This window comes from Crinia signifera, chromosome 4 (assembly GCF_055691185.1).
Source record: "Crinia signifera chromosome 4, ASM5569118v1, whole genome shotgun sequence".
NCBI classification, from domain to species: domain Eukaryota; kingdom Metazoa; phylum Chordata; class Amphibia; order Anura; family Myobatrachidae; genus Crinia; species Crinia signifera.
Genome location: NC_139220.1, coordinates 227,391,449 through 227,524,231, shown reverse-complemented (window position 1 = coordinate 227,524,231; position 132,783 = coordinate 227,391,449). Strand labels below are relative to the sequence as shown.

At 42.9% G+C, this 132,783-nt stretch overlaps 3 protein-coding genes across 5 annotated transcripts; all 3 read left to right on the top strand.

Moving 5' to 3' along the window:
* The first annotated feature begins 16,250 nt into the window (after window positions 1–16,250).
* LOC146075054 (tropomodulin-3-like) lies at window positions 16,251–59,758 on the top strand. 3 transcript variants are annotated; one of them, XM_083183901.1, is made up of 11 exons: window positions 16,251–16,407; window positions 32,660–32,850; window positions 36,565–36,721; window positions 47,655–47,777; window positions 48,029–48,097; window positions 49,225–49,355; window positions 52,410–52,517; window positions 54,882–55,025; window positions 55,203–55,347; window positions 56,522–56,595; window positions 58,179–59,758. In XM_083183901.1, the coding sequence occupies exons 2-10, from the start codon at window positions 32,725–32,727 to the stop codon at window positions 56,575–56,577; spliced, it is 1,059 nt and encodes a 352-aa protein (XP_083040027.1). In that variant the 5' UTR covers window positions 16,251–16,407; window positions 32,660–32,724; the 3' UTR covers window positions 56,578–56,595; window positions 58,179–59,758. The 3 variants fall into 3 exon arrangements, with proteins under 3 accessions (XP_083040027.1, XP_083040029.1, XP_083040028.1); XM_083183902.1 differs by having other exon boundaries at window positions 16,320–16,392; XM_083183903.1 differs by lacking the exon at window positions 56,522–56,595.
* Window positions 59,759–70,063: 10,305 nt separating this feature from the next.
* Window positions 70,064–87,589, top strand: LEO1 (LEO1 component of Paf1/RNA polymerase II complex). Its single transcript, XM_083183900.1, has 12 exons — window positions 70,064–70,261; window positions 71,510–72,385; window positions 72,607–72,711; window positions 73,090–73,184; window positions 75,397–75,542; window positions 75,624–75,708; window positions 79,669–79,763; window positions 79,856–79,990; window positions 83,631–83,766; window positions 84,434–84,617; window positions 86,190–86,290; window positions 87,373–87,589. The coding sequence occupies exons 1-12, from the start codon at window positions 70,195–70,197 to the stop codon at window positions 87,472–87,474; spliced, it is 2,127 nt and encodes a 708-aa protein (XP_083040026.1). The 5' UTR covers window positions 70,064–70,194; the 3' UTR covers window positions 87,475–87,589.
* Window positions 87,590–100,592: 13,003 nt separating this feature from the next.
* Window positions 100,593–110,403, top strand: LOC146072539 (uncharacterized). Its single transcript, XM_083179764.1, has 5 exons — window positions 100,593–101,255; window positions 103,007–103,214; window positions 104,603–104,697; window positions 106,297–106,588; window positions 110,276–110,403. Exons 4-5 carry the CDS (start codon window positions 106,324–106,326, stop codon window positions 110,392–110,394), a joined length of 384 nt encoding a protein of 127 aa, XP_083035890.1. The 5' UTR covers window positions 100,593–101,255; window positions 103,007–103,214; window positions 104,603–104,697; window positions 106,297–106,323; the 3' UTR covers window positions 110,395–110,403.
* Window positions 110,404–132,783: the final 22,380 nt, after the last annotated feature.

Here is a 132,783-nt window from a genome sequence, read left to right as displayed (position 1 = left end):
TCCAGCATCAAAGATGGCCGACAACTGTCAGTTTATATTACATAGTAGGGTAATGAATAGGGCGTCACTCACAAGGCCTGGCTCTTCCATACAGGTGCATCATGGTAAATGTAGTTTTGGAGCAAAGGATTTTGTGACAGCCATATGGGCGGATTTCTGGGGGAAAAAAATCCGATTTTTATTTATTTTTTAGCCTAGTCTTATCTGTTTAGCAATATTGTTGCAACAGCAGTTATTTCTATAGTTACAAATAATAACAAAAATAATATTTTAAAAATTGGTTCTTCCGCATCTTTGCTGCTACCGCTTACGCCAGCCGCTACTTATCTGGGTCAACGCCACCCTCCTGTGTCCACACCACCATCTATTACCGTTAGTAAATTTGTGGTGAGCTAAGCGTAGTGAGCCACCGAGCCCAAAGCGTGGCGAGCGAAGCGAGCCCATGAGGGGACAATGAGGCTACGTAAGTTACGTAGCGTAAGCGGTGGCCGCAAAGATGAGGAAGTACCAAAAAAACTTTGAGACATAGGGCCAGATGCACTAAGCTTCAAAAGTGATAAAATAGAGAGTGATAAACAACCAACCAATCAGCTCCTGCCTGATATTTTCAAACACAGCATATGACATGGCAGGTAGGAGCTGATTGGCTGGCTGTTTGTCACTCTCCATTGTATCCCTTTTTAAGCTTAGTGCATCTGGCCCATACACACAGTAGACACTGGAAGCTGTTTTAGTGTTTAACAGGGACACCGTCGCTAGGTCGACACTACAAAGGTTGACATACATTAGGTCAACAATGGAAAGGTCGTTAGTCAAAAGGTCGACGTGTATTTTTCCTTTTCTTTAGCTGACTTGTGCCGACAGGACTTTGTGCAATATTGTATCAATCCAGTGGTATTGGGGGGGGGGGACGACTTGTACTCACAATAGAGTCTGTGTATGTAGGTACTCTCACTCAATCTCAGCAATGCAGGAGTAGGTCATTAATGTACATGTAGTTCTCCGGCTTTCAATAAGCCCGGCCCCACACTGGGCACTTGGTTTCTGTATAGCTTTTTTAATAGAGATTTGAATAAATAAATCTGAGAAAGAATCTGGTACAGCGCACGCTCTTAATTTGTTCTAAATTTCAAAAGGTAATGGTAGTGGCTACAAAAGAGCATTTGATGGGAGTGTCGCACCTGTTTTGCAAGGATATCACTAAAAGCGGTTACCTACAGTGACAGTGTTGAGATACTAATGCTGTGTACACACGGGGGAGATATATTGCTCAGTTTCTCCTGTTCATCAGCGACCAGAGATGGTCGCTGATGAAAAAGAAACTGCCGGGGGGAGCCCGGCAGTGGTAATCAGCTGGTCGCAGGAGCATGTTCCTGCGACCAGCGATCACCACAGGGGCAAAAACGGGAGCGCACACCCGGCGATATATCGCCGGTGCACACTCCCATTGCGGGCAATATGGTCGCTCAGCGACCATATTGCCCACGATATTGTACAAAATCGCCCCCGTGTGTACGCACCTTAAGACAGATAAACTACACATGGGCCTGATACAAGTATCAGTGGTGCAACCGATTCTGTGTCCAAGAATGCACCACACGGTATTTCAGCGCCTGCGGATCCTGACAGTGGGCAAATCATTCTTTGCACATCCTGAGGCTTGTTGTTGTCATTTCATAAAGACGCATAGAGGAAAACACATCAGCTACTTATAAAGTGACACCTATAGTATGTACCTAATCCTACTACAAGTTGCTTTGCTATTATCAATTAATAAGTTATTACCGATTGGATGGCAGTTTGTTTAGGTCGACATGCATTGGGCAGACAACTGAAGGTCGGCAGCTTAGGTCAACACCTTAAATAGGTCGACGTGGCTAAGTTAAACAGGGTTGGAAGATCGACACAAGCATTAGGTCGACAATGGGAAGGTTGACAGTCAAAAGGTCGACATGAGTTTTTGACAGTTTTTTTTAGCCGACATGTGTTGGCATGTGGTATTTCACGCCCTACCATCCACTACAGCATGGTGGGAGAATAAAATAGTATGCCAAGCCCAGCAAGGTACCATGCCCGAAGCATGGTAAGTGCAGCGAGCCATGTGATGGGACGCGGTACACTTGAAAAACTCATGTCAACCTTTTGACTGTTGACCTTCCCATTGCCAACCTCATCCCTGTGTCGGCATTCCATCCATGTCGACCTTAGCCATTTCAACCTATTTCAGGTGTTGACCTAAGTCCTATCAACTTTCCCAATGCATGTTGACCTAAATAGTGTCGACCCAATCCTAGTGACCTATACCTGTGCTGGGCTGTGGAAAGAGGTATCTGCACTAGCCGCCAGTACTCTCTATCTCTTCTGCACTAAAGAGTGATCGCACCTGCCCGGCCAGTGGCGTAAGTTCGTCCCAGTTGCCATAGATTGCGGCAGATGCGGCAGATGACTCCATTGCCTCCCAGAGTTCTGCCTCCGTGCCCGGTCACCCATCTGATGAACACAACCCCCCCCCCCCTCCTTGTGCAGTGCACCATAGTTTGTTATATCTTTTGAATGATGGGTTTGGACAATCACCCAAGACTGCTCCAAGGTGTTTGGATACAGATCCTAGCCCCGTCCTGTGAGGTACCTGTGAAGTTCCGCCCCCAGGCTCTGATTGACTCGCAGCCCAATTAAAAGAAAATCAGACGTGACCATTGTTGGATGAACCCAATGACTGTACCGTTGCATATGGCTTCACACTATTGAGGTTAACCATAAACAGTACAAGTGATGATGATAATCAATGATTTATCAACCGATGGCTTTACTTAATTTCGTGTTTGGACACCCCTCTTTCAAATCTAAAGCCCTCAGCACATTTTTAATATATAACCCATCAGCGGTGCATCATGATGGAACAATTCTCATGTAAAGCATTTTGTTCTGTTTATTGCCACTGTCCATGACAAATGTGCAGTAAGAAGGAGTCTCCATTACCCGGCAGACTTTAATGAATAGGAGTATCCTTATACTTGTAATATAAAAAAAGTGTGTGTTTGTGGACATCTCCATAAAACCTTTTTTATTATGTAATATCTTTTCATTCGCCTGCTACAGACTGTGCTCCAACCTACTTAGTAAAAACACAGCTATGTTGTGCAGTGTTGAGGAAAGTGAATATCCATTCAGTCTGTGGGAAAAAGGTACAGAAATATCCCTCAAAGCCTACAGCTTTTATAGCTATTCATACAAAACAGATATATTCAGTATTCTCATTTAAACATGACACAAATAAAGGATTTATCCAGATCTGATCGCTGCTATGTGAATTCGCTTGGCGACTGATTATCGTACGAATGTGCATGTGTAAGGAAAGTAAAACAGCAAAGAAAATTGTCGATTACTCTATTCTCAAGCTGATCACAAATTGATTGACAGAAAGCCGCCGTTTGGGTTGGTAACTAGCCGTTATCTAGTGTGAGAAGGAATCACATACACTGGATAAGATTGTCTTAAAGGAAAGAACACATTCCAGCAAGCTATGGGGGTATCAACAATATGGCTTGACTGTTGGTGAAGAGTACATAATGTCAACACCGGAATGTTGAATGTTATTATTTCAACATAATTAAATATGCTGACATCTTCAAAATGCCGACATGAGGAAAATGTTGAATTTAGTGTTAATTGTAGCATTAAGCCCCTTTCGGGGGAGATATATGGCTCAGCCATATATTGCTAGCAATATATGGCTGAGCCATATATTGCTCAGTTTCTCCTTTTCATCAGCGACCAGAGATGGTCACTGATGAAAGGGAACCTCTGCCGGCGGTGCCGCAGAGGTAATCAGCTGGTCGCAGGAACAAGCTCCTGCGACCAGCGATTAGAATGGGGCTGAAAACGGGAGCGCGCACCGCCGGGGCAAACTCCCATGACTGGCAATATGGTCGCCTGCGATATCAGCCCCTATCGTCCCCATGTGTACACAGCTTTAGTCCAGAAACTGCTTGTCAGAACTGTGTTGTTGTCACCATGTCAACATCTCACCGGTGTTGAAATTCTGCATGTCTACTTTATGAAGGTGGACATAAAGAATGATGAAAAAATATACAGAACCCAGCACAGTAGATAAACCACAAAGTTCAATCTCATTCAATCCTGGAATCAGTATATTGCTTTAAACTGTAAGGGGAATGCTCCATGTTTTTTACTTGCTGTTAGCATGCATAGTTTAGCAAACATTAGCTGTAATACCAGGGCATAAAGTGGCAGGGCCGGCGCTACCCAATCAGCAGTTCCTGCAAAGCAGGGAGGCGCCATGCTGAAAAGGCGCTGTCTCCCTCCCTGCTCTGCTAGAGCTGCCTCAGCTCTCCCTGTCACTGCCTCCTGCGCGCCGCCTGCAGCCTGTCTGACAGCGGACGGCAGTATGGAGAGGCTGAGCAGCTCCCTGCACCGCGCACACACTGTCCTCCTCCTGTGATCTGCCCCCTCTTCCTCACAGACACTTGCGCTGAGGCATGTAGCGCTGTCTGTGAATGCCTGGATGACATGTCATGTCCGGATCCGCCCCCTACCCATTGCTTCCTGCGCCTGTCAGCTGTCAATCAAATGACGAACAGGCAGCAGCGCCGCCCTTCCTTCCCTCTTCTCAGTGTGCTGTGCCAGTGCCATTGCCAGTCCTCAACACTCCGCCCCCTCTATCTCCTCCCCTCTTCTTCCATCTCCTCCTTCTCTGCCCTCCTTTCCCCCTCAGTCACGAGTGGGATGTAATGGCTTCCTCCTCAGCGTCCTGCCTATGCAGATAGAAGCACAAGAGTTAAACAGCAAAGGAACATGGAGTCTTTTATTATACATGTTTATAACCAATTTTTTAACAATTGTAGTTGTTGTTTTATATTAATTTACACACTTTTAAAATAATGGGCTGGGTTATGTGCCTAAAGGTGGCCATACACGCTGCAATAGCAGTGTTCGATGCAATGTGCGCTACTGCGGGCATCGCACAGTACAAAAAGTATTGTACTGCTTTTGGATCGCATTGCACACACATTGCATGCATGCCGTGCGATGCAATCTATCCCATACCGTATGCGATTCTCGCAGCGTGTATGGGCACCTTTAGTGCCTGCAACATTTTGCGGACACAGCACTGAGATGGTGTATGCATACATGTACATGCACCCGAGATCCTCCATAGGATCGCATGTTGCATACGCTCCCACAATTGAGCTGCAGCTTGTTGCAATAGCAATGTGAAAGGGCGCAAAATTTATGGTTTGCAGGAGGGCGCTGGACACCCTAGCACCGGACCTGTAAAGTGGTAATGCAGAGATGGGGGAACTCATTTCTCTATACCACCTAATTACATCCCCTCTCTTCCCCCCATTAGGCAGAGACAGGGCCAGTGGTAGGGTATTTGGCATCCCCCTGCAAACTAGAATGGTTTGCTGAGAATTACTGTGCAGAGCCAATGTGGAGGTTAAAATGTTCCACCTCACCATTTGAGGTGGTGGAACTCAGTTCCACCCCATCCCCCCTCACTTTAAGCCCTGTGTAATACACCTGTAGAGCAGTGGTTCCCAAACTTTTTTGAATCACGGCGCCCTAGAGTATCAGTATTTTTTTTTCATGACACCCCTAGGCCAAAAGTTTCTAATACCCCGTTCTCACTGCAGCCAAATTCCCGGGTCTAGCATGTAGACCCGGGAATTTTCCTTTTAACACGGGATTTTTGGCAGTGTGGATGGGTCGCATACCCGGATCTCAGACACGGGTAAAACCCTTCTTTTTACCCGTGTCTGAGATCCGGGTATGCAGACACGGGTCGACCCGTTCACACTGCCGAAAAACCCGTGATAAAAGGCAAATTCCCGGGTAGAACTTCTTCACCCGGGAATTTGCCTTGCAATGAGAAAGGGGGTCCAGCGCGACAGCTGTGTATTTCTCACTCGCAGTGAGAACACGGTATTATTGAGATATTCGGCAAAAAAATATTAAATTGAGTAAATTGTGTTTACATGACATCCTTAGGGTCAGATATGTGGTGGTGAGGAACACAATTTGCTTTTGTTTGGTGCTGGACAACCAATCTATAAGGCTCTCTCAGCCAATCAGCAGCCACCTATTATTTTGAAAGTTTTGTTTTTAACTCTCCTGACACCCCCTCCCCCTGTATCTCCATGTGAGTATACAATATGTGATAAATCGCATGTGATTTATCTCATGTAAAAATGGTACATCAAGTGACAAATCATCACTGAGCCCTCCCGGGCTGCTTAAGGGGAGCTTAAGCGGAATCCTTAGGATAAATTGGACTAGTGCATGGGGCCTTCACTGCTTAGTACCTAAAAAGATCATTGTAGAAAAACAAGATAATGTAACCAGAAGATTCATATTACTAAAGCAGATAAATTGATCACCACAAAATTTGCGATTTTTACATTTGATTTGTTGTGCCTATTTTGAAATGTTGGCAGGGACATATAATGTATTCCAAATGTCTACGTTTCCTTTTCAGATTGCAGGGTTATTTTAGCCTTTGCCTGTAGTAGAAAAGTTTCCAAGCTGTGTCCAACATACACAAAATCTCTTGGACTCATCATTCACAGCTGTATTGTGGTTAGTTTGTCAATTACACCCCCATGAAAATTCCAGATACTACTTTCTTTCACATGGAAAAAAACACAGTGTGTTTTTGCCAACTAGGCATAAATCTTTAATAGCATTAACAAAATAAATATGCCCTCTTATCAGAGGCGTAAGATTATATGATGAGCCCGGGGGGAGCCCCCTCCCTGATATCCAACAGTGCATGTGCAACAGCGCAGGAGGGGGCGCAAGGCATGAAGTAATGTGATTGGAATGCAATCACACTACTTCTCAGTGATTGTGAGGATGGGTCCCCTGTCCAAGCAGCTTACTTATGGCACAACTGGGCAAATAAATATTCTATATTGCAGTGATTGCTATTCAGAAGGATTCTTTATTTTCTGGGGCTGGCCACAGATTATAATAGAGCAGGCATTCCCAACCACGGTCTTCAAGGTACACCAAACAGTGCAGGTTTTGAAGATATCCAGGCTTGAGCACAGGTGACTTAATTAGTATCTGAGGGATTCTGATTAAACCATCTGTGCAGAAGCCTGGATATCACTAAAACCTGCATTGTTGGTGTGCCTTGAGGACCGTGGTTGGGAATGCCTGACTAATAATTCCTGGTTCAATGGATATATGCTTAATAATGTCAGGGTCCTCCTGAATAACACTTTAGGACCACAGGCACTCTATAGAATTTAACTTTTTGGTACTCTTTACTTAGAAGGGCGCCCATCTCGGCCATCTCGGGCATTGAATGCACTAAAAAATCAGGTGCGATGCGACAGACGAGATGCCCGAGATTTCCCATAGGGAACAATGTTAAATGTCTCAATTGACCCGATTTTCCTGTTCAATGCCTCAATTGACCCAATTTTTCCATAGGAAACAATGTTAAATGGGCCACAGAGGCCAAATAGGCACCCTGAAGTGTATAATGGCCACCCGAATTGTTAACGCCACCCCACGATCAACGTCAACCCGATGCGTGGCGAGCGCAGCGAGCCCGCGAGGGGCGGCGGTACGCGTCCTACGACCTTTTCATACCCCCACTATCCACGTCGGCGTGGAGTTGAGAATAGAAAGTGTGGCGAGCGCAGCGAGCCACCGAGCCCGAAGCGTGGCGAGCGCAGCGAGCCCCGCGAGGGGACGCGGATACCTTCACAGGTATCCGCGTCCCCTCGCGGGCTTCACAGCTGTCCGCGTACCCTCGCCACGCTTCGGGCTCGGTGGCTCGCTGCGCTCGCCACACTTTCTATTCTCAACTCCACGCCGACGTGGATAGTGGGGGTATGAAAAGGTCATAGGACGCGTACCGCCGCCCCTCGCGGGCTCGCTGCGCTCGCCACGCATCGGGTTGACGTTGATCGTGGGGTGGCGTTAACAATTCGGGTGGCCATTATACACTTCAGGGTGCCTATTTGGCCTCTGTGGCCCATTTAACATTGTTTCCTATGGAAAAATCGGGTCAATTGAGGCATTGAACAGGAAAATTGGGTCAATTGAGACATTTAACATTGTTCCCTATGGGAAATCTCGGGCATCTCGTCGGTTGATCGCACCCGATTTTTTAGTGCATTCAATGCCCGAGATTTTTTACTAACGATGCCCACGATCAAAATCGTGGGCGCCCTTCTAAGTAAAGAGTACCAACTTTTTTACTGGACCCCACAGGCTGCTCCTACTGTATAATAACAGGACACAACAGCCTGCTCCCCCTGTGTTATAATAACTGGACCCTACAGGCTTATTCCCTGTATAATAACAGCACACAACAGGTTGCTCCCCCTGTATAATAATATATATAACAGGACCCCCATAGGCTTCCCCCCTGTATAATAATAACAGGTCCCCACAGGCTGCTCCCCTTGTATAACAGTACCCCACAGGCTGCTTCCCCTGTATAATAATAATTGGAACGACAGGCTGTGCCCCCTGTATACCAGGACCCCACAGGCTGCTCCCCCCTGTATAATTAATGGGACCCCACAGGCTGCTCCGCCTGTATAATCACAGGACCCCACAGGCTCCTCCGCCTGTACAGTTTCTCTTACCTGTTCTTGACGCTACACACCGAGGCGGGCTGCAGCACTAGCGGGAAGTGCTGGAACACACAGACTGGAAGTTAGGTGGAACCCACACCTACAACCGGCCCACAACCCCACTCTCTCTGTAGCGGCCTCCTGCACTAGAAATGTCCTCAGTGCAGGAGGCCATCGGCCATGTTTCTGCAGGCAGCTCACACAGCACAGATTAAATTCGGCCCACCTGGCCATTGGCCCTTCTGGCATTTTATTGCAGAAAAGAAAAAGAGTGGACAAGCGCTGTACTGAATATATCAATATAAATTTATTAAAAAATATATATAAAAGGTATTTCACATATAACAATTGGCCATTTTCAGACACACAAGACTTACATACATATAAGACAAACACACCCCTTGATGGTGAACTGGTTATATAATTTCACGCAGTCAAGTTTCTTCTATTACCCGATTAATCGGTTAGTTGGATTAGTTTTTGTATAGCGACACAGTCTTCACTATATGTGCACATTGGTTAGTGGTATATTAGTTTGTAATCCAAGGAGGGCTAAAGACAGCTTACTATCACTTGTAGATTTCTCCGACCAGGTAATTTTCAGGTCTTATCCAAGATGTTCAAGTGGATTGCAGCTTGCCAGTGTCCCCCTGGTGTCTCCTCAACGCGTTTCTCCGCCTGGACAATCTATCAGCGGCTTCCTCAGGAGGTAGAGGAAGCCGCTGATAGATTGTCCAGGCGGAGAAACGCGTTGAGAAAACACCAGGGGGACACTGGCAAGCTGCAATCCACTTGAACATCTTGGATAAGACCTGAAAATTACCTGGTCGGAGAAATCTACAAGTGATAGTAAGCTGTCTTTAGCCCTCCTTGGATTACAAACTAATATACCACTAACCAATGTGCACATATAGTGGGGACTGTGTGTGTTTGTCTTATATGTATGTAAGTCTTGTGTGTCTGAAAATGGCCAATTGTTATATGTGAAATACCTTTTATATATATTTTTTAATAAATTTATATTGATATATTCAGTACAGCGCTTGTCCACTCTTTTTCTTTTCTGCAATATTGTTCCACAAAGGGGTTTAGTAATCCCCCTTATGGCCCAGCAGCAGTACTGAATATTAAATCAGCGCCTAATATCAAATTGTATGGTTTGATCCTTCTGGCATTTGCCAGAAGGGCCAGATGGCCAGTCCAGCCCTGATTTAGGCCCCCCTCCTCCACTCCAAGTTCACAATATGCAACATGGCAGTGGGTGACAGGGAGAGGCAGCAGGTGACAGGGAGAGGCAGAGGAGGCAGAGTGTGACTGGGAAAAACAGTGAGTGACAGGAAGAGGGTGACTGGCACAGCAGAGGGCCCCTTAGTCTTCAGGGGCCCTGGGGCATTGCACCTGCTGGACCAATGGTATTTCCACCACTGTCCCCAAGTCAAGTTATGTCACATAGTAGCACAATCTTATTCACATTACACTGCATGTAGTGCACCTGGTTCATGCTACTCCACATAGTAGTGCCCTTTATTCACATTAGGCTTATTGAACATCACAATCACTGGTTTATTTTCTATTTTCGGTACCTTATATTGGTTAAATTTATGACCTCCGTCATTCTTTTCCCAGTTTTTAATAAATGTAACTGTCCCCACTGAAGCTTTCTCTTCTTTCTAATTTTATTTAATGTTTTTCTTTTTGTATTAAATTTCTGAATGTTAATTCAATGAATTTATTGTCATAGAGAAACCCTTGATGAAGTCTTTGATAGATGAAATGCATTGGTTTATTGTATTATACTCTAAGATTCCAATAAATCATCTGGATTTTTCGATTTGTGGTTCAAAGACTTTGGACATGCATAATGTACAGGTTATACTCCAAATAAGGAGTTATTGGCGCCTTTTCACTATTGTGTGTGTGTGTGTGTGTATATATATATATATACATACAGGGCCGTCTTAACGTATGGGCTTGAAGGGCAGTTGCCCAAGGGCCCCAAAATGCTAGAGGCCCAAAGCCTACCACCCCTGTAGACAAAGCCCGGGCCCCCCAATGGCACTGTGCCACTACCACCCACCCCCATCATAAAGAGCCTCCCAGCAAAGTGCACCCACCACCTTAATATCCATTGGTGCCGTCGCCAATGCCCACCGACAGTCGCACAGTCTGCAAGCTGTGGATGCCCGCAGAGCATTACTGGGAGTCGTTTGGAAGGGGAAGCGGTGGCTGCACATATGACCTGTGGCAGGAGGCGGGGGCTGCTGCCTCTCGTCGGAGCCAGGGTCCGTGGGAGCCAGGGGCTGCTGCCTCTCATGGGAGTGAAGGGTTGCTGCCTCGTGGGAGCTGGGGTCTGTGGAGCTGGGGGTCTGCTGCCTCATGCAGGAGCCGAGGGGTCTGATGCCTCTCAGGGTAGCCAGGAGCTAAGAGGCGGGAGCCCGGTGATGAGACCCAGAGTCGGGGTCTGCCTCTTGAGGAGCCTGAGCTTAGAGCCTGGAGCTGAGACACGAACCAATGAGCTAAGAGCCAGGGTCTGCCTTTCACAGGAGCACAGAGCTGAGACCTGGAGTTGAGCAGGGAGTTCTTATAGAGTATATGAGGGGACATTGGGCACACTGGCCCTTAACAAAACCTCCCTCCTCTCCCTCACCCTCACAAACTGGTCCATAGCACACTTGCATCAACTTTACCTCTTTACTCCCTCCTCTCCATCACTAATTCTGCATCTCTCCTCTCTATCTACCACTATGTTTGAGGTTGATATGTACAGAGTGGCTAAAAGCCATACAGCCTTGTTCTGCAGAAATGCGGAGTGAGCAGTGTGAGTGTGAAGAACTCACAGATAAAAAGGCCATGAAGCATAAGGGGTATATTACCCGTGTAAGTGACTGATAAAGGCTCAGAGTGTGTGGTATTCGCAAATGGTGGGACTGATCCTGACTCCCCGTCTCTCTCCTTAATAGTATTTTATTATTTCGTGCATTTTTAAATAGTGCTTTTGATTTGAAAGGAGTGTCAGTTCTGTGGGTCAGTGCACTCACTCAGGGGTAATGCTCATGGCCATATTTCATACAGGCAGTGTTATAAGAGCAGATTATATAAGTGTAATAATTGTCCATTTTGAGATTTGTCTTTCCCTCTTCCTCATCCCCCCATCCCTCTCCTTTTTCTCTGTCTCTCTCAACCCCTCTATCTCTCCCTCATTCCGCTCTATCCATCCTTATCTCCATCCCCTTCTTTCTTTCCCCTTTCTCTTTTATCCCTCCCTCTCAACTTCTCCTCCCTATCTCTCTTTCCCTTTCTGTCTCTCCTAATCTCAGTCTCTCTACCTCTCCGCCCTCTTCCTCCCACCATACGTCCTCTTTCTTCCCTACGCTCGCTCCATCTGTCTCCCTCTCCCCCTCTTTCTCTGTGACCCCTCTCTCTGCTCCTCACTCCTTTCCCCCTCCAACTCTCTCATCCTCTCTGTTAAGGTGTGTACACACGGCAGGATGCATGCGATATGGCTTCCGATGTTCCCTATAGCGGGAACATCGAAAGCCAAATCTTACCGTATGTACACACCATATCACTCTCCCTAAATTCTCCCATTAGCATTGCATTTCATCAGCTCTCATGTTAAACCTCTTTGTTTGTTATGCCTCCCCCCCCCCACTGAACCCTTTCAACCCAATTTACCCCCTTACGACCTTCAATCTCTTACAGACACTTCACATACCCACTGCCTCTCCAGCGGCGTAACTATAGCACCGCAGCCCCCGCCACCACGGGGGGGGGGGGGTCGCTGTGCATGTGAGGGCGCCGGGGGCTGCGGTGCTATAGTTACACACCCCCCCCCCCAATCCCCTGCAGACTCACCTATTTCGCTGGTCCCGGCGGCTCCGTTCTTCTGCTGAGGACCACCACAAAATGGCCGCCCCCATATAGCACACAGTTCTCTGATACTGTCTGCTGTATGGGGGCGGCCATTTTGTGGTGGTCCTCAGCAGAAGAAGAACGGAGCCGCCGGGACCAGCGCGATAGGTAAGGCTGCAGGGGATTGGGGGGGGGGGTTTTGCATGGGCGGCGGGGAATTGGGGGTGCGCCCCCCCTAACGGCGGGGGGGGGGGGGCGCCCAAAACTTAGTTACGCCACTGTGCCTGTCCCTTTAAAACACTGTCTGTCCCCCTCTGTCTCTCACTGTAGCTACTGCTTTTTCCCTTCACCTCTCTCCTTTCACCTAATGCCTCTCCCTGTCACCCATTACTTCCCCCTGGCATCACTCATTTCCTATGTCTGTCGTCTATTTCCTGACATGACTCATTGCTTCTCACAGTTATCCTTTGTCTGTCCCTGTCTACCACTGCCTATCTCCCCATCACCCACTACCTCTCCCCTGTGTCACCTTTTCATGGTCACCCACTGTCTTGCCTTGTTATTTCCCTTTGAGGCAATGCCCTTGTTGTGAGACTACGCCCACAGTTCTGAGAGCAGGCACAAATAACCCCTTCCCCTGTCATGGTGCACCCCCTCCCCCCCTTTCATTTTGTTCTGGATCCGCCCCTGCCTGGCTCTACTGACTGTCAGTTACAGTACTTCTGGCAGGCCGCCCCTAAATTATAAATTATATTATCTATACGTGTGTATATATATATGTATATATATATATATATATATATATATATATATATATATATATATATATATATACACAGACTACTCCCCTGGGGGAAAACAGCACTCACCAGACTTGTATTAAATGATGTCATCAGGTAAATGTCCAAGTTTAATGGTACACAGTAAGGCCTGACAACGTTTCAGTCCCCTAGGACCTTTCTCAACGCAGCAACAGGTGCATAAGGTATCAAGGTATGGGGTATAAATATATATAGATTGTGGTGGTACCAGCGCTGTTTTTTCCTATCTGAATATATAGATCTTTAAAACACTATTCTGTGCTGTTTTTTTAGAAACACTCCCCCTTTCTGTTTGGGGTGGCAGCTCCTTCTCCTATGGGTTCCTGTTCCTTGGAACCCTATACAATGAATCTGAAAAAGAAGGGTGAGATGGGCGCCTCCTAGTGTAGTATTTAAGAATATCAGTTGGTGTCCCTTCACCACATTGATACACAAACGGCACCCCGATGTCAAAAGATGTACCGTATATAGTGGTCTTAAACCACTTTTTATGAGCGTGTTTCAAATCACAATCCCAGGTATCCCCCGGTCTTCTTTCCGACCTCTCTTTCTCTTTATATTATCCTCTCGTGACTCCTGAGGATTCTACACAGAAGCTGGATAGGGGATGCAGTTACCATCCCGGCGGTCGGGATCCCGGCGTTCAGAATCCCGACCGCCGAAATGCCGACACTTTCTCCCTCCGTTGGTGTCCACGACACCCCTGGAGGGAGAATAAATTAGTGTGCCGAGTGGGCCCGCTGCGTGGCGAGCCTGCAAGGGGGGGCGATCCACTTCCCCCACTTGTCGGCATTTTGGCTGTCGGGATTCTGAACGCAGGGATCCCGACCGCCGGGATTCAATACTGAATCCCTGGATAGAATGGCTTTCCACCATCAGTCCCTGCCCTAGTGGAGCTTACAATCTATATTCCCTACCACATATACACACACACACAGACATTCTGGGTTAATTTTGTTTGGAGCCAATTAGCCTACCAGTATATTTTTGGATTGTGGGAGGAAACTGGAGTACCCGGAGGAAACACACGCAAGTATGGGGAGAATATACAAACTCCGCTCAGTTAGAGCTATGGTGGGAATTGAACCCATGACCTCAGCACTGTGAGGCAGCAATGCTAACCATTACACCATCCGTGTGCCTAATTCATTCTTTAATAGTTTCCTCCAACTGCGGCATGCTCTTAACACCCAGTTTAGAGATGCCCCCGCTCACAGACTCCGCAGTAAAGGGTCACCTGATGGGTACTACGCATACCTCCCAACTGTCCCTCTTTCCTCTGGAACATCCTGGTTTTTGGGGAGACCCTTTACTGGGGAGTATTTACTGTTTGTTATAGTGGCATACCTCCCAACAGTCCCGATTACAGCGGGACAGTCCAGATTATCAGGGCCTGTCCCGCTGTCCCTCCCGCGGCCGGAAGTGTCCCGCGGTGAGGGGGGGGCTGTTGGGAGTCCCACCTGTCGGCTGCTAATCAGCGGGGAATAAACGCTGTGCGCATGCGCACAGCGTCTATTCCCGTAGCCAGGGGACTGGGGGCATGGCTAGAGGCTCACAGAGCCTCTGGGTCATGCCCCCATAGCGGCAAAATGGGGGCGTGGCCTCGCAAGAGAGCCGCGAGTATAGGCCACGCCCCCAACTTAGGCCACGGCCCCCGAAATTTTCAACAGCAGCAGCTGCATCCCGCTTCCGTCTCCTCCAAAGTTGGGAGGTATGTAGTGGTTAACCCAGGGCAGGGGTAGCCAACTCCCGTCCTCGAGAGCTACCAACAGTTAACATTTTCCAGGTCTCCTCACAGAATCACAAGTTAAGTAATTATCGCTACCTGTGGATCTTTTGTATTTTGTCAGTGAGTAAAGAGTGCGCCTGTGCACCTGCTAGGTGGAATAGGAAAACATGCACTGTTGGTAGCTCTCGATGACTGGAGTTGGCTACCCCTAACCCAGTGGCCCTCGACACCCCCCCCCCCCCCCAATGCTCTTACCTGCCCGGCCGAATCTGCAGTCACGGTCCCGTCGCCGGCTCCAGCCCGGAGAGGAGACATTCAGCAGGAGTTCGTGGGGGCGGGGCTTGAACGTGACATCATTAAGCCCGCCCCATGCTGGAAAATAATCAGTTTTGCACATCTCCGTGGAGGGGGCGGGGCTAAAATGATGCGATTATGACACTTTAGCCCCCGCCCCCTCATCGGAGATAAGTATATCGGGTTATTTAAATAGTGCAGGGGAGTTTTAGCCGCGATCATGGGGGGGGGGGGGGGGGGAGCGGGGGTCCCCCAGAAACCGGGGGTCCCCCAGAAACCGGGAGGTTTGAACACCTTTCCGGGGGACCGGGAAGGGGACCCGATTTTCGGGACCCTCCCGGCCATTCCGGGAGGGTAGGCAACCCTGCATTATAGCAGCAGGAGCCGGTGCCGGGAGACGGAGAGACGGCGACGGGACCATGAAGGCAGGCAAGACAGCAGCGGGTAACTATAGCCCCGCAGACCCCCGGCGCCCACATGTTCTCTGCGCCTCCCCGCCACCGCGGGGGCTGCGGAGCTATAGCTACGCCACTGCCCTGACCCAGAGTATATGATTAGGTAAAGGTGTTTTAAAGGTTTCCAAGCAAATGCTATGAAAGCTAGCCTGCTACCTTGTGATTTCCTCTGTGTTTCTGCATGTGTGCGAGAGAAAGATATGTAGTTTCACTTGCTGCCACCAGATGGACACACAAACGGACACCAGACATATAGAGGGAGAGAGAGAGATAGATGTAGATGACATCGTATGAGAGAGTCAGCTGACAGAGCTCCCTGGGTAAGCAGTACATAGGCAAGCAGCCTAGCCTGCAGGAAGGAGAGAACACACGGTGCACCTGCTACAGCTACCTGTCCCAGTGACAGTGTTATGTGTACGTATTGTACATGACACACCTCGTCTCAGATAATTGCCGCACACACATTCCAGGAAGATGATTCCTCCGACTACAATTCCCGGCGTCCATTGCGCGCCGGCGTCAGGGAGTTCCTGCGCATGCGCGCAGTCGCTGCGGCTAGCTCCTGGTCCGTGAGTGTGTATAGTTGGAGGGTGCTGGCGGCTTCCTGGCAGCAGCGGTGCGGGGTGAGTTATACAAAGGTAAGGCTGCCGTGTCTTCTGTATGAGAGCTGCTGGCGGGGCAGGGGGCACAGGGCGGCATACACCTGGTTGTGAAGCAGAAAGTTTCTGTATTAGCGTACAGGAGAGTGTAAGCAACCGGTAGCAGGACTACATGTCTCAGCATGGCCTCCTCTCTCAGGCTGTGACAGCAGCAGTTTGCTAGTTTCTGCTATGGGCTGTTGAGCAGCGTTAGGTGGACACCCGGGCGGACAGTACACATAAGCAGCTGCAGGGAGGAGTGCTGCTCGGTGCTGTGCTCACTGGGGTGTGTGCTGCAATCTGTGTGTGATTCATTGCATGTTAGTATATTACTTTTACACTGCTAGAGGGGGCAATGGAGAAGTACAATATGCAGTAGGTAGTCTGTAATTTGTGATTCTCTGTGTCTTGTTACAGAACTACATGCACCAAATAACGTGTCCCATAGGCTGGTCATACTGTCTTATACACTGTAGTGTGCTTTCCAGCCTATTGTGTGAAGCAAACACATAAAGTAGATTCCTTTTTTTTTTTTACTTTATGGGACTTTTTGTATTGGTGAAAATGAATAATAATGTATTCCTAAAATATGCATTAGGGTACGTACATTTAACCTATTCCCCTAATGATGAACACCTAGATGTATCGATAAGGACAACTAGCTTTTAATAGACTTCAGTTCCCGCAGACAGATGCGCCACTATATCGGCCAACTGCTGTACTGCACATATACAACAACCAGCTTGTTATACATAGGCAGTTCACTTGTATGGCTGATATGTCACCCACATATGGCAGATTTGACATGCATATGACCTAACCAGCATATGACATGTGAGCTGTCCAGCTTGATACATATTCTTCACCGCTTACTTACTACTCTGCTGTAATACCTATGTCTGTCACCATAGCGTATGAACATCACCTCTTTCCATGTAAATATTATCTTCTGTTTATTTCCATGTGTATACAGAAATCTGGTGTGTTCTACAAATAAAGGAAACCGGTTAGGCTCAACGAAGGTGGGTAGCAGAGTTTGCAGGCATATATAAAAGGAAATAAACAATTGTAGCATAGTGTTATTACAATACACAAGGACATGACCATACTGGTGTAAAAGTACATTAATATAATGATTTCTGTATCACCACAGTACAACACAGTATGTTTCAGAGATTATTTATATCTTTTTCACCATAACATCGAAGCCTACAGTCAATTCTCTACTGAACGTGTAGGGTCTATTTTGTTAACAAACCTACCAGTATTGGATGTGTTGGAGAAAACCATTTATTTTATTTATTTACAGTTTCTTATATAGCGCAGCAGATTCCGTTGCTCTTTACAATAGTAGACAGTGATAAAACAAACTGGGTAATGACAGACAGACTTGGGGGTTAGAGGGCCCTGCTGCAAGCTTACAATCTATAGGGATATAGGGGGGAAACACAAGGACAGGCACCAGTGATAGCATAGCAGTCCCACCAAGTTACAAGTCCTGAAGGGAAGCTATATAATACATACTGTAAGTGCCTCAGAGGTTCATGCGTGTGGTACTTAAATATGATAGGCTTGCCTGTAGAGGTGAGTTTTCAGGGAACGCTTGAAAGTTCGGAGAGTCTTATTGTGTGTGGAAGAGCATTCCATAGGATGGGAGTAGCCAAATGAAAGTCCTGTAATAGTGAATGGGAGCTAGTGATCTGTGCAGAAGAGACGCAGAGCGGAGTGGTTGAGATGGAATATATATTTAGTGATAAGTAAAGAGATATATGCTGGTGCAGTATGGTTAATAGCTTTATATGCAAGTAGAAGTATTTTATATTAAATATGGTAAAATACAGGCAACTAATGGAGGGATTGGCAGAGCGGATCAGCGTCTTGCTAGGAAGATCAGCCTAGCAGCAGCATTTAAACTGGATAACCATCAAATTTATAGGAAACCCACTGAATTAGGGATGCTGGCCACTGTGCTGCCTTTGTGTACAAAAGTGCCCCTACTGGTACAGCATTTTAAATTGAGTACCCAATGTAACTTGTAGGTTTTTATATGTACATGGCAGAAACAATGAAATATTGTGAAGATTAACAAAGTACTAATAGTGTAAAGCACAGTAAATCAAATCTAAAGGAAAACCACATGTTTTATATGGAATTTGTGCATCCATTTACATTAATATAAATTGCGATATATTTTATAATGTTACCACTATCGGTACTATTTAGGAGCATTGGCCCTTGTGACTCTGGGTTTGTCCTACTCTGCTTAAAGTCACACTCTTCATTATGCTTTAAGCCTCAAACACACTACACGATACTGGCCACGGACAATATAATTAACCATATCGACATTAAAACAATATATTATAGTGTGTACCCAACTTTAGAGACATGGTAAGTGTCATATACAAGATTGCAGACATGAAATGATGCTTAAGGCTTGCTTACTGTTTTATTCATTCCAGTTATGCAAGATGTGGTGCAGACTAAAATTCCTAGCATGTCTTGATTTCTATACACCAGCACAAATGCAATTTATTTTGACTTCCTACCATAGTCCATGCAGGTGCTTAGTTTCAAAGTTGCTATGTATGCTCAACACATGAAGACTCTTAAATGTGTTTCTGGTTTTCTGTAAAAAAAAAAAAAAAAAAAAAAAGTTTTTTTAATATGCTCTTATTTCTCTTTGACATTTTGTGGAGACTCTCTCAAGTCCTGTACACACTGAGGGTTCTTCTGATTCACTCGGAAAGGCACAATCACTCTCTAATGGACAAAACCATATGCACTGCAGGTGGGGCAGATGTAACATGTGCAGAGAGAGTTAGATTTGGGTGTTTTATTGTTTCTGTGCAGGGTAAATACTGGCTGCTTTATTTTTACACTGCAATATAGATATCAGTTTGAGGTACACCCAAATCTGACTCTCTCTGCACATGTTACATCAGCCCCACCTGCAGTGTATATGGTTTTGTCCATTAGAGAGTGATTGTGCCTTTCCCGACTGAATCAGTATAACCCCCACTATACGATATGTGGCGCCACAGATATCTTTAACAATATCCACGGTGCCGTAAAATAAACCCAAGTCAAATGCTGAACGATATCAAATGCTGAAGCCCTGCCGTACATGCAGTCAATGAAGAATATATCATCAGATTGGACTGCGTGTTCAGACTATCAGGGTTATTGTTAATGTTATAGTGTGTACACGCTGACCGATATGCACAATGATAAAGTTAACAAAATTATTATTGTGCATATTGTTTATGAAAATGTAATAATGTGTACTCAGCTTTAGATAGCAGTCCATATAGCTCCTACTTGTATCTATTTCATTCCTTTTTAACTTCTTACTAAGAAACATCCCAAAACAAGTAAATTGTTGCTGCTGTATGTTAATTTGTCACATACTCCGACTTAATTATGCAGTGTATTATGTTGTGAGAGCTATACATAACAGCTTAATGAGATTAAGGTAATTTTTTAATATATTTTAATATATTTTTATATATTTTAAGCATGCTGCTCTAAATTATAGAAGATCACACAAGATTGGTGTGTTATGTTTTACAGCTGAAATCACTCAAAAACTTTGTAGTTTGAATAATCATATGGGTAGACATAGGTTTTATTTACGAAGTGTCATTATGTAAAAGAGTGATTTGTATTTATTTAAATTCAATATTTGTTATCAAAATTTTGCATTTATACAAGAAAACCGCAACACCCCATATACATATTCAGGTAGTTAGGGCAACAACGTAGTACTGCAAGGTAGTCAGGATCAGATACAGCAGAGTATATGGTTATATATAAGGGAGCAGGGTTTATATGACACAGGATATTTGCAGACATTTATGGCACTTCATTACCCGAAGGTGCCATTCAGGCATAGCCAAACAAAAGCAGTATATAATGTATGGTGGAATAGTAATTGTAGCCTAGGGTAGACCGTATCCTCCCGAAGAAATTGCTTATACTATACTTTTCAGTGACTTAATGAGCCTAAAGGAAAAAAAATATTTATACCTAACTGCCCAAAATTTAAATAAATTCCAAAATATACCCATCCCAAAACCCCCCACCCTGTATAACCTACCCCCAATTTAGGCATACCTGGAGCCCCTGAACCAACTAACCCCTACCCCACTAACTATAGAGTGATTTGTGTTTATGCCCGATATTTGAAAGGGCAATGCTTAGGCTAACCTTGTCTTGCTAGTGAAAGCATTGAACTTTTACAAATTGGGCATAAACATGATCAGAAGAGCCAGACGCTTTAAAAAAAACAAAAAAAAAAACATAGAGATTTTTCGTTAGTCTTACTGGATTTGCCTTAACTTAAGAGCAGGGGCATCAAACATTTGTAGAGATGGGTCAGATGTTGCTCTACAACAGTATGTGATTTGAACTAGATGTGATGCAAAAACTAGATATAGTGCAAAAAGTACTGCCTGCACATACTTTTTTGACTTGCGATATGAACTACGTGGGAGAGGGCATCGAAAGCCAAAATAAACACAATGCAATGCATTTTAAAATTTTATTGTGAACAAGTTTAGTTTGGATCTTGTCTGCCCATCTCCAGAGCTTAATTTGGCTAGAGAAGGTTGATAGGTCTATTATCAGAATCCTGGAAGTCAGTTTTGGAGGAAACTACTCTAGATGTGCCAGCTCCTGGGCAGTGCCTGTCACTCCAGGGGCAAGATGCACTGAAGCAGAAATGAGGTAAAACTCCCATTTTCGGTGGTTTTACCGGAATTCTGTATGCACTAAAACCTGCATGTCAGGGCTTTTTTATGCAGAGGCTATAGCTGTTGTTACCCTTTAGAAGCCTATGGGCTTCACTCCGCTGTGCTGGTTGAGGCGTGTTCCTGTGCACATCGGATTGGAGCCTTGGAGATCTAATGTAATGAAATGAACCATCAGTGGAATTGGAATCGGACTCCATTGGCTACTCCCCAGGACTCCTTTTACATGTGATTTATCATATGTAAAACAATAGCACAGCAAATGCCAAATCAGGGGGAGGTTTCCGGAGGTATTTCAAGGGTCTGACTTGTGCATCAAAGTTGTATTGCTACCTTTAAACCCAATAGTCCAGTGACAGGACCTGTCCTTAGCGTTATGAATCGCATATGTTTGTGCATATGCGATGTGTGGCGGAATGCACCACCAAAGTTTAGTGCAGTGGTTCCCAAACTGTGTGCCGTGGCTCCCTGGGGTGCCTCGGGACACATGCAGGGGTGCCCTGGGTTGGCAGTCCAGGACCAACTCAAATCATTAATGGTTAATAATTTATTATCAAAAGCAATGCTTGTGGCTGCCAATAATAAAATATGTACAAACAGAAGCAAATTCTGCCCTTTCCCACATAACTGACCCTAAGAATCACATATAAACCCAATTTTAATTATTTTTTTTTGGGCCTAGGGGTGCCGTGAAAAAATTCTGATACTCTAGGGTGCCGTGAATCAAAAAAGATTGGGAACCCCTGGTTTAGTGCATCCTGTCCCAGGTGTCTCACACTCCCTACTGTCCATTTAGGGACACTTCATTTGATAGAGTAGAAACCAAAGTATCTCATGTGGCATACTGCATTGGAGTAGGATAAAAAGGGCATGTTTTTGTTGTACATCTGTATGCTGCAATAACTGCAAGGGTACAAGTCTTTTTGGGGAATTTCTGAGAATCGTCCTGCTATAACAGAATTGTGCCAAACACTATTCTGTTTTGGATTGATTCCAGTGTCTCCAAGCTCTGCCTTTAGCCAACTGCTGTGAAAGACCATTCAGGATGTGTCACCAAACAAATTTGATCACCTGGCGCAGTGTGTTTCATCACACTCACCCATGCCCCTTCTTAAGTCTCAGTCCTCAGAGCCCACTCATGTATTTGACAGTCCACAGCCCCCCTCACATATCTTTATGTAACAACTTAAGGGCCCCGTACATCAGCAATTAATTGTGACAATTTTCAGATATGGAGATGATTGCCACAATTAATTTTAGATGTGTGGGCTCCCCCTTTTGGCAATCCCAATCAAAATCGCCAATCGATTGCTTAATCAGGTTTTTAAACATGTTTAATAATCTGTTATTATCTGCAGATCTTTTTTATATGTGTGGGCGTTCCCAATTCGTCGTCTTCATCTATTTACATTATGAACAGCAATTGATTGGGCAATTTCCAGATATGAAGATGCAATCTTTAGATGGAAAAATCTGCCGATCACTGAAATAAATCTGTAATGTGTGGGCAAAGTCAGATAGATTGTAAAATCCATTTATCTGGCCAAAAAATCCCTGTATCTGGAAATCCATAAATTGTGATTGCTGATGTATGGGGCCCATTAGAGTCCCTCAAGTCAATATATCCCAGCTCTGAGCCCCCGCCTCATGTTACTTACTTCACCAAAAAATCCCCTTTGACAGTTGTGTCTCTGTCTTGTTCTCCTAGTTTGTGTGTCTGCCCCACTCCTCAGCACTGGCTCCAGTCTTCTGCTCTGCAGGACGGGGCAGATTGTAGGCAGAGCTGTCCATGCAGTGATGTTGCTGGGCTACACCAAGCATTTACCACCTCCAGACTCTTGACAGCAGGGAACTTGATTTAGCAACGGGTAGTCTGTTTGGCCCACAGTATGTAGTTTGACCACTCCTGCTGTAGAAACTTGTGGTATATTTTGGTCCTAAAGAGAAAGAGAAAACATTAGGATGACTTGTGACTGGTTGGTATAGATGGATAGAGCATACTGTTTAAAAATACATTTTGGTACCTTAGTCGACTGGCTGCACAGGATCCACCAGTCCCCATCCAATGATTACTTGTGACATGAAACAATAATTTATTTGATGCTCTAAAGTATGCAATAAGACTCAAATGAATGCATACGAACAAATACCATTATTGATTGTATCTTCTTTTTATTTCTCTGATTGCTAAGAATGTGACAAATAATATACCAAGTATGTTATGTAATGTGCACGGAATGTCTCAATAAAAAAGTTTATTAAAAAAATAAAAAAAATACATTTTCTGTTTTCAGAATATGGAGACTAGAGGTCAATAGAAATCTGCTCAGTGGGCTAATTGTGAGTTAATTGGCTGCTGTCTAGTCTAGTACAGTGATGGCTAACCTTGATACTCCAGCTGTTGTTGAACTACACATCCCATCATGCCTTGCATTAGTTTGAGCATGGCCAACTAGCAAAACTGTAGCAGGGCATGCTGGGATGTGTAGTTCAACAACATTTGGAGTGTCAAGGTTAGCCATCACTGGTCTAGTATGTTAACATTTTCATTAACTGTAAATCTTAAGGGGGCATTAATTTTACCCATGAACATTGATCATGGGTAATTGCTTCCCTGGGGGCCATCCTATTATCCCATATAAGCCGGCATCAGACAAGGTTTCCGGGATTTTTTTCCCCTTTCACCTGCCTCAGGCAATCAAAGCAAAATCCTCAATAAGCGCCATTTTTCCGGGGCTGCAGTAGGCCACAGGTTTCACTGAATTTGTGTGTTTTTTTGCATGAAAAGGCTATTTCTTTATGGGACACCCGGTAGAAAAAAATATCCATGAAAAACTTGTGTTTTTGCTCACAAAGTTTCATTGCATGTACAATTGTACATCTCATCATTAGGTGCAGACAGATTGCATATTTATATGAATTCTATAGAACACCTGACACTGTTTAGTTCTATTATAACATGTATTTATTAGGCCTAAACTGGACCATCTTGTTAGTGTACTTACTAACTAGCTTCCTGCTCAAAGCAGCACTGTGATTGGCTTACTAATAAAATATTTAGCATCTCTAGGTATTATACAAGGAGATATATTGTAGTATTTACTTTTTTATATATATATATATATATATATATATATATATATATATATATATATATATATATATATATATATATATATATATATACGTTACCGGGCAGGCTTGGAGTATTTTGATTTTCTAGTGTCAAAATGATCCAACCACAGAGGAATTTACATGCTGAAAGTAATGTCTTTGTGTAAAATGCAAGTGTATATTTATCATCCCAGGAGGGTAAATAATTGGTCTACTGGTAATTCCATGAATATCGGTGCCCTGAAAAAGTATTTGGCCCATCAATCAATGCTTTTAAAAAAAAAAAAAAAAAAGTCGATCGGCCTAACCATGTGTTTCTCAACCTTGACGACTAGTTAAAAAATCAGCACTTTAATTGAATAAGTTGAGATTAAATTTGACCAAAAACATTGAAAAGTGAAGTAAAAAAAAAAAGGCACTTAAAAATCCCCCATAGTTGACATTAGGTGCCTAGAAAATGAATACTTGATACTTATAAGTGTTGAGTCCTCCACTTGTTTCAGGTATTTCTAGTTCTGTGAGTGCTTTTTTATAGCTGTCAGTGTGGAGTGTGTCCTGGCAGCTACAGTTCACTTTCAGTGATGTCGTTATATTTTTTTATTTTCTTAAGAGTGGATATGATCATAGCATTGTTTCATTGTGAGAAGAATGTATGTTCTGCCCAGTTGCTGTGTAGATATGGAGGACCATGAGTCAGAATAGGGAAGTTTTTGGCATTTTGTTTTACTTTTAGAGCTTAATTATCAAGTGGCCTCACCCGACTGTCTTGGAATGTTGTAGTCCTGTTTGTGGTGCCAAATAAAGACTTTAGTTAGACCATTCTTGTTGTTTTTTTTTTTTTTTTAGTTAGATTGTTTGCAGCATTTGATTTGCCAGTCAGTCCTGCAGCTGTATGTTCAGCCATAGAACCAGTTTCTGTTATCTTTACCCCAGTAGGTTTTTGTCACTGAGAAACTAAAGCCCCGTACACAGGGGTGAGATATATTGCTCAGTTTCTCTTTTTCATCAAGCTCCTGCGACCAGCGATTAGAGCGGGGCTGAAAACGGGAGCACGCACCTGGCTATTTATCGCCGGGGCACACTCCCATCACTGGCAATATGGTCGCCTGCGACCACATTTCCAGCGATTTCAGCCCCTATCGCCCCCGTGTGTACACAGCTTTAACCTGAATTTTGAAATTGTCAGTGTATAAAAGGATTTTCATAATTTAGCAAAAAGATGACTTTATCATGCGCAAGCTGCATATCCACCTTGAACTGCTTTCCTTGCCACCACCTTAGCATTTTTTGTACTAGCACAAGCATTGAGTGGCCATGGCAATTATCCAATAGGTGCTGCAAAGCTTTGTATCAATCTTACAAGTCTTATAGAACAAGTGTGAGTAATGACTGCTGTTCAAACCCGCTCTTTAGGTTTCGGTCATCCACAGCTGGTTTGCTTGCACATAGACCTGTAATTATCTGTAGGGCATTTTTTCCCCTCTGATCCTGAATCCAAGAACAGGTTAATTGATTTCGCTAAAATAAAACAAGGGTGTGCCAATAGTGCATGAAACCATAACATTTACAATCTACATTAAAAACAAAATGCCCCTATATTAATTTGTTTAATTATTTATTTTTTTGTTAATTTTTTAATTTTTACATTTTGTTCCTATCTGCTATAAAGTGTATTGCATTATTACTATTAATGCTTTTTTATGGGAGGAGTTTTAATTAGATTGGAGATCTGAGTAAAGTACTTCTATGTGGTTACATGTAACCCAAAGACTCCCATTTGGATAACCCTGTGAGAATTGGTCTGAACATACTAGTTTACAGTCTATTTGAAGAATTTCTATAGAACAGACGTGTTTTCTGAGTGCACTAAATAGTCATTTTTCTCTAAGTATGATAGTCAGCTGATATGTATTTGTCCCATATTTTTCATCCTGAGGTCATAGGATCTCAAATCCCCCTGTTCCTGGAATGAATTGAGACCACTTTCCATGGAACAGCTGGAGATCTTTCTGAGCAGACAGAGAAGGATGCTGGAATGTGGATTAATATCATCTTGTGAACTCCCCTCTTATTTCCAAATTATGTCCCACTGGTGATTTACTAGGCTGGAAGCCTAGTGCAAGGAATTATAGGCAATGGATGCACCAAACCCAAACAACAAAATATCTTAAACTCCTTTAACTCCTTCAGACACCTTTTGTATATGTTTTCAAATGTTCACCGTTTTAAAAATAAATCTCGATGCTGTGGTGTAAACCTATTCCAAAGCTGGGTACACACTGAGCAGTATGCCGTCCAATCCGGCTTAGTGTGCATGTGCGTTATGCTCCCTTTAGTCGCTTGCAGTGAGACTATAGTCAACATGGTGACATCGCTTGTGACACCATGCATGTTAATACACGATGGAACGGCGTTCGTTCTGGCCTTTAGTAATATCACTCCAGTGTGTAGGAACTATCTGGACTGACGGATATTTGTTCCAATGTCATAACGAATACTAGTCGCTCCAGTGTGTACCCAACTTACTGTAAGTCGCACCTGATGAGACTTTTGTCCAGACAGAGCAGTTGCAGAGCAAAGCTTGTCATGTAATTTTTTTTTTTTTTTATGCAACGGAAGAGGGAAATATGGTGACTAAATTCGAATTTAGAAGTTGGTATTCATGAAATAAATGTAAACCACCATTAATGAATTGACTAACCAAGCATCATTTCCACAGTCCTCTCTTAAATACTGTAATTATTATTTTTTCGTGTGATTGTGTGTGCTGTAGGTGAGTGCAATTGCTGTTAGTGCAGTTCTGCATAATGGGCGCCCGCACATAAAGATGGAGCAGCTCTCTGACATTCTCACTCGCTCGCACATCCCATTGCCAAGGATAGAGCATGCAAGCGCCCTATCGTTTGGCACGGGACGGCGGTAAGCACGACGAGAGCTGCTCCATCTGTAGTTTACAAAGGTCAACATGCATAAGATCAACATTGACAAAAGGTCAACATGGCAACGGGTGACAAGTGAAAATGTCAGCATTAGTTTTTTAATTATTTATTTTTTTAAATCTCTTTCCATTTTCTGGTACTTTTTCATTCTTTACCATCATCTTGAGCTCAGTGATGCACCTGATCTGAAGCATGGTGATCAGGTGCTGACATTTACATAGCAGCCTTGCTGAGGTTTGTTGTTATATGCAAACAAAGTGGGGCTGCAGTATGCAATCATTACTCCACACATAATATATATATATATATATATATTGCTTTTTGTTATATTTAATTCTCATCGTAGAGGTTATTAGCATAGGTTTACCCAAAATTTATGAATCATACCAACCAACGTTGAGGTCACTGCTGTCAAGCAGGTCCTTTAACACTGTGGTGTTTACGTCTGGGGTACAGAACGGATTCAGTATTGAATCCCGGCGTTCAGAATCCCGACGCCGGAATCCCGACAGCCGAAATGCCGACAAGGGGGGGACGTGGATCGCCCCCCCTTGCGGGCTCGCTGCGCTCGCCACGCAGCGGGCCCGGTGCCTCGCTACGCTCGGCACACTAATTTATTCTCCCTCCAGGGGTGTCGTGGACACCCCAGGAGGGAGAAAGTGTTGGCATTTCGGCGGTCGGGATTCTGAACGCCGGGCTCCCGACCGCCGGGATCTTAACTGCATCCCGTACAGAACACCCTCCAAAACCAGACCAGCCCAATAAAAATCCAAACATGAACTATAGCTGTGAAGTATTACAGAGAATCAGGTGTTGTATAGAGTGTACGGTGTATGAAAGCAACCGTAACCTGTTGATTGTGGACCTAGAGTGGTCTGTGACATGATCCACACCCAAATGTGTTCTATCAGGGTGGATGCATTTGTAAATGTACGTACAGTAAGTACTGTTCTTTTTAGGAACAACAAATTGTTGACTTAAATGTCTCTGTAGTTGCTGTAGCACCTGTGCTCCTTACTGTAGGAAAACTTTTGAAGGACCACAATCATAACACACCCTGGTACATATGTCCTGACATGCACAAACACCTAAGGAAGTGTAGATGGGCGTCTTACCAGAGACTGTTTGCCAGCCACCAACAGCGTCTCAATGGTTCTATTGTGTAGATCTGTGGTGCTTTTCTGATAACTGAGTTTGTACACCCCAGAGTATTACCAATAAACTTGCGCTTTCCTTCTTCCTTTATTTCTGAGGCACAGAGCAGAGTCAGGAAATTCAGAGGTATAACAAAAGTATAACAAAATATTGTTTTGGAATCATTAAACTTGTGTAAAATGAATTTAGTATATTAGTAGATTATTTTGAAAAGCATAATTTCTTGTTTTGTGTGTGTATTTCTGTATGTATGTCTTAACCCACATTTGTCCGTTTTATACAATTAATGTTAGCTAGGCTCGCTTCTGTAGTGAGCTTTACCGTTTATTCTACAGTGCAACATTCATTAAGTACAGTTTAAATGCTGATAACCTGAAAACGCAGCCTTTGAAAGGTGTATAGAAGGTGAATAATGGAATCATAACTCATGTTTTGGTGATTTTCACAAACACACAGAAGGCATACCTTTTTGCAGCAGCACTAAAGCTGGCCATACACTAGGCGACTTGCATGCGATTTGGGCTCTCTTCATGCAATTGCTGTGATCAATCCTATGAAAAGCATCAAAGTTGCATGTGTTTAACAGCACTCCAAATGCGATGCGCGATTTGTTGAATTGCATCCAAGCCGGGCATCGCATGTTATAGATCATACAAGAAAGGCCCGCATACGATATATAGCATGACTTTCTGCAGCCCAGGAAGGTCCCGGCGACTCCTCCGCTTGGAGAAATCAGCCTAGTGTATGGGGTCTTTATCAGTGTAGCTAACTGTGTAGGTTGTATGGAGCAAAACTTAGGGCCTATTTCAGAGTTGATTGCAAAAGCAATATTTTTCTCCAAACCATGTGGGCTTCAGGTGGCGCAAATGTAACATGTTTGCGGTAGTTATTTTGTTTCTGTGCAGGGTAAATACTGGCTGCTTTATTTTTACACTGCAACCCCCCCCCCCCCCCCCCCACCCAAATCCATATATCTCTCCACATGTTTCACCTGCCCCACCTGCAGTGCACATAGTTTTGGCCATCTAAGAAAGATTTTGCTTTTGCGATCAACTCTGTATCAGGCCCTTAAACGATACAACGTGAATGTCTGGAAAACAGTCTTTGAAAGCAAGATAAAGCTCCCAAACAAGGGAAAAATAATATGCTTATTGGCTCAAGTTATGTTAACATTTTTAACTTTCATGTTTTTTTGTGTTAATTATGTATGTGACACAGCAGTAATTATGGTTAACATCATTATCCCCCCCCCCCCCCACACACTATTAAACAGAGTACCATACTGATTTTTTTTGTGTGGTAGTTATGTATACCTTTGTTAATCGCCTTAAAAACAATGTGACAGATAATGTTGATTTAACACCGTTCTTAATTTTGTTTGAAAAACGGGTGTTTTGCCGTAATGTGAAACGTAAGTCAGATAAATTAGCTTGGTTTGGAAAAGTTAGCTTAGGGGTCCAAATTTCATGGTGATTCCTTAAATAAATACCTGTGAGACTTCTAATAAACTAAATAAAGAAGCCGTGATTAGCAAATAATTGAACCAATTGAGAAATCCATATTTAACTAGTTTTCAGAAAGTCATTATGTGGCAGAAATAGTTGCTGTGACCTCCTCATTTAACTAAAAATTTCTTGTAAAAATCTGAGACGGGTTTTGGACACACCTGGATGAACTGACATGTATGTGTGGTGTAATGGTTAGCATTACTGCCTCACTTCACTGAGGTCATGGGTTTGATTCCCACCATGGCCCTAACTGTGCGGAGTTTGTACATTCTCCCCGTGCTTGTGTGGGTTTTCTCCGGGTGCTCCGGTTTCCTCCCACAATCCAAAAATATACTGGTAGTTTAATTGGCTACCAACAAAATTAACCCTGGTATACCTGTGCTTGTGTGTACATGTGGTAGGAAATATAGACTGTAAGCTCCACTGGGGCAGGGACTGATGTGAATGTAAAGCACTGCGGAATATGTGTGTGTGTGTGTGTGTAGCACCACAGCTTAAAGTCCCAGTTCTTTGCTCTAGTGCACTGTTTATAGTTGCTGGAAGGAGTTTCCCAGCCTGATTTGTTCTGATGACTTGTTAATGTTTCCAGTGTTATGGTAGGCAGGAAATGCTCCCCTCGCCCCTCCTTGTTTCGGAAGCTTAAGGTTTGCATTTATCTCCAGTATGGTATCGGACTTCATAACTTTATTTTGCCACTGAATAGCCAGTTTTCTAGTCTTTACAATAGAGCAGGAAAAAACACAGGTTCTTTTTTAAACTTTGCTTCTTCCAGGAGTAGTTTTTATTTAACATTAAGAGAGCTCGTGTAATAGTCACATTTAATACTTCTATTGTTGAAGTTGCAGCAGACCATGGTTATCTCTATATTGCAATAATATTGTACAGGGTGGATTTTTCTATTTAAAGGTGCGCACACACGGGCAAAAATCGCTGGCAATATGGTTGCTGAGCGACCATATTGCCAGCGATTGGAGTGTGCACCGGGTGCGCTCTCCCATTTTCAGCCCCCTATGGTCGCTGGTCGGAGGAGCATGCTCCTCCAACCAGCGACTTCCCCTGCCTCTTCTCCCGGCAGTGTGACATTTTTCACAGCGACCATCTCTGGTCTCTGATGAAAACGGGACACTGAGCAGTGTATTGCTAGCAATATATTGCCAGCGATCATATTGCTCTGCGTGTGCGCACCTTAAGATAGGCTGATGTGTAATCTGAAAAATAAATAAATGAAAATAGAAGCAACACTTTCCTTGGTTTGACAAGGTACTGGTGATGTTTTTCCCTTGGATTTTGGCAAAATTGCGGATTGAAAAAAAAGAACAACAAATCGTGTGATTCTTTCGCAACACGTGATTGCAAATAAAGATAAACATTTTGATATAACCATTTTGTTATAGGCATCGGGGATATTTTCAATGGATTAAACAGGTCATGGTTTTTGTGGGTGCTGGATGACTCACTGACCATCGGCATTCTGACAGTCGTTTCTCCGACATTGGAATCCTAACTTTCAAAGGCTGTTTTCCCACGTGAGGGTCCATGAACCCCATAGAGGGAGAATAAAATAGGTGGCAATCCCAGCTCACTACCGATGCCCGCAAGGGGCTTTAATGTGCTCGTTCCCTTGTCTTGGGATCTTGACAGTCGGGAGAAATTACCATCAGAATTCCGACTGTCGGTAAGTTATACCATACCCGCCCAGGTACAGGAAGTCTTCTCATTCCCCTTGAGAAAGTGCTTCTATACACAGCTTGAAACGCATTACAAATTCAAATGGGACCTTGGCATTCCAGAGAAGTGGTTTGAGAAGACTTAACTGTACCCTACCTGTTTAATGAAAATATGTCTTTGAAAAGAAGGCTTCTGCTGTTTTTTTGTTCTTGCCAAACATATGCTCACTAGGGTGGTGCTAGGTCTTGTACTTTGATTTCCCTAGTGCATTTTCGCACTGCTGTCACTACTGTAGTAAACATAGCATTTTTGTCTGCACACAATTTGCACAAATATTTTTGTTAAGTAGAATATCATTAACCAAAAAATTAAATATTAAGGTTAAAAGTAGCAAACAGCATTTAGACTGATCAACATTGCTGTCTATACAGAAGGCTGACAATGTGGCTTAATGTGGAAAATGATCATGTACAGTAAGTCATAAATCATACTATGTTACATGGTTTTTCCATGTTGCGCTGCATTGTCTTCCTTATTGCCAAACTTGTTTAGTCTGAATGCACTTTGCAACCTTGTACTATTTTTCCCACTTAAGGTGCCCATACACTAGTAAGATTTATCGTCAGATCTGGCTGGTTGGAACAAAAACATGGTTATGGATGAGTGACAGTTTGTCAGTTTTCCAGCATTTCCAAACAAATGGTCAACTGTTATTTGCTCTCATCCATAACCATGTTTTTGTTCCATCCAGCCAGATCTGAAGATAAATTTGCGCGTGTATGGCCACCTTAATATTATGCTACTGCTAATTTTGTGCAATTAAAAGGTGCTGTTTTTAAGAACAGATATGCTGAGTGAATGCTCACATGATGAATGACCTATAACACGGCACTTCTGTATCCAATACTGTGGTGCGGGTATTTTGCGGGAGTTTAGCAAAGCCTAGTAAGGGCACGACTATTATATCAAAATGCATCAAAATTACTTTGATTTTCTACTACACTTTAACTTTCCATGTTATGTATATATGGAAGGGTTTACAATTTCTTCTCTGCACTTTTATATATTATTTTGAAGGACAAAAAAAACCTTTGTATTTTTATGTTTGTTTTTACAGAATAACATTGACATTAAAAGTTGATCTAAACGACGTCGGGTGTTGGGGACACCCAACAAGTCACTATGACCATGGCTTTTCGGAAAGACTTGGACAAATACAGGGATATGGATGATGATGAACTCCTTCAAAACCTCTCTGAAGCTGATCTAAAACATCTAGAAAATGTCCTGGAAGAGCTTGATCCAGAGGTGAGCGAGCGTGTTTATTGGTCAAATCTTATATATTGTGGAGGGTCAGGTTGCCTCCACATGCGGTGCGCTTCTATGACCCAGGCAACTGGCACATCTGTGCCGGGACCCACCGCAGTTGAAAGCAAATGTCATTACGGGTCCAGGGCCAGGTACGGATTCTAGTGTGCTGGTTGGTGTCTAGACCAGTTAGCATGCTGGTCCAGCATTTACAGAGGTGCAGGGCCCCCCATAGGTGCCTCTGTACACGGCACAAGTGGTAGGCAAGTAGTAAGTGGTGGAGCTAAGTCCCGATCTCAGTCTGGCATCCTTCAACCGCCATTGCCCACGCTGCAGGTCCAGGGTTCTGTGTTAGGCCGGGTACTTCTTGGCCCAGAACAGTAACGGCACTCCCTACCCTCTCATACATGCTGGTTGGGTGGTTTAAATAACTATTGTGGGCTTCAATTTGGGGTCAGTGTTGCTTCTCTCCCCCTATTCTCTATTCAGTTTTATGTGTATATGTAACTATATATTATTATATAATATGTATCTCTACATTTAATTCTTTGCACTCGTGAGGATTGAGTTGGCTTGTAAGCATTACCACATGCTGATTGCTGCACCTCACAGCCTCCTACAACTGACACTGCCAGATATTCCTGCCCACATGTATGACTGGCATAATCTTCCCATAGGCAAGAGTAGAAACTGTTACAGTATATGGCCTGTTGCTGTGATGGTTTAAATGATGCTATGTTCCAGAAATGTGGATCGCTTCACTTTGATCAGCATAAACAGACCCACATTATTAGTTACGTCTGGTTCCGGTTATTTTTAAGTAGCTAGTTAAGGGCCAGATGTAAAACCTTTCTATCTTGTATTGTGTAAATAGCATTTTCTGTATAATCACTTGGGTAAATGAACTCCTTTGCACCACAGTATTTACTGTATGGTAACAAGTAATCCAGTGTGGTGCAAAATGTCGACGTTGTAAATAGCCGTAACCACAATCTGAACCTAACACTAACATCGACTGTTGTCATTCCTTTAAGTCAGCATATCGTCCTCTATCATCATAAACCTCCTTCATCCATTTCTTCCTTTTTACGAATACCATATTTACACTTCTTTTCGTTCTAGAACGTTTTCAAAATTCCACATGATTCTGGAAGTAATTAGATGGACATACAGTATTATGATGTCTGTTTACAGGACTTCACAGTCATTTTGGCTCCTAAAACTGTTCTCACAGGGACTCTACATTTGTACCAGAATTTGGTAACCTGTCTAATTAATACTTTAATCCTCTTAGTGCCTTACAGGAGAGCAGACAAGAAGATATAACCCGCTTCTGTATGCTCCCATAAGATGTTTGTTTCTCTCTTTAAAGTGCCAGTATATGAAAGAGTTTGGCTTCTGTTTAGCGTTTCCTGTAGAACATTATAATCTTTCCCCAGGGTTTGTGCTCAGAGCGATGGAACAGGAAAGTGACACGAGGATCCTATTTTTAATGTTTTTTTTTTTTATCGCAGTTTAAAGCCACCAATTGTGTGGCATTAATGCTTGCACTTAAGTTGAACATTTAGCTTTAGCTTAATGATCTTTTCAGTATTACCAAAAGTTCCTTGGCTTCTGGTCAGGGGCAGATTAATAGCCCTTTTACACTAGCCCTGCAAACCCGGGTTATTGCACAAAATCTCGGGTTTGCAGGCCACTATCTGGTATTTCAATCCAGCAAAGGCTCAGGGTTGACAACAAGTTCAACACCGATCGCAGTGCAGTGTAAACTGGTGACCTGGGTCCATGGGACCTGTACACTGCAATGTCAAAGCTGGAGCTGGGAGCTGCTCTCAACACCCAGCGGCGGCTCGGGCCCCATCTCCAGTGAAGTCACCCATCTGGCATTATGCTGGGGCAGTGGGTGACAAATCCAATACCAGCAAGCCGGGTCGCAAATCCTATTGCCTGGCTTGCTGGCATAACAGAGGAGGAGGTGGCATGTGTGCGCTCCATGGAGGCCCCCATCTCTACAGTGCAGTAGACTCTGGGTTGTGCAGGTCTACAGATATGGAATGGGATTGTTTGGTTGACCATAAGATGGTCGACATACAGGAAGGTCGACATGGGTTTTTTGACCTGAATGTCGACATGGACACAATTTTAAGTGTACCGGATTGCTCACTGTGCCTCGGTGCGTTCAGCACACTATTTTATTCTCCCACCACGCCCTAGTAGATGGTAGGGTATGAAATACTGCGTGTCGGCTAAAAAACCAACTCATGTCGACATAACGCATGTGTCGACCCAGACCCATGTCGACCTTCCTGTATGTCGACCATATCCCACAGAAACCATGGTACCTGCCATGTTCTGGCAACTGATCTCTACTGCACATGTGCGACGGCCGTTTTTTCGGTAAGTTTTGCTGTGGCTGCAGAATCACAGCAGGACTCCAGAATTTAATCATGAGTATGGTGCGAACCCCATTCTAACCAGAGGACTGTGTGCACTGCGTTCTCTACACCCATTATAGATGTGCAACTGCTTCTGTTTATAATTTAAATGATCACATTGTATTTTCCAGATTCATCTTGACATATGTAATTGAATATACCCAGAGTAGTAACCTTTATATTTCCACTTTTAGAGATGACCACATTTAGGTTGAGAAATGTTACATAACATATTTCAAAGACTATACAGACACTATTTTCTGCCTACATGGCCTGCCCAGTAAGGGATACCTATGTGGAGACTTGGATTGTATAAAATAGATTAAAAAGAAAACCGTTTCCCCATATCTGTGACGTTCATTAGCATGTATATACACAATTCACAGCCTAGTATGGAGGTTTTTCAGCATGATTTTATGGTTTGACTTTGAAACTGTTTATTGTATCGGTGATCAGGTTTATCACTTGCATTTTACAGCTAAAGTGTACACATACCTTTTGACTGTGTGTATGCAGGATCACCATGGTTTTATATGGGCATATCCAGATCTGTAGAAAAAGGGCAGGGCAGATAGACCGGCATTTTTATTTTTTATTCAGATGTTATATGAGAGAATCATAACTAAAGTAATTATTTATTATATTCTGGGTGGATGTTATAATCTGTTCAATGTCAGCATATACTATAATCGTGTAGCACAGGCTAAAATGGCTACAGCACAGGTATTCAACATGCAGTCCTCCGGCTGCTGTGGAACTACGCATCCAAACAAGACCCAATCGTATTTGCTATTCTGGTATTCTAAAAATGTTAACGGGAATGCTGGGGTGTGTAGTTTAACAGCAACTGGAGGACCACAAGTTGAATTACCCTTGTTTACAGGTTTTTCCAAAATGGGGCATTGTGTAAAGAACAGTGTATAATGACATAGGACATCACAGACCTGTTTATGGCACTATAAGCAGTGCATAATTCCATTCAGGAAAGTTTGGACCTCTACAATCCTATTGGTTATGCCCTTGGGTGTACATTTGGTAAGGAGTCGAGCAGTGCGTGATCTGTAATAATTGATGAACAAAATGTGTAGAAATTTTGGAGCCAGATAAATATTTTTTTGTGATTTTACAGGATGTGCCAATTAAAATATTTTAAAACTTGCTAGTGTGCGATAAGTGCCAACAGTGCATGTTGTGTTTTTTAGTTCTGTGTAAAAACAATGTTTTTCTAGTTTTATTTAGTATTAATTGCTACATCTGTTTTGTTTTTTTCCTGTCACAGAATGCACTGCTGCCAGCAGGATTTCGACAGAAGGACCAGACAATTAATAAGGCCACTGGTGATTTTGACAGAGACCATCTGCTGGATTACTTGGAAAAGGAAGCACTAGCTCATAAAGACATTGAAGAGGTTGTGCCATATACTGGAGAGAAAAAAGGTATACCACCCACGCGTTGTTCTAATTGTTATTGTTTACATAGCACTAATATTAATACAGTGTATAATCATGCACGACTGTCCCTGCCTCCGCATCTTACATTCTAAATTCACTGCCACTCTGGCACCCATGCACACACAACCCATGGGCTCTTTTAGTAGAAGCCAATTGACCTGTAATTGTTTTTTGGGCTGTGAGAGGAAACACATGCAAATGTAGGTAGAACATACAAACTTCACAAAGATAGGGCTGTGGAAAGAGTTGGACCTATGACCCAAGCCCTGTGATTCAGCATGACTACCCACTCTGCCACCATAGATGCACACTTGTACAATTTACCTGGAACTTGTGTGTGTGTGGTTTTTCTTTGTTAAGCAGAATGTCAGAACTCCCTGGACATATGACATTTTCACATTGTCTGTGCTAATTCAGTTCTGAGCAATAGCTGTGAGTTACCTGTGTTCCACCAACATTGTAGATCCCCCCCCCCCTCCCATTCTGTAGATGTTGTAGGAGAATCTTCAGTTGGAGTACCATAATTCCAAGTGATGTGAGCAGCCTCTTACTGCAACCCAACACTGCTTGGAATTGAAACCGTTTTACCTTTGTTTGGATTGGACTCATTTTGCTTTAATCAGCAGTATATATGACCTAAAGAGACAAGAGAATGTTGTTGGTAGCCTATATGATATTGCAGTAGAATTAAATGTGGGTGAGTTTTGCCATTTAAAATTGAATAGCATTGGCACTTGCTTTGTAGATCTTAGTCCCTGTTGGTCAGAAGAAAATGATTTAGGTGACATGGGCAGTAGATTTATTTTATGTCTACTCAAGTCTTTATTGTGATGACTGCACGTGTCATCTATGGGCCAGAAAGAACTTGTCAGGTGAATAGAATGGTATGGATCATTAGATAAGACAGACATTAGGTCAACTTGCCTGAAGGTCGACTCAAGCATTAGGTCAACATGGGGAAGGTCAATAGTCAAAAGGTCGACATGGGGTTTTTACCTTTTTTTTTTTTTTTTGTCCCATATGCCGACAGTCAACATGGACACTAAAAAAAGTGCACCGATTCTGCCCACACTATTTTATTAAAATGATTTATGGTCATTGTGAGGCAAACCAGCGCTAGTGGCATCTGTCATTTTGGACATGTGTTATTAATGTTAGCATGAAATGGCACAGTTTAGCAGTTTGTGAAAATATTTTGCGTGGTACAGTACTCTTCCTCTTTTTAATTTAAGTATTGATCAGAAGACCGAATAAAATCTGGTTATTTCAACCTGCGGGTGTGATCTGGTCTCGTCTTGTCTTCTGCCCACACATGGAGACTTCTCTATTTCTCTTGACAGCTGTGGGACTTATAGTTTATTGTGCTTTCCATGCAAGTATTAGACACAGTACAAACAGGTCATACTGTACATATATATTAGTGGCTGATTAACGCCGCTTGGGTTCCTACTGATAGAGCTGTGAGTCATAGACATGAAACAGTCAGAGATACCATAAACATTTCATTGTACAATTCCTTAAATGGAGTTCGTTCTCAGGTAGTCTTACATGTACACCTGTAGTTCAGGTGTCCTTTCTTGGCTGACAAACTTTACTATACATTCACTGTAAAGTAAGAGATGCAAAGGTAAAAAGTGTGTGCATTAGATCGTTTGCTTGTTCCTTCACCCTACAAACACTAAAGCTACATTACTTTCCTTGTTGTAGTACGGTTATAAAGAACAAATTGTACTAAAAATACAAGTCATCTGCACTATCACATATAGGCATTGCCAAAGGCACTTTGTTAAATAACGCTTCCTTTTTTTTTTTCCCCTGAAAGGTGATGAAATAAAAGCTATCGTGTCATGTATCACTTCATGCCTTTGCTATGTTATAGAATAAAGCAAAAAAAAAAAAAAAACCTGTGAAAACAGATACATTATTACATTATTGCTTATTCTCCAAAGGTATTGTAAAATGGCCTGGGCAGGTTGGTGCTCATTAGAAACTATGAGAAACAATCGGTCTATAGTGATATTCCAACCTAATTGCTTTCTTGGGTGGCATCGCACCGTGTCTACAGTCTTCTAATCTGTCACTCAGCCTATTTATAAGGAGAAAAGAAGTCACGCTGCTGTTTGCTATCATCCTGTGCACTATAGTGAACATTGGGGCTGATTCATACTTGCTCGTACAGCAGCGAATTCGTCCCCTCTCTCAATAGTGGGGGGATCTGTGCATGAGCATAGGCGCAGCGAGTGCCTTCAGCGATATTTTTAACTGCTGGGGCGCTCGCTGCCTTATTTACAGGCACGGGGCATTCGGGGGTGGACAGCTGGTGTTTCATGGGCATGCCCACAAAAACAGTGGGCTCACCCATAGAAATGCTGGGCAGGCCCCAGGGAACGCTGGCATTCCCCTGCCTGCTTGGGGTGTCCTGCTGATGTCACCTGACATCAGCTCCCGCGCCCAATTCGCAGAAGACCGTGTAACCGAAAAAGTAAGTCCTGGGCTGCCCTCTAGACTGCGAGCAGAGGAAAAATCATTCGGTAGGAAGTGCTCATCGAAGGATTATTCCTCTGTGCCGGCGGTTGAGAGCGGATGTGTAAGAGTACACATCCGCACGCAGCGTAGCGCGGGGGGGGGGGGGGTTGTGTTCATTGCGGCGTTGCTTACCTGCTCGGTAGGCTCCGAATAAATAAACGCAGTCTAGCGAGCAGGTCTGAATTATCCCCATAGATAAGAAAAAACAAAGGAGAGCCTTGACTGAGGAGATCAGAAATACAATTATAGGCAAGCACACTAGAGGTAAAGGTAGAAGACCATGGCAGAGCGACTTCATGTTCTGTGACTACAGTAACAAATATTAAGATGTTGAAACTCCGTGGCCCTGTAGCCAACCCCTCTGGATGTAGCCACAAGAGAAAAATAGATCTAGATATCCGATTGAACAGAAGGATAGTGAGTGGTTCAGAAAATAAAGGAAGGGAAGAAAACTCCCAAAGAGAAATAGGTAATTCAGCCATATTGCACATCTTAGAATTCAGCTGCCCCCAGCCTCCTCTGTGCACTGAATGAACGCAGTGTTCATAGAGCCATCATTGATTCACCACCAGCACAGACAGCATGTCCCCCCCCCCCAACCGCCTGTGGGACACTGGTGGTATGTGCTTTCCCCATTAGTTCTCTGTGCCTCCTTTTACACTGCAGCTTACCAGAGTCCTTACCAGATAAATCTCTGCTAGCTATCTGGGTCACTGAACTCCTCCAGTCTTTTTAATATTTATGTAACATAAAACTACTGTACACTAGAGTAGATTGTATTCTGCCATGAAGACTTGTAGAATGCTCTGCTGAAATCATGTCTTCAGTTGTGACTCAGATCTTGTCTTTACTTGAGAATTGATCAATAAGCACATCTTGTTGTTACTTGAATATATGATCGTTGTTCTCGCTTGTTGAGACTTTGTCCTTACTTGTAATGAGACAGAAGTAATACACGGATTCTCTTTTGTGTCATTATATTTACTTCCATAAGGGATTCCAAAAAGGCTGATCTATCATCTACACCACAGTGATGTAAATCCGTGCCAATTTCGATCTACTTTTCTGATGCAGGTGGGGGGAGGGGGGGTATACTTCCTTCTCTGTACATGCACAGACAATGGAGGGGGTTGTTAACGTGTGGCAGCAGTCATCAGTGGAGCTATACACACTGGGCGATATAATGTGCCATATCACTTATATTGCACAGTGTGTACGAGACTTGAGTATTACTGTGATAAGAGGGCAGATACTGGTTTAGGGTACACCTACAATATGTAAAACTGCAAAGACACAGTGTGCCCCTGGTAAAGCTTTATATTGTACACCTCAATATATTTATTTGGGCTGTGCTAATACACTACTGTGCGTTACTCGCTGAGTGATAGTTTGGTGTGACCCGAGAACTGGTTGGTGTTTGGCACTATGCATTCCATAGGAGGACGGTGTTGTAAATTGTCCATCTACTTATCCATGTATTCCTAGAATTCTGTTTGCAGAAGTTACAGAGAGATTCCTGAAGTACTATGGAAGAATGTGATGCATGATTTCACTGTAAGCTTTTGTACTCACAGTTTTTAATGGCTTGTTTTACAATTGTTTTTTTATATGCTAGTATAACACATGTAAATCCTTCTTGTTATTGTTTACAATGTGACCATGCCCACTTGTGTTTAGTTTGCTTTGTATCTTCCAGTACGCTCCCTGCTATTTCCATACATGTTTACTTTTGGTAATTCAGTTGCGAAGTCTACCATGTTACACATACACTGGGAACAAATACAAGAAAATTCTGGTTTCACGTGTGATTCCGATTTTCCACTTTACTGCAAAATGAAGTAGAAAAAAAACCCATTATTTTATATGTAAATGTATCATAAAGTGACAAACTTTTTGAATGACAACACAAGGTCAGACAATACAGTATAACCTGTATTACAGATTTTATGTGTAGATACACTTTGGTTCTGTTTCACATGTGGATAGAGGAGGATCCATCTATTTAGAAAAAAGATCCTCAAAATACACCTCTACCAAGTAAGTCCTAATGAACTTAATGAAAGAACCAGAAACTTCTCAGTTGTCATTTATATAATCTTATAATCTTATCCAGAAAAAAACATTTTATGGAAAGTAATGACAATAGTTCTAAAGTATTTTACATTTAGAATAAGAGTGCTTTGGCCAATAAGCATCTATCTTATACCCCTTTCACACCGCACTTTTAAAACGGTATATTGCCATTTTTTTTCCAATTTTTAAAACGGATAAGGGTGCAGTGTGAAGGTGCCAGAGTTGATTTACCGGTTAAAGATAACCGGTATTTCAACACGGTTAAAAAGCAGAGTCCTACACGGTTCAAAGCCGTTTTTTTGTGCAATGCGAATGGCACTGAAACGGTATTTAGAAGAAAAACAACAGATTACAGACCTGTGATAGGCTGTCCTCTGCATTCTGCCCTGGGAGGTGTAATCTATGAGTGCCTGTACCCAAAGCTATGTATTGCGGGTCTACAGATGTGGTTACGGATCAATATTGTAAAATAACAGTGGTTTTATTCATATGAACAAGTGATAAAAAAGCGCTATATCATACAATGAAAAGGAGTCAAAGTCTTTAAACCGGTGATGTTAAAGTGGAAGAGAGTTGTAGGGAGCTGGCGTCCCTACTCCCTACAGTGCACAGTACTCCCTGATACCTTAAGTACAGTCCAAAGTCTTAGCGCTGGTCCCTCACCGAAATTTCCGTCCCTCGGTGCCGCTTCCTGGCTAATATCCCTGTCTTCCTCTGAAAAACCAGACCGGAGCTCCACAACTGAATACGCTCCGGGTGCCATCATCATCTGGCGTCGCAGGAACTAGCGGAGGCTGTTTAGAAGCTCCGGCCAGTAGTCAGGCGCCCGCCCCTCTGGGAGATCAGCGAAGCATCGCAACTTCGCAGAATCTCTGCTGAATGACTCCAAGGCACCCGGCATATTAGCACCTTAAGAACAGCCAGTCTGTTGGCTTTGATTAACTTAGTATAATGTCTCGCATGAAAATGTCTAGTTGCTGTGGGTTACAGCACACTTTAACGGTTTGTATGGTGTCAGCGCTGTAAAAAATGTTATACATCAGCAATACAGTAGTACTTAAACACCCATCCATGTTTCTTTTCCTGTTCTCTAGTTCTAACAAGTGTTTCAACATGCTTTGCTTGAGTAACAGAAAACCACAGAGGCATCTGTACTCTGCCAGAAGTACCCTCCATGCTCTGAAGCCTGGTTCTTTCCTGTACTTTGATGTGGGCAAAAATTAAATTATTCCCAACAGGTTTATTCTGCAGTCACAATGCTGCTGTGAAAACGTATGGAAAAACCAGTGCACATCGTGGAGGCCATTCTCATCCTGTTAAAGTAATGAACACTACCAGCTCATAGCTATGTACATCACTGGCACATGTCCAATAATTCTAATCTATATTGTATATTAAACTTGTTTTCACAGCAGCATTGTGTCTGCCAATAAATACATTTTGCACCAATATATCTGCATATCTATCATTACACCAAATACGAGGTATCTCAGGCTTTGGTATTTGTGCAGCTCTGACACCCATAGGTGCAATCTATCCTTTTCTCATTTAACCCACATGGAGGGGCCTCCTTGCCAGCTAGAAGCAGCCACTCATAGGTAACATTCACCTCCAGTGCGCAGGTTACAGATAAGCCACAATTCTAAGCAATCACCATCATATTATTCTGCAGTCAGGATTGCAGGTGGAAGTATCAATGGAATTATTATTTTCTTCTTTTGGCTGTAATTTGCTAGGTGTGAAATAGGCATGATCTCTTACATGCTCTGCACTCATCTGTTACATTTATAATATGGCAATGTTCTACATACAGTATTGCAATATATATTTGGAAGACTTATGGTGTGTACACACGGTGAGATGTGCCTTAAGATCCTATCCACGATCCGATCCGATCAGATCGGATCGTGGATAGGATCTTAAGGCACATCCGATTTGCATCCAATCTTGACTATATAGTGCAGATCTGCACTATATAGACAAGGCAGCCAAGACTTTCTGGCTTCCGATACGTGAACACGCATTGGGATTGGATCGGGATAGCAAGGGTTAAAACCCTTGCGATCTGCATCCGATTCCGATCAGATGCCGATCCGATGTTGACTATATCGTCAACATCGGAAAGGAAATCGGATCGTGTGTACACACTATATGACAGATGGCCAGTCAGTAACTAAGGAGACTATGTACTTCCTTTACACAGTACACATTTAGCACCAGGCTGCATGGGTAAATGGTACAGGGTGTGGTTGGCATACAAAATGTTGGGGAACATGACTGCAGGTCAGCGATTTTCCCACTGCAAACCCTGCCCCTTACCACACACCCTGCACAGTTCCAGCATGAGGCACAAGAATACCGCAGGACCGGATCCTGTCTGCAGGCAGAGCACCCCCCCCTCCCTTTCTCCCTCCATGCTATGGACTGGAGTGTAACAGACACAGCTGCACACTGTAAAGACTATTGGGAGCTGCTGGGAGGAGCTACATGCTGCAGCATCTCTGTTCCTACCAATGCATGTGGCTTCCCTCCTGCAGGCCCTTTTAAGATTTAAAAAAGTTTGACGTAGTGGAGCAAGAACTTACCGGAGCTGTCTTGAAATGCATATACTCCGCTTCATGCCAGTGCTCGAAGTGGCAGTAAAACATACTGTTGTATACTGAACTACTTTGAGCATTGTTTATATATTAGTCTTTTTTTTTTTTTTCTTGAGATAAGACTAAAAAATGTGTTAATACACTGTGGCATGGGTTCTCAACTTTAATACTCAAGTACTACCATCAGGTCATGTTTTGGGGTTTTTTAGGTGAGTTCATCTGTTTTGCTGGTTCAGTTAGTATGATTCCTGTTTCCAGAAAATAATTCACAATATATGACGTGCTACTGGTACGTAAGGATAGTGCTTGAGAACTTCTGCACTGTGGGATAGTGTCTTATCTTGACTGTGGGACCTTGGAGAGAAATCAACCAACCTTCAAAGGTATGGACTGTTCCCACAGGGGAATCCTCTAGTGGGCCACTGCTTCTGGTCCGCTGTTCCTCTTGTAGGTATCAGGTTCCAGACTGTGCAATTGAATGATACTTTATAGACGTGGTACATTATACTGCACTGGACTCTGGTGTTTTCTCTACAGTGCAGTGCTGTTATTAATTTGACAGGGTATGGATGTATATGTGTATGTGTGTGTATATATATATATATATATATATATATATATATATCTCAATAGCCGGTCACACCTTTCTCTGGAAACTAGCCACAACCCTATCATTATATTGCCCCCCGCTAGGCCCTTCGTGACCCAGTCCGACACTGAACCTGTTATTTGCAGTTTTAAATTAATCATTTATGCAAAAAAAAAAGGGAAAAAAAAGACTTTAATACTTTATTTCTTTTGGGATCGCCATCTTTTGACAATAATTTTTTATTTACTCCTCATACAGTAGCGTATATAGTAATAATAATGTAACTTACTTTAGAATTTATCCCCTAGAATACATATTCCTTGTAAGCCCTTGGATGTCTTCCAGTCAGTGATTCCTAACATAACTAGTAGTATGCAGGCATGGTATTTTAATGAAAACATTGCAGACATATGTCTGGGAGGCCTTACTGAGTGAGAGCTGGTATCTTGCTGTGATCACTGGTGCAGCCATAGTGCCTGACCATTCCATACATACCACAGTGACACTAGACTAGTGAGAGTCCTCATCCAAATAATAATAATAATGAAAAAAAAAAGAGTAAAACCTTTGGTGATTAATTATTGCTGCCTTTCTGCAGCCACAGGTTCACAATTTGCTGTGTCTACTACATTTTGGATAAAAAACTGTCCAATAGGGGAAAAAAATGTAAATACTGGCTAGGATATGTTCTGTTGGTAATGTTGCTGCAAGCATGTGTGCACCTTTGTAAGCTGTTGACATAATGAAACAATCTGTTTATACATGGTAGGAAACTAAGGAATGTGCCGTATATTTAAACAAGGTTCCAGGTACACAACGTGAGCTGTTTAATGTGTAAAATAGACATGTTATATGGGGTGTGGTATGGGGCTCCGACAGTGTGTATCCCGACAGTCAGTATCCCGACATTGGGATCCCAACTGCCGGTGCTCCGACAGGGGGGCGAGCACAAGAAAGCTTCTTGCGGGCTCGCTGCTCTCACCACGCTGGACCTCCACAAGAAAGAATAGCCCCTGTGAGTCAGGATCCCCACTGTTGGGGTGTCATCCGGCACCTGTTGTTTGTTGGTAATGGTGTAATCTGTACAAAGCACATAAATAGTAAATTCTGGCCTGAGTAACCAGTATTCTTTATGACAAGTGGGGCCTGTACAATTGCGTATTCACTGGCATATATAGATAACAACTGAAATATCTGTATAGATGAATCATAAATAATACCTTTCTGTGTGTAAAAGATGGTGCCACGAGATTTCAATCTGCATGAGTTGGAAATTAAATATATACTGAGGGTCCTCTGGACAGTTTAACCCCTTGAATGCCAAGTGAATTTGTCAAAATAGGTGTAAAAATTGCCAACATTTGTATTAATCATGACTAGTAATGTTGACCTTCTATAGAGAATATAATCCTTTTTTTTTCATTTGAATTTATATAACAAACTTGAGTAACGGTGGCATATTTTGAACATCTCTCACAGATGTTTAAAATATGTGAACATCTGCACTGCCATAGGATTGAGTCACCTAAACTGATGTTAAATCTTTATTGGGTTTCTTCAGAATGGTATGAGGATTTTGTATGTGAATTGTATTGAAGTTGTGTATTTCTATTATGTAGAGTTCTTTATATTTTGTTGTTTTCTTTGTATACTGCAGGACATTCTAAAGATTTAGTCATTCACACCAGTACCCCAGTCAAGGGGAGCTTAACATGTACATGTATACATAGTTAATTTGATCATAATCCAATTAGTTTACTAGTCAGGTGGGAGGAAACACATGCACATATTGTGCTTCGGTGCTGTGAGGTAGTAATGCTAACCTCTATGACCTCTCAGCTGCCCTCTCCATGCCTTTTCTCCCTTGCAATGCCTTCTGTGCCAACAAGAGCTACTTGTTTTCATGTGGCACCTTCCACAGTTACTTAAACAGTTTGCAAAATGTGTTTCCCCTTCCAGAGATGGGAAAACAATAGCACTAATGTGCTGTGCTGAGATACATCAGACACATCTGTCGTTGAGACCTCACCCAATGCAAACAAAGGAACTGATTTCACTACAGATCATATGTTCTTATGGCCTGTAAGGATAATGGTGAAGAAGTAGGACAAGTAAATCAATCTGATCACTAGATCATTTACAGAACCACCACTTACTGTAGTAGTAATGGCTTATTTTCTCGATGCTTCTGTATGTGATGGATTGTGCGTGCTTCCTGTGCACTCAGCCTGGTCTCTGGAGAGCTGCCGATGTCAGAGCATTGTTTAACTCCTGTTGTCGTTTTTATGTTGTTAGCCAAAATCATTGTGTGCATATGTAGTAAAGTGTGTATATTCTCATTTGTCAAGACTTGGAAAGTGCACTCTGCTTAATACTGTATCTTACAGAGCTCTAACATAAGTAATCCTATATACCGTACACATTCTGCTTTTTTATTTATTTTTTATTTTTTTTGGTGTCTAGATAAAAATGAAATCTGGTCTGCTGCAACACTACAATGAATTGTACATCCAACTTGGAAGCTTGCTTATGGAGGAAATCAGGAATTTATTTTTATGCAGTGATTTCTTCAAAAAATGAAAGATAAGTGGCCTATACACAGGGCGATTTTCAGGGCATTTTCTAAGCGATCTAGTTAGATCACTTAGAAAATGCCCTTACATCACTCTGTGTGTAGGGACCATAGCGATAGCGACACGCATCGCCATCGGACGGCGATTAATATCCATCATTCTGGATAAATCTATAAAATGGCTGCTCAGGGCCAGTGTTCTCACTGGAGAACACTGGCCCTGACAGAGTGCTTAGCACAGAACGCTATGAAGTGTTGTGTGCTGAGCAATCTAGCATCGCTTGGACCACGCAACAAAATCTCCCCATGTTTAGGCCCCATTAGCTTCAAGGTGTTAGTGAGTGACCATTCATACATTTTTTTTTTAAATCTGCTACTATATGCATTTTTTTGTCACAATATACCTGTAACCTTTACCTTGTATTACTAGAACATTCATTCAATTGAAAAATTTTGTATAATCCTTTTATAGTCATAACTTCAAAAATGCCACTTATAGGCCAAGAGAACTGGAGTTTCAGGAATGGTTGTATATTGACCTTTTAAATATTTTCTTTGCAGGGAAAGTATTTGTCCCCAAGCAGATGCCCAAAGACTTTCATACGGAGGATAAGTTATCTCTTGATCCAGAACTGGAAGAAGCATTGAGCAGCGCCACTGACATAGAACTGAGTGATCTTGCAGGTTAGCAGTTAAATAGCAAATAAGAAAATATTATGCCTGTAACTATTCAAACTTGCTGCATGGATCAATAAAAACCTAGACCTACAGACATACAGTACATAAGTTCTATGCACACTGTGACCATTAAATATAATAGTATTTAACAGTAACCTTGCTTTTTTATTGGTGTAGTTTACGGTCATATTATTGTGAGAACTGTATTGTTAAGGCATTAACTTTAATGATGACACGTATTGTTTTTCCTCAATAAGCTATCCTCGGGATGCCCAGCCTGTTACCAAATAGCACCAGTAATGGGATTGATAGCCAAGGATTTCCAAGTACGTACTTCTATATTAATCTAATGCTTCTTCTTAGAAATACTTGTGCGAAAATCAAACTTGTGCGAAAATCAATATGGGCATGTAGCCAATGTGGGCATGACTTTACTGATCAATATCTGTGAGAAAAATGGATCTTTATCATTGTTGAATTCTAATGAAGAGATCCAAGTCTTCTAGTGACTGTAAATCTTTTTTTATGAGGCTATTCAAAAATTGGAAGTAGGTAATCTTGGGATTATTATTACAAATATATTTTTTTTTTAATTCCACGATAACAGCTTATAAAACACTGGGGAACAGTCATTCTGTTGCCAGGGATTTAAGCGTCGATTTTGATCTAGTTTCGTGCTCCTGATAATGACTCTGCCATACTTTATTATTAAATGGCTCTAGTTTTTGAGATCTGCATAGGTCTCCGTCCAGCGTTAGTGAGATTATAAAAGCGTTGTGTCTCAAACATGACTACCAGCTATGTCATCACAAATAAAATAAATTATTTTTATTGTTGAAAGAAGGTAGTTGTTATAAAAGCAAAAGGAAGTTGATTCCTTTAACTAAAGGGGCCTAGACTAGTAAGGTAGTTCAAATGGAGAAAATAATTGTATTTTTAATAATTTTTCATGCAATTTCACTGGGGCGCAAAATACAATTTTTTTCTTACCAATGATTTAAGATTGGTTTGTGAGTACTCGCAGGGCCTGTTTTTGCATTAGATCTTCACTATACCTGAATTGTCTAAATGTATCTTAATTATATCAACTGGATCTTTCAAAGCAAATGATTGGTTTATTTCTCTCTAGCAACAAGATGCAGAGAAGTGTGACCACCCTCCTGGTATTTTTTTTATTTGTGATTTGAACCTTCACAAACTGGGGCTCTAACTGGAGCACAAGATGTGGGTACATTTGTGGTGTGTGTGTGTATGTATGTATGTATGTATGTGTGTAGATGGAAATATATGTAAGTGTGTGTATGTATGTGAATTGGCTGCTTTGAAATGTAATGTGACTGCAACATCTAGAAGTATGCAGGGCATCTTGTGTCCCTGATTTCACACAGGTTTATTTTGGCTATGTTGAGCTATGTCTTTCTTTGTCATGTTTCATTGGTTTTTTTTTCTTCAGATGTTGTCAAGGCAGAGCCAATGAGACCTGTCTTTGATGAACCCCCAAACCCCACCAATGTGGAAGAGAGCTTAAAGAGAATAAAAAACAATGACCCACGCTTGATTGAAGTTAATCTTAATAACATAAAGGTAGTACTGAAGCTCACGATCAAATACTCCATCTAGATGTACTGTATATTGGACATTTATTGTAAGAGCAATTGCTTCGTTCTCTAGAAACCTGGGTTCCTAGTGAACCAATAGATCAGTAGTTCCCAACCCTGGTCCTCAAGTACCCTCAACAGTGCACGTTTTCCAGGTCTCCACACAGAATCACAGGTGACCTAATTAGCTCCACCTGTGGATATTTTAAAATGTGTCTGAATAATCAGTGCAGCTGGTGGGTGACCTGGAAAACGTGTACTGTTGGGGGTACTTGAGGACCAGGGTTGAGAACCACTGCAATAGATGCTTGCACTTTTTATTGGTTCAGGACACAAATGGTTATAAGCACACCTTATTACAAGCTAGAACAGGTCAATTGGTTGGTTAATACATTGCTCATATTACCAAAGATGTACATGGACCACAGCATGACATAACTGTTTGTTTCAGTCAAATGCCCACTCTGATAAAAAAAACAACAACACACCTGTGCCACTGGGTAGCATGGTCCCTCGGAACTCGATGGGACAATTCAATAATACTGGAGGTTTGGTTCTGGTTTTGCCAGCCATCAATGGCCAGCACACTTCCTTGATGCACTATGTGCAGTAGCTTCTTTACCCTTAGCTTATGTATTAGCTGAGACATCGTCACCTCTGATTTCCCATTTTAAGTAGCTCTTCTCTTATATTCGGTTGAAATCCATAATTATGTCCTTCTGGTCAATTAATTCAGGGCCCATAGTGAAAATAGTGTCCTATGGGATGTCCACCCCTATATTTAACTATAAGAACCTAATAGCATGCACTGACATGATCTCTCGCTACTAAAGAGATGATATCTGCACTTTGGGAAATACTGAGAATGACAATGCCCTCTACTGGCAGAACGAGGGATTGACATCAGTTGTGATACTGCATGCTGATGATTTTTACCAGTTGCTAATTGATTACAAATAGCAAAGTTGCAAAAAGAAAAAAATGATTTAATATGAAACATTCTACAGATGTACCATCCCTGTAAATGTTAGAACATAAAGCACTAATAAACCAGATTTGTGCTTCATTTCTATGTATGCCCCAGTATACTGATTTTATTCATTACAAATGTTTTGCTTTGCAAATGTTAGTCGTACAAATAAAGCAATCTGGGTGATGGGTACACAGGTAAAAAATATGTTGTGATTCTCTGCTCTAGGGTTTCTTGCATTTTTAGTTAACTTTCACAACAAAACAATATAAATGTTAGTATCCTCTTTACAAATCTACATATTTCCATCTTCTTTGTAACCTTTTGCATTGGTCCGTGTTACTGAATACATCTCTGCTGTTTATTCTTGGATGTCATCTCACCACCTCACACTTAATATTTCTAAACGCATAATAAATTATATTTTCATCGACTAATCGTATTTACCAACCTGATATCTCTATCACTCTTGATAACTCGACCCTGACATGTCCATTGTTCCCCACATCTAATCTGCCAAAAATCATGTCCTCTACATACATAAAATACATATCCAAAATACGACCATATCTTATGGGGCCTACTCACGTGAAGATGGGCTAGGCATTCTGAGCGATGCTATATTGTAATGTGCCAGCGCTGTGTGCTGAGCGATCGGTCAGGGCTAGTGTACTCCAGTGAGAACACTGTTCCTGATCGATTAATATCCAGCATTCTAGTGTGCAACGCTATCGCTGAAGCCCCTACACACAGAGCGATGTAGTGGCATTTTCTAAGTGATATAGTTAGATCGCTTAAAAAATGTCCCTTAAATCGCTAAGGGCCTTATTCTAGTTCACTCTTTTTGACAAAATCCTTCTTAGATGGACAAAACCATGTGCACTGCAGGTGAGGCAGATGTTACTTGTGCAGAGAGAATATATTTGGGTGGGTTTTTACTTCAAAGTGGGATCTATATTGCAGTGTAAAAATAAAGCGGCCAGTATTTACCCTGCACAGAAACAAAATAACTTGCCTAAATCAGTGCACATGGTTTTGTCCATCGAAGAAGGATTTTGTCAGAGTGAACTAGAATAAGGCCCTATGTGTGTAGGACCCATTACACAAAACTGTGCATAAACTCTAATCCATGATCTCATTATCTCCCACATTGATTATTGCAAGTGTCTTCTTTCTGGTCTTACCAAAAAGACAATCCATTCTGAAGGCAGCTGCAAATATAATCTTCCTCACTAGATGCTCATTGTCTATGGACTCTTCTGTTTTCTACTGTATTCATTATAAAATACAAGGTCATTTACCAAACTACACCAACAGCTCTTCGCTTATCTTAAAATATCTCCCAAGACAACCTCTTCGCTCTTCACAAGCTATGCGCATCCACAATTATTTGCTCCCATTCACGATTGCAGGACTTTCTTTAGGTTGCACTTACACTGTGGAATGCGTTATCACATACAATAATACTCCACTATAGTCTCAAAACCTCCCAAGTGTTCCCTGAAAACGTACATTTCCAGGCAGGCGTATCCAATTCTGGAACCCCTTACATAAACATTCCTATCAAATTGCATCCCCATTCTACAATCAACACCTACAGTATCCTATATAATAAAAGGCCAACGCTGCCCCTCTCTTCTATGGGGTGAATAGAAGTGTTTTGCGTGCTGGCTGCCACTATATGGTGCCAAGCAGCGCAAGTCAAGTGGGCCCCATTTGACCTTGGCTTGTAACTAGTCTCCACCTATATATTATTTCTTCATTTTCTCATTCTCCTGACCCCAGGCCAACATTGCTGGGTGGCCATATCATGCAGTCCACTAAGAACCTTTGCAATGTTGTTGACAATTATGCACTAGATAACACCTAACATTGTGTATAAATTAAATTGTAAGCTTGTGGGAAGCGCCCTCCTACCTCTGCTGGTCTGTCATTACTCAACTTTTTTTATCACTGTTTCCAATTGTAAAGCGCAATGGAATTTGATCGATGTTTAGGAAACTGTTAATAAGTAAATAAAACCATTATGTACTTTCCTTAATTTATCTATAGTCCTTTTCTTTATTTCAGAATATCCCGATTCCTATCTTGAAAGAATTCGCATTGGCTTTGGGATCAAATACACATGTTAAAAAATTAAGCATTGCAGCAACAAGAAGCAATGATCCTGTTGCGGTAGTAAGTACATAAGATGTGCCCGTCTATTGCCTGATACCCAGGCATGTCATTTTTCTCCTCCATCATATGATCTGACTAGAGGCAGTTGATAGGTTGACTCCATATGGTCAAAGGGTACACTAGCGTGACAAGAAGTACATTTTTTTATGGTCAAGACAATGCATGTGTTTGTGCTGGTCTTGCTCACAGACCGTGAAAGAAAAACATTTTGTCCCCCCAAAAAATTTAAAACATGTCAACTATTTTTGTAGGCAATTTCCATTGTGAACCTTTTGACACTATCCACCATAGGCACAGTTGATTCTTTCATTGTCTTCTGATCCTGTCAACCTGTTGTATGTTGACTATATGGGGTGGACCTATTGACTATCTAAGTCATGTACTGTAGCTCTTTTAAACCACACCAGATTAAACCACCAAAGGGAATTATTGTGTATGAACTGGCTATGCATTTTGAATGTAATTGAATTAGTTTTCTTTGGCATAGGCAGACACACAGTATGCTTTTATTTAGACTGTATGATTTATATTACCCATGGTTTCACAGGTCATATACCAGCAAAAATAATCAATGTGAAGGAAAGTGTTTGTGTTGAGAAAAGATACAAAAGATTGTGCAGTCACAGTGAATAGATCCCAATCCCAAATGTTCATCGATATATTGTGAATATAATTGCCATAGTAACATAGAAAAAGGAATTATTGGCTAAAGTTCGACTGACCTCGTTATCAAGTAACCTGAATGTAATTACTATGTATAATACCTACACCTTATATATGTACTTTGTTCCTCGTTACATTATTTTCTACAAATTACTGCGATAACTGATCACATCTAGCATTTGGTCCACTGATTTATACTGCTCCCATCAGTCCCTACTTCTGTTCTCAAGTGATGAGTGATATGGAATACTAGTTTTCTTTATATTTATTAATGAATTGCTTCATCAGTCTGCATGCAGTACTGTGGGCTTTTTTTTTTATTCCTTGACATTTAGTAGTTCTGTTTTCTTTTCTATTTGTACTGTTTGCTCAGTGAGCTAAGAGAGTGATATCCTCCCAAAATACCAGCTGTATAAGCTCTTTGGAGGTGTGGTAGAAAATGTTGACCTTCAGCATTTTCAAAAGGATAGGAGGTTAACATCTCAAATGTTGCAGTGATGAGTAACCCTAAACCTAACCCTAAAGGCCCCCATACACTAGTCTGACTTGGACAACTCGGACCCAATTGCACTTGAGCTTCCCTGGCAGCTCCCCGGGAGAGCTCACTAATGATTTGGCACTTAATGTGCCATGTTTTACATGTAAACTCCTGGGGGCAGGAGATGAGTGGTGAGTGCCCGTGGTGACATTGCAGCCCTGGGATGGCAGTGGCGGGGAGTGCAGTGTCTGGGAAGCACTGAGTGGCAGGTGCTGTGCGGCCTACGACGGCAGAATTGAAATTTTTTTTTTCAAAAGTCAGGCCGGCCATTGATTGGCTGAGAGCACTCCCATACAATCAGCAGACTCGCCGTTGATTGACTGAGAGAGCACTCTCAGCCAGACAATGACTGGCTTGTATATTAAATTGAATTTAAAAACCTGCTGCCGCTGGCCGCACAACACCTGCCGCTCAGCGCTTCAGGGACACTTCCTCCCCCGCCCCCCCAGCTGCATGGTCACCGCCCCCCACCCCCCCGGGTGCTCACTGCAGCCCGGACCCCACTGCTGCCTGCAGCCCGGACCCCACTGCTGCCCATCCCTGCACAAAGGAGGGTGCCAGCAGTGCTTCACCACTGTCACACACCTACAGATCAGACCCAACACATCGTGGGTGCTAAAAAGCACCCGCGATATGCCGCTGATGGGTCCAATCCGCAGGATTGCACCTGCAGGAGGTTCAATCTGCAGGGTCTGACCCAATGCGCATGGGATCGCGTATCGGGTCGGATGGGATGTCAAATGCATTCGATTTGGGCCGATTTCTCTCTGCCGGGAGCAGCACCAGAAGCAGACCCTACTGCTCATGAGCGATGGCACAGCGGCCATTTTTCAAGTGATTTTCACAGTGCTGCTAGTGCCGGCAGCAGAAAAGTATTGTGAAGTCTGAGCACTAGCGTGCTCTCAGACTTCATTGGGCATACGCAGATCGCAAGACAATGGCCATGCCATTTTTCAACTACTTCTGCCACTGGACTCCAGCGGGTGTTACAAAAATGTGTGCAGTGTGCTGGGTGTGGGCCCATGTGCACTGTGCACACATTATAGAGATGCCACCAGTTGCAGCAGATATTTTTATTACAATTATTTGTAGAGCTATATAATTTTTTAGATGGAATAACTTGGCAATAACCTTGTTGTCATATATTTTCTTACCTCCCTTAGGCATTTGCTGATATGCTGAAAGTGAACAAAACTCTAAAGAGTCTAAATATTGAATCCAATTTTGTCACTGGAGCCGGTATCTTGGCTTTGGTAGAAGCACTGAAAGAGAATAAAACGCTCAGAGAAATAAAAATAGATAATCAGGTACAATTTTTTTATTTTTCTTTCAAAGCTCATCTGAAATACCTGAGGTTTGCTTTTGTAACACTTTGTAGGTGGGTAAGTCATTATTTTGCTGTTAGATAGCATAATTTGCTGTTCAATAGTGGTCCTTTATGGTCTGATCTTTATCGCTAATGACTTTTACAATTTTATTTTCAGAGACAACAACTGGGAACTGGTGTGGAGATGGAAATTGCTCGGTTGCTGGAGGAGAACACAGGAATTCTTAAATTTGGGTACCACTTTACACAGCAAGGTCCACGGACAAGGGCGGCTGCGGCTATAACGAAGAACAATGATCTTGGTAAGCTGGAAGTGCTGTACACTTTAGCACTATGGTAAAAGCTCCTATTTCCTACACAGTGGTAGGGATGGCCATCAATACTATCGCCATCGATGGCAAAGTACAAACGGTCATTGATGGTAGTATCCTATGTGATGTATGACCAGTGATGATGTTAATTATAAATGGCCATCCCTTTTATTTGACTGACTGGCCTGGGGGCCAATCAGAACATGGGGGTGGAGCTATGCTCTGTGTCCTGGCGCTGTGGGTAAGAAAAATAAAACTATTCGGTTATACTTTTGATATCAATGGAGGGAAACCATCTGGTTCTTCCCCATCTATACCCCAATACCAGTATAATTCCTTTATCTATATAGAAAATGTATTCTTGATATATACAGATGTGTCCATGTACATACAAGTAACATTTTACATAGTGACCCGGCAGCTCCTTTCCATTAAAATGTTATTTGGCATGTCTATATTCAGTATGTTATGTCAGCTGTATCTTCATAAGAAGTGGAATGGTACAGATTTTTCCATTTCGTATGCAGATACAGCCACAGTCGGGAATATAAGCAGACCACATATCCTTTTAATCAGCAGAAGCAGTTTGTGCACTGGTACTACAGAGCTGTGCATTGCCATGGTGCAACTGGTAGGGCGGTGTACAATGAAAGGAGGCTGTACATACTGTAGACACATCTGTAAATATTTTTTTTAAGCACATGACATAACAAGTAGAGCAATCAAGTTCCTGATCATTCCAGTATTTCCAAAAAGTTTTCATTGTGCACAGACTATAATGAGGAGCATAGACCCCTATTTTTATTGCTGCATTCCGATTCTGTACATCACGTGCCAATGCAACTGGGTGCATGAAAAGTTCTACAGTACTTGTAAATTCATAATGCCACTTTTGTTGTTCTCCATTAAATGTTCGCCTTTTGACCCTTCAGCGTTGCAAAGTACCGTTTCATTATTATCGTAAGCTTTCCTCTTGAACATAAATCTAATGGTAACTTTATATATTGTATTCTTTGGAATAAGAGAACCATTTTGTGGAACTCATACCCATAGAGAGTTGTTTTACAATGGTAATCTTAACACCGCTATCCCTTAATGTTATGATCAGAGCTCTACCAATCTTTTCTTCTGACCTCTTCTCTTACAACTCTGTTACATTTCTCAGTATGGAGTTTACGGGTACTTGTTACTTCACATCTCCTGGCATCTCTTCGAGGCTGACTCCGCAGTGACACACAGGTTATAGTGCTGGGAATAAATTGCCTGTTTCCATGCTCGTCTCATCAGTGTTGTCCATTGCATGGACTTACATGTCCGTGACACGTATTTGTTGGTTTCTCACTACATATGTATAGTGATACACCTAGCTTACTTCAGTGGTGTGTGTTTGTAAGTGCTAATGGTGTTATTATCGGTCTTCTAATTGCATGACACAAAAGTTGTCACAAGTATGTTACTAATGCGGCTTACAATAACATGATGTCTGTGGTATATTAAAATACTCCCAACAGTAACCAAATACCAAAGTAACCAAATACCCATGATGAAAGGAGAACTCCAGGCAAATAAAACATTCCTAATAAAGCTCCATTTTCCCAAATGGCAAAACAAGAAAGATGCAGAGGCTGGGACATTGCCTGATACTGGGTTGTTGATCAGTTTTATTTCCTGGCGTTTTCTTTATCTCAAAATGTAGTTTTGGGAATACTATTTCAAGCCCCATGCTCATGGAAGATAAAACTGGAACAAGAGGTAAAGCGTTGGGCATGGTGGGAGTTGGTTTCCTCCAAATGGTGAAGTTTGGCCAGCATTTAGGGAGCACTGGTGGCAAATCTCATGGCTTTTAAGTACATTGGGGAAGATGTATTAACCAGCGAAGTGTGTATGCTGCACTTAATGCTGGTGAACTGGGGGGAATTATGTTTTTTATTTTATTTTGACCAGCGTACCTAATGTTGGTTAGGGACTGCCCGCTGAGTATCGCTCGGCACGGCTGTCCCCTTCAATCCCACCAGCAATTAACGGCCGGGACGATATATTAACAGCCACGTAGGTGTTAGTTTTGGTAATACTATCCCCACTGCAGGGACAACGCTAGGGTCCGGGCTACACACGAGATCTCGCGCATGCCCATTGAGGCGGCTGGGGGTAGAGAGGGTTTTTTTTTTTTTTTCAAATGAAAATGCGCAGCACTGCGGGAGAGCCGTGGATGCTGGACATAACGGCTCTCCTTATCGGCAAGGGGAAGTTTGCTTCTCATCGTTATGCAGGAGAAGTGGGCCCATTATTTTCTAAAACTTAAAAGCAATATTAATATATCTGCCTCATTGTGCTGGCTGGCCTCTATTTCCGCTCCTTTGCACAAACCTAAAAAAATTAAGTTTCCTTGATTGTTTTAAATCTCCCATTGTAAGTTAACCCATTAATGGCCATCATTATTGAGAGTAGTTATTCGGTCTTTCACAGCTGATACTTCTAATAATATAATTTTATATTATCCCACAGTGTCAGGGGTTTAAAAGCCTAGAACTTGGTTGACAAATTGTAGTGGCAGCATTTTGCTTAGTTATATCTGTGTTTCCTGTTCCCATGTCCTGCTAGTGTATTTATAAATAAATTAGCCAATACTCATCGCAATCCTTGGTCGGAACTGGTATTGCAGTCCCGGGTCAGACCCAGTCCTGTGCTTTCAGAGTAAACCCGGGTCGCTGGAAACCCGAAAATTATGCCTGTTCCTTCGAAAACTTGACCACGTTTCATAGAACAGATTGCTAAAAGATTTGTTAATCCATTTTTTTTTTTTTTTTGTGTTCAAATTGCAGTTCGTAAGCGAAGAGTGGAAAGTGACCATGATGCAACTTTATTTTAATATGAGAACATTCTTTGGAGATTTGAAGATCATTGGTGCATAATGAGCTGTGTTCGGGCGTTCTAGTCTCGGACTTCATCTGGCTGGGAAGAAGGGAAGATACTGGAAAACTGCAAACCATTATCTGATCATTCTTTTCACTCTTTTAAAATATACCTTGCTTTTTTAAGTCTAATTTAATTATAAATCTAATCGTAAACTGAAGAGCCATATATATATCAGATAATTGCAATTTAAAGCCTGTAACCTATGTTTTTCTGGAATTATATAAATACTAGTCCTTGTCCAAAAGTCACTGTTCAGAAGGCCACAAGGGAGGTAGATTCTAGGTAGACCGTTTAGGCATGCTTGTATTTTAAAAGGGAATGTCTAAGTTGCAGTAGTATTTTTGTACTTTTAAAATGCCTTGTGACAAAAAGGAATATGGGATGCTGATTACATCAATACAAAAACGGCTACTGTAGTGGTATCACACACATTGCAGTTTGTGAAGGTTATTTGGTCATTTTGGACTTAATTGGATAGAGGTTAGAAGATAGAGGTGTGTTAGCCAATTTCCCCAGTCTGAATGGATTGGACATGACTGACTGGTCCAGATAGCCGTGAACACCACGTCCGTGTTCTGTGGTCACAGCAGGAAACCACCTGAGCTGTTTGGATGGCCAAATATCAGATTACTGTATCTGTATTATCCTTATTTGTGGCCATATTGGTAACATCTGCTACTCTGGCAGCGCGCAACAGCGGATTGCAATGTGTGTGTGTGTAGTCCTAATACCTACAAATGTTAGATGACAAGATACATAGACCTAGAAACAGAAGATATCTAGAAGTGCTTTAGTTGGTGTAGATGGAAACTTTTAACTATTACCAAGCACTCCATCGGGGAGATGTTTTTTTAAACCACTTCTTCTCCAGCTAAATATTTTCTTTACTATAGAAGAGGTGGGTTCTTTAGTATATACAATTATATTGTTTCTTTTCTTTTCTATTACAAGATGCTGTAAATATTCCGTCTGTTTTGAGGGCATATTGGAGTTCTGCGATGTCCTCATGTATTCAGTCTGTACAATGGAGCTATTTACCATTTAGCTCACTTATTTCAGGGAAACAAAATGAACCAAATATCCCAAGCCGGGTAATTCAAGATCTGGGCAACCCTTCGTGTGTTATGCCTGTAAATTTTAAACAATATTTTTTCAGTTAAAATCTACTCTTAAATTAAGGATAGCTATATAACTATATAAGCCATTTTGCTATACAGAGTACATTGTTAGAACTCCTTGTTTATATTAATAGCTATGTACTTAAAATAACATGTACCTCCTTTATCATTCCTGATTTTAGATGCTGAAATTATGTACATTGGCTGTATCTTATATTGTATTTTTGTAATAGTGTATACGTCATTAAAGGGTGCCAAACACTGTATTCTCGCGGTATAAATTCTTATGTAATATACATATTACTTTTGTTCCTCAGAGAGCCCTTAATGTTTTCAGCATTTATAAATAAAACTTTTTTTTTTTTCAATACATGTGTACTGTACTCTCTAGAGATGGGGTTTGCTAAGCAACATATGCTGGGATGTGTAGTTAAGCCAGATCTCATTGTGGATTTCATGCCGAAGGAAATAACACTGGGGCTAAGCAAACTCAAAACAAATAAATCACCAGGGCCAGATGGGATTCATCCGAGGGTATTAATGGAATTAAGGGATGAACTAGCTACCCCCCCCCTACAATATATCTTTAGCAAGTCACTATCGTCAGGTATAGTACCAAAAGATTGGAGAATAGCAGAGGTAGTGCCAATATTCAAAAAAGGAAAAAAGGAAGATCCCGCTAATTACAGACCCGTTAGTTTAACATCAATTGTGGGTAAACTATTTGAAGGATTTTTAAGAGATGGTATCCAGGAATATTTGGACCATCACCGTCTACTCAGTACTAACCAACATGGGTTCGTGAAAAATCGTTCATGCCAAACTAATCTACTAGGGTTCTATGAAGAGGTTAGCAAAAACCTTGATAATGGAAATGCTGTAGATGTGATTTTCCTAGATTTCGCTAAAGCATTTGATACTGTCCCACACAAGAGATTGATTAATAAAATGGAGAACCTAGGATTGGGTGAAAATATCTGAAGATGGGTAGAGAATTGGCTATGTAATAGAGAACAAAGAGTGGTTGTGAATGGTGCCGTATCAGATACGATACCGGTACTAAGTGGAGTGCCCCAGGGTTCGGTTTTGGGGCCCATTTTGTTTAACATTTTTATTAACGATATTGGGATAGGGTTACTCAGCAATGTATTCATCTTTGCAGACGATACAAAACTTAGCAAAGTCATCAAATCATCAGAAGACATCACCATGCTTCAAAATGATCTTGCAATTCTAGATGAGTGGGCAAAAAAATGGAAGGTGAGGTTCAATGTAGATAAATGTAAGGTTATGCACCTTGGGAGACACAACCAGTGTGCAAGTTACAACCTTAGCGGAGAGGAACTTGGTAATTTCATACTTGAAAAGGACCTAGGAGTCCAAATAGACAGCAAACTGGGATGTAGTGCCCATTGTAATGTAGCTACAAAAAAGGCCAACAAAATTCTAGCATGTATTAAGAGGGGAATGGAAACTAGGGACTCAAGGGTAATTATGCCACTGTATAAAGCATTGGTGAGACCTCACCTCGAGTATGGAGTGCAGTTCTGGGCCCCACACTATAAAAAGGACATCATAGAATTAGAAAAAGTCCAAAGGCGAGCAACAAAGCTTATTAGGGGAATGGAGAATTTAAGCTACGAGGAGAGATTAAGCAATTTGGGACTATTTACATTGGAAAAGAGACGTTTAAGGGGGGACATGCTCAACATGTACAAGTATATCAAGGGCCAATATAAGGAACTATCACACACCCTCTTTTCTACTAGAAAGGAATCTAGGACACGAGGGCATGAGTATAGATTAGATGAAAAAAGATTTAATTCAGCTAGTAGAAAGAATTTCTTTACGGTCAGAACAGTCAAACTCTGGAACTCTCTTCCCAGAGAGGTGGTAACGGCTGGCTCATTAAATGCGTTCAAGGCAAAGTTGGACAAACATTTACTGGAGAAAAACATCCATGGGTACAAATAAGAAATATAATCTGTCTGTAAAATATCAGAACCTACCAAATCAGCAATGGATATCTATACCAGGTTGAACTAGATGGACGCAAGTCTTTTTTCAGCCTTACCTACTATGTAACTATGGGGTTTATTCTAGTTCATTCTTTCTGACAAAATCCTTCTTAGATGGACAAAACCATGTGCACTGCAGGGGGGGGCAGATGTAACATGTGCAGAGAGAATTAGATTTGGGTGAGTAATTTTGTTTCTTTGCAGGGAAAATACTGACTGCTTTATTTTTACACTGCAATATAGATCTCACTTTGAAGTAAAACCCCACCCAAATCTAATTCTCTCTGCACATGTTACATCTGCCCCACCTGCAGTGCACATGGTTTTGCCCATCTAAGAAGGATTTTGTCAGAAAGAATGAATCAAAATAAGGCCCTATGTAACAACAGATGGAGGGCCGAATGTTCCCCATCCCTGGTATATTGGAAGGTCATGCAAACTAAATGTGTCGGTGAGTGCCGAAGACACAAATATCCCAAGCTTTACACTTTGTGGTCTTGTTGGCACCAGGAGAAAGACTTATGGCTAGCTTTTTCATGTACTAGAGAGTGGAGAACTAGACCAGTAGATATTTTGCACATAGTAACCAATCCACTTCAAGGTAGCATTTATCAATACATTTTATAAAATAATAGAAGCTGGTACACCTCCACTCTTGACCCTGCTTAATCCATTCCGTCCTTTGTCGTCTTTGCATGCATACATTTATTTATACTTTGTTCATAAGCTACAATCACAGAAAGAGACTACTGACTGCCAGTCAGGGATGCCTGCTCTCCCACTGATATTTAACTTAACTGGAATCTTTAGTGGATAGAAAATGTGGTAAACACAATACATTTGCCATTAAATCTGAGAAGACCTAGCATAAAATAGCCTTGATGCAGTGTTCTCTTGTCATTCGCAAAACAAATGTGACTTGCTGTCCGGATTTAAAGATGTGGACTTTCACATATCCCCCAGGGACATTCAAATGGAGCAGATATATTAAGCCTTAACAATAGATAAATGCAAGGGTGATCAAGAGAGATAAACATCCAGCCAATCACCTGCTAACTACCATGTTACAGGCTGTGTTTGAAAAAAGTCAGTAAGGTGGTGATTGGCTGGACGTTTATCTCTCCTTATCAGCCTTGCATTTATCTCTTCTTGCAATGTGCTGCACATAATATCTAACACATTGCGATCAAATGTTGTTTAAAATCACATGCGATCGCTTGCAATGTGATCTGCGGTGGTGTAGCGGAGCAGGCGGCAGGAGACAGCGTAACTGGTTGCGGGCGGCAGAATGAAAATTTTTTTTTTTTACAAGGAAGCTCACAAAGTATTATTGGCGGAGCTCTCTCAGCCAATCAGAGGGCCGCCCAGTCTTTTGAAGTGTGTTTTTTTTTTTTTTTTTAATTCTGCCGCTCACCAGCTTTACTGCCCTCTACTGCCAGGCCTCTTGCAGCAACCAAAGTGTCATCGCAGGTAGCATGCAACATCGGTTGCTGGAAAAAAGCACTTCAGATGCGATGGGAAATTCCATAACGATGACGCCATAAAAATCACCTGGCAGATATTTGCATAATCAAAACCGATAACTACATATTGCTCAACTCCTGAATTGATGAGATCAGCGATCGCTACAATCAGTGTGAACATTTTACCTTGGCTTTTCCTAGACATTAATAGTGTGCAACTAAAGCCCCCCTACTTTACATATAATGTATCTGGACAATGAGAGACTTACACAATGCATAAACACAAAGGGCCTAATTCAGAGTGCATGCTATGCTGATGTTCACACATGCAATTAATTGCAACTGTGCATACATTTCTGAAAACCTCCACTGTGCTGTGATACACAGTGTTTCTAGGCGGTGTCTACTAGTGCATGTAAAAATTGGCCATACAGTGGGTGTATTATGAGCTTGAAAATGCAAGCGGGTGCGTTCATATGCACCATCGTGCAATAATGGTCGTGGAAACTCACAGATAGCTGGATAGTTGCATAACATAAATCTAAACTTTGAGAATAGATTCATGTGTTGACCTGTTTAGCTGCCGGTAGCAACCAAATTCTCATTATTTTATAGACTATACTAGATAAATACAGATAGTGACTTGGCATATGTATACAAAAAAATATCAATACATTAATCAACCAAACTGCTCAATATGGCCCTCCTCTTTATAGTGCCAGCTCAATCCCAAATAAATTAGCTGGGGTAGACCGCAAATGAAATAGTACACAAGTACCCCTTTCCTTTTTTTAACTATCACGGCACCCATCGCATCGCAGACCATAAGGCATGCGATGGTATGCGATGCAACGAGATTTCCCCCGATGTCATACAATGTTAAAATTGTATGGCATTGTATATGGCATACAATGCGATTTTTAAATTGTATAAGCACCCCAATGGGGGCTTACAATGTTAAATGCACCCCCACTATGAACGTGAACCCGAAGCCTGGCGAGGGGCGGCGGTACGCGTCCTCCGACCTTTTCATACCACCACTATCCACGTCGGCGTGGAGTTGATTTTATATAGTGTGGCGAGCGCAGTGAGCCCGAAGCGTGGCGAGTGGACGCGGAATAAATGTAAAGTAATACGGGACGCGGTATACATGTAAAGTAATACGCGTCCCCTCGCAGGGCTCGCCACACTATATAAAATCAACTCCACGACGACGTGGATAGTGGGGGTATGAAAAGGTCGGAGGACGCGTACCGCTGCGCTTGCCGCGCTTCGGGTTGCCGTTCATACTGGGGGTGGCGTGGGAGTGCATTTAACATTGTAAGCACCCATTAGGGTGCTTATACAATTTAAAATCGTATAGGGGGCTTATACAATTTTTAATCGCATCGGTGTGCATCCGGTGTATGGCATGCGATGCGATTAGATTAAAAGTTGTGCGACTTAATATCGGGGGCGATAATACAAGTACCAGGAAAGGCAATAGAGCACCTTATCAAGGGTATATACAGTGCATTTGGAAAGTATTCACAGCGCTTCATTTTTTCCACATTTTGTAATGTCACAGACTTATTCCAAAACGGGATACATAAATTTTTTTTCTCTCAAAATTCTACACCCAATACCCCATAATGACGTGAAAAGTTTTGGGAAGATCTTTGCAAATTTTATAAAAATAAAAAAACTAAGAAATCTTATGTACATAAGTATTCACAGCCTTTGACAAGAAAGCTCAAAATTGAGCTCAGGTGCATCCTGTTTCCACTGATCATCCTTGAGATGTTCCTGCAGCTTAATTGGAGTCCACCTGTGCTGCATTAAGTTGATTGGACATGATTTGGAAAGGCACACACCTGTCTATATAAAGTCCCACACTTGGCAGAGCATGAACCAAGCATGAAGTTAAAGAAATTTTCTGTAGACCTCCAAGACAGGATTTTCTTGAGGCACAAATCTGGAGACGGGTACAGAAAAATATCTGCTGCTTTTGAGGTCTCCATGAGCACAGTGCCCACCATCATCTGAAATTCGAGGAAGTTCAGAACCACCAGAATTCTTCCTAGAACTGAGTGATAGGACAAGAAGGGCCCTAGGCAGGGAGGTGACCAAGAACCCGATGGTCACTCTGTCAGAGCTACAGCATTCCTCTGTGGAGAGCAAACCTTCCAGAAAGACAACTATCTCTGCAGCAATCCATCAAGCAGGCCTGTATGGTCGAGTGGCCAGATGGAAGCCAGTACTTAGTCAAAAGCACATAGCAACTTGCCTGGAGTTTGCCAAAATGCACCTGAAGACGCTCAGCCTGTGAGAAACAAAATTATCGGTACTTATGAGTTATCCGGGCGCCCGATTTCTAAATCGGGTCGGATCGGGCACATCGCATCGCATCGCATGCGACCATCGGATGCGATGCGATGACCCGATTTTTCCATAGGAATCAATGTTAAAATGGACAGAGTCCATTTTAACATGGAATTCAATGGGAAAAAGGGGTCCTTTTCATACCCCTACTATCCAAGTGGGCATGGAGTTGGATATAAACCTGTGGCGAGCGTAGCGAGCCCCGCGAGGGGACATAGAATACCGTCCCCTCGCGGGGCTCGCTTCGCTCGCCACGCTTCGGGCTCGGTGGCTCGCTACGCTCGCCACAGGTTTATATCCAACTCCATGCCCACTTGGATAGTAGGGGTATGAAGAGGACCCCTTTTTCCCATTGAATTCCATGTTAAAATGGACTCTGTCCATTTTAACATTGATTCCTATGGAAAAATCGGGTCATCGCATCCGATGGTCGCATGCGATGCGATGCGATATCGCATCGCATCTGATTGTATGCCTTAACTTAAGGCATACAATCAAAAAATCGGGCGCCCAGATAACTCATAAGTACCAAATTATCTTGTCTGATGAGACAAAGATTGAACTCATTGTTGTGAACGCCAGGTACCGCTCATCACCAGGCTAATACCATCTCTGCAGTGAAGCGTGGTGGTGGCAGCATTATGCTCTGGGGATGTTTTTCAGTGGCAGGAACTAGGATACTAGTCAGGAGAGAGGGAAAGATGAATGCAGCAATCTGCAGGACAACGACCCTAACTACTGTAAGCACACAGCCAAGAAATCAAAGGAGTGGTCCAATGTGTTTTATCTACAGTATCTGTAGACTGCATTAAGGGAATAAGGGGGTTATTTTGGTTCACTCTTCCTGACAAATTCCTTCTTAGATGGACACCATGTGCACTGCAGGGGGGCAGATGTAACATGTGCAGAGAGAATTAGATTTGGGTGAGTTATTTTGAGCAAATTCGCACAGGACTGAATTAAGCCCCTTGTCAGACAAGTAAATATTGCAAAATAAAAATGTTCACTAATCTGAGAAGACCTAAGGTTAAATGTAATAGGATGAGACATTCAGAAAGTGAGAGATTTGGTAAGAAATCTCCAGAATTTTTTAAAGCCGCAATCATTTACACTTAAAATCAAACGGCTATCGCAGTGTAAATAGTTGCCGCTTTAACAAAACTGAAGATTTCTTATCAAACCTTTTTTGGTTCACATCTATGTCTCCATACCTCCCAACTTTCGCGACATGTCACACAGAAGGCACCTTTGCGACAAAAAAAGAGGTGGAGCTGCATCTGAGGGGGTGGGGCCTCTGGCAGGGGGCATGACTGAGCATAGTGACTACCTGTTTTCATCATTTCAGGGGCATGCCAAGCGCTACCCGAGCAGCTGGGCAGCCCCCGGCTCCCTCGCTCCGAGCAGTGATCATCGGCTCCCCCAATGTTGTCCCTCCGTGGGACACTGTGACCTGAGGTAGGGACAGCGGGACAGTCTCCAATTAGTTGGCAGGTATGATATCTCCATGTCTCCCTCACCCTACCAGCAGTGTGTATGTTTCCATGTGCCACTGACGGTTCTATTGCCACGTGGATTGGGACTATGGAGACCCTTGGAAAAACACCCCCTAGGCATATTTTTATTCAATACTTAGAACCATTAAAATACTTCCTAAACTTGTCTGATATTTTATGTTTGTCATCTACTGCTAAAAAAAAGGGAAAAAATACTTTCTGAGCTTCATTTTAGAAAATAGCAATGTAGGGGAATTTTTTTTTGGATGGGGGGGGGGGGGGTGGAATACATACAAATGATTGGTGGATGGGATACTAACCACGGGAACCTGATAAGAGGGAATCCAGACAGGGTCGGGTAAGTATACTTACCTTCCAAATGCCCAACCCCCCCCCCCCCCCAGCACTCCTTCACCACTAGCACCTGATGGTGCCCACGCATGGGCCTTTATCCAGATTTGATCGCAGTACAAATTTGTCTGGAAAATGGGCAAAACCATGTGCACTGCAGGTGGGGCAGATGTAACATGCAGAGAGAGTTAGATTTGTGTGAGTTATTTTGTTTCTGTGCAGGGTAAATACTGACTTTTATTTTTACACTGCAATTTAGATTTCAGTTTCAACACACCCCACCCAAATGTAACTCTCTCTGCACATGTTACATCTGCCCCACCTGCAGTGCACATGGTTTTGCCCATTTTCCAAACAAATTTGTACTGCAATCAGATGCCATGGAATAAGGGCCATGGTGAGATGTGTGCTAGGTGCAATTTGAGCTTATACAATGTGTGCTATAGTATGTGATTTGGACTGTACACATGGTGCGATATGAACCACATGCAATTTGAACTACACCCAGTTTTTTACACTACAATAGTCAATAACAGGGTGCATGCGATCTAGTTAAAAATTACCAGAATTAGGGTGGCCAATCCCGGGATCAGCGGGATTAGACTGCGCATGAGCAGTCTAATGCTGGGCAGCGTCTGAGCACCCGCTCAGACACTGCCCGGCTGTTCCCGAATCCCGACCCCGGCGTGCAGCCTGCGTAGTGTGACAGTAGAGGTCACGCTGCGCAGGCCACACCGTCACCGCCCACTCTGTTGCAGCCTCTGCTCCTGTGCCCGCCTCTTCCACTCTCCTCCGCCCGCCCGACTCTTCTCTGCCCGCCTGCCTCTTCTCCTCCGCCTGCTGTCTGCTAAGGAGGTGCGGTGCACTTGCCGGGAGGCACTGTGCACCTCCAAACCCACTCCCGGCCGCCTGCCCGCTAATGTAAGTAAATGTGCGGGTCGGCCGATGTGGGGATGTGTATGGGACATGCCTATAGGGATGCCGATCCCGGGATTGAGCATTTTTCAATCCCGGGATTGAAAAAATGCCCCGGGATTGGCATCCCTAACCAGAATGCACCTACTTTATTGGGATGCAGTTACAATCCCGGCGTTCAGAATCCCGACCGCCGAAATGCCGACACATTTTCCCTCCGTGGGTGTCCACGACACCCCTGGAGGGAGAATAAATTAGTGTGCCGAGCGTAGCGAGGCACCGGGCCCGCTGCGTTGCCAGCGCAGCGAGCCCGCAAGGGGGGGCGATCCACGTCCCCCCCTTGTCGGCATTTCGGCTGTCGGGATTCTGAACGCCGGGATCCCGACCGCCGGGATTCAATACTGAATCCACTTTATTGACTACTGTGCGATTTGAACTAGATGCAATTTGAACTAATAAGATCAATATGCACGCAATAATCGCACCATGCGTGGGCACCATTACCATAACCTTCCTACCATGTAGCCTAAACCTCCTATCTGACTAATCCTAATCTCCGTCCCCACAGCCTAAACTTTAGTCCCCAGCTGGTGCCTGGCCTTGTGGCAGAAAGTTGGGATGGAAATCGTTGCCATTGCCATCGATGGCAATTCTGCAACTGGCCATCGATAGTGCTAAACTATGCAATAAATGACCATCGATAGTTTGAAATATCGATGATCATCCATTGTGTTTAATTGATTGGCCTGTGGGCCAAGCAAAACACGGGTGTTGGAGCTATGCTTTGTGTCCTGGCACTTTGAAAAAAACAACCCGCAAAACATAGTTTTGCTGTTCCATCGATGGAGGAAAACCATCTGGTTCTCCCTATCGATGGTGAAAGTATTCAACATCGGCCACCCCACGATCAACTTCAACCCGAAGCGTGGCGAGCGGCGGCGGTACGCGTCCTACGACCTTTTCATACCCCCACTATCCACGTCGGCGTGGAGTTGAGAATAGAATAGTGTGGCGAGCCAGCGAGCCCCGCGAGGGGACGCGGATACCTGTGAAGCCCGCGAAGGGACGCGTTTACCTGTGAAGGTATCCGCGTCCGCTCGCCACACTATTCTATTCTCAACTCCACATTGACGTGGATAGTGGGGGTATGAAAAGGTCGTAGGACGCGTACCGCCGCCGCTCGCCACGCTTCGGGTTGAAGTTGATCGTGGGGTGGCGTTAACAATTGTGGGGGCCATTTCACACTTCAGGGTGGCTATTTGGCCTCTGTGGGCCATTTAACATTGTTTCCTATGGAAAAATCGGGTCAATTGAGGCATTGAACATGAAAATCGGGTCAATTGAGACATTTAACATTGTTCCCTATAGGAAATCGCGGGCATCGCGTCGGTAGCGTCGCACACGATTTTTAGTGCATTCAATGCCCGCGATTTTTTTACCTGCGATGCCCACGATCAAAATCGTGGGCGCCGTGCTAGGTAAAGAGTACCTAAGCCTTTACTACATATAAACGTCTCACACGGCGCACGAGCCGTCACTGTCTAAAGGTGCGTACACACGTACAGATTTTTCTGTCTGATCTATCTGGTGAGAACAAAAACCTGGAAATGTATGGGAGCAAATGACAATCAAAAAATTGTTCCCAAATGCTTGAAAAAAGACAGCGATCAGTCAGACAAATTGTTTTAATCATATAGCAAATTTATCATAGCAGATATTTTTTTCTGTTTTCCTGCATTGGGTGGAAATTTTTGATTGTCATTTGCTCCCATACATTTCCAAATTTTTGTTCCCACCAGATAGATCACAGAAAAATCTGTACGTGTGTACCCACCTTAAGGGACACTATTAAATGACTCTTCATTATCTCCCAGGTATCACGTCTATAGAGCAGAACATGAAGAACCCACATCCTGGCTGGAGAACCATAACGGTGTTGTATGTTATACTAGGAAACCATGTGGCTCTCCAGATGTTGTCCCAGCACATCATCCCAGAACACTTTTTTCTGGCAAGGTCCATGGTAGTGACTAGAGAGCGGCGCGCAGATCTGATGACCATTCCCAGCATTGACAGCTCCACGATACGGTGGCCGGCAGTTTGATCGTCAGTGTCGTGGCAACTGGCAAGAGCAGTTTACTCTACTTCCGCTCTCACGACGTCAGCCTTCCTTGCTTTGCGGCAGTAGTAGCGCGGCCCGGTCATGGACATGTTGGAGGGGCTGTTCGGGAGCGATGGCGACTCTGATAACGAACAGAAGGCTGAAGCCGGTAGGTGCCCGGCAAGCGGGCAGTAGTAAGGGGGCACTGCAGCACCGGGTTCTGTTAATCACCTCATACGGGTACTTTCCCTGTGTTACCGGCTCTATGGGCGCTGCGTGATGCCCGTAGCACTGTGTATCTCCCACCGGCATATGCCGGCTTCTTTCTGCTCGGCATGGACACAGTGGGCGCATTGGGACGACCACTCTAGGTTATTCTATAGGCTGCAAGTGCTGTTTACATTGCCACCTAGCAGTGTGCTTCTACGGGAGTTTTTGTTGTTTTTGTCCACTTTAACAAACTAGTGTGTGTTGTATATAGCCCTTCTGTGCACACCAAATCCTGTGTCTGCTGGCTGCACAGGTACCTTTTTGCTCAAATGTGCAATTTTTTTTGCATAATTAGTGCAACTGGGAACAACAGAACTACATCAGATCCTAAATACCATGTTACAAGTTGTGCTTGTAAAATGTCAGTCAGGTTCTGACAAATGATATTTACCCAAGCCTTGATAAATATCCCCCTGAATCTTTGTAAAAAGGACAGCAGCTTTTCTGTAACCCAAGTTCAGTTGTGTTTCATCTTCAGCTTTGTACTTACAGTATGTGTGTGTAAAGCACATTTTTGTGCCGTTTAAAATCACAGCATTGCATCTCTGGTACACCTGTGACCAGCTTTTCACAGTGGCTGCAATGTGATGCAAAATGTAAAGTATTGTACACGTCTACTTTCGCAGCATCTGTCTTGCCGGAAGTCTTATGCTGTATGGCATAAAGCAGCGGTTCTCAAACTGTGGGTCCCGACCACCTCAGCATGGGGTCACGACTTTATGTTGCTGACCATCAGGCTAATGTGTCTGTGGAGGGGGAATAGGGTATAACTCATTAAATAAACACCCACAACTTCCCTTTTCCATCCTCCTATCACCCTTTTCCACCCCCACCCACCCATTATTACCCACTGCCTCCCTGTCACAAAAGTGGTCACTTCACTGACCACACATGTGGCGGATATTCAGTAGTAACTTGCTGGGGTCCTGTAATAATTTTCATTGTCTGATGGGTCCCAGAGCAAAATAGTTTGAGCACCCCTGGCATAAAGAATGGTCAGTGTATGAGGACACATCTCTAAATTGTCCTTTTATTATTTATATTGTTTCTGCTAATATACAGATGCTATAAGCATAATAGCTGTTATGAATAAAACAGTTTTTAATGTGTTATGCTTTCAAATAAAATGTATATATATATTTTGCAGACTCAGATTCTGGGTCTGGCTCCGACTCAGAACCAAGGAACGTTCGCTCAGTGAGCAACCAGTCTAGAAGTGAGAGTGAGCGGGATGAGGACGAAGATGGACATGCTGCATTGAAGCCTAGCAATAAAGAGCTATTTGGGGATGACAGTGAGGATGAAGCTGGATCTCCACATAGCGGTAGTTACAATCACTCCGAAAGGTCAGATAATCAGTCTGAAGTGAATGCTCATTCTGATGCAGAAGAAAATGACCAGTCAGATGCTGAGCAGCATAGCGGATCAGGAAACTTTAATGAAGAAGAAGACGAGGATGGAGGGCAAAGGTCTGACCACAGTAGTCATCATTCTGATGCAGAAGGGTCAGAAAAAGATGCTCATTCGGACAATGAAAAATGGGCCAGGGAGGATAAAAGTGACCAGTCAGATGAAGAGGAGAAAATACAGAACTCTGATGATGAGATCCAGCATTCAGATGATGAAGGTCATATGCAGTCAGATGACGAGAGGCCAAGGCAATCTGATGGTGAAGAACATGAAGGCCATCAGTCTGAAGAGGAGGAGGATCACAGACGCCACCATTCTGACGATGAGGAAAATGAGAGACATTCTGATGATGAGAGGCAGCACTCAGACATAGAAGAGCAGGACCATCAAAGATCAGATGATGAGGAACCAAGAATTCAAAATTCAGATGATGAGCAAGACCACCATAGATCCGATGACGAACTGCAGCGCTCTGATGACGAAGATGAGGAGCGAGTGCGTCGGCCGTCAGATGATGAACAGCGACAACATTCAGATGATGAAGAGATGGAACGCCAACGTTCAGATGATGAGCAACAACATTCAGATGGTGAAGAACAAGAGCGTAAATCAGGTGACTTTTATGTTTTTTTGTTTTTTTCTCTTAACCTCCTCTTCTTTATCCGGCTTTACCAGAATAATGTGTCTTGAATAGTTCCCATTGTTCCTAGAGATGGTTGGGCACATATTCCCATAGTTGTAACATTTGTAATTAATGCTGACATTGTAAATTTTTACATTCTTCATTTCATACTATGTTTATAAAGAGCTACATTTTCTATTTGCTTTTCACAGTATCTGCCAAAGGTAGTGACAGTGAAGAGGAAATTGTGCGACATCGGCATAAGAGAGCGATAGCATCAGACTCTGAGGTGGATAGTGATGGAGAGACACCCAAAGGTACCGTGCACTGTTGTAATTGTGATATTGGTAAAGCACACCCAGTCCCTGTCCTCACATACATCAAGATTGCATTTAAAGTTGATAACAATAATTAATTACTAATACATGGTTAAAACCTGTGTTTATTCATACATATATTTACATTTGTGGGAAGGCATGTAAGATCTATTGGTTTTAATAATAGTTATAATGGAATGTTCCTAAAAGCACATCTGTGTGTGTGTGTGTGTGTGTGTGTGTGCATGTATGTCATCACCATTTTTCAGAGATTAAACCTCCTCCCCTCCTGCTCCATTATTGAACACAAAAGTAATTCATTTTTGTTATTTTTTCTTTTGTTAATGATTGTTGCTATAAATGTTCTGTTTTGAATAGTGGCAAACAGAGACGCTGCTGATCTGTTTGGAGATGCAGATGATATTTCTTCAGGCAGTGATGGAGAAAAGCCTCCCACTCCAGGACAGCCCATGGTATGTACCTGTAAACAGCACACCCTAATTTGCAACCCTTAGTATATTTACATAGATGTTGCCCAGGCATACACTATAGCAAAAAAACTATTCAGCCACCTGACCAGTACACCAACAGGTACTGTAATGACATATGGAGTTGGTCATTCTATTCCTACTATAACAGCTTTCACTCTTCTTGGAAAGATTCCCATATGGGTTTGGAGTGATTCTGTGGGAATTTGTGCCCATTCATTGTGTAGAGCACGGGTGTCAAACACAAGGCCTGCGGGCCAAATCCGGCCCGACAGACCTCGTCATGTGGCCCGCGCAGCCGCCGCCAGCCTTCACCTTTTATTCTCTTTTTTGAGAGTTTTTTTTTGCACTGCCGGCGGCCATGTTCCTGTGGTCTTTTAAGATGTCTGCGGCCACAGGAACATGGCCGCCGGCCTCCACGGCTACTTGGAGGAGGGCCCGGCAGCCTGTTCCCTCTTATCGAGGCAGTGGCAGACGCTGGGTGGGGACGTCATGACGATGACGCCTCCCACCCACGCGTCTGCAGAGAGGAAGGAAGGCAGGCCGAGTCGGGGGGCCGCAGCAGGACAGGCCGCGGCGCAGAGAGTGGAATTGAAATTACTGGAGCCGCAGCAGCAGCAGCAGTAAAGGAGCCTGAGGGATAAAATACAGTAAGTTACATAAAAAAACAATATATCTGGTGGTGGTGCCATGGCATTACTTTTATATTATACAGGGGGAGCAGCCTGTGGTGTCATTATTATTGTACAGGGGGAGCAGCCTGTGGTGTCATGGCACTATATAGTCCAAATCGCATCGAAAAAGACACTGAATCGAACCGTGTGTACACAGCATAAGATTACCTTCACTGGAGATAAGGGACCTAGCCCAAACCTTTAAACCCCCCTCCCCCCCCCATCCCATTATCCCTTCTCTACCAAACCACATTTGGCATAATGCAGTCAGGCAGGTAACGTTTTCCCAGCATCCGCCAAACCCAGACACGCCCACCTGACTGCCATACAAAGAGGTGTGATTCATCACTCCACAGAACAGGTTTCCACTGCTCCACATGCCAGTGTCGCTGGGCTTTACACAACTCTATCCGACGATTGGTATAAGACTTGGTGATATGAGGCTTACATGCAGCTGATCAGCCATGGAAACACATTCCATTAAGCTCCTGCTTCATGGCTGTATTGTAAAGCACAATGGAATATGCTGGGCTATATAAGACTCTGTTCAAATATAAATAATAATTGCTGCTGTTTGTAAATGTTTTCCAAATTCTAATAGTATCACCTGAGTTGACCGTGGAATATCCAACAGGGATGGCATTTCACGAACAGAAAGGTGACATCCTATCCCATTACCATGCTTGAAGTCATTAAGCTCTTCAGAACGACCCATTTTATATCTTAAATATTTTTAAATGGAGACCGTCTGGCCAGATGCTTAATTTTGTACATCTGTGGCAATGGATCTGATTGAAAGACCTGTATTAAAGACCGATTCAGACCTGATACCTCAGGTTGGGGTTTGTGCATGTGCAAAACCCGCTGTGTGAACGCCTTTAGTGTCGCACTCGCCGAGGTGTCCTTTCTGTCAGAGGAGAGAAAGGGCTGGAGCAGGGGGGACACCTAGCGTTTTATACTCCATGCAATTCTGAACAGGGAAGGAAGCCTGTTTCTTACAGATCTAGCATGGGGTTGTGTAAATGCCTATACTATGTTGCAGCAATATAAATCAGCGTCTGGCACGGGTTTCTGCTTGATGATGCATATGCCCCCACATTAGATCTATGGATTATTGTATTGAATAAGGTCTTGCTTCTAGCTTTCACTGCTGACTGCAGCTACACGTTGTGTGCTATGAAGTACTAGATTGCAAATCTTTTCTTTGTAGGTGACTTTGGTTGTCACCCTCTGTATGCCAGAACTTCTGGGTGGTGTCTTCAGTACATACACACTTGTTGCCAATATATTTATCAAATGTATCCACAAATATCTGACCGTATTCTTGTGTATATAGTTACTACCATCCTCTTCATACCACACCCCATGGTGCATGTTTTTGTAATATTTGTGCTATGCAAGTGCATATAAGATGTTTCTAAGCAAGTATTTAGTAACCAAATGATCTTTGTATGAGCCAGTGATGCAGGAATATGCAGCGGTATGTTCTCCTCATAACATGTAATATTTATGTGCTGCGCCAGGATGAAGATGGGATGGATCACGATCAGCCAGAAGAGGAAGCTGTCCCTGAAACCAGAATAGAAGTAGAGATTCCCAAAGTGAACACGGACCTGGGGAATGACTTGTACTTTGTCAAACTTCCCAACTTTCTCAGTGTTGAACCTAGGTAACAATAAAACAAGACCATGCTACATCCATACCTCTGCTTTACTATAATCATCTGACTGGAGTTATTTTTTTCATTTAGACCCTTTGATCCTCAATATTATGAAGATGAGTTTGAAGATGAAGAAATGTTGGATGAAGAAGGTAGAACTAGGCTTAAACTGAAGGTAGGTTTCTGTCCTGTTTTCTTGAGGTGCATGGCCTTTAACAAAACGCATAATTGCTCTCTGTTCCTTCAATATACAAGACATGGGAATGGTCTGTAGCAGTGGTTATTGATTTGTGTGCAATGGTTATTAGTAAACTTTTCTTGTGTTTGGACATGGAAGCATTTTTCTATCTTGATATAACTTGCGCTACAGAAATCCTACACAACATTAACTGGTCAAGGGTCTGGTCACCAGTTCACTCTAATTTATTAGGTTGCTAATGAGTGCTGTAGAACAGAGACTGGTTAAGTTAACGCTGTACACATACATTAATAGGAAAATGTTTTATATGGGGGGGGGGGGGGGGGGGGATTTTTCCCCTGCAGTGTGAATTGACTTGACCGGGAACTTCAAAAATCTTAAATTCCCTTCTAAAAACCACTTTGGGTTTATAACCTTGGGCTCTTATTAAACTACACTCCTCGTTACATTTAACACATCAAAGATACACAAAATTAGACATGGCAGCCCGAAAGGGTCAATTTTGGTAATCAAACCATTTTCCAAATATAGTTGTGTTCATAAGTTTACATACCCTAGCAGAATTTTTAATTTTCTGGCCATTTGTCAGAGAATATGAATGATAACTCACAATTTTTTTTATTACTCATGTTTAGTGGTTGGGCGAAGCCATTTATTGTTAAACAACTGTATTTACTCTTTTTACATTATAATGGCAACAGAAACTACCCAAATGACCCTGATCAAAAGTTTACATACCCTGTAGATTTTTGCCTCCTAACATGCACACAAGTTGACACAAACTGGTTTGAATGGATGCTAAAGGTATCCATCCTCACCTGTGATCTGTTTGTTTGTAATCAGTTTGTGTGTGTATAAAAGGTCAGTGAGTTTCTGGTCTCCTGAAAGACCCTTGCATCTTTTGTCCAGTGCTGCACTGACATGTCTTGATCCTGAGTCATGGGGAAAGCAAAATAATTGTCAAATGATCTGCAGGAAAAGGTAATTTAACTGTATAAAACAGGAAAGGGATATAAAAAGATATCCAAGCAATTGAGAATGCCAGAATGCCAATCAGCAGTGTTCAACCTGAAGTTAAGAATGAGGGATTCTATGGAAACCAAATCACGGTCAGGTAGAGCAACAAAAAATTCAGCCACAATTGCCAGGAAAATTGTTCAGGATTTAAAGAAAAATCCACAAATAACTTCAGCTGAAATACAGGGCTCTCTGGAAAAAAAGTGGTGTGATTGTTTCAAGATGCACAATAAAGAGGCATTTGAAGAAAAATGTGCTGAATGGTCAAGTCGCCAGAAGAAAGCCATTACTACGCAAATGCCACAAAGCATCCCTCTTACAATACTCCAAACAGCACAGAGACCAGCCTCAAACTTTCTGGAACCAAGTCATTTGGAGTGATGAGACCAAAATTGAACTTTTTGGCCACAACCATAAATGTTTCATTTGGAGAGGAGTTAACAAGGCCTATGATGAAAGGTACACCGTTCCTAATGTGAAACACGGAGAAGGATCGTTGATGTTTTGGAGATGTGTGAGCTACAAAGGCACTGGAAACTTGGTTAAAATTGATGGCAAGATGAATGCAGCATGTAATCAGAAAATACTGGAAGAAATTTTGCACTCATCAGCCTGGAAGCTGCGCATGGGACATACTTGGACGTTCCAACATGACAATGATCCAAAACACAAGGCCAAGTCGACCTCTCATTGGCTACAGAAGAATAAAGTGAAGGTTCTGGAGTGGCCATCTCAGTCTCCTGACCTCAATATCATTGAGCCACTCTAGGGAGATTTCAAACGTGCAGTTCATGCAAGACAGCCCAAGAATTTACAGGAACTGGATGCATTTTGCCAAGAAGAATCGACAGCTTTACTATCTGAGAAAATAAAGAACCTCATCCACAACTACCACAATAGACTTCAAGCTGTCATTGATGTTAAAGGGGGCAATACACGATATTGAGAACTGGGGTATGTAAACTTTTGATCAGGGTCATTTGGGCAGTTTCTGTTGTCATTATGATTTAAAAAGAGTAAATGCAGTTGTTTGACAATAAATGGTTTTACCCAACCACTAACCATGATGGAAAGAAAAGTTTGAGTATCATTCATATTCTCTGACAAATGGCCAGAAAATCACAAATTCTGCTAGGGTATGTAAACTTAGGAGCACTGTATGTTGGGGGAAATTAACTTTTCAACTTTTTAAATTTGCTATGGGCAACCAATCAGAATGTACTTCTTATTTATTTAGAACCTTCTATAAGATAATAGTATCTGATAATATAATAGTATCTGGTTGTCCATAGCAACATCCCATCTGAGAAGGAGCTTGCATTTTAGTAGATTTCCCTAATTTGGTTTGCTAGATAGTTTATAGTGAAGGTGAGATATCTATCTATACTGGTTGCGGATACTTTGCAGACAACCAGACTCTGATATTGTATTGGCTTCAAACCAGCAGTCTTGGTTATGAAGACCTAATGTTAGAGAAGCAGGCTTTGCCTTTAACAAAAAAAACAAGAACGAAATATTCTGAAAAACCGCGGTTTTTCGAATATTGTGGTTTTTGGATATTCGGATACGGGGTTCTCAACCTGTAGTTCCAAATGGACTTGTACAAAATTACTGGAGTTGGATCACAGTATCCAGTACCACATTTATCTTTGGTGTATCCTGGAATTAATGAGACGTAGGAAAGCCCCAACATTTCGTTAAACATTTTGTTTTCTTAGAATCTGACATTCTGTACACATGCAGCATCCAACATTATCATTTGGAGTGAAAATTCATCCATACAAACCACCCTCCTAGATGCCTATATGCATATTAAGAATACTTTTTTTTTATGGGGCATATTTATGAATATGATTTGATCAGTATAATTGTTGCATGACTTCTAACAATCCAAAAATCAATTTTCTCTGTAGTTTATTAATAAATGATAGTTAATAATTACTAGTCCCGAGGTTAACGTAAATAAATTGCTGGGCCAGTCTTGGGAGGTAAGTGTTCCCCAACTAACTTATTTTTTTTTTTTTTCCTAATAGACTTCACCATGCAAAGCAGTAGGGAGCCATCTCGATTGGCTCTACTCACTAACCTTAACTAGGGATACTGCCTCATTTATTTAATGTTGGGATTTGGAATTAAAATAACCTAAATCCCATGATTGAGTTGCTAAATTAATATATTATTATGCACTTTTTGAACCTAAAAATGAATTACTAAAGCCCAGCCTCTCAGGAAAATATAACAACATTTATTCCCAGCTTTCAACAACAAAACAATAACTTTCATGCACACCCCAAGCCCACTCTAGGAAATATCAAGGCTGTGTGTGTGTCTGTGTGAGACATTGTTACACATTCACTTGACAAACCCTACTACAATCCAGATTGAAGAACAACACACAGGCACTTCAAATTGTGCAGAGTTAACCTAGGGACAAACAGGCAGTAAAAAGCACTGACTCCTGTACATCCAAAGTGCCAATTCCCGCTGTGGTCAGATCACTTCTAAAACGTGTTGCATAATCATCACATTACTCAGTATTTATTTTAGCTGCTGGGCCATTGCAGCTACATACAAAGATGGGGCTATTTTCTAAATTCTGAAATGCTGGCTGTTGCCAGCAACAAATGGACATTTATCATCCATGCAGTGTACAAGTATGTATACTTCTGCTCCAAGATAGTTGTAGCCATGTGGTGTGGCAGTGTTTGGTAGTAAATGCAGAAGCCACATTACCCTATGTGTCCATTCTATAATACAGGTGTCATAAATACAAAGTAACATATTGTCTTCCGTTAGTTAAGTTTTATGTTTTTGAAGAAAAAAAAAAAAATATTTAAAATAAATGTAGTTTTACTTTATTAAAATTAATTTGGAATTTTCTTTACATGTTTTGTTTTTCCTATCCTTTCCTTCATACAGGTGGAAAATACAATCCGATGGCGAACGAGACGGGATGAAGAAGGAAATGATGTTAGAGAGAGTAATGCACGTATTGTTAAATGGTCTGACGGCAGGCAAGTTTCATGATTTATTCTGGTCATTTTGCACCTGTTTTTATTTATTTGCATTTGCATCATCACCACCTTCATTATTCTTATTCCTATAGCATGTCCTTACACTTGGGGAATGAGGTTTTTGATATGTACAAAGCTCCGTTGCAAGGAGACCACAACCATCTTTTTATCAGACAAGGAACTGGTTTACAAGGTCAGGCTGTATTCAAGACGAAGCTTACATTCAGGTAAGTGCACTAGAAGGAGCATTGACAATAAGTGTTGCACAATATATTCTGTGTGAGAGATATCTATCTATCTAGATCAGGGGTGTCAAACTCAAATTCATCGGGGGCCGCATCAGCAGTTTGGTCACCCTGAAAGGGCCGCTGTATAATAATAATGCAATGACACCACAGGCTGCTCCCGCTGTATAATAATAATGCAATGACACCACAGGCTGCTCCCGCTGTATAATAATAATGCAATGACACCACAGGCTGCTCCCGCTGTATAATATAACAATAGTAATGCCATGACACAAATTATTATACAGGGGGAGCAGCCTGTGGTGTCATTGCATTATTATTATACAGAGGGAGCAGCCTGTGGTGTCATGGCATTACTTTTATATTATACAGGGGGAGCAGCCTGTGGTCTCATGGCATTATTATTATACAGCGGGAGCAGCCTGTGGTGTCCTGGCATAATGCCAGGACACCACAGGCTGCTCCCCCTGTACAATAATAATGACACCACAGGCTGCTCCCCCTGTATAATATAAAAGTAATGCCATGACACCACCACCAGATATATTGTTTTTTTTATGTAACTTACTGTATTTTCTCCCTCAGGCTCCTTTACTGCTGCTGCTGCGGCTCTAGTAATTTCAATTCCACTCTCTGCGCCGCCGCCTGCCTTCCTTCCTCTCTGCAGACGCGTGGGTGGGAGGTGTCATTGTCATGACGTCCCCACCCAGCGTCTGCCACTGCCTCGATAAGAGGGAACAGGCTGCCGGGCCCTCCTCCACGTAGCCGTGGAGGCCGGCAGCCATGTTCCTGTGGCCGCAGACATCTTAAAAGACCACAGGAACATGGCCGCCGGCAGTGCAAAAAAAACTCTCAAAAAAGAGAATAAAAGGTGAAGGCTGGCGGCGGCTGCGCGGGCCACATGACGAGGTTGGCCCGCGGGCCTTGTGTTTGACACCCGTGATCTAGATGAATAATGTTTCTGGTTTGTTTGTTGCAAGAACATACAGATCAGTCATCTGTTTCTCCTCAGGTCAGCCACTGGTCCTCTTTGGTCATTTAAGATTCTAATGGTGATTTTTATCCCAAAAATAGTAATATACTCCAGTGGAGTCTACAGAATGTGGTCTTAATCTTTTAGTCACCTCACTTACCAAATCAGAAACTCTCTTGAGTCACAACTAGCATGGTCCAATACCCAAATGTAGCAGATACTGGTTATTAACTGACCATATTGAATTACTACACTAAATCTATTCATCAGGATTGACAATCATTCGGTGCACTTCTTTAGGTATAAAATGGCTAAATTGGTCTTATGAATCACAGATTGTATGAGCAATTTCAAACTAAAAGCATCTCCTTGAAAGAGGCTTAGGGAGGATATGCATTTTTTGCTAGTAGAATGGCGCTTGATGGCGCTTGACTCCATATAATGGTTGATGGTGATTATTTTGATGTACATAAAAATTAAATAATTTAAATGTGTCTGATTATTGAAATTCAAACACTGTGAGAGGGGAGATGGTAAATGATGGCATACCGAACTCAGTTATATTTGTGAGAGAACCCGTGTATCCAGGTATCTTTAAGGGATCTCCTTCCATGATAGTTCTAATAGGGAAAGAGTAGGTGGCGTAACGTACTCACTAGAAAGACCACTCTATAATCTCATAGCGGTTTCTTTATCTTCAAATAATTATTCCCACGGCCTCCGTAGATAAGGATCCGTTTAATCAAATATTCATGACAAAAGAAAAGATGAACAGGTGTCATTTATATTGACAATGTCATCTTCTATAGCATGGGTCCTCAAACTGCGGCCCTCCAGATGTTGTGAAACTACAAATCCCAGCATGCCTTGCCACAGTTTTTACACTCCCTTATAGCAAAACTGTGGCAAGGCATGCTGGGATTTGTAGTTTCACAACATCTGGAGGGATGCAATTTGAGGACCCATGTTCTATAGCATACCAAACACAGAAAAACAAACTACTTTGTGCACCTAAAGGTTTCTTTATGAGATCATGCCACACGTGAGGGGTCCTCAGCATAGAAAGTGCGTACCGTACTTACAGCACGACTCTTAACTGTATACACATCAAGGTTTCTTTAATATTGCTCAGAATATCCCAACACAATTTCTCACGTATGGGGTGATCTTAGTAGTGGTCGGGAGTGTACAAGGCCACAACCCAGGTGCATGGATCAGTCACTCCTTTTCCAACGCGTTTCAACAGCAAACTGCTGTCTTTTTCAAGGCTACCTTGAAAAAGATACCTTGATACATGGGTTCTCACAAATTTATCTGTGACTTCGTTATGCCATCATTTACCATCTCCCCTCTCACAATGTTTGTTTGAATTTCAATAATCTGACACATTTTAATTATTTTATTTTTATGTACATCATCAAAAGAATCACCATCAACCATTATACAGAGTCAAGCGCCATCAGTGTTCTTCTAGCAAAAAGTATTCTCCAAAGGAGGAGTGCCAGTGACCCTCCATCAACATTGAGGCAGCACGGACTCTGAAATTGCGCCTTGGGACTTTCTTTTTCTTTTCATTTTTTCTTTTCGTTAAGGAGGATATCCAATTAGCCCCAAAGAAAAATCAAGCTATTTTTCCTGATGTTATGCCCAAAAAAGTTTGGGCTATACAAATAGATCTCCCAAAAAAAACAAATACTTTTTCTCCTGAAAATACACAGGTTCAATGAAACCTGTGTGTTTTTGTCTGCTGCAGTAAAAACGCCTACTTTCTGGGATTTTTCTTTGCATGCCTGAGGCAGGTGTAACAAAATCCCAGATAAATCACGGCACATACTGGCTTATCCAGGCTAATTGGATAGTCTCTGTCAAGACAATTACAAGCAATCGCAGGTAATTAGATACTGTCCTTGATATTTGATGAAGGTTCTCAGGAGAGCCATATTTAAGGTTCTTCTAGAATTTGCATTTGATTCACTTATTAAAGTGGTATTATGTGCAGAGATGTGTTGTAACTAATTACAGGTTGAGTATCCCTTATCCAAAATGCTCAGGACCAGAAGCATTTTGGATTACGGAGTATTCGTATTTGGGAATATTTTTATATTTGAATGAAGTATCTTTCATTTGTGTTGTATAAGCACAACAAACACATGAAATACACAAACACACTCACACACACATATTTTATTTGTGGATGAAACAAGGTTTTAAAACCTAAAACAAAGTTGTTTACAGTATCAGATACTGAATTTCAATGCCAATCAATCATTTTTTTGCACACATGTCACCAGTAGTGCTAGTTACATATCATTTGCCCTGTAGTGCCAGTTACAGATGTACCCAGTATATTTTTAGCAAAATATAAAAGTACATTTTGGAGACTATGGTTTTCGAAAAATTTGGATTAGAGATACTCAACCTGTAATTTTGAATTCTTTCCTATATTAAACCATTGAAAAAATATGACCTCCGAATTGGATTGGTTACTATGGGATACAGCACAATTGTCATCACCGCACCATGTTATTAATTAGTCGATAATAGCTAATAGTGCTCTAATTGTATCCTTGGTTTTCGCATTCCGTATACTTACGATTGTGACAACTCCCTGATACCTATGTTCTCATTTCCCTTCCTTCTGCGTAGGCCCCATTCTACAGACAGCGCTACTCACAGGAAGATGACGCTGTCTCTTGCAGACAGATGCTCCAAGACTCAGAAGATCAGGATCCTTCCAATGGCAGGGCGTGACCCAGAGTCTCAGAGAACAGAGATGATTAAGGTACATTACTAGTAGACGTATTCATTTTTAATTGCTTCTTTACATTTTTAAATTTACAAACAGAATTGCACCTTAAACATGAAACACGTGGTATAGTGGCTAGTCCTTACCCTTGCTATCTATACATGTGAAGCTGATATATATATATATATATATATATATATATATATATATATATATATATATATATATATAAATAAATTTTTTACCTGCTATTTCACAGTGACCTATTTGCATTAAAGACTCTCTTCACTATTAAATCAGAACTCATTGACACTTGTTAAGTGTAACAGAATTAAACATTTTACATGACATATACTGTAAGCCCTGTGTATTCTGTAATCTTACTCATCTTTCTTAATCAATACTCCGCTTAGACCAGCAATATGACCTGCATTAGTAAACGTAATATGATTGCACAAGGCAGGTTCCGTCTCCTGCAAAATTCCATTGGTATCGTGCATGATTTTAGAACAGGGGAACCTTGCTTATTGGTGTTATACTCTAGATATTAGGACAAGACATTAGCACCAGGAAACCGGTGCAGCCACATGTGAGGTTTCAATGGAAACTTTTTCTAATTGAATCTGTCACTCTTTGTATATCTAAATGGTTCCCGCTGCGTTCTCACTGACAATGTGTTTATGAACTTTTTTGTTCCGGCCAGAAAGAAGAGGAAAAACTGAGAGCCTCAATCCGCAGAGAGTCACAACAACGCAGAATCAAAGAAAAGCAGCACCAGCGCGGTTTAAGTGCCAACTACCTGGAGCCTGATCGATACGATGATGATGATGAAGGAGAAGAGTCAATAAGCTTGGCAGCCATTAAAAATAAATATAAAGGCGGACGTGGTAAATCTTTCCTTAAGTCGCATACTTTTATTTTTCCTCCTCTTTCCAGTGATCGCGCTCAGTGAAAAAAATGTGTTGACCCCCCCCCCCTTGCTAGTCATTCTAGTACCCTCCTCCTTGAGAAATCCTTACAGTTCCACCTTCCTGTCTGGGGTGTCACTGTCTGCTGTGGTGTTTCTACAACAGTCCAGTTTCAATCTCAACATTGAGATACAAATGAGACTGTTCTTGAAGTACCACAGCAGACCGCGACACCCCAGACAGGAAGGAGGAACTACAAGGATTTTACAAAAGGAACAGGGCGTTAGAATGAACACTACTTACTTTGTAAAGTTGGGGGCCTACTTCGCGGTTTCTGGGTCCTATCGCATATTATACTTCTGAGCTCCCGCCCCCCCCTTATTGTCACTACAATGCACCTTACTTTGGGGGGGGGGGGGGGGGAGCAGAAGAAAGGGTGAGTGGAGTGAGAGACAACAAGGACTTTTGAGAGAGGGAGAGCAAAAAACAGAGAGAGAGGGCTTCATGGAAAAAGAGGAATGAGAGAAGCGAGAGATGGTGTCAGAGGGGGAGGGGCAATAGAGAGGGAAGGGTGCAACAGGAGTAAAATAGAATGTTAGGGAGGATTAGTGAGAAAGATGGGAGCAAAAAAAATTGTCTGGGAGAGAGGGGGTGTTGAAGAAGAGAGAGAAGGCGAAAGTATGTGTCAGGGAGAGAAAGGGGTTACAGACGGAGTGAAAGAAATAGAGGGTATCAGAAAGAGAGAGAGACCATGCCCAGGTAAAGAGAGAGGAGGGGGGAAAATAGGCCAAGCGTGGGCAAAGAGATGGGGAGAAATGAGAGGAGAAAGAGACTATGGACAGAGATACAAAGAGAGGTGAGACAGAGGGGGATTAAGAGGGTTGAGAAAAAGAGGCAGGGGAGATAGTGGGGCAAGGTGAGAAAAAAAATTAAAGACAGCAAGGGAGAGAGAGGGTGACAGTGACAAGGTGGGGTAAAGAGTGTACAAGAGAGAAAAGAGAAGGGAAAGTAAAAGGGCTAGGGAGAGTGTGAAAAAATGGAAAAGAGACAGGGGAGAGGGGCAAGACAGAGGTGGGAGGTGACAGAGGAAAGGTAAAGATGAGGCATGTCTCATTCTCACCAGCATCGGCAGACTCCCCTGCTCCACGGCTGCCGGTTCCTGCTGCTCACCAGCCGGGCTGCCCTGCTCCCTGACCCTTGGGCACCCCTCCCCAGCTGCTGGGCTCTCCTGTTCTCCGGCCATGCTGTATCAGAGTCTGTCACCTGGGACCCACTCATTTCCGAGTCCCCAGCCCGCAATTTAGGGGCTCTAAAGAGTATTTGCTATTCCTGCGTTCTATAAATAATAAACGTTTAGTAGACTACAACAGTCTTCAATGTCAGCAATACACAGATGACTGATTAGGGAAGGAACTCCATTTTATAATGGCTGTTTTACACTTTCATATCAGTGGGTTTATCAGTTAATTTACAGACACTGCAGTTATTTCTAAGATGATTACCATTTGTTATATTAAACTTTATGTAACAATACTTCTATCTGTGATACAGAGGAACGAGCACGGATCTATTCATCTGACAGTGATGAAGGCTCAGATGATGACAAAGCTCAGCGACTAATAAAAGTAAAGAAACTGAACAGTGATGAAGAGGTGAGTCTCTCTCTCTTTTTTTCTTTCTCTTTTTTTCTTTCTCTTTTTTTCTTTCTCTTTTTTTCTTTCTCTTTTTTTCTTTCTCTTTTTTTCTTTCTCTTTTTTTCTTTCTCTTTTTTTTCTTTCTCTTTTTTTTCTTTCTCTCTTTTTCTTTCTCTCTCTCTATTTTTCTTTCTCTCTTTTTCTTTCTCTCTCTCTCTTATTCAATGACGTTGGTGAGCCCCTGGAGGCAAGCAGCACCGATAGCTCATCGTCCCATTCACTCGCTGTTTCCACCTCGCCTGTTCCCTGAGGTGAGGTGGAAACAGCGAGTGTGGCTATCATCAAAATGGAGGGGCTTCCTGCATATGCGGCAAACCTTGCTGTTTAAGGGATTCAGAGGATGGTGAGGATTTTTGATAATCCATAAATACGGCGAGGATGGCTTTTCTTCGCTAAAAAAAGCCAGCCTCGCCTTAAAAACACCCATTGCCAACGGAATTGAATATACCCTTTTCTCTTTTTCTCTCCCCCCTTAAGTAGGCTTTTGTGATACTTGTTATTAAAATAAAATGTCCACATTCCTATAAGTGGAGTCTAATAAAACCGGTAGCTCTCCCCAAAAAGACCCATATACTGCTGCAAGACATTACCCTCTGTTAATCTCTGCTGCTTATTTGCTAAGATGAATTGTCTGTGGTGGTTGCCACCGTAACTCTGGCCTCTATTGTAGGCTTCTGGGTATACACTGCTTCAGCTACGGTCTTATGGGCCAAATAGTATCAAACCTTAACAAGTGATAAAGAGCAGAGTGATAAAGAGAGATAACATACCAGCCAATTAGCTCCTACCTGCCATGTTACAGGCTGTGTCTCAGAAATGAGATGAGCTGATTGGCTGGTATGTTATCACTCACTCTCCACTTTATCACTTGTTAAGGCTTAATACATTTGACCCTATGCTTCTAGGTTGTTTGCGAATTGTAAATGTCTGAGTAAAATATCCAGAAAACATGAATTTGGATTATTGCCTGAGTATTGCTAGAAGGTTCTGTTGCATGTTCATACACATGTAGTCAGATTTGTATCATTTCTCTTATTTAGACAGGAGAACCCTCAGCAAAGAGAAAAGCAGAGGATGAGGACAAAGTGAACAAAAAGCCCAAGAAATATGTAATTAGCGATGAAGAAGATGAGGATTTGTAACGCATGTGTGTATATATATATATATTTTGTGCATTGGCCTATGTTGTAGATCATTTGTTTCTGTTACTCGGGCAGTAATTATTTTTGTGTATTAAACAAATTTTTACAAATACAACCTTCGTCCTTGGTTTGTGATTTCCTTCCACTACTCTGTAAATAACCCCTTCCCGCCGCAGCCTGTTTTTGCCTTCCTGACAGAGCCCTTTTTTTGAAATCTGACATGTATCACTTAAGTGGGGATAACTTTTTTTTGCTTTTACTTATCCCAGTGATTTTGAGATTGTTTTCTCGTGACACATTGTACTTCAAGTTAGTGGTAAATTTTCGTCGATACAGTCTGTGTTTTTTTGTGAAAAATACCAAAATGTCGGAAAAAAAATGGAAAATTTAGCAATTTTCAAAATGTTAAATTTTCTGCTTGTGAGACAAATAATCATACCACTCAAAATAGTTAATAACTAACATAGACCATATGTCTACTTTATGTTTCCATCATTATTTCAACCTCCTTTTAATTTTTTTGGACACTAGGAGGCTTAAAATATGAATAGCAAATTCTCAAATTTTAAAGAAAATTTCAAACACTGATTTTTTTAGGGACCAGTTCAGTTCTGATGTGACTTTGAGGGACTTGTATGTGAGACACCCCCATAAATGATGCCATTTCAAAAACTGCACCCCTCACAGTATTCAAAACAGCATTTTGGAAGTTTGTTAACCCTTTAGGTGTTTCACAGGAATTAAAACAAAGTGTAGGTGAAATTTCAAAATTTCATTTTTTTTGCAGATTTTCAATTTTAATAAATTTTTCTAAGGAACACAGTACATTTTACTAGAGAAATGTGACTAAAAATTGATTCCCCCAATTCTTTTGTTTTCATAAATATCCTATATGTGGCCCTAGTGTGCACGTTGACCAAACCACAGACTTCATAATAGAAGGAGCACCTACTTGATTTTGGAGCCTCCTTTTTATGAGATTATTTTTTAGGCACCATGTAGGTTTCTAGGCACCATAAGATGCTAAAAGTTAGGAACCCCCCCACAAGTGAACCCATTTTGCAAACTACACCCCTCAGGGAATTCATCTAGGGGTATAGTGTACATTTCAAACCCCCAGGGGTTTCACCAATTGTGGTACAACTGGGCAGTGAAAATGCAAAATTACATTTTTTTACACAAAAATGCAGTTCTGGCTCAAAATTTTTCATTTTCACAAGGAATGAAGGAGACAAAGCACCCCAAAATCTGTGCCCCAATTTCTCCCGAGTACGGCAATGCCTCACATGTGACCAAAAAATACCATTTGGGTGCATGGCAGGACTCAGAAGGGAAGGAGTGATTTTTGTATTTTGCAGCTCAGATTCTGGTGGAATTTTGGTGGGTGCTATGTCGCATTAGCAAGACCCCCAAAGCACCAATACAGTGGAAGCCCCCCACAAGTGACCCCATTTTGCAAACTACACCCCTCAGGGAATTCATCTAGGGGTATAGTGTACATTTCAAACCCCCAGGGGTTTCACCAATTTTGATACAACTGGGCTGTGCAAATGAAAAATTACATTTTTTTACACAAAAATGCAGTTCTGGCTCAAAATTTTTCATTTTCACAAGGAATGAAGGAGACAAAGCACCCCAAAATCTGTGCCCTAATTTCTCCCGAGTACGGCAATGCCTCACATGTGACCAGAAAATACCATTTGGGTGCATGGCAGGACTCAGAAGGGAAGGAGTGATTTTTGGATTTTGCAGCTCAGATTCTGGTGGAATTTTGGTGGGTGCTATGTCGCATTAGCAAGACCCCCTAAGCACCAATACAGTGGAAGCCCCCCACAAGTGACCCCATTTTGCAAACTGCACCCCTCAGGGAATTCATCTAGGGGTATAATGTACATTTCAAACCCCCAGGGGTTTCACCAATTGTGGTACAACTGGGCAGTGAAAATGAAAAATTAAATTTTTTACACAAAAATGCAGTTCTGGCTCAAAATTTTTCATTTTCACAAGGAATGAAGGTGACAAAACACCCCAAAATCTGTGCCCCAATTTCTCCCGAGTACGGCAATGCTTCATGTGTGACCAAAAAATGGCAGGACTCAGAAGGGAAGGAGTGATATTTGGATTTTGCAGCACAGATTCTGGTGGAATGTTGGTGGGTGCTATGTCGCATTAGCAAGACCCCCAAAGCACCAATACAGTGGAACCCCCCCACAAGTGACCCCATTTTGCAAACTACACCCCTCAGGGAATTCAACTAGGGGTATAGTGTACATTTCAAACCCCCAGGGGTTTCACCAATTTTGATACAACTGGGCTGTGCAAATGAAAAATTACATTTTTTTACACAAAAATGCAGTTCTGGCTCAAAATTTTTCATTTTCATAATGTATGAAGGAGAAAAAGCACCCCAAAATCTGTGCCCCAATTTCTCCCGAGTATGGCAATGCCTCACATGTGACCAAAAAATACCAGTTGGGTGCATGGCAGGACTCAGAAGGGAAGGAGTGATTTTTGGATTTTGCGGCTCAGATTCTGGTGGAATGAATGGTGGGTGCTATGTGGCATTAGCAAGACCCCCGAAGCACGGTGAAATGATGAACCTAATAATCCATAGATGTGTGGTATATTTTAAAACACTCCTTTATACATAGGCCGGGTTTGTCGGGGCAAGTGTCACACTGGAAAATAGTTTGCTTTCTTATTCCCTTTTTATAGCAAACTTTGCACCTTTTTTGTGTCCTGCCCTTTTTTCCAGTGGAGGGGATTTCATCAGGAAAATGCTGCCCTGGTACAATACGGGGGCCAGTACTAGAAGTGTTGGGGTCCTCTGCCTGCTGGTTCCCAAATATTAGGCCCTTTATGACTTCCTCTTGAAAGTGCATAAATGTCCCCCTCTGGCTGGTAGAACGGAATAGCACGTAAGCGTTATACAGTGCCATCTGGATGATATACACGGCCAGCTTCTTGAACCAGATTTTTGTTTTCCGCAGGGCACTGTACGGCTTCAGTACCTGATCTGAAAGATCCACTCCGCCCATGTACTTATTGTAATCCAGGATACAATTAGGTTTTGAGGTGTGGGTACTGGTACCTCGTACAGGGACGGAGGTGGTACTGTCTCCATGAATTGTTGTCAGTATAAGGACATCCCTCTTGTCCTTATATTTGACCAACAACATATTTTCGGTGGATTGTGCCCTGCTTTCACCCCTTCTCATTACTTGGGCAACGTGCGTTTTTGGGAGGCCTCTTTGGTTCTTGCGCACAGTACCGCAAGCTGCTGTACCTCTTGAACCAAGGGCCTTAAACAGGGGGATGCTGGTGTAAAAGTTATCCACATAGAGGTGATAACCTTTATCCAGGAAGGGGTGCACTAAATCCCAGACAATTTTTCCACTAACACCTACGAGGGAGGGGGGGCATTCTGGCGGTTCAATTCTTGAATCCTTCCCTTCATATACCCTAAACCTGTGAGTGTACCCTGAGGTGCTTTCACACAGCTTATACATTTTTATGCCATACCTTGCCCTCTTATTGGGAAGGTACTGGCGGAATTTAACCCTTCCTTTAAAATGTATAAGGGACTCGTCTATGCAAATGAATTTATCTGGGATGTACATCTCTGCAAATTTGGCACTGAAATGATCAATGACCGGCCTGACTTTGAATAGCCGGTCAAAGGTGGGATCATCTCTGGGTGGGCACTGTGCATTATCGTTGTAATGCAAAAATTTAAGGATTAACTCAAAACGAGTCCGGGTCATGGCCATACGATACAGTGGGGTGCTGTACAGAACATCTGTACTCCAATATTGCCTAATTTCTGGCTTTTTTACTATGCCCATATGAAACACCAGACCCCAAAACGTCATCATCTCTACTGCATCTACAGGGGTCCACCTAGCAAATGATGACGTGGGGTTTTGAGCAATAAACTGCTGGGCATATAAATTAGTTTGGTCCACCATTAAATTTATAAAATCATCAGAGAAAAATAATTTGAAAAAGTCAATTTCTCTGAGACCTGTGGAATCAAATTGGATTCCTGGGATGGCCAAAAACTCAGGAACCTGGGGCTCAAAATTGTCTGGTGGTGGGGTCCATACGAGATCAATTATTGGGGGGGTCTCAGCTGCTCTACGGGGGCGTCTTTGAGGGGGTCCCTCATCACTAGAGGAGGAAGAGGAGCTTAAGATGAATCCTTCAAATTCCCCGCTTGCATCACTGGCTGTGTCAGAGTCAGAGGCAAGCATGGCATATGCCTCCTCCGCTGAATACATTCTTCTGGATGACTGGGATGACATTTGGGATGCCATTTTTATTTTTGTGTTTCTGGTAGTGAAATGTTTCAACACGTGTATAGTGTAGGGGGGGTACAAACTTTATTTCAACCCGGGGGGGTATGTAGTGTGTAGTGTGTATGTAGTGCAGAAAAAAAAATACTTTATACAGGAATTTGATCCCAATAAAAAAAAAAAAAAAAGGTCCTGCGCCAAAAATTGAGCACAGATGTTGGTCAGTAACGTCCGTCACTAAACAGCGCTCAAAGGCAACAGGAATTTGATCAAAAAAAAAAAAATAGATCAACCCTGTGCCGAAAAAGCTGATCAGTGATGTACGTCACTGATCAGCGCACAGTGGCCACAGGACACCCACAAAATCACAGTGTGTGTAAAAAAAAAATTAAAAAAAGACCCCACAGCACCCTCAAAAAAAAAAAAAGGTGATCACTGATGCGACACTGATTACCAGTGAGGGGCAGCAGGTGCACAACCTTTGGTGCAACTGGCAGCAACTGACAGGTATATATAAAAAAAAAAACCCTGCACCCCCAAAAAGTTGCTGATCAGCACAGATATACTGATCAGCACAAAAGGGGGGGCAGCAGACACAAAATATAGCACTCTCTATCACTCTGTCACTATCTCTCTCTATCTCACTATCACTCTATGACACTGCAGCAGCAGCACTGACAGTTATATATATAAAAAAAAAACCCTGCACCCCCAAAAAGTTGCTGATCAGCACAGATATACTGATCAGCACAAAAGGGGGGGCAGCAGACACAAAATATAGCACTCTCTATCACTCTCTGTCACTATCTCTCTCTATCTCTCACTATCTATCACTCTATGACACTGCAGCAGCAGCACTGACAGGTATATATATAAAAAAAAAAACCCTGGACCCCCAAAAAGTTGCTGATCAGTTAATTTATACTGATCAGCACAAAAAGGGGGGGCAGCAGTCAGTTGCACACGCAGCACAGCTGTATATATATATAAAAAAAAACCAGCACCCCCAAAAAGTTGCTGATCAGCACAGATATACTGATCAGCACAACAGGGGGGGGGGGGCAGCAGACACAAAATATAGCACTCTCTGTCACTATCTCTCTCTATCTCTATCACACTGCAGCAGCACAACACAGGAAGTCACAAGAAGTCACAGGATCCAGGAAGCATCCAGCACGCTACAAGCAGTGATCAGGTAAGTATTTGCAAGGATCAGGTCAGTATATCACGGCAGATAGGCACGGTGACCGCACTGCACGCAATTCCAGACCAGAATGGCGTCTGCAGTGCAGTCACCGTTAGTTTAAATCACCCTCCATGGCTGTGATTGGTCCGTCGGTCCGACGGACCAATCACGGCCTTTGGGGGCGGGTGGGGTGAGGTGGGGTGACACCAGTGTCACCCTTACACCCCGTGGTGATTGGTGCTGTACTTTACAGCACCAATCACCACCGATCCCTGTGTCACCGGCGAACGTTATTCGCCGGTACACAGAAAACGCTGTAATTGGCTGTTCACATTGAACAGCCAATCACAGCGATCGCCGACGGGGGGGGAGGCATCGCCGCCCCCCCTGGACATGCTGGGACATGTCTGCTGTCAGGGACAGCAGACATCTCCAAACTGTCACCGCGTCTATAGACGCGGGGACAGTTTAAAGCCATGACGTACATGTACGTCATGTGTCGGGAAGTACATCCCGGCCATGACGTACATGTACGTCAAATGTCGGGAAGGGGTTAAAGTTCATTTGTAAAACGAAAAAATCACATTACATCCACAGGATGACCTTGGAACACAATGGGGGAAAGGGGTGCAGGGTGTAACTACAAGTGGCATTGACACCGCGTGCTACTCAGAATCAGGCTAACGTGTTGCTTCTGGACACTTCAGGGCTAACTTACTGCGAGCGGCTAATACAATACCTCCGGGCACTTTACAATCCATCTGAAGCCACACAGTAAAGCCTGTGGCAAAATTAAATCCGGTACGTGTGTAGTTTCACGACGCCACTTACGTAGTAAGCGTAGTGTCCCTGTCAGAATCAGCGTTGTGTTCCTGCAGCCAGCATAGTCAGCGTCCCTGTCAGCTTGTGTCTGCGACTGTGTGTACGTTCACGCCTAACTGGAGTTTACGCAGTTAGCATAGTCAGTCAGCATTGCGCAGTTAGCGTAGTCAGTCAGCGATTATTACATTGTGTGGGAACCATTGACCATTTTTAACCTTCCTGACATGTGTAAATGTGTTCCTCAAACACCCCCACTATCCACGTCGGCCTGAAGCATGGCAAGCGCTGCAAACCCCAGGAGGGGACGCGGTACCCCCACTATCCACATCAGCGTAGAGTTGATTTTCTAAAGTGTGGCAAGCCCACCCAGCCACCGAGCCTGAAGTGTGGCAAGCGCAGCGGAAAACGCGAGCGAAGCTATGGGCTCATTTTCTAAGTCCCCTCACAGGGCTGTCTGCAATCGCCATGCTTCTGGTTGGTGGTTCACTGCGCTTACCACACTTTATAAAATGAACTCCACGCCGACGTGGATAGTGGGGGTATGAACAGGTTGGGAGGATGCGTACTGGGTCCCCTCGTGGGGCTCGCAGCGCTTCGGGTTGTGGATAGTGGTGGTTTGAAATGGAGGTATTTGCCAGTATGTAACATGGAGCCCCTCACAGGGCTGTCTGCAATCGCCATGCTTCTGGTTGGTGGTTCACTGCGCTTACCACACTTTATAAAATGAACTCCACGCCGACGTGGATAGTGGGGGTATGAACAGGTTGGGAGGATGCGTACTGGGTCCCCTCGTGGGGCTCGCAGCGCTTCGGGTTGTGGATAGTGGTGGTTTGAAATGGAGGTATTTGCCAGTATGTAACATGGAGGTATTTGCCAGTATGTAACAACGAAGCATAGTGTGGCGCCGTGAAACTACACAAGTACCATTAATTCCTCCTAAGTGTCAATAATAATTAAAAGTGCACTGCATTTACACAACTACAAAACCTCTACAAATTAAGGTCTATGGTCGCCCTTTGTCACGATAGTGGATACCACGGAGCAGCCCATTTCATGTTTCCGCCTCTGCCAATGGTGTATTGACAAGTCTGATGTCACCTTGCTTTTGGCTGAAAAACTTTAGCAAAAGTCCAGCAGTGTCCTGGGTGATACTTTAAAAAATATATATATATATATTATTTTATGGGATTTTCCCAGAATATAAATTTTCGGTACTTATGTATTAACTGGGCTCCCATGTTAAATGCACCCCATTTTTTCATACCCCTACTATCCAACTACGCATGGAGTTGATTTTATATAGTGTGGCGAGCGCAGCGAGCCACCGTGCCCGAAGCGTGGCGAGCGGACGCGGTCTCATATGAAAAATGGGAGCCCAGATATTACATAAGTACCAAATTTTCTACTGCATGCTGAGTATCCATTATCCAAAATGCTCGGGACCAGAACATTTTTGGATAAAGGATTATTCAGTTTATTTCTGAATATTTTTTTCAATGAGGTATCTTGAGGACCGTAACTATGTGAGATCACAAAATGCATTTATGTTTAAACACCTGAAATACACACAAATATATTTTATTTGTACATGAACAAGATTTCAAAACATGAAAAATGTTGTATTAACACCTAAATCACATGAAATATGCACAAAACAAGGTTTCAAAACATGACCTAAAGTTTGTGTTCTCTAACAGGCACTGACTGAATACTAAACAATTATTTTTTTGCACATAGTTTTTACTGGCACTACTGGGGACATGATATGAAACAGGCACTACTGGGTATGAGATAATGTAACTGGCACTACTGGGGACGAGATAATGTAACTGGCACTACTGGGGACATGATATGAAACAGGCACTACTGGGTACAAGATAATGTAACAGGCACTACTGGGTACGAGATAATGTAACTGGCACTACTGGGGACGAGATAATGTAACTGGCACTACTGGGGACATGATATGAAACAGGCACTACTGGGGATGAGATAATGTAACTGGCACTACTGGGGACATGATATGAAACTGGCACTACTGGGTACGAGATAATGTAACTGGCACTACTGGGGACATGATATGAAACTGGCACTAGTAGCTTAGCATTCAAACTCAGTGCCTGAGATAGGACACAAACTTTTTGTCATGTTTTGAAACCTTGTTTTTTGTGTATTTCATGTGTTTGAGGTGTTAATACAACATAAATTCATTTTGTGTTCACACATGGGTTCTGTCCTCAAGATACCTCATTGAAATATAAAAATATTGCCAAATACGGAATAATTTGTTATCTAAAATGCTTCTGAGCTGAGCATTTTGGATAAGGGATACTCAACCTGTGTTATCGATCTAGTGTGTCTAACTCAGATATTACATTATTCTCTTTTTCTCCAGGGTCTTTCCCAATTATAGTATAGAGTTTAAAGCAGAAAAAACGGAACTTTTAGAATTTTCATTTTTTGACCAAAATGACAGCCCCGGGGGTTATAAACATGTTGATATGGTTGTGATTTTTTTTCTGACTGCGGTTTCAAAACCATGCACCAGAATCCACTTCTTTCAACTCAGTAATACATTTTGGATGTGTACCTAGAGTTTAAAGCAGAAAAACATGAACTTTTAGAATTTTAATTTTTTGACCAAAACGACAGCCCCGGGGGTTATAAACATGTTGATATGGATGTGATTTTTTTTCTGACTGCGGTTTCAAAACCATGCACCAGAATCCACTTCTTTAAACTCAGTAATACATTTTGGATGTGTACCTAGAGTTTAAAGCAGAAAAACATGAACTTTTAGAATTTTAATTTTTTGACCAAAACGACAGCCCCGGGGGTTATAAACATGTTGATATGGTTGTGATTTTTTTTCTGACTGCGGTTTCAAAACCATGCACCAGAATCCACTTCTTTCAACTCAGTAAAACATTTTGGATGTGTACCTAGAGTTTAAAGCAGAAAAAACGGAACTTTTAGAATTTTCATTTTTAGACCAAAACGACAGCCCCGGGGGTTATAAACATGTTGATATGGTTGTGATTTTTTTTCTGACTGCGGTTTCAAAACCATGCACCAGAATCCACTTCTTTCAACTCAGTAATACATTTTGGATGTGTACCTAGAGTTTAAAGCAGAAAAAACTGAACTTTTAGAATTTTCATTTTTTGACCAAAACGACAGCCCCGGGGGTTATAAACATGTTGATATGGTTGTGATTTTTTTTTCTGACTGCGGTTTCAAAACCAGGCACCAGAATCCACTTCTTTCAACTCAGTAATACATTTTGGATGTGTACCTAGAGTTTAAAGCAGAAAAAACAGAACTTTTAGAAATTTCATTTTTTGACCAAAACGACAGCCCCGGGGGTTATAAACATGTTGATATGGTTGTGATTTTTTTTCTGACTGCGGTTTCAAAACCATGCACCAGAATCCACTTCTTTCAACTCAGTAATACATTTTGGATGTGTACCTAGAGTTTAAAGCAGAAAAAACGGAACTTTTAGAATTTTCATTTTTTGACCAAAACGACAGCCCCGGGGGTTATAAACATGTTGATATGGTTGTGATTTTTTTTCTGACTGCGGTTTCAAAACCATGCAGTAGAATCCACTTCTTTCAACTCAGTAATACATTTTGGATGTGTACCTAGAGTTTAAAGCAGAAAAAACTGAACTTTTAGAATTTTCATTTTTTGACCAAAACGACAGCCCCGGGGGTTATAAACATGTTGATATGGTTGTGATTTTTTTTCTGACTGCGGTTTCAAAACCATGCACCAGAATCCACTTCTTTCAACTCAGTAATACATTTTGGATGTGTACCTAGAGTTTAAAGCAGAAAAAACAGAACTTTTAGAAATTTCATTTTTTGACCAAAACGACAGCCCCGGGGGTTATAAACATGTTGATATGGTTGTGATTTTTTTTCTGACTGCGGTTTCAAAACCATGCACCAGAATCCACTTCTTTCAACTCAGTAATACATTTTGGATGTGTACCTAGAGTTTAAAGCAGAAAAAAAGGAACTTTTAGAATTTTCATTTTTTGACCAAAACGACAGCCCCGGGGGTTATAAACATGTTGATATGGTTGTGATTTTTTTTCTGACTGCGGTTTCAAAACCATGCACCAGAATCCACTTCTTTCAACTCAGTAATACATTTTGGATGTGTACCTAGAGTTTAAAGCAGAAAAAACAGAACTTTTAGAATTTTCATTTTTTGACCAAAACGACAGCCCCGGGGGTTATAAACATGTTGATATGGTTGTGATTTTTTTTCTGACTGCGGTTTCAAAACCATGCACCAGAATCCACTTCTTTCAACTCAGTAATACATTTTGGATGTGTACCTAGAGTTTAAAGCAGAAAAAACTGAACTTTTAGAATTTTAATTTTTTGACCAAAACGACAGCCCCGGGGGTTATAAACATGTTGATATGGATGTGATTTTTTTTCTGACTGCGGTTTCAAAACCATGCACCAGAATCCACTTCTTTCAACTCAGTAATACATTTTGGATGTGTACCTAGAGCAGGGGTGGCCAACTGGTCAGAGGTAAAGAGCCGAAAAATATCGGTAGTCAAGCTAAAGAGCCGACATCATGCGCGCGCCGAAGGTGCATGCGCCAAAAAAAGGGGCGTAGTCTATTTTGACCCCTTGGGTGGGTGTGATACAAATATGCCTCCAATAGTGCAGTGCCAGGTATGCCCCTACGGTGCCAGAAAGCTGGTATGCCCCCACAGTGCCAAAAAGCTGGTATGCCCCCACAGTGCCACAAACTGCTATGCTCCCACAGTGCATATTTCCCAGCAGCAGCACTCACCGTTGTTGCTGCTGCTGCCGGGCAGGAAGAGGACAGTCTAGCGTCCCCCTGCAGTCCTGTGATGTCACCGAGGGGAGGAGAGCACAGCACACCGCGCGTCTCCTTCCCCCTCACTTCCCTGTGACTGGGCCGTCCACCAATCAAAGCTCGCTGGCAGGCTCCTGATTGGCTGCTGGCCCGCGAGCTCTAATTGGCAGACGGCCCAGTCACAAGGATGTACAGTAAGGGGTAGGAGAGATGCGCGATACGCACTCTCCTCCCCTCAGAAGGAGAAGGGATTCAGGGAATCGGCAGCAGGGGGGACTGGGACGGACGGTGGGCAGCAGTGGGAGCAGGAGCCACACTTTACAAGGGGGAGAGCCGCATGAGGCTCAAGAGCCACGGGTTGGCCACCACTGACCTAGAGTTTAAAGCAGAAAAAACGGAACTTTTAGAATTTTCATTTTTTGACCAAAACGACAGCCCCGGGGGTTATAAACATGTTGATATGGTTGTGATTTTTTTTCTGACTGCGGTTTCAAAACCATGCACCAGAATCCACTTCTTTCAACTCAGTAATACATTTTGGATGTGTACCTAGAGTTTAAAGCAGAAAAAACGGAACTTTTAGAATTTTCATTTTTTGACCAAAACGACAGCCCTGGGGGTTATTAACATGTTGATATGGTTGTGATTTTTTTTCTGACTGCGGTTTCAAAACCATGCACCAGAATCCACTTCTTTCAACTCAGTAATACATTTTGGATGTGTACCTAGAGTTTAAAGCAGAAAAAACAGAACTTTTAGAAATTTCATTTTTTGACCAAAACGACAGCCCCGGGGGTTATAAACATGTTGATATGGTTGTGATTTTTTTTCTGACTGCGGTTTCAAAATAATGCACCAGAATCCACTTCTTTCAACTCAGTAATACATTTTGGATGTGTACCTAGAGTTTAAAGCAGAAAAAAACGGAACTTTTAGAATTTTAATTTTTGACCAAAACGACAGCCCTGGGGGTTATAAACATGTTGATATGGTTGTGATTTTTTTTCTGACTGCGGTTTCAAAACCATGCACCAGAATCCACTTCTTTCAACTCAGTAATACATTTTGGATGTGTACCTAGAGTTTAAAGCAGAAAAAACGGAACTTTTAGAATTTTCATTTTTTGACCAAAACGACAGCCCCGGGGGTTATAAACATGTTGATATGGTTGTGATTTTTTTTCTGACTGCGGTTTCAAAACCATGCACCAGAATCCACTTCTTTCAACTCAGTAATACATTTTGGATGTGTACCTAGAGTTTAAAGCAGAAAAAACTGAACTTTTAGAATTTTAATTTTTTGACCAAAACGACAGCCCCGGGGGTTATAAACATGTTGATATGGATGTGATTTTTTTTCTGACTGCGGTTTCAAAACCATGCACCAGAATCCACTTCTTTCAACTCAGTAATACATTTTGGATGTGTACCTAGAGCAGGGGTGGCCAACTGGTCAGAGGTAAAGAGCCGAAAAATATCGGTAGTCAAGCTAAAGAGCCGACATCATGCGCACGCCGAAGGTGCATGCGCCAAAAAAAGGGGCGTAGTCTATTTTGACCCCTTGGGTGGGTGTGATACAAATATGCCTCCAATAGTGCAGTGCCAGGTATGCCCCTACGGTGCCAGAAAGCTGGTATGCCCCCACAGTGCCAAAAAGCTGGTATGCCCCCACAGTGCCACAAACTGCTATGCTCCCACAGTGCATATTTCCCAGCAGCAGCACTCACCGTTGTTGCTGCTGCTGCCGGGCGGGGAGAGGACAGTCTAGCGTCCCCCTGCAGTCCTGTGATGTCACCGAGGGGAGGAGAGCACAGCACACCGCGCGTCTCCTTCCCCCTCACTTCCCTGTGACTGGGCCGTCCACCAATCAAAGTTCGCTGGCAGGCTCCTGATTGGCTGCTGGCCCGCGAGCTCTAATTGGCAGACGGCCCAGTCACAATGATGTACAGTAAGGGGTAGGAGAGATGCGCGATACGCACTCTCCTCCCCTCAGAAGGAGAAGGGATTCAGGGAATCGGCAGCAGGGGGGACTGGGACGGACGGTGGGCAGCAGTGGGAGCAGGAGCCACACTTTACAAGGGGGAGAGCCGCATGAGGCTCAAGAGCCACGGGTTGGCCACCACTGGTATAGACTGTTACTTGTTTGTATATGTCGCCAGATAATTTAGATAACTATCTTAAAAGTTGTTTTGATGATTTATTAAAACTGTAGAGTAAACTGTAAAGTGCCTATTAAAAGTGGTAGTGATAGGGTTAATAGAATGCATCACATGACCTTCTGCATCACAGTGGTGACCTCTTGCATCACAGTGGTGACCTCTTGCATCACAGTGGTGACCTCCAACGTAACAGTGGTGGAGTCTCTGTGTGTGCACTGTACTTGGCATCACTGTTGGAGCGTAGACACTTTTGCTACTGGTACCACAGCGAGCTTCAGACGTGTTAGCAGTAAGTAAGCAATTTATTACAGGCATCTAGATTCCCTATTTTATCTCTTATTCGTTGTTTTAAAACCTTTTTTTTTTTTAAATAGTGGAAAACCGAGACAATGCGGATGAGCGCGGAGAAGGAAATAATTTTTCTTCAGGGCATGATGGTGGAAATAATTCCACTCCAGCACAGCCTGTAGTAAGTACCAATAAACATCACTCACTCCATGGCACCTCTTAGTAGTATATTGGCATAAATTTGCCCAAATCCTCAGTAGGTGTCATCCCTTCATGTACTATTTTGGTATGTGCTGAAGATGCTCATTTGTCAGCTCATGCTTAGTGGGCCAAATGTACTAAGCCTTGAGAAGTGATTAAAGTACCAGCCAACCAGCCCATAACTGTTAAGGTGCCCATAAACTAGTAAGGTTTATCTTCAGATCTGGCTGGTTGGAACAAAAACATGGTTATGGATGAGTAACAGTTTGTCAGTTTTCCAGCATTTCCAAGCAAATGGTCAACTGTCATTTGCTCTCATCCATAACCATGTTTTTGTTCCAACGAGCCAGAAATGAAGATAAATCTGCGTGTGTATGGCCACCTTTATTTTTCAAGCCCAGCCTGTAATATGACAGTTACAAGCTGATGGGTTGGTACTTTAGTATTCTCCACTTTATCACTTCTCACAGCTTAGTACAGTGGTAGCCAACTCCAGTCCTCGAGAGCTACCAACAATTCACAGTTTCCAGACAACCTAGCTGCTGCACAGTTGCACTCATTACTCACTGACACATTTTAAAAGATCCACAGGTGGAGCTAATTCCTTCACTTGTGATTCTGTGAGGAGATCTGGAAAACATTAACTGTTGGTAGCTCTCGAGGACTGGAGTTGGCTTAGTACATCTGGCATGTGTAATTAGTTGTGACCCTTTCCAGAATTATTGTTTTTAGTTGCCAGCCTATCAAAATGACAGAACAACATAACAGTAATGTGGGAGCTGGTGACTGTGCACGTCCGAATGGAGCAACCCAGGCGAATGCCTCTGTTGGGCACCATCTAGAAGCCACTGAAACATATGAATTTCCCACCATAAAGATGCGGAGCAGCATTAGCTTTTTTTTCTTCTTTTTAATAGTATTATTATTACTATTTATTGAACAAATGTTTCACTTGTTGAAACAGTTTATCAATGAGATATTGCTGGAACAGCAGACCAGTAATGACATTCATATTAATGTCACACTTTAATTCCTATTTACATCTACTTATTGTCCATATATATATAAATGACAGTGGGAGATGGATCATTAGCCTTGTATCTCCTGTTATTGGCAGGATCTATGTTGCCCCTTTAGATCGGCGAAGCAGGTCCTTGCAACAGCAGAATGGATTCATATATAGCTTGAGGTTGTGTTAACCCCTTAAGTGGTATATTTTTTTAATATTTTTAAACAGTCACAGGGTGTGCTTTTAAATTGTAGGGGGGTCACCAATAGGATTCTGGGGGGTTGGCTTAACACTAATGGTTTATGCTGATTACTGGGCACTGCAATCAGCGCTGGTGATCACCAGGGAATTTAGTGACCTACAATAGAAATTGTCCAGGGTGACCAGTGCTGGCAGTGTAGCTGCGGGCATACCACTTAAGTGGTTAAATCATCTGATTTGCAAGGTGCATGCACCCTCTTGCAGATTACCTGCAATGTGGTTCAGGCTCACTGTGTGCATGCGTTGGTGATACCCCCAGTGTTACATTTTTATGTATATGCAGTTCCCAGCTATGGTGGAGCAATGATGGCTGCAGCCCTCCGAACTCTCAGTGACACTTACTTTTTATACATTTGTATATTTAGCAGACATTGGCGCTGATAAAGAGGACACGTGTACTGATGTTTATTAAATTATTCTCCAAAAATAACAATGTTTTTATGAACCTTTCTTCCTGTCAGAGTGAAGAGGAAAGACTGAGGGTCTATGTGGTCTGTGAGCCATATGAGATCAGTCTGGAGGAGATTTTATGGGATCGAATAAATGACTGTATAGCATCCATACACGATGTTCTATCCAGTTATGAGGAGAGGACGTCATCGAGTGATGAGGAAGAATGCATCCCCAGCACCTCAGCAGCCATTCAGCATGAATTTGAAGGGGTACAAGGTAAAAATGCATCAAATAGTTCTAAGAATGTTAAAAAAAAAAGTTTTCCTTTTTCTGTACATCTTATACTGAACTGCAGAAGTTTTCAAATCCGTAACACAGATGACATGAATACCCCTTTCACATCACAAATACCGGATCGTACCCATGATTTTACACTGGTACATCCCGGAGCAACACGGCATTTGCGATGACAGTGACCCACAATAAGCCAGGTCGCTGACATCAGAAAGAAGGCGGAGTGGTGGCACGGGGGAGGAGGCAGCATTTGGAGCTGACACTGCCTCCTCCCTATAGTGTGAATGGGACCCGAGTCGCTCAACCTGGGTCCGACCCAAGTTTAACCCTTCTTTTAACTTGGTTGGAGTGTTGAGTTGCTAGACCCGAGTGATTTGAAATGGCCCTTTCACACTGCACGTCAACCCGGTAACAACTTGGGTCGGAGTCGGGTTATTGTGGGATATGAAAGGGGATATTAGTGATTGGAGTAGGGTTATATAAAACACTAAAAGCTGTCACCAAAAGAGAGACATAAACTTGTAATTTTTTGTTTCTCTCTATCTGCACTTTAAATAAATCCTATCGTCATGCGTTACACAATCCTAATCTTTTATGGGCTTAAGCTGGGTACACACTTAAAAATGTGTATCCTGTCTGGCATCGCTGCCAATGGGACCCTGCATGCAGCAAGGGCATAAATACTTGCCGATGTCTGGTGCATCATTTTATATCCAAGGTGGGCGATGTGAAACTATTGTATTTAGATTGTGGTGTCTCTTTGGCCATCTTTATTTCAACAAGGCCCTTTCTACCACATAAGCTGGGAAGAAGCAGGCAGGAAACAGCTGTCTGAGACTTGGTTTGGCCAATTTGGGTGGCGTGCCCAGCGCTTCTGTAGCAGCTGGGCAGCACCCACCCCCACCTGGGCAGCCCCCACCCCTCCTTATACTCCCTCCTCCCTGCACTGAAGAGATGCCATGCACAGACGGGATGGTGATCTCCGGATCCCCCCGCCCGGGAATGTCACAAAATAGCAAGACTGTCCCACTGTAATCGGTACAGTTGGGAGGTGCCTAATTGGGTTGTGTGGGAATACATACTGCACACATTGGGCCTGATTGTGGTACCAGAGTTCCCTCCTGCGTACATGCGGGGGACCGATCAAATTAGCATTGGAGCCATTGTGTTTTTTGCCTATGAACCCCATGGAGCTGGTCTGAGATGAACTTGACGGAACCTTTGTGGTAACCTCTGCAACAGCGTTGTGAAGAATTTCCAGAACAGTTATTGATTTCCAAAGCAGAAAAAGTGTGTTCAATGTTTTAATATATAAAGATCCCTATTGTGTCTTATTTGTTGTTTTATAATATATGTTCTGTTGTAAATAGTGGCAGACAAAGACACTGCTGATCAGTGTAGAGTTGGAAAGAACCTTTCTTCAGACCATGATGGAGCAAATGCTTCTACCTCAGCACAGCTCATAGTAAGTACTAATAAACCTCACTCCTTCCATGGCACCTCGTAGTATTTTTCCATAAATGTTTTCCAAACCTATCCTCAGTAGGTGTCACCCCCTTCATGTCACGTTTTTGTTATGTGCTGTAGATTACGCCCACTCTAGGTCACCTCTTACACACTGGGCCAGATGTACTAAGTGAAAGTGATAATGTAGCAACAAAAAAACAGCCTGTAACCTGGCAGTTAGGAGCTGATTGGCTGGTACAATATCACTCTCCACTTCACTTTTCAAGGCTTAGTACATATGGCTCGCTATGTGTAATTAGTTGTGACCCTTTCCAGGATGATTAATATTATAAATAATATATAGTAGCACTCTTGAAACTTTTATGTATATTCAATGCGGGCTACGAGCAGTGCCGATAGCTCCCCATCAGAGTATTCAACCCCGCCCCCTTCACTCAATGTTTCCACCGCGCTGGTTCTTTTTAGCGAGGTGGAAATGGGGAGTATGGCCATCAAAAGGGCTGGGCTCATCACAAACTGCAGCGGGCTTGCTGCATTTGCAGGTGAACCTCGCCGTTTAAGGGTATCCTCACCATCAGGAGCCCTCTGACGGTGAGGACTTTTGCAAAACATTGAATACAGTGAGGGGGGGTTGGACGGCTTAGATGGCTTTTCCTCACCAAAAAAAAGCCATCCTCACCATACACCCCCCCCCCTCGCCGCTTGCATTGAATATACCCCTTTAAGTACAGCCGTAAACGTGAGATGATGCTTTCTAACATTTTAAGGAAATGCTAAATTAGACTTAACCCTTTGAGTTCCAAGTGAATTTGTCAAAATATGTGTGAAAATTGCCAAGAAAACCGTTTTATTTATTATAATGACCTGTAATGTTCACCTTAAATAGGAAATATAATATAACTTAACACAACCTTTTTCATTTGAATTTATGTAACAAATGTGAGCGACTGTAGCACAGAGCTGTTGGCACTCAAAGCGTAATTGTCTAAAAGCTTTGTGTATGGAACGTGCAGGTGAAGGATCTGCTTACAGTTTTTGGGGATCCCTTACAGACAAGCAGGCTCTGAGCTCTCTGAATAGTCTATTTCTTTAGTCCTATTTTTTTTCTTTTAAGCCGAGCACGAAAAGCCTGAGCGCTACACAATTTGTAACTGATAGATTTAGTCAAATATTTTGTGGCGCACTTTCAGCGCCAATAAAAACTGTTACTTGTTGTCACCGTTTATCAATAAAATATTGCTGGTCCAGCAGACTAATAATATTTATTTATATTAATATCACTCTTTTATTCCTTTTTATGCTTATTTTGCTTGTTGTCCATAGCCATAAGAGACAAAGGGGGAGATGTATCATTAGCCCTGTATCTTCCATTATTTGGCAGTACCTACCTCACCCATTTAGCATGGCGAAGCAGGTCCCTGCAACGGCAGAATGTAGCAATAGCCGGCTTGAGGGAGAGTGTTTCTGACTTGCTCTCTCCCACTCTTGTGGGTTACCTTCATTGTGATTCAGGCTTTTTTATATGCACAATTGCCATCTGCATATATCTTGTTTTAGTCTAAAACAGCGGTTTTTTTTTAACCTTTCTTCCTGTCAGAGTGATAAGGAAAGACTGAAAGTCCTTATGGACTGCGGGCCCTGTGAGTACGATGAGGACGGGCGGGAATTATGGGATCTACCATTTGCAAGATACCGTTTCACAGATTTGCAGCCAATTCAGGAGGAATCTAATGATGAGGAATGGGCGTCCTCTGGTGACGAGGAACGTCAATCATCAAGTGATGAGGAATATGCACCAATTAGTGATCATGAATGTGCAGCAAAATATAATGACGTTTGCATTCCCAGCTGCTCTGCAGCCAATAGTCACGAATATGAAGGGGAACCAGGTAAATATGCATCTTTATTTCTCATGAATGTTACATATTTTATTTCCTTTTTCTATACAACTTTTACTGAATTGCAGCAGAATTATTGTCCACAGTACACAGAGATGGCACTTAGTGAATGGAGTAAGGTTTAATAAAACACAAGAATGTAAACTTAGTGCACAAATGAGTGTTCTGTTATAATGCCTCATTATGTCTGTACACTGACTTTGTTATATTACTCACAGCCGTTATATATTACTGAGCAGTATGCAGACTGGAGCAGTATACATTGGTGGTGATGGCAGGCTTGATTCTCGCAGCTTGCTTGAAGATAAATCCGGTTTTCTTTTTAATCAGTTATAATTTACTGATTAACTACGCCGACATTCATCAAGTCGGAATATGTTGACAGACAGTCCCTAATCTTCTCAGTGACTTTCCTGGTCCCTATAACAGTGACTGATTCCGGCTTCTTGTCATGTGAGGAGCAGATTATCTCTAACTGCAGCCTATCCCTATCTCTGCCGTCCCGCAGCAGCCTATCCCTATCTCTGCCGTCCCGCAGAAGCCTATGCCTATCTCTGCCGTCCCGCAGCAGCCTATCCCTATCTCTCCCGTCCTGCATTCTATCCCTTTCTCTCCCATCCTTCATCCTATCCCTTTCTCTCCCATCCTTCATCCAATCCCTATCTCTCCCGTCCCGCAGCCTATCCCTAACCCTCCCATCCCGCATCCTATCCCTTCCTGCATCCTATCCCCCTCTCTCCCGTCCCGCATCCTATCCCCCTCTCTCCCGTCCCGCATCCTATCCCTCTCTCTCCCGTCCCGCATCCTATCCCCCTCTCTCCCGTCCCGCAGCCTATCCCTCTCTCTTCCATCCAGCATCCTATCCCTCTCTCTCCCGTCCCGCATCCTATCCCTCTCTCTCCCGTCCCGCATCCTATCCCTCTCTCTCCCGTCTCGCAGCCTATCCCTCTCTCTCCCGTCCCGCAGCCTAGCCCCCTCTCTCCCGTCCCGCATCCTATCCCTCTCTCTCCCGTCCCGCAGCCTAGCCCCCTCTCTCCCGTCCCGCATCCTATCCCTCTCTCTCCCGTCCCGCATCCTATCCCTCTCTCTCCCGTCCCGCATCCTATCCCTCTCTCTCCCGTCCCGCATCCTATCCCTCTCTCTCCCGTCCCGCAGCCTATCCCCCTCTCTCCCGTCTCGCAGCCTATTCCTCTTCTATTCATCAAGTCGGAAAATGTTGACAGACAGTCCCTAAGCTTCTCAGGGACTTTCCTGGTCCCTATAACAGTGACTGATTCCGGCTTCTTGTCATGTGAGGAGCAGATTATCTCTAACTGCAACCTATCCCTATCTCTGCCGTCCCGCAGCAGCCTATGCCTATCTCTGCCGTCCCGCAGCAGCCTATCCCTATCTCTCCCGTCCTGCATTCTATCCCTTTCTCTCCCATCCTTCATCCTATCCCTTTCTCTCCCATCCTTCATCCAATCCCTATCTCTCCCGTCCCGCAGCCTATCCCTAACCCTCCCATCCCGCATCCTATCCCTTCCTGCATCCTATCCCCCTCTCTCCCGTCCCGCATCCTATCCCCCTCTCTCCCGTCCCGCAGCCTATCCCTCTCTCTTCCGTCCCGCATCCTATCCCTCTCTCTCCCGTCCCGCATCCTATCCCTCTCTCTCCCGTCCCGCATCCTATCCCTCTCTCTCCCGTCTCGCAGCCTATCCCTCTCTCTCCCGTCCCGCAGCCTAGCCCCCTCTCTCCCGTCCCGCATCCTATCCCTCTCTCTCCCGTCCCGCATCCTATCCCTCTCTCTCCCGTCCCGCATCCTATCCCTCTCTCTCCCGTCCCGCATCCTATCCCTCTCTCTCCTGTCCCGCAGCCTATCCCTCTCTCTCCCGTCCCGCAGCCTAGCCCCCTCTCTCCCGTCTCGCAGCCTATCCCTCTCTCTTCCGTCCTGCAGCCTATCCCTAACCCTCCCATCCCGCATCCTATCCCTTCCTGCATCCTATCCCCCTCTCTCCCGTCCCGCATCCTATCCCCCTCTCTCCCGTCCCGCAGCCTATCCCTCTCTCTTCTGTCCCGCATCCTATCCCTCTCTCTCCCGTCCCGCAGCCTATCCCTCTCCCGTCCCGCATCCTATCCCTCTCTCTGCCGTCCCGCAGCCTATCCCTCTCTCTTCCGTCCCGCATCCTATCCCTCTCTCTCCCGTCCCGCATCCTATCCCTCTCTCTCCCGTCCCGCATCCTATCCCTCTCTCTCCCGTCCCGCATCCTATCCCTCTCTCTCCCGTCCCGCATCCTATCCCTCTCTCTCCCGTCTCGCAGCCTATCCCTCTCTCTCCCGTCCCGCAGCCTAGCCCTATCTGAGCAGTACGCGGACTTTGGGTCAAACGTAATTTTTACGTTTTGCGTGAATAAATGAGTAATTCCTTACTGGCTACTGTTCTCCATAATAAACTAGAGGGTTTCCAATGTTTGGCCAAGCTGAATCCTGTATAAAACATCAGTGGGCACCGTGTGGATGTGTCTGTGCATATATACACCACAAACAATAAATCTAACTTTGCAAGCTTGTGATGCCGCAATGTGATACCTTGGAGAGGCACATCACACTGAATTGAATTCCCCTATAGCGGCATATAGGAAGAACCTATAGCCCTCAGCCCCAATATGCTGCATTCTGCAGGAAAAGTGAGATTTCCATGTAAAACTAAATGCGTCATGTTAAGCGTCTCTCCAGTCCTCTTATATCACTTCACAGTCAATGGGTTCGGCACCAGACAGTTGACATGCACATGGTAGTCATAGGGAGTTGACACGGCCAAAAGGTCAACGTGTAAATGGTTGACACATGAAAAGGTTAACATGAGTATTTCATGTTTGATTGGTGTCAATTTGTAGATTATATCCTGTGGACACCAACTTAGTATGGAAAGTCATGTCGACCATGTGCATGTCGATTGCGGTGTCGACCTGTTGACCTATCATCAAACGACAGTCTAGGACACTGTACAATACTATAGTATACTATACTGCACTATAGCTTAGTTCTGTATTCCTGCTGGGTTTAAAATCAGAGCCAGATCTGTACTTTGCCTGTTACTGATAGAGATAAGCTAGCCTTTGTGACATGATGAGCATGCTGGGATTTGTAGTTTAAATAGCGAACTAAAGAGCAAAAAGTGGTGATTACCTGTAATATACCTTAATTATGCACATTTATGTTCTTCCTAAGCACTTTTATTGATAATAATTATACTTGTTGAATGAGGGTCCATCTAACGTTGTGCTTTATATATTTATCTGTCATCAGTTTTTTTATATAGCATATATTCCACAGTGCTTGACAGAGTATTTGGACATTCACATCAGTCCCCAGTGGAGCTTAGGAGTCTTTGACTAGGTATTAGGGGGGGACGGCTAGGCACATAGAAGGGGGGGTTAGGGTTTGGCTGTGTGGCGGGTGGGGGTCGGTGTTAGGATTAGATGGTGCGCTACGGGGGCTGGGCACTAACGGAGAATTAGGGTTAGGCTGCAAGGGTTAGGGTTAAATTGAGGGTGCAGGGAGAAGGTAAGTATACTTACTTGACCCTTGTCGGGATTCCCTCCACCTTAATGTCAGTGTCTGTATTATGAACACTGGCATCTCCACCGCCGGTCATCTGTATGTACTCTGAATGTTCCTTGTTTCCAATTCTGGTAGGAAGAACATCAAAGAGGAAGACAGAGGATAAGACGTATGATTCCAGTGATGAAGATGAACCCCCAATGAAAAAAACTAAAAAAACCAACAGATATGTGTCTGATGAGGATGATGGGTGAACTTAGAATGGCTGCTTGCTATATATACTGTTTCTATTTCTTTTAAATTAAAAAAGGTAGGTTTAGAAACAATGTCCTGAGTTTGTGACTTTCTTCCTCATGTATACTGTAAGGTCACTTTTGCTTTGTAAAGGGGATCTGGGACTTAAGGTGTGTACACACGGTGCGATTCAGGCTAATGGACGATTTTGACTATCCTCTTTCTACTATGTGATATTGGCTAACTCATGGGTTCTATTCCCACCATGGCTCTAACTATGCTGAGTTTGTATATTCTCCCAATGCTTGTGTGTGTCTCCTCTGGTCCCCCCCCCCCCCCCCCCGGGGAGCAAAGCCTGCGCGAGTACCAGGGTTTTCGTCAATCCCTGCAAACTACACATTTGTGCCCTACTGCTAAGGTTGCCACCTCTCCCAGATTTCCAGGATTCTCCCTGATTAGGTGGCAACCCTCCAGGAGGCTTTTCCAGTCACCCGGATTCCGGGATTCTCCCGGAATTCGGGTGCCTGGACAGCCTCCGCCTGCACTACTGTTACTTAATGGTAGAAGCCTCCCTTATTGCCTTGGAGACGGAGCGTCATCGCGCCACATCCGGCTCCATCCCCTGCAGCGTCAGCAGCGGCTCCTCTGCGTTGCCAGCGTACTTCACAACAGGGTCTGCCGGCCCACGAAGAGAAACGGGTGGAAGATGTCGGGAAAGCTCCTTTTGTGCAGGTAGTTCCGCTCCAGGGTGAGGTGGGCAGTGGCAAACAGCAGGCAGTCCTGGCTGTGTAGAAAGCGCTGCTAGCAGGAAATCTGCATATCCAGGTTCAAGCAGCTTTGTTTTGGTGCAAGACAGGATTAGCCAGCTGTCAGTACATCCAGCACTCCTCCTCATGCGCGCTGTTCATGGGGCACCGCAGCTCTGTTCCGTGCCCTCTGATCTGTTCCCTGTGTCAACTCATGCTGTCCAAATTTTCTCATCACTACAGAAGCTAGCAGCATTGGATCACTGGTGATACAGGGGGGCCAGCCTGTGGTGTCCTATTATTATTATTATACAGGGGAAGCAGGCTGTGGTGTCCTCCTATTATACAGTTGGAGCAGCCTATGGTGTCCTATTTTTATTATCATACAGGGGGAGCAGCCTGTGGTGTCCTGATATTCTTATACAGGGGGAGCAGCCTGTAGTGTCCTGTTAGTATAATTATTATAGAGGTGGAGAATACTGTGGCATCCTGCTGCTGTTGTTATTATTATTATACAGGCGGAGCAGGGGGTTTCCCAGCCCATCACCACCACACCTCTGATGGAGCTAATGTTTGAAGGAGCACTACATAGGGGGCACAGGAGTATTGTATAGATGGCAGAGGAGCACTGCAGGGGTGGACCTGCACTGGGAAGTTTTGGCACTCACTGCGTATGAGCACTGCATAGACGGTAAAGGAGCACGATGATGGGGAGTACACTGTCATCCAGGGAGAACTGTGTAGACTGGAGATGTTGCAGGTTTGTGATGCGATGCATATGCAGCTATACAATCCTTCCCTGGTACACATCCATGTGTAGGAATGTGCAAGGGCTGAGACATGGGGTGACAGGTAGGGTTGCCACCTCTCCCGGGATTTTCCGGGTGTCTGAAAAAGCCTCCATCCTCTCCCTAGTGGCCACACTAGCCAGTACTGACTCCCCCCGTCCGTGCCACATGACGCTGTGAGTATTTGATTTTGTCCAGCAGGCCAGCCGTCGCCGCCCACCCACCTGGTGGTCACGTGCCTCCCCGACTCCAGCCCCTGGACACTCTCTGCTGCTACTCCGCCTCCGAGTCCCGGCTGGGCTAAATTCTGCCGGCGCAGCCCAGTCCGGCCAGCCAGTATTAGGTGAATACACAACTGCACTATTTGCACTTTGAGCGCATCCTGATGAAAAAGCGTCCTGCCTTGAAACGTCGATGATGCCCATGTGATGCCACCTGTACCACCTTGAACATTAAATTTTCTTCTTAAATCCATTGAGTGCCGCTGTCTGTTCTATTTGGGTCCCCTGGAGGCACCATAGGACTTTGGAATATAAATATATATATATATACAGTCGGGCAAAAAAGTATTTAGTCAGCCACCAATTGTGCAAGTTCTCCCACTTAAAAAGATGAGAGAGGCCTGTAATTTTCATCATAGGTATACCTCAACTATGAGAGACAAAATGAGGAAAAAAAATCCAGAAAATGACATTGTCTGATTTTTAAAGAATTTATTTGCAAATTATGGTGGAAAATAAGTATTTGGTCAAAAACAAACAAGCAAGATTTCTTGCTCTCACAGACCTGTAACTTCTTCTGTAAGAGGCTCCTCTGTCCTCCACTCGTTACCTGTATTAATGACACCTGTTTGAACTCTTTATCTATATAAAAGACACCTGTCCAACACTTCAAACAGTCACACTCCAAACTCCACTATGGCCAAGAGCAAAGAGCTGTCAAAGGACACCAGAAACAAAATTGTAGACCTGCACCAGGCTGGGAAGACTGAATCTGCAATAGGTAAGCAGCTTGGTGTGAAGAAATCAACTGTGGGAGCAATTATTAGGAAATGGAAGGCATACAAGACCACTGATAGTCTCCCTCGATCTGGGGCTCCCCGCAAGATCTCACCCCGTGGGGTCAAAATGATCACAAGAACGGTGATCAAAAATCCCAGAACCACACGGGGGGACCTAGTGAATGACCTGCTGAGAGCTGGGACCAAAGTAACAAAGGCTACCATCAGTAACACACTACGCCGCCAGGGACTCAAATCCTGCAGTGCCAGACGTGTCCCCCTGCTAAAGGCAGTACATGTGCAGGCCCGTCTGAAGTTTGCTAGAGAGCATTTGGATGATCCAGAAGAGGATTGGGAGAATGTCATATGGTCAGATGAAACCAAAATAGAACTTTTTGGTAACAACTCTACTCGTCGTGTTTGGAGGAGAAAGAATGCTGAGTTGCATCCAAAGAACACCATACCTACTGTAAAGCATGGGGGTGGAAACATCATGCTTTGGGGCTGTTTTTCTGCAAAGGGAACAGGACGACTGCTCCGTGTAAAGGAAAGAATGAATGGGGCCATGTATCGTCAGATTTTGAGTGAAAACCTCCTTCCATCAGCAAGGGCATTGAAGATGAAACGTGGCTGGGTCTTTCAGCATGACAACGATCCCAAACACACTGCCCGGGTAACAAAGGAGTGGCTTCGTAAGAAGCATTTCAAGGTCCTGGAGTGGCCGAGCCAGTCTCCAGATCTCAACCCCATAGAAAATCTTTGGAGGGAGTTGAAAGTCCGTGTTGCCCAGCGACAGCCCCAAAACATCACTGCTCTAGAGGAGATCTGCATGGAGGAATGGGCCAAAATACCAGCAACAGTTTGTGAAAACCTTGTGAAGACTTACAGAAAACGTTTGACCTCTGTCATTGCCAACAAAGGGTATATAACAAAGTACTGAGATGAACTTTTGTTATTGACCAAATACTTATTTTCCACCATAATTTGCAAATAAATTCTTTAAAAATCAGACAATGTCATTTTCTTGATTTTTTTTCCTCATTTTGTCTCTCATAGTTGAGGTATACCTATGATGAAAATTACAGGCCTCTCTCATCTTTTTAAGTGGGAGAACTTGTACAATTGGTGGCTGACTAAATACTTTTTTGCCCGACTGTATATATATATTTATATTCCAAAGATAGAAGGGAGTTCAGAGTGCGCCTCAAATTACAATCACAAATAATACTTCAATGAGTTACAATAAAATGTTTTTAAAAAAACAACTTTTATTCAAAAGTGTCTTCTGCAAGATGTCGGTAGCCCAACGCGTTTCGTCAAAAACTTGACTTCCTCAGGGGCATTATAGCAGATTTGTACAGACAGATTTCACACTGTGAATCATAATAAAATCAGTGTGATTTTACACATACATAAAATGAATACAATACAAAAATGTTTTATATATATAAAACGAGAAGAGCATGATGAAGGGAAGGAGAAAAAATCAAGGACGAGGAGGATGAAGGAGAGGTCATTAAATAAGAATAATTTTTCTTAGGAGAGGTCTAATCAATATGACCACCAATACATAAACTGTAGTGCATAGAAAAAGGACCTTATTCAGGAAAAAAGGTGATTAAAACCAGTAGTGTTGCCATTCAATAATTAATGGAGGAAAAAGAAAGAATAAGAACCCAGTGAGGAGTAATTAATTTGGATTATTAATCATACCGAAAGCAAATTTCGTGGATAGAATTCTTGCAATTAAGGGACCAGATTTCCCAAATAAAGAATCAACTCGCAATCCTAAGCAGAAAAATGATAGCCTTGCTGTAAAGGTGCATTGTAAACCTCAATTTTGACCGAGACAGGTGTTGGTAATTACATACCCCTGATGATCAGGTATAGCAATAAATACTGGCTGTTCAGTGTATTCCAAGTCAGGTGAGTTGGTTTTAGGGGGAATTGATTACCCCAAGTTTCCACAAAACAGGGTAACAGGAAAATCAGGCTATAAAATGAAAAACATTGTCTCCTTTCAATAGATGCATAGAAGATTTTCAAATATGTGACAGTATTCGAATTCATAATGATAGCAGGCACTTACCAAGCAGGAGCTAAACCGGATGTGGATACCAGGATTCCAAAGTGCTGAATGAAATCCTGAACTCCTCTCAGGTTATTTATGGGGCTAGCATGATTAAGTCTCAAAAAATGCTATAAAGCCACCCTTTGAGATGTGGAACTTAATTGGAGACATGAACCTCCTACTTATATTTATATCAGGAGTGTGAAACCGTGGAAAAAAAAAAAAACATAAATAAATAATAAATAAAAAAATAAATAAAATTAAAATAAATAAAAAAAAAAAATACCTTTAAAATCCTTAATTACGTTATGGAACGCATGGGGATCGCGCCCTGTGTTCCAAATGGCGGCCATACTGTTTCCTTTATGTTTTTTAGATATCACCGATAAATGACCTTAGCATATAAATTCAATCCGGCACTTACTAGCAATATCAATATCTGGATCATGCTAAACGAGATATTTATTAAAAGAGACTAAATTGTACAGTGCGTTGTCCGCACTGTAGGTACGGTGCACTTCCTGGATTGCAAAGCGCATCCTGAATAATGTGCACTTTCGGATTGGTGGAACGCACTCTGCGTTCCATATCTTCTAATACACTCCAGACAACTGTTTCCGGCTGGGTGAAACGCAAATGGCGTTCCATCGCATTACAGTGTATACTTCCGGCTCCGTGGAGCGCATCTTGCGTTCCATACCTTCTAAAGGTTACGCTTATAGCTCAGTGTGACGCGCATAGCGTTCCATAACTTGAAAAAATAATAATCAAAATGGTGCTGACCACTGCTAAGGCCGCTATTAAATAGAGGATCCCTCAGAGTTGCTGCCACTAGCAAACGTTAGCGCGGTCTGGGTACCTTTTTCTTTAATATATATATATATATATATATATATATATATATATATATGTGTGTGTGTGTGTGTAGATGTAATGGGAAAAATCTTGTTGTTTTTAGCTATTACAGGGGCCACACCCTCTGTATTGAATAGACCACGCCCCTTTTATTGGACCACACCCACTTCTCTGGGAGAGCATTGATGAGGGGTATGGGGAAAGTCTCCAGGAATTCATGATGAGTGAGGTGGCAACCCTACCTACCGCCCATACTTTATAAAGGGATAGTGGTACCACAAGGAAGGGGTGTGGTGACACAATAGTAACTCTAAATAAACTTACGCCACACATTCGTGCAATCCTATCGATATTACACCACATATAGTGCCCTTGATTCATACGACACCACAAAGTAGTGCCCCCTTATTTACACAGTAGTGCCTCTTATTCAGGTTATGCTACACAGTAGTATTCCTTACACATCATGCCCACTCTAGTGCCTTTTATACAAATAATGTCCACAGTAGTACTGCTTATACACATACCTTTCTCTGTCACGCCAGCAGCTCCATGCCCTGTGTTCCTTCAGCAGCTTCCCTTCCTCTCTGTGTCCCTCAATCCCCCTCTCACTCTGTCTTCTGCATGCACAAAGTCTGCTCCTCTTAGTGGCTCTTCACTTCAGCATCGGTGACGGCATGAACACATACTCTGTACCAGAAAAGGATGTCCCTAGAGAAGGGAATTTTTTTGTTGTAAATACTAGGCAAGGCTGTGGTGTTGGTGGTGGAACTCCATTCCCCCTGCCATTACAGGTGGTGGAACAACTCAGTTCCACCCCCCCCCCCCCCCCCACACACACACACACACACACACACACACACACACTTTAACCCCTGATTAGGGAACATAGATTGTAAGCTCCACTGGGGCAGGGACTGATGTATTCTCTGTAAAGCTCTGCGGAATATGTGTGCGCTATATAAATAACTGGAAATAAATAAATAACTGCTTTTGCGATTTTGACTATCTGCAATAATGAAAGGGTAGGCCATGGTGCTAACTATTACACTTAAATTACTCACTGGGGTCCTCTTTAGCAATAATGACGCAAGACTTGACTTGAAATTGTATAATATTTATATTTATAATATTTATATAATAAGCATAATAATAATCACAGCAACTTATGTTAGGAGAACATATTACAAAAAACACTCAAAAATGACTAATAAAGCCGGCGTTCAGCTATATTTAAAAAAGAGGCAATGTGTTAAGTTTGCTGTAGCAAAAGTTATTTAAGGGGGTATAGATCATTGGATAGACAGCAATTGGGTTTTTCACTTTTTTTTTGTCCCAAATTTCGACACCGTCGACGTGGACCACTGCGACCCCTCGCGATTGTGGATCAGTTGGTCACCAGCAAGTTGTTAGACAGTCATTAGGTTGACAACATTAGGTCAACATGCAGTTAGGGGTTTGGTCGACAGTCAAAAGGTTGACAAGGGGTTTTTCACAGTTTTTTTACCCAAATGTCGACATGGGCACAGGTTAAAGTGCACCGCTGCGCTCGCCATGCTTCAGGCTCAGTGCCTCGCTACGCTCTGCACACTATTTTGTTCTCACACCGCACCCTAGTAGGGCATGAAATACCGCCTGCTACTCTTATTAGAGCGGCTCCTGGCACGACTACCGCTATGCGCCATCTGCCAGAATAGGGTGCGCATATGTCATTCTCATCAGTGGACGCGCCATCTACCAGAAACCTGCAGATTGCAGTCTGGCGGAAACAAATTTTTGGTTAACTGCTTTTGCGATTTTGACTATCTTGCTATTTGGCCCCAGGCCATATACATTCTACAGGCAACATAGTCCAAATCAACTTACCTGCTTGCCGGTACCTATAACGCATGGCTGTGTATCGGTATTGCGAGCCTCCTAAACACACTGCGATTTTGCAGAAACAAAATCGCACCATGGGCCTGATTCTGGTTCACTTGCAAAAGCAAATTCTCCCTCTAAGGGACAAAACTATGTGCACTGCAGGGAGGCAGATGTAACATGCAGAGAGAGTTAGATTTGGGTGGGTTTTGTACTTCAAACTGATATCTGTATTGCAATGTAAAAATAAAGCAGTCTGATGTATTTTTATGGTGGTAAATTATGACCGCATCAGTAATGTTTTCTTACAGATTTCTACAGAGTGCACAAACATGTTGTCAGTGTAGCAACATTTATTATTAACAAGTATTTAGAAAAAAATGTGATGGTTATTCCTTACGTACAACATACATACACTTAACACAAATACAGATTTTACAAATTACAATAATAGGAGTGTTATATTAATATTAAACGTAAGCTATTTCCCAAACCTATTTCACTCCAGAAGACTGCAAAATATTATGTCATTGTAATTAGATGCACCAGATAGTGCTATTATGTATGCTGATAATCAAAAGGAACCTACAGCAGCTCTGACAGTCAATACTGTTGTGAGAGAGTAAGAATCTCCTGATATGCTGCTAGGTGAGCACCACCTAGTGGTTATAATGTATATTAATGCTCATTGAGAACACAGGTATTTTTGGAGAATGGTTATTATATCCTTAGACAATACACTGAAGAGTTAATAGTAAAAAATAAAAATAAAAAGGGGGGGGGGAGAGGAAGAAGAAAAAGAAAAAAAAAAAGGAAAAAATGAATAGTGAAACCAGTTACCCTTGCAGGGTGTGTATGATCTGGGTGACCGCTGCTGCTTGAAATGCATCAATGCTGGTTGTAGTCTTATCAAGTGAGCAAGTTGCCTCAGGTTATTCGCAAACAGTGGGGAGATTGAAAATAGGGTGTCTGCTTTCCGTGTCACTATAGAGAACACTCTGGGTAGCGAATTTGCCCGTGCAGAGTGAAACTCCTAAAGGTCACAGATGCCCTTAGGAAGCTGTATAGAAAAGATAAGATGGTGTCCTTACTCTGCAGACTAGTATGCTGCTGTCTCCTATTTGCTGTGAAGTATTGATAGGAGATGAGTGGTACCAGTCACAAAGGTATACCCTGAATTAGAACAATACAGTAGGGCTGGTTTGCATATAGTCCTATACATTATATACCCTTAGTTATGTCGATACAAGCCTTTGACAATTGCCTGAAAAGAAGGAAGGTAGCATAGGGGGTTACCTGGGAGTGTATTGCGGCTGAATATAGCAATTATCATTATCCTGAGAAGTCGGATCCAGTCTCCCTAGTCAATGTTTAAGCCAGATGTACAAACAATGCAGTACTCACCATCTTATAAAACCACATTGATGACCTGTTGCCAGTGGAGAAGCAATCTAAAAGATCTGTGCGCATGATTTGAACCAGTTCGGAAAAACCATTGAACACAATGTTTTTGGGCAAGGCCCAGAATGGTTGTTTCACGTGTACCAATTGTGTCACTTGCAGTTTCCTCCAAACAGGTGCCACGCTCTATCATCCGTTTACAGGAGTTAAATTTAAGATCAGACATCATTTAACTTGTTCCACAGCTAGAGTCACATTGGATCATGTGCTTAGACACTTTGGTCCATAAAGGTTTGAATGACAGCTGGGATTATTACATTGTTTCTTGTAATCCTTGATGGGGTGTTAGCAAAAGGGTTTTGAGATGTTTCTGTGTATGTATATATATATATATATATATATATATATATATATATATATATATATATATATATATATATATATATATATATATACATACACAGAAACATCATCCATAGGTCCGGCACTCCCAGAAACAACCAACAATGGATCGGTGCCCTCACAGTTGGATAAATGATACGGTCTGGAGGTGCGGCACTCGGTATGAGGAAAGGTTTGAGGCGACAACAGCAGTGCTGTGACAAACTTTTTGATTACACAACTGTAACGTCACAGCACTGCTGTTGTCGTCTCAAAACTTTCTTCATACCGAGTGCCACACCTCCAGACCGTATTATATATATATATATATATATATATATATATATATATATATATAAGCGTTAGAGATAGGTCTGGCACTCCTCCAACAAGGTACAGGACCCAGGTGCCCTCCGGATCAGTAGTATAGAGGTTTTGATAGAAGAAAACAAACGCGGCACTCTGGGAATTTAAGCATAAACGTGTATTGTAGCAAAAAGTAGCTTCCAACGTTTCGGGGTCTGTATCCCCCCTTTGTCCCCTTTGCACAATATTCCTTGACAAAGGGGTGATACAGACCCCGAAACGTTGGAAGCTACTTTTTGCTACAATACACGTTTATGCTTAAATTCCCAGAGTGCCGCGTTTGTTTTCTTCTATCAAAACCTCTATATATATATATATATAAAAATATATATAAAAATAAATGTAGAGAGGTAAGGCAGCACTCAATCAGGCTTGCAGCTGAAATTTAAAAGTCCTTTAATCAGTCCTACGCTGTTACGGAGTTACCTCCATCATCAGGAATGTCCCTGATGATGGGTATATAAATGCTCCCACATTTATATACCCATTAGGAGAGGACTTACCCATATCCTTCTTGAAAAAGACCTCAGTGGAGGTCGAAAGCACTTGAAGTCTGGATATTTTACCTTGGACTGTGCATTGTGGACCCTTGTTTGGACCTGTACCCAATCATCCCATGTGCCAGGTGGTGAGATCCGGATTCACCATCTGTTTCCATGTGAGTTTGAGCGCTGGATTCATTCCACATTCCTCCACCATCTAGGGTAACAGGCCATTCATCCATTTTTGCCCACTGTTTGTTATATGTCTGTTTGATTGTATTAAACTGTACTACACTATATACAATTCAATTTTTGGGGGGAACCAGTCACCATTACAACACTCTCCAAGTGGGATCACAGAGAGAGGAGGGATCATTTTTTTTATGCTGTGGATACTGTGTCTTGTCATTGAGGTAGAGAAGAGGACCGTGACCTCAATAAGAGGGGCGTACAGTATTTAATACATGTGTATGCTGTTATATCCCCTTATTCGGAGAAGAGGATCACCATCCTATTAGGAGGGATGTATCTTTTCTCCTTAGGAGCCAGTGGAGGGGACTTTCAGAAATTTCAGAGAAAATCTTGTTTATTAATTAACCAATTTACAATTTGTGAAGTACAGTGTGTAAGGTACAGTTTATGTGAGTACATAAATCATTTTTCATATTAAAAGTGATAATATAGCTGTATCAGTGTGAGTATTACTGTGATTTGCAATTTACGGCTAAAGTTAACCACAGATTGATGATTTTTAATGATAGTGTTTTCTTACAAAGGAAAAAGTAATATAAACGGTTAGTATATTTCTTTAAAATATCACACTTTTTTTTGTCTGAGCAAAATGGGATAAATATTGTTTAGAGAGTAACCCTGATGCGTAAACGTTCAAATACTTTTTATTAAGTTGTATTCTCACTATGTTCCCTCTATATACCTCCTGTAGTATCTGACTTTATAGAAGCATATGACCTTAATAAGCTAATTTACAAACGGTTTAGATAGAAAATAGAACCACTTGTTTCTCAGCCTGTTTCTACTTCCCCCCCTGTGTGCTGTAAAGGCAGTGAACAGGTGGATTTACTATTGTAAAGCGCAACGGAATCTGCTGCGCTATATAATAAACTGTAAATAAATAAATGAGAGCACTAGGCTGGAGACCAGAGGTGGACGAAGGGGACCAAAAAAAAGTGCCAAGATCTGCTGTTGTATCTAAGACATTTTGTTCAACCCCTGTTAGTAAACCATTGCAAGGGTGCACACAAAGTCCAGTACAATGAGATTCCCACTCTGAATAGGGAATTCTAAACAAAGTGATAAATGGCACAGAGTATTATAAATGTTTCAGATACTACAGGTATGTAGGTTAAATATACGTTTGTTCAATCAGAAGATCACGTTGACCTACCAAGTTTGATATAGATCACTGTTTTACTTATAGTGCTGCTGTGTTAAATTAATTATCAAAAAAAAAATGGTTGTGGCATTGTAAAATGCTAGTTAAATAGCTGAGGATCAGGTCATAGCATCATAAAGAGAAAACACATACAGAAATTACATAGATATGCATAGAGTAATGTATTAAAGTGAATACTTAACAGGATGTAGAGTCAGTCCAAGTCTATGCACTGGATTCTGGACCATCTAGGATGTGTGTTTTGCCCTTTTGAGGTTTGGTGAACAAGGAAGGGGACCCCATGGCTGTTTTTTTTCTTTTATTTTTACTTTTAGACACTTTTATGACAAAATCATGGACAGATCTCACTGACCTGTGCATGGTTCTGTCAATATCGCCTTCCAGAATCAGGTCTATTTTTCTTCCTATTTTTGGTCATGTTTAGGATGATCCACCTCCTCTCTTTTTTGACCTCCCCACCATGTCTCTCCCTTCTCTCTCTATCTCCCCTACTGCACCCCACTTTTACCCCCTCTGTCTAATGTCTCTCCTCTTTTCTTTCTCTCTGTCCTGCTCTCTCCACCCACCTGTCACCATTCTCCCCCTCCATCTAACCGCTCTCCTCTTTCTCTCTCTCATGCTCTCACCCCCCCCCCCCCCGCCCCCTGCTCACCCCCTTCATCTCTCTCTCTCTCTCTCTCTCTCTCTCTCTACAGTATCTCTTTCTTCTGCCACTTTTTGAACTTTGATTCCATCAGAGGTTCAGGTAATCTACTTTTTTCACTGTGGTCCTGCTGCTACATCACAGGTTGCTGAATGACTTTACATTTTTTGCAGTTTTGCTCTTTTTCTGCATTTTATTATGTTCATCATACATACTTTCTCATTACCTGGCACTGGAATAGCCTGATTTTGGACCCACACACCAAGGGCATAGCGAGGGTGGAGCCGGCAGAGCATGAGCTCCGGGCTCTGAAAGATCACAGGTCGCCGGAGCCGTGCACCCCAAACTCTGCCACTTGCTCCCTTGCCCGCCAAGCCTGCACACTCCCCTCTGTTCCCTGGCTGTCTGCCGCTATTTTCAATTCAAGTCATCTACTGGACTGCTAGCCAATAGGTGCTTGCAGTCCAGCAGCCAATCAGAAGCAGCATTGGTGGCAGCTGGACTGCGAGCGCCTATTGGCTAGTGGTCCAACGGGAGACTTGTATGTGTATGGATAGCGATGATGGGGAACTTTGCTGGCTGAAAATAGCTGCATGCATACACTGAGTGGTTTTGGTCTAAGAAATTTCCCTGGGTTGGATGGCTTTCCCTAGCATGAGGCGATGGAAAGCCATCCACCCCGTCGTTCATCTGCTGGTGATACCGGGCCAGCAATGATGCGGGAGCTGAAAGCAGCTCAAACAGAAAAAACTGAGCTAGTTCACAACTTGATGGGCGGACACAGGGGACTGCCCAGCATTTTATGGGTGCACCCATAGAAATGTTGGGCGTACCCCTGCAAATGCAGGCATGCCCCTGCATCCTTGGGGCGGGTGGCTGACATCCATAATGGTGGAAAGCGGCCATCAGGAAAGTAAGTATAGACTTTTCAGAGCGAAGGCTGGAAAATTCATTTCACGGTGAGCGAGCATAGAATGAAGTGTGTGAGCGTACACATCTGCTCGCATGTTAGTGCGGGGATTTGCTTGGTGGGGGTGGGGGGGGGGGCGTGCATTCGATGGGGCGGCGTTTACCTGCTTGCTAGACAAGGAGGTATTTTTAGCAAATGTGAATTTTATCTAAAGGCCCCCCCTACATTATGCGATTTGGGCCCGATTTCACCCGATTCGGATGAATCGGGCCGTGAAATCGTCCCAAATTGCATGTTTTGACACCCTGTCCGACCCGATGCACGGTCCTGTGCGCATCGGAGTCGGACAGTCGCACCGGCTGCACATAAGATTTCCTAAATCTTATGTGCAGTCCGGGCAGGGTCAGTGGGCGGGGGGACCCCGGGGAATTGCAGGGTGAGCTGACAAATAGTCAGCAGGCGGGGGACGCCGGTGAGCCGGGCATGGGGAGAGGCTGGGAGCGGACACATAGGCAGCGGGCGGGGGGAAAAGCTTCCGTGCTGGGCAGGAGGACCAGGCAGCCGCAGCTTCAAGGAAGAAAAACCCCAATACAAACGCATGGGCAGCCAGTGATTGGCTGAGAGCTCTCTGAGAGAGCTCTCAGCCAATCACTGGCTGCCCATTTGTTTGTATTGGGTTTCTCTTCCTTGAAGCTGCGGCTGCTTGCCTGGTCCTCCTGCCCAGCACGGACGTGACCTGTTCCCCTCGCCGGTTCACTGGCGTCCCCCCACCTGCTGACTATTTGTCAGCTCACCCTGCCCGGCACTTCCCTGCAGCTCCCCAGCGTCCCCAAACAGCTCTCCCCCTGCAGCTCCCTGGTAGTTGCATATGATAAATTTCATGCAATTTATCATATGCATAACTTGGCACATCAAGTGCCTAATCGTGTGTTCCCCTCCCGGGGAGCTGCAGGGGAAATCGAGTCCGACTTGTCCCTAGGACAAGTCGGACTAATGTATGGGGGCCTTAACATTTTTGACAAATGCTTCTTTTGCACTGTTTGGGTATTAATTACCCTATTGCTTGCTGAAGAACATCGACAGCATGATGCCGAGACAGGTGGCTATACCAGGCATCAATATTTTGTACTGGGTTTCCCTAACCCGTATACAAACAGAGCTCTTATATGCTTTGAAAAATATAGTCCTCCAGTCATTTACTGAGAGACAGGCCAAAATATTTATCCCAAGCTAGAACAAAGGGGGGGGGGGGAGATTAGCATGTGATAGTATAATTTATACAAGGCAGACACTGTATGAGCTGGGTCACATAGGGAGACAGAGTTTCTCAAACGTTGTTAACTCTCGGGCCACTTGGCTAAATCTAGTTCCCGTATGCAGAAAGTGTCTTGCTTGTAAAAATTTCCTTAAATCTACTTGCTAAATATCCAATTTTGCCTAAATTTCCGAGAATTGCTTTATTACAGAGGTTGTCACCAGCTGGCCAACCCCAAAGAGTCCAGCAACTGTCCACCTAGAGAAATGGGATGGGGTTAATTGTTGCATATATAGACCTCCTAGTTGCATGCATTGTTTACCCTCATGATTTCTAGTCCAGTCCAGGACTTTATTCAGAAGCGTAGCATGATAATAGTTCTTAACCCTTGTGAACCCAAGTTAATTTATCAAAATAGGTGTAAATATTGGCAAGCAGTTTTAATCATCATAATGACCTGTAATGTTTAGCTTAAATAGGAAATATAATTGTTTCTTACACAACATTTTATAATTTATATAACAGAGATGTTGGTACTCAAAGGGTTTATAGTTGGAACCCTCTATTTTGAATTGATTAGGTCAGTAAGCAGTGTTTAATTCTGGGAGCAAGATGTAGTAAAATGCAAATTTTTTTTTTGACCGCTAAACAATTGTACCATATTGCACATGTTATCTGTGCAATTATCAGCCAAAAATGTAAAAGGTTTTTTTAGTAACGGGAGTGTGCAGTTTATTGTAAAATGAAAAAAAAAAAAAATGGCATGGCGGCCCTGGATTGTGGGTATCCCCTTAACCAAGCAGCTCAGCCCTAATTGGATGTAGTCCTGATTGGAAGAGCGGAGCCCTGAGCAGCAGGGAGAGCTGTCTGTGAGTATATTTTACTTATATCTTTTATTTTATATATATTTTATTATATCAAACCGTGCGATTTTTGGTAAACTAAAAATCACACTCTATTACATTTCACCCTGGGTCTCTTATCAAGAGTTGCACAGAGCAGAAATTGGAATCTGGATCATGGATTGGTTAGACTTGGATAATATAGACACCCCTTCTGCCACACCAGGAGAGTTGTTTAAATGCCCCTATAAATTGACTGCAGGAGTGGATAGAAACTTAAGGGGACCAAATTCGGACGTGGGCGATTATTGATAAAGTGCGCACGGCCCACATGGGAGTGGGCATGGATTCTGGCCATTTCGTGGTAGTGCCCATAGGGGCGGAACTACTGGCTGTGCAAGGCACCGGGCCCCAATGAGCGGGAGCTGAGGGACGTACGATTTGACATTAGGTATACAATAATATGATTGGATGTCCCAAAAATAGGTTTAACGCACCCACCCCCACTATCCACACCACCCCGAAGCGTGGCGAGCGCAGCGGAATGCGTCCTCCGACTTTTTCATTACCCCACTATCCACGTCGGCGTGGAGTTGATTTTATATAATGTGGTGAGCGGACACGGAATACATGTAAAGTAATACGCGGCCGCTCGCCACGCTTCGGGCTTGGTGGCTCGCTGCACTCGCCACACTATATAAAATCAACTCCACGCCGAGGTGGATAGTGGGGTAATGAAAAAGTTGGAGGAAGCATTCCGCCGCCGCTCGCCACGCTTCGGGGTGGTGTGGATAGTGGGGAGGTGCGTTAAACCTATTTTTGGAACATACAATCATATTATTGTATACCTAATGGCATGGCATCGCACACCCTATAAAATCGCATGCGATCGCATGCTATTTTGCGGGACATGCGATACTATGCCATGCAATATAGTGGGGTACAATGCCCATAGGAAAAAAGACATTAAAAAGAAATCGCATCGGTGCCGTACGCAGGAAATTTTGGTGCCGTGCTAGGAAACAAGTACCTTTTTTATTAGGGGGGGGGGTATGTGCTGTATTGTGTGTGTGTGTGGGGGGTGGCGGAGGGGACCTATGTGTCATATTATCTGGGTGGGGAGGACCTATGTGTTGTATCATATGTGGGGGTACATATGTGCGGTATTATCTGGGTGGGGAGGACCTATGCGCTGTATTATATGGGGTGGCTATGTGCTTCTACTATTATCTGTGTGGGGAGGACCCATGTGCTGTATTATATGTGGGGGGACCTATGTGCTGTACTAATCTGTGTGTGGAGGTCCCATGTGCTGTATTATATGTGGGGGGACCTATGTGCTGTACTAATCTGTGTGTGGAGGACTTATGTGCTGTATTATCTGGGGGGGGGGGGGGCTATTTGCTGTATTATTATCTGTGTTTGCATTATTATCAGGGTGGGGGATATATGGATCAGATGTCACACACCTGCAATTTTGTACCAATTTCGCCCGATTATTGGCCCAAGGTGCCGAAGTCGAATGAAATTGGCCCAAAATCGCATAGTGTATAGCAACTCCTCTCTGGTCAGGTGGCCACAAGCCTTCAAAAAGACCATGCCCCTTGGTGGGCCCCTGTGAGTGCATTTCCCTGGTGGGCCCTTCATGCCCCAGCCCAACACAGACTTGGATGGAAAAAAGCTGGGAGTGACACTGAACACACAGGTGTGCTGAAGCCTTCTATTTTCCCTGTTATTAATGCAGCCACAGAGTAAGTTCTGGGTTAACCGGTGGCTGCAAACAGCACCCAAGCTAGAGAGTGATAAGAGACCTGGGAGGACACCATTGTTCATCCCACAGACACAACATATCTTTCTGTCTCGTCACACAGTTCACAGAGACAGGGCCAAAATGGCACCTCCATAACTCAGGCCCTTATTCTGATCTGTGCGGCCAGATCAGAATATGCGGCCAGGACCGTGCAGGCGAATCCCCGCCTTCCATACGGATCGCCACCTCCGTCCGTACGCGGATATGTGGCGGTCCGCATGAAAGTGGACGGGGATACGCCTCCTCCATCTTGGGAGCAGCCCCTGCATTCGATGTTCGCCGACCATCGAATGCAGGGCGGCACGCTCCACCAGCTCCCGTCACCCTAGACCACACGGACACTTGTCCGTATGAAATCATGTATGGGGGCGGGTAGCTGACATCCGGCGATGTCAGATGCCCGCCCCCTACACATGCGTCATGGCTTTATTACCATGCATACGCCCAGCGTTTGCATGGGAACGCCCATGAAACGCGGGGCGTATGCATAGAGTAATGAGGCTAAGTAGCCCTTCACGCCCCTCTCCGCCCCCTGTGCGGCGTCTAAAAAAAACGTACGGCGTAACCGCTTGCACATGCGCAGAGTGACCTCTGCACATGCGCAGACGAAAAACATCGGCGGTACGACCGCAAGCGGCAAACACCGCACCAACCAGAATAAGGGCCTCAGTTAGATAGACTGAAACTGCTGAATAGTTTGATCCGAAGCCTATACAAGCAACTATTAACAACTGAGATTTGGGCAAACCATTTTTAAGGGCAGGTGGATGACCGCTGCTGAAGTGAAGCAGGATGTTACGATCCAACGGTTTATGGAACACTTGTACTTATTGTGTTTTCCACAATATAAATGGTCACATCCAGGTAACTGATTGTGACTGCACTATGCTGAACAATGTGTCCATTAGGTTGGTGTTCTCTATTAAAAATGCTAATTCAGTCTTCATGCCTGTCCAAAATAATAAATAATTTTTTTATGTACCTCATGTATGGTATTATTTTCTTGGCCAACTCTTGGTTGTAAAAAAGAACAACTTTTCCATTTCAAACAAAAATATGTTTGCAAACGATGGGGCAACGTTTGTGCACAGAATATATAATTTTTACTCTTCATCCATAAGCTTATTCTTTTATTAAATGTTAAGGTGTAAGGCAAATGCAATAATAAACATATATTAAATGCAGGAGAGCAGTTCAAACATTAATGCTGAATGCCCGGTAATTTTCTTAGCAACTCACATGCTCTGTGCCTGCCCGGGCATGACAGGCTTATATTAAGTCATGCATACTAGCAGTGGTGTTGGCTGCAATCATTTCTCTGTATTCTCTTAATGATGTAATTGTGAGGTTTGTATTTGAAAACAGTAACCATAAAGATTAAACTCATTTGTGTTCTTCTCTTGCTGGTGCAAGTATATTATGATGATACTAGGAATTCACGTAAGAAACAGGTACACCTTGCTTTCTACATCATTACATGGAACACGCTGCAACCACCCAGAAACATGTCAAACAGGTCACATGATACCTAGAACGTGGATTAATGTGCAGATGTGTCAACGCTTTGGGTTACAGGGTTTTCTGGTACCCTTTAAACACAAGACTGCGTAAGCAGTTCCTGTCATGGTCAAGTACTGGCCCTGAAGCAAATTCAAGGCTTCTATGGTATCTCAGATAAAATATAGCAGTGTATTATTTGTGGACAGTTTCTGTTGGCATGACATGGGTCCTCATTGCCACTGGGGTGGGGGGTGGGATGTAATGTATGTGCTGTACTCTGAAATGAATAGGTTAAACGTTTGATTTTTTTAAAACATTGACTTTTGAATGTGCCACCATAATAGCAGGGAGGGTGTGCATAGTGAGACACCAGCGTAAAAAAAACACAAGTAGTATATCAACAGAACTTTAATAACATTAGTACAAAGGCTTTATATCTGCCGTTCCCTAAATCTACCACAAGGGGTGTAGAAAAGGGAGATTAGTATAAATGCATGGTCCTTCTTTAGGATTGATGGATTGAAATATGGTGAGAGTGGCTTTTGTCTCATCGTCCTGTCCATGACCCAATCTGAGCCAGGTTATTGGTGGACAGAAATGACGGCTTGTACCATTGCCTTGCTCTATTTCAGACTTCAGATTGCTCATATTTATATCCTTAATAGAGGGGTGGCCAAACCGGTCCTCAAGATCTACCAACGGTCCACGTTTTCCAGGTTACCTAGCTGGTGCACAGCTGCAGTCATTACTAACTGTCACATTTTCAAACTAGCTGCATTTATTCCTACTATAGATCCACAGGTTGCCTGGAAAACATGCACCGTTGGTAGATCTTGAGGACAGGTTTGGCCACCCCTGTTTAGCCAAACATGTCTGTGCATCCAAACATATTTAATAATTTGAATAGGCTTCATACTTGATTTGGAAATCTTTTGAAAACCTAGTATTTACTAGAGACCTTCTCATTCCAGAGGAGAAAGTACAATGTAGGCCACACCATCACCATTCACTTTATTAATAGCTTGTGGTTTATACAGATCATTGTTTTTACTAACGATGGGAAGACTAACAGTCTAGATTTAATGGAGAGCCATGACTGAGCACAGTGACTTATTTAGTACCTCAGTTATTTTTTGTTTACCCATCTGCCCCCGAAAAAGGATATAAATAAAACATGGACTGTCACTGTGCCTTGAGGATCATGGTTGGGAAACACTGCCTTACCTTAGAATTCCTGGAACCTACTGAGCCCTGCAGTTGCTAGTAATGAGGGTAGGAGGAGCCTTGCTCAGAAACCAAAATTGTAAATGAGAACATGGGGAAATTTACGAACAAAAATATGCCACTATTTGGCGCGTTCGTAGGAAGTCGTAATGCAAATACGACTCATTATTTTTTTACACTGAAGCCTGCATGGGTCTGACTGATTGTGCCGGCTGCTGACTCGTATTTGTATTTAGCGGCGGTATATACGGCCGCCAAATTAGAATACGACTCCATACGACATTAAAAAATAGGAATCTCAAAAAATTACACAGTTTTGTAAATGGTGCTCCGGAATATGAATGTGTAAATGAAATACACCGATAACAGCCATATTCAGTCCTATGCAAAATATGAATATGAACAATACGTATTTGTATTCTTAGTAAATTTCACCCAATGTGTTTTAAAATCCCCATTTAATGTAACCAAATAATAACATCGGAACACACTCTTTTTTGATTGACAACATTTACCTATGGCCCTTTGGCTGTATCTAGAAAGAGCATGCTGAGTCCAGAAGAGGGTGGTTCATACTCAGGACATGATTAAAGAGTCCAGGTGCCCTAGACCAAGGGTTCTCAAACTATTTTGCTCTGGGACCCCCATCAGACAATAAAAATGATTACAGGACTCCAGCAAGTAACTACTGAATGACTGCCACATGTGTGGTCAGTGAAGTGAAGTGACTGCTTTTGTGACAGGGAGGCAGTGGGTAATGGGGTGGAAAAGGGTGACAGAGGGATGGAAGAGGGAAGCAGTGGGTGTTTACTTAATGAGTTATACCCTGTCCCCCCTCCACTGACACATTAGCCTGATGATCAGCAACATAGAGCCGTGACCCCATGCTGAGGTGGGCGGGACCCACTTTGGGGTCAGGACCCACAGTTTGAGAACCGCTGCCCTAGACTAACACACATGTAGCTCTTACTGCCCATGTGCATGTAACAGAGGTTATACAGCTGGCATGTATGATTTAATGCTTGTGGCATGAGAAGGAGACTTTGGATTTAGGCTGCCCAGCTGGCACTGTAGCGCAATGTACATAAAGTAATGGTTCCATCAGTAAGTCAAATTGGCACAGCCATCTCGCAGTCACCTTCAAAACTTTAACCTCCATGGTACACCGGGATGGGTGATTTCTAACAAGCATGGAATAAATTAGGCCATAATTTATATCCCCTGGTGCCACCTGCAAGGCACCCCCTTCAATCCTGACACCCTAGGCTGCAGCCCAATCAGCCTATTGGTCAGGCACGGTCTCTACCATTGCAGAAGCAGTGATTTTTAAGCCAAGGAAAAAGACAAAATGAAGACCCTCACTACACTGTTTCTAGGGAGAAGCTAGGTAAAATGGGATAGTGTCATTTCAGAACAGCTCTCTGTGGCCCTTATTTTGGTTCACTCTTTCTGACAAAATCCTTCTTAGATGGACAAAACCATGTGCACTGCAGGGGGGCAGATGTAAAATGTGCAGAGAGAATTAGATTTGGGTGAGTAATTTTGTTTCTGTGAAGGGAAAATACTGGCTTCTTTATTTTTACACTGCAATATAGATCTCACTTTGAAGTAAAACCCCACCCAAATCTAATTATATCTACACAAGTTACATCTGCCCCACCTGCAGTGCACATGGTTTTGCCCATCTAAGAAGGATTTTGTCAGAAAGAGTGAACTAAAATAAGGCCCTGTGTCCATTTAGTCACTGACATAAATTCGAGGTTTGCTACAGTAACATTTTATTTGCTGCTTTTGAAGAATACATATGAATTTGTTAGATTTCCTGTAAGCCCTTGTGTCAGAAACATTGCGTTCGCTGTTGGTTTTAAGTGAACCATTATTAATTCCTAGGCGTCATCACTGCAGTAAGAGTGCCTGCCAAATTCATCAGTTTAGGTACATAGCAAACGTCATGGGAAGTAACGCAGTAAGGAAAAGCTCTCGGTTTACAGTAACGGCATTATAAAGACAGTTTATGTCGTAGGCTATGTTTCCCTAAGAATCTTATATGCACAAGTTTCAGATTGCAGTGTAAATGTGCTCTTTAGCAGCAGAACAGCGATTTATTATATAAATATCTATGTAGAATGGAAGTGCTTGAGTGCCAGAGATTTCCCTTAAATGCGGCTTCTGCATGTTAACTACAGAGCAGATCTGGCACAGACCCTCTGCTCTCGCCTCTTTATGTTACTGCTCTGTCCAATTATTTAAAACTACAAAGAGTGGAAGCTTTTGCTTAGTTGAGGACTGGGAAATATTTTGCTAGGCATCTGAGAAACCAAAATAATTTACTAATGTATTAGGGTTTGCAGAACAGCTGGTTGATATAGGACTGAGGAGAATATTTAGTATTTCAGCAATTATGGCTATAAATGATTTAGAATCAGAATCAGCGTATTGGCCAGGTATACAGCCAGGTAGGTTATAAGTAAGCAGGAGGGGGAACACAAACAGTTATAGAGGTAAATATATCAAGAGGTACAGTGTAATATATAGCGATACGGTCACAAACATTAGGTCGACACCACTAGGTCAACATGCATCAAGGTCGACATGACTGAAAGTCAACATGCAGGAAGGTCGACGTGGGTTCGGTCGACAGGTCATTTGGACGACACAAGCATTAGGTTGACATGGGGAAGGTCGACAAGCTTTAGCCCTCAACAGCATCACCAACAACATTATAGCTGCCAGATCCAGTTTTCTATATTAACCCTTTTATCGCCAAGTGAATTTGTCAAAATAGGTATGAAAATTGGCAAGCAAACTTTATTTATTCATCATAAAGACCGGTTATGTTTACCTTACTGTATATAGGAAAT

Excerpts from the sequence above, each read along its gene's own strand:
- LOC146075054 (XM_083183901.1), top strand. The coding sequence starts at position 32,725 with ATGACCATGGCTTTTCGGAAAGACTTGGACAAATACAGGGATATGGAT. Across the intron at positions 36,722-47,654 it reads ATATACTGGAGAGAAAAAAG|GGAAAGTATTTGTCCCCAAG; the intron begins GTATACCACCCA and ends TTTTCTTTGCAG. Across the intron at positions 49,356-52,409 it reads TTAATCTTAATAACATAAAG|AATATCCCGATTCCTATCTT; the intron begins GTAGTACTGAAG and ends TCTTTATTTCAG.
- LEO1 (XM_083183900.1), top strand. The coding sequence starts at position 70,195 with ATGGACATGTTGGAGGGGCTGTTCGGGAGCGATGGCGACTCTGATAAC. Across the intron at positions 75,543-75,623 it reads TTTCTCAGTGTTGAACCTAG|ACCCTTTGATCCTCAATATT; the intron begins GTAACAATAAAA and ends TTTTTCATTTAG. Across the intron at positions 79,764-79,855 it reads GTTAAATGGTCTGACGGCAG|CATGTCCTTACACTTGGGGA; the intron begins GCAAGTTTCATG and ends TTATTCCTATAG.
- LOC146072539 (XM_083179764.1), top strand. The coding sequence starts at position 106,324 with ATGGACTGCGGGCCCTGTGAGTACGATGAGGACGGGCGGGAATTATGG. Across the intron at positions 106,589-110,275 it reads CGAATATGAAGGGGAACCAG|GAAGAACATCAAAGAGGAAG; the intron begins GTAAATATGCAT and ends CAATTCTGGTAG.